A 114,728-nucleotide genomic window follows, 5' to 3' on the forward strand; every position below is an offset into this window, starting at 1 on the left:
CCATCTTTTGCTCCTACCACTTACTTCCCCACCAACCCCCTTATCCTTCTCTAGTTAATTCCATGAACCCTTCCAATCTTTTTAAAAATTAAATTAAATCTATTTCCTCTCCTTCACACTTTCCCCTTTGCAGTAAGTATGCCTAGTCAAACAGCAAATTCCCACATTGGCCACATCCTAAACCTTATGTCTGGGTCTGCACCCTGAGTCCATCTTCTTTCAGTGGGTCCATGCTTCTCTAATCTGCTGATTCTAATCTTCTCTGGACTTAGAGAACCAGAGCACCAGGGTTGTAAGAATTTTGTGTTGAGTAAGAGCCAGTAGGTTCAGAGTAAATCCCTGATGGGTCCTCCTTTGAAGGAGATGCAGAAGCTTGCATGTACATGCACACATTTTGTGATGCCTACACTGCTCAAAGCTAGGGTGTTTCTTTTTTGGGGTCTCGTCAGACTCTTAATTCTGTTCTGGGTCAATGACTTCTAGAGAACAGCATGCCAGATAACTAAGTCTCAGTGACCTCAATTCTGAAGGACTAAGCTCTTGAGAGCTGACTGGGGGTGACCAAGTTCCAGATACCTGCACTCTAGGGCAGTTGAAAACAGTTACCTACAGTGGGCTCTAGATAACTACATCCTACATTGTTGAATTTTATAGAGCTGGTTGTGTTCTGACAACCAACTTCTAGAGAGCCATGTGCCCTATAACTGGGCACTGCCCCCCCAAAAAGCCAAGTTTTGGAGATTAGATCATTGGACAGATGGGCTCTGGATAAGTGAGTTCCCATTGTCCTGTCTAATATTATGACAGCTGGCACCTTGGAATGTGTCCATGCCACTCTAAGCCTGATGGAGGTCATTTCCTTCAAGACCTCAAGGGTGTTAGACCCAGGGCAGGGGTGGTGGGGGTGCAGTCCTTGCTCTGATGACTTTCTCAGAACATCCAAGTACTCCAAAAGTAATGTGGCTGAGAGGCTAAGGGTTACCTACAGTGTTACCTTATGAGGGGCCAGCATTGATACTGACAGGCTGTGGCACCCTCTGGTTGCCCCAAACAACTCAGCAACTCTAAACTGCAGACAAGCTATACTGAGAGAGGGAGTTTCCTCACCAGGAGTTTCCTACCTCCTATGAAATCACAGGTCCAGGAGCTCATCCTTTCCAAAAGGAGGACTCAGAGCTGTGAGGGACCATGGAGATCACCTTGTCAAAGCCACTCTTATTTCACAAGTGAAAAAAAAACACCTGAATTTTGGAGATTTAAATTTTAGAATAACAGATTTAGAGCTGGAAGGGAGGCCCCTGAGCCATCCCCCTCATTTTACAGATGAGGAAACTGAGTCTCAGATATTCAGGGCCTTGCTCAAGACCTTACAGCCAAGACTGGAAATTCCTAATCCAGTATTCTCTGCCATGTGCCAGACATACCTTGGGCAAGGTGACAGATGAAGGGTCCAATACATGGCAAAGCTAAGATTTGAACCTAGGTCTTTTGAATCTAAATTGAATGTTCTTTCCATGACACTACACCTAGGGCAGACACCTGGCTTCATCCATGCCTCCCATTCTTCCCTGAAGCCCATTGCTTTTGCTCAAAAAAACCATTATCCCCTGCCCCCCCCCCACACACACACACCAAAGACCCAACTTCTACCTAGATATGTGCATATAGGTGATAATGGTTAGAGAACTGGGCCTGGAGTCTGCAATACCTGAGTGCAAATCCAGCATGAGAAATTTACCACTGTGTGACCCTGCACAAGTCAATGAATGTCTGTCTGCCTCAGTTTCCTCAACTGGAAAGTGGACATAATAACAACACCTACCTTCCCAGGGTTGTTGTGAGGATCAAATGAGATCTTTGTAAAGGATTTGACACAGTGCCTGGCATGTAACAGATGCTTGATGGATGCTTGTTTCCTTCCCTCCTCAGCCAACCCCTCCAGCTAGGAGTCAGTCTGGACACCTTCCCTCTTAGCTCAACCCAGTGGGCACCCCAGTCACTCACATGGACAAAGTGTATGAAACAGCCTGTGGTGAAGTTAGTGACTCCCACAGTGTCCAAGGCTTCTCTGGCAAAGTCATCTGCAGATTTCACCAAGAATTTTCTGGGGGATATCTGGCTCATGTTGCTGGAAACTATCAGAGGGGTAATAGTCTGGAGGAAGAAATTGATGACTGGATGAAAGGGTCATAACTTTCACTCTATCCACCTCCCAAAGGCTTCCTCCCCCTCAGCTGGTCACCCAGCTTTGCCCCTACCCTCCTGTACCCAGCTTAGCCCTGCCCTCCTGTTAGCTCACCAAACCTGCATCCCACTTGCCTTGGCCCCCTTGCCCTTTTCCCAAGCTCTTCCCCCTCTCAGAGCTCCTCACAGACCTTCCAATCCATCCCTTCATGCCCTAACAATCACATGAGCACATTCACACTCACACTCCCACCCATACCTGGATGATGACTCCAGAAGACTGGTATTCCAAGGCCACAGCCTGAGAGAAGCTATTGATAAAGGCCTATGAGGGAGAGAGGATGAATCACAGAATTTTAGCATCAGAAGGGACCCAGAGGAGAACCCACCCCTGAAGGGCAATCTTCACTGAAGAGGAAGCCCTCACTGAGAAGCAGTCCTCTGGCCTCTGCTCGAAGACCTCCAAGGACAGGGGGCTCACTACCTCCCTAAGCAGCCTACTCTACTCTGGGGCAGCTGTCATTGATAGGACTCTTGTTCAGCCCTGGATGCTTCACTGCTCCTGAGTCTGCCCTCTGGGCTCAAAGAGAACAAGACTAGTTCTTGTCTACATGGTGTCCTTCAGAATCCTGGAGGAGAGTTCCCAAGTCCTGCATGAATTCTTTCCTTCTCTGGGCTAAATATGCCTGGTTCTACCAACCAATCAAACAGTGAGGGAGTATTTAATTGTTTGCTCTATGCAGGGGCTCTTCTAGGCACTGGAGATAAAGTTAGAAAAAAAAAACCAACCAAAGCAATCCCTGCCCTCAGGAGTCTTCCATTCCATCCTGCCAAACATGTCCATATGCATACATATCAAACATATGCAGCTCCTGGGACAATGACAGAGCACTGCATTTGGCTTCAAGAAAATCTAAGTGCACATCCTGCCTTAGACACGTCCTGGCTGTGTGACCCTGGGCAAGTCACTTAACCTCTGTCTCTGTTGGCTCAGATTCCACATCTGTAAATTGGGCATAGTTATAGCACCTACCTCCCAAGGTTGCTGTGAGGATCAAACAAACCTCCAAGTGTTACAGAAATGCTAATGACTATTATTTATTAAATATCAGGTAACTGACAGGTGAAGTACCTGGGGCAGAGTGAAAGATCCGGAAAGACCTCATGTAGACTGTGGCATTTGAGCTGAGCTTTGCAGGAAGCTAGAGATTCTAAGAGACAGAGGCAAGTAGGGAGAGTGGTCCAGAAATAGAGGCACAGTGGGGTGGGGATTACAATGTCCTCTATGGACAGCAGTAAGAAAGCCAGTTCCACTGGGCTTAGCATGCATAGTACAGATAGGAGTCTACATAGTCCAGCGGGAAGAAGGCTGCATCCAGGCTGGCCTCAAATCCTGTTTCTGAGACTAACTATTTGTGTGATCTTGGGTAAGTCACTTAAGCTCTCCAGGCCTCAGTTGGACTAGATGACCTCTGGGCCCCTCCTAGCTTTAGAGCAATGATTAAATCCCACCCATACTACTTGCTACCACCTGATTGTGAGTGAGTTACTTCTTTTCTCTGGGTCTCAATCTTCTCACATGTAAAATGAGGGGATGGCCTCTCATGGCCCTTCTAGCTCTCCATTTGTGATCCTGCTGTGCTCATGTGTAATAGTGCTGGGAAGGGAGGTGTAAGCCTGGCTAGGAAGGTTTGAAACACCAAAGAGGGGAGTTTGTATTGGATCAGACTCAAGGTCCTCCTGGTTCCCATCAGCACCTTCTCTAGCTCATCAATGTTCTGTCTAAACTGTGGCACAGCCTAAGATTGGCCTCTCTCCTGAGCATAGTTCCCAAGTTTTGTTGTTCAGTCATTTCAGTCGTGTCCAAGAGTCAGACAGGACTGAAATGACTGAACAACAAAACTTGGCCGCAAAATGGCAAAGATACCGGAGTGATTTGCTATTTCCTTCTCCAACTCATTTCACAGATGAGGAAACTGAGGCAAATTGGGTTAAGTGACTTGCCCAGGGTCATACAACTAGTAAGTGTCTGAGGCCAGATTTGAACTTATGAAGAGAAGTCTTCCCGACTCCAGGCACTATGGCACCACCTAGCTGCCCCACAGTTCCCCAAACAACAGAGAAATCTTTCCTCTCACCCTGACAATTTGCTGAGTCATTCAAAGTCTGGGTCAGATTGCTGCCTTCCAGGAAGTCCTTCCTGATCACCCTGGCCCCCAGGGCTCTTTGACTTCTTGGACCTCTTCCACAATGTTTCTGGACCCAGATTGGCTAACCCCCTCCCACCCTGACTCTTCTTAGGAAGCCTTCCCTGCCCAGGGTTTCCCCTCAGCCCTGACTCTCTGACTCTCCTTCAGAGAGTGAACAACTCTAGATGAAAATCAATCAACAAGCTTTTATTAAGTGCCTACATACTATGTTTCTCACAGTTATTAAGTGCTGGCTGTGTTCCACATACTCTACTGTGCGATTTCTGCAAAATGAGAGGTCTGGACAAAATGGGCTTCTAAGACACTTTCCTGCTGTGAATTTTGGATTCTCCTCTGTCCCATGCAGAAGGCATAGTTGATAAAGAAGGTGAAGCCAAATAGACCTAGTACCTGTGGAGGCTAGGTGGCGCCATAGTACACACTTGGCCTGGAGTCCAGAAGATCGATCTTTCTGAGTTCAATTCCAGTCTCAGACACTTACTAGTCATGTGCCCCTGGGCAAGTCACTTAACCTTGTCTGCCTCAGTTTCCTCATCTGTAAAATGAACTGGAGAAGGAAATGGCAAACCACTCTAGTATCTCTGCCAAGAAAACTTCAAATGAGGTCAGGAAAAGTTGGGCACAACTGAAACAACTCAACAACGTATTTCTTGCCCACATTCACACAGGTAGTAAGTGTCAGAGGCAGGATTTGAACCTAGGCCCTCTGACTCTGGATCCAGCACTTTACCCACTCTACTATGTAGTCTTCTATCTAGGTCACACATACTAGAAACCAGCGGAATTGGCCTTCTTGCTACTGCTAGCATAGGCTCAAGAAGTTTATATTCTATCTGGAGAGAAATGTTTGTTGTTGTTTGTCACTGAGTCATTTTTTTTAGTACTGTCTGATTCTGTGACCCCATTTGGCATTTCCTTGGCAGAGATACTGGAGTGGTTTGCCATTCCTTCTCCAGCTCATTTTGCAGGTGAGGAAACTTGAGGCAGACAAGTTGAAGTGACTTGCCCAGGGTCACACAGCTAGCAAGTGTCCAAGGCCAAATTTAAACTCAGGAAAATGAGTCTTCCTGACTCCAGGCCTGGCGCTTTGTGCACTATGGCGCCCCCTAGTGCCCATATTCCTAAATAAGCCTCATCAAAATCAACTGAAGGCAAGACTGGGTTTGTTGGTGGTGGGGAGAGAGCAGGAAGAGCCCTAGCATCTGGGAGGCTCAGAAGAAGCTTTCCCAGCTTTGTGAACAGGCTTCATATGGCATGTCCTCGAGGCCCCTCACCATCCTGGTTACATTTCTCTGAATGTTTTCCAGACTGTCAGTTTTCTTCTAAAGGGTAGCGCTCAGAATTGAAATCAAGAGTCTTGATGTGGTCCTGCCAGAGCAGAGTACAGACAGATGCTACTGATCAGCAGCTTGCTCTTGGAACATGTCATGGTCTTCTCAGAGCCCAAGATCTAACTAGCTTTTTGGCTGCTAGGTCACAGTCATACTAGATACTAAGCTTGCAATCCACTGAAACCTTCAGATCTTTTTCAGATAAACTGTTGTCCAACCAACAAACAACCACCTAAGGGTCCATTCATCCCTATATTGTTTCATCTTATTAGACTCCACCCAATGCTCTAGCCTGCCAGGATCCCTTTGGATCCTGGATGTCATCCACAGTTATTGGGGGGGAGGGGGAGGAGAGCCTGGACCTGGAGGCAGAAAGATCTGACTTCAAATCCAGCCTCACACACTTCCTAGCTGTGTGACCCTGGACAGGCCACTTCACCTCTGCCACCCTCAGTCTCCTCTTCTATAAATAGGCATGATAACAGAACCTACTTCCCAGGGTTTTATGAGGACAAATTGAGATAATCTTAGCAGAGTACCTAACACGGTGCCTAACACATAGTAGGCAGTATAAAAATGCACATTCCTTTCTCCTTCCCCTCCCAGCTTTGGGTCAACTACACATTTGAATCAACATTTCATCTGTGCCTTCATTCAAGTCAATGATTAAAAGAAACCCACTTAACAGAATTCCTGTGGCACTCCACCAGAGACTTCTTTCCAAGTCAACATCCAAGCATAAATGACTAACTCTCTGAGTCTGGTCATTCAAGGGTTTTGAGACTCAGTGCACTTAATGGCTAATAATAGTTAGAATTTTTGTTATGTTTTCTATGTTCCAGGCATTTCTCTAAATGCTTTACAATTATCATCTCATTTGATCCTCAAAACAACTCTTAGAGGTAGGTACTATTATTATGGCCATTTTTCAGATGAGGACACTGAGGCCAACAGAGATTAAGTGACTTGCCCTCAGAGCTAGTAAGGCTCTGAGCTCCCCACCGAGCACTCTATGCACTGTGGTGCCCCCTAGTGGCCCCAATCAAGCTGCCACCTAGCCCACATCTCTGTTTTCCACATCATGAGATACACCATCTAAGAACGTCTTGGTGAGACCCAGGTAAATGCTATCTATTGAATACCCTTGATCAGTACCAGTCTTGTGCACCTGCCCTAACAAGAAATAAAGTTATTTTGGCAAGACCTGTCCTTGCTGCAGCCCTGCTAGTGCTCTATGGAATCCTCTTTTTAAGAATCCTCCTCTGAATCCCTAAAGCTTGGAGCCCCAGGACAAGCCTAGCAATGCACTCCTGCTTTCTTCCCCCCAAGGCACATTCCCTTTTCCTGGTGTGACAAGCAAGGCTTCCAGGCAAAGGAATTCTGGAGCCCTTAGTCCTAAGGATGTGCTAGAGTGGGAGGTCTCTGGGGGTCTGGTCTGGGCTCAGAACAGAGAATGTTAGAGCTGGGAGGGACTGAGGACAGGAAATGACAGAGATTGGGAGGGGCTTCAGAACAGGGAATATCAGGGTCAGAGGGAACTTTAGCATAGGGAATGACAGAGCTGAGAGGGACTTTGAACAGAGTATATCAGGGACAGGAGGGGCCTTAGATTACAGAACCAGGAGGGACCGGTCAAGATGTTGGAGTATGTGCCAGGGCCCAGCTGAACTCTCCCAACATTTCCTGCCAAACAACTTTTAAAAAATGCCTCAAATCAAATTTTGAAGCAGCAATGTCAACAACAGGTCACAGGGAGACATTTTTCAGCCTAAGACAACTTCGGGGTGGCCAAAGGCCCACAGAATGACAGGGGCACTGATGGTGAGCCTTGGAGACAGCTGATAACAGCAACAGCAGCAGCAGCAGCAGTTGAGAGTTCTCAGCACAGAGATAGTAAGGGGGTCACACAACCGGTCAGAAACAGATCGCAGGGGACCTTTTGCTGGCACTGGGTGATTGGCAACTCTATGACCCATTCACAGTTCTGGGTAGCAGTTCTAGAGTGGCTACTAGTGTTGGTAGTCAATCACAAGGGAGCAGGGACCTTGGTCACAGTTCCAAGGCAAAGAGAGGGGGTAGTGATTGTGGCTACAGGACAGCAGGAGACATGTCACAGTTTCAGGGTCAAGAGGAGCACTACTGTTGGTGGCTGCAGGGCAGCAGAAGCCCTTCCTGGGCCAAGACCAGAGAGCAGATCTGGAGAGAAGTGACCATACCTCTTCCCACATCACACCACCTTGGAAGCACTAAAAATTTAGCGACTCCTAGAACTAGCTGTGAAAACAAGGCACAAGATAGCCTAAAGCTTGGGACAGTGCCACCCCACCCCCAAGAGAGTAGAGCTCAATTTTAATCTAACGTTCAAATTCAAGAAGTAGCCTGGAAAGTGAACACATAACAACCACCAAAAAACAAAAAACCCCAACAAACCTTGACCACAAAAAGATTCCACGGTGGCAGGGAAGACCAAGACATAAACTTAGAAGAAGACAACAGTGTGAAAACATAAAAAAGGGCTGAAAGAAAATGCTAATTGGACCCAAGCCCAACAATTGGGCAACTAGGTGGCACAGTAGATAGAGTGGTGGGCTTGCAGTTAGGAACACTCATCTTCCTGAGTTTAAATCCAGGCCTCAGACATATACTAGCTATGTGACCCTGGGCACTTCACCTGGTTATTTTCAGAGTTACACCCAAGTTAATGGTCATCTCCAACTCTTCGTGACCCCATTTGGGGTTTTCTTTGCAGAAATATGGGGTGGTTTGCCATTTCCTTCTCCAGCTCATTTAACAGATGAAGAAACTGAGGCAAAAGAGTGAAGTGACTTGCCTGTGGTCACACAGCTGTCTGAGTGTCTGAGGCCAGATATGAATTCATGAAGAGTATTCCTGACTCCAGGCGTGGCACTCTATGCACTGTACCACCTAGTAACCCAATCAGGGAAATTACATTTTGCTAAAAGGTACCATAAAGAATGAAATAATATCAAAAAACTTACAGCAAGTTTCTCTAATAAAGGCCTCATTTCTCAAATATATATTGAGTATAGAACTGAGTCAAATTTATAAAAAGAAGAGCCATTTCCAAATTGATAAATAGTCAAAGGATATGAACGGGCAGTTTTCAGAAGAAATCAAAGCTATCTATAGTCAAAAGAAAAATGCCCTAAATCACTATTGATTAGAGAAATGCAATTTAAAACAACTCTGATATACCACCTCATACCTAACAGAAATGACAAATTTGGGAGGGGATGAGGGAAAGTAGGTCTGTTAATGAATTGTTGGTGGAGTAGTGAACTGGTCCAACCATTCTGAAGAACAATTTGGAACTATGTCCAAAGGTCTATAAAACTGTGCATACCCTTTGACCCAGCAATATCACTATTGGAGCTGTACCCCAAAGATATCAAAGAAAAAAAGACATATATATATATATATATATATATATATGTATATATACATACACACACACACACACAAGTATTTATAGCCACTCCTTTTGTGGTGGCGAAGTATTGGAAATTGAGGGGATGCCTGAACAAGTTGTGATATATGATTGTGATGGAACACTATTGTGGTATAAGAAATGACAAGAGGGATGGTTTCTCAGAAATACCTGGGACAACCTATATGAACTGATGCAAAGTGAAGGGAGCAGAACCAGGAGATTATTGTACACAGTCACAGCAATATTGTCATGATGATTGACTGTGAAAGACTTGGCTACTTTGATCAATACAATGACCCAAGACAATTCCAAAGTACTCATGATGAAAAAGTGCTGATTAATTCTGAATGTAAACTAAAATATCATTTTCTCGCATTCTTTATTTTTTGTTCTTTTTTTGGCAATATGGCTAATATGGAAATACATTTTGCATGATTTCACATGCATAATTGATATACTTTTTGCCTTCTCAGTGGGTGAGGGAGAGATGGGAGAGAGGGATAGAATCTGGAACTCAAAACTTAAAAAGAAAAGAATGTCGCAAATAAATAATAAATTTTTTAAAAGAAAAAAGTCATCAAAATACACAATTATTTCAATATGCAAAGAACAGGAATGGTGATGATAGTTGAACTAAGAATTTCTATTATGTGCAATTTTTAATGCATTTATATTAAATTTAACAAGGTAAAAAAAAAAAACTAAGAGGGACCTTAGAACACGGAATGTCAGGCCTGGGAAGGCCCCATAGGATGGAGAATATCAGAGTAGGGGAGAGCCTCAGAACAGAAAATATCAGGGATGGTCTTAGAGCACAGTAAGTCCGATCTGGAAAGGTCTTTAAAGAGGGGAATGTCAGATTTGACAGTGTCCTTAGAACAGAAAACATCAGAAGCAAGAGAACTTGGAGCAGAGAAAAGAGTATGTGAGAGCGTGAGATGGCCCTTGGAATATGAAGACACAGAGCTCTGTGTGTGTCTGTGTGTATATGTGTGTGTGCGTGCACGTGTGTGTGTGCGCGCGCGCACGCGCATGTGTACATGCCTATGTGTCTGGGCGTGTGTGTGCATGTGTGCCTGCATATTTGTGTGCATGTGTGTCTCTGTGTGTGTGTATGAAGAAAGGGGGTGCTATCTTAGAACAGAGAATGTCAGAACTGGGAGGAGATTTAGAACACACAATGTCAAAGATAGAAAGAACCTTAGATTATAGACTTTCAGGTTCATGAGGGTATTTAGGATACAGAACAAAGAATCTCAGAGTGGAAAAGGCTTCCACAGGACATGTGGATGTTACAGAATCCCAGAATCCTCAAGCGAGAAGGCATCTCAGTATCTGTCGAGTCCATCCCATAGTTGAGGAATCCCTTCTAATGCAACTTACATTTCCTGCTTTAAGACTTTTAATGAGGGGCAACCTCCTATCGTGGGAGGGAGTTAATTCTATTTTTCAATAGCTCTGATAGGAAACTTTTTTTGATGTCATGCCTATATTTATTATTGTTGAGTCACTTCAGTTGTGTCTGACTCTTCCTGACCCCATTTGGGGTTTTCATGGCAGAGATACTGGGGTGATTTGCTATTTCCTTCTCCAACTCATTTTACAGATGAGGAAACTGAGGCAAAGAGGATTAAGTGACTCGCCCAGGGTCACACAGCCAGTGTCTGAGGCCAGATTTGAACTCAAGTGTTCTTGACTGATACTCCACTGTCCTACCTAGCTGCCCCAAGCCTATATTTGCCTCTGCAACTTCCACCATTGTCCCTGGTTCTGCCCTAAATAGAAAAAGTCGAATTCCTTTTCCACATGACAGCCCTTCAAATACTTAGAGATAGCTATCATATCCCCCTCATCCACAGTCATCTCTTCTCCTGGCCAGATACCCTCCATTCTTTCAACAGATCATGATATGTAAAGCACCAAAGGAGAGAATGGAAGGGGAGACGTGAAGAGAGTCAATCTCCCCCATGGCTTTACTGCTACCTCAATGCTGATGACTCGCAGAGCATGACTTTGAGCCCTGGCCTCAACCACGAGCTTCCAGCCAGGTCCTTCCACCTGGAGCACATCCAGAACCAAGACATGGCCTATTCCCTTTACCCCATCTTTCTTTCTGACATTAGTACTTAGTACTCAACCATTCTCCTCTGATAGGAACTTAGGGTTATCTTTGCTCCTTCCCTCTTCCCCCTGCCAGGATCCAGTCAGTTACAAGGTCTCGTGGAGTCCATATTCCTGGACCCTGTTCTATCCGTTCTCTCCTGTTTCTAGGGCCATTACTGTGGTTCAAGCTGTCACGGCCACTTGTTCAGTGCATCAGAACAGCTTCCTCACAGGTATTCCTAGGTCCACTCTTTCTCTCTACCCATCTATTCTTCAAACCTTTAGTGAGGATCATCTTGCTTATGTACAGATCTGTCTACATCAGTCCTCTGCTCAGAAAATTTTTAACGGTTCCTTATTCCTATTAAGTAAAACGTAAAGTGACCTCTGTGTCCAAGCAGAATGAACACCTCTTCCACATGACACATTTTCATATGGTTGAAGACACTTCTAGGCCAAGCACTCCCAATTCCTCCAACTAATTCCCCTACTTTCATAGTATCTCACTCCCCTCCGAGCCCCATTCTAAACCTTCCAGGAGGCTCCTAATAATGAGGCACTCAGGCTTTGGCTGGTTTGGTTTATCACTCTACGAGGCCTCCCATCAGATAATTACTGAACCCATAGGGGTAGTGGGTGAATAGGGGTGAAAGTCTCAGGGATCACTTAGTCCCTACTCTCTGGTTTTACATATAGTAGACCTAAAACTGAGAAAGGTGACTGTGCAAAGACTTTGAGGGAATCAGGGGCCGAGGGGGCACTCCCACCACCCCACGGCTCTCCGCTCCACATCTGACACTCTATTCATTCCATCCTAATGCCTGAACCTCCTTCTTGCTCCTGGTAACTTGAAAGTGTCCAAGTTCTGGGCTCTTTCACATGTGGGACCCATTTACCTTCGTGGCCCCATATAAAGCCAAGAATGGGGCAGGCTGTGTGCCAGCCTCAGAGGATATGTTGATGATCACTCCACGGCCCCTGTAGAGTTGGAGAATGGGTGAATGAAAGGCACAGGAGTGTCTATGGTGGGGGGTGGCATGAGACAGGCCAGGAGGTCTATATGGATGGGAAGGTAGGATCTAGAGATGGGGGGAAGGGGATACTGGGCCCTTACCTGGCTGCCATCTGAGGCAGGATGATCCGGGTCATCTGTGGAGGAAGAGGCAAAGGCTCAGTCTACCCAATTATCCATCCTTGGGCCCAGTCCCAGAAATCATGTGTCCCTTGAACTCTTCCCATATCCTCCCCCCCACACACACTCCCTTCCATCCCCTGCCAAAGATGCTCCCTCTCTTTTCTGCCTCAGTCTCACCTGAACCATTGACAGCATGTTACAATTCATCATGTCTGTTAAGCTCTGAGAAGACAAAGGACACCTCTTATTGTCCATGGTCCCCAGGGTCTCTCATGGCAACCTGGCCGTGAATTCTTGGGTTGGGGTTTAATGAGACGTAAAGTTCTTTCTCACCCTTCAAGGCTTTCCCCCCCAATCCGGTGCCATCTCCTCCAGGAAATTTCCCCTCACCACTCAAATCCCCTCTCCCCAAGCTTCACCTGAGACCCAATTAAAACAATCAACCCACATTTATAAATAAACAGAGGAACAAGAAATAGATGTGAAGTGGAAGAAGTTTATCATAATTTCTAAGGCAACATTTTCTCAACATTGATTATTATTATGGCCACAAAAGCAAGGGGAGTTCACGTTTCTGGGCTGATTTAAATTTACAAAGCACTTTTGGGCCTTGTTAGGGAGATGGGGGGTGAGATAAGAGGGACGGTAGGGTGATGGGGGAAGGGACAGATAAAGAAGGCAGGAATAGGGGAGAAGAAGAGATGGAAAAGGTCAGAGAAATGGAAAGGGTGATGAGTGGGGGAGGGAGGGGCGGGGTTGATGTGGCTTCCTCTACCTTGCCTGCATTCTCCAAATTCAGGAGCTTCCCAGGGATTTTCTGGGGAGCTACACCAATATTGTTGACTGCAAAAAAAAAAACAAACCAGGTCAGTACCACAGAGCAAGGGGATGGAGAGGGATTCTGGGGGCAGGACTGAGAGGGGCAGAGGGAGTAGGTGGGTACCTAGAACGCCGATGTCTAGGCCCTCCAGGGCTGTTTCAATTGCCTCATAGATTTCTAAGCCCCCAGTGAAGTCTGCCTGGATGACTCTTGTCTCCTTCCCATGGAGTTTCGCTGTAGGAAAACTCAGAGAATTCAGAAATGGAAGTTTGGTGCCACTCCTTATTTTATAGATGAGGAAAGACCTGAGAAGTGGCTCAAGTCACACACAGCTTGTAGGTGGCATAGGTGTGTCGAACCCAGGTCTCTTAGTTCCAAATCCCACCAGGGAACCTTGACCAGACTCATTTCTGTCCCATGCCCCTCTCTTCTAGTCCTGCCCTTACCAATGTCCTCTGCCTCCCGACGTAACTTGCTTAGATCTCGGCTGACCAGTACCACGTTGAGGCCTCTTCGAGCCAGCTGTATGGAGACAGGAGAATGGGGAACTTGAGGGGTGGGCACACAGAACCTCCCACACCTAGAGAAGACTCCAGAGGACCCATCTAAATCAGCAGGTGTCCATAGGACAAGGAGGGATGTGGGGAATTAATAGGAACCCAGGGGTAGAAACACCAAGGACAAATATGGGTGTACATATCTATCTATCCATACATCATCTATCTCACTGTATGTATATAATACATATATTATATTAATTACTACATTTGTATATATTTACACAGGAATCCCCTCTGCAAAGACATGGCCTGAAGCTCTAGAAAATGATCAGGGAACATAGAGGGAAGCATGCATGCGAGAAAACCCCAAAAGCATGGGAGCATGTACTGAAATGCAATGGAACAGACATGGGGCCATGCCCAGGTACATTAAAGACACTCAGGCAGACCCAGGCCCCTCTTACCTCATGAGCATAGCTCCTGCCGATTCCACTTGTGGCCCCGGTTACCACTGTGAAGGGACAGAGGCTGGGAATGGGGATCTCTGGGTCTCTGGAGGAAACCCTCTGGAGGACCCACCAAAGGGGAGATCCCAGAAAGGGGCAGGGAGAGAGTCTTTGCTCTCCTCCTCCTCCATCTCAGTTCTACCTCCATGGCCCAGGAAGTGGAAAGGAGTTTAAACTGTTTACACAGTAGGACTCAACCAGGAAATGAGGGCCCATACAAGGGGACCATGCTACCAAGGGACATACAGACCTAGAGATGTCCATGTGCGTGAGGACCTACCTATGCAGTGCACAGATCAGAGGGTCCCAGATTTAAAGCTTCCAAGGACTCTGGAAATCATTTAGTCCAGCTGCCCCAATTTTACAAAACAACAAAAACAAACCCCACCAAAACCACCCTGAGGCCCAGAGAGATTAAATGACCTCCCAGGAGTTACTCATGTCATGGAATCAGATTCAAGATTGGGACAGATCTTGGGGCAACCTAGTCAGACACTCATTTTACACACATGGAGTGTGAAGCCCAGAGGGGAAGCAACATGCTCACGGAGTCCAACCGGTGTCCGAAGCAGCTTGACTGAATTTTGAATCCAGGTCCTGGAGTGCTCCATCCATGGTTGGCAAACTTCTGAGGCAGCCGGACCAAGGATCCCCATCACCAGAGCCCTTGCCCCTTCCCTCCCCCTTGGGTCCCTTTCCCTCCCTCTCTCCCTCTCCCACACACCTGCCCAGGCTCCGTGCTTCCTGAAAGAGGTCCCAAGGCCCAGGCCAACCTGGGGCAGCCCATAGACGAGCAGGGCATGGCCCAGCCACCAGGCTATCCGCAGAAGCCACCAGGCTGCAGCCACGGTGCCCAGCATTTGGAAGGCTGAGCTACCTGATTCCATCCATGGTACCATCCTGGTTAGGACAACCTGGAGGTTGGGGAGGACAGTCTTGGTGAGGAGCAGGCTTAGCTCTGCACAACCCAGAGGACTAAAGACCACGGATCACCCAGGTCCTAAGGTCTTTCTGAGGAGGGAGGGGCCACCTGGCACTGAAGGACTGTGGAAAGCCAATGTGGAATGGAAGCGGGGGCGGGGCCTGGGCCTGTGTTAGCAAGGCTAGCCTAAAACCCAAGGTGGAGGGACCCTAGCGCCCTAGAAGGAGCCACAGCGCTTCCTGGTGACCAGCACTGGTTGTGCAAGATGGACAGGAGAATGCCCTGGGCGTTTTTTTGGGGACTGGGGCCTGTGCCCCCTCCTCCCACTGTATTCCCTTCATCCCGAGGACACTCAATCATCTTTCCAAAGACACTTTATTGAAATCTGGACAGGGTACGGAGGGTGAGGCAGCTCCTTGCTCCCAGCTTCCAGGCCTTTCCTGTCCCCCACCCCAGTGGAGGGCCCTTGAACCCGAGATCAAGAAGTGCTGGGGCGGCCTCTACCAAGCCTCCCCAGGGAAGCGATCACAGGAGCACCAGACCTTGGGAACCACAGGAGGGCCGGGCCTCCACTAAGCCCGGGGACTGGGGCCCGCCTCAGCCGGAGTTTGGATGTCAGGCAGCAGGCGGCAGCTGGCCACAATGTCCAGGCGCTCGGCCAGGGCGCAAAGGTCGCTGCGCGCCAGGCGGATGCTGTGGGCTGCCGCCAAGCCCACGGCCTGCGCGGCGGCCAGGCGGGCTGCCAGGCCCGCTACATCGAGGCCAGCTCGCCGGTACACACCTCGCACCGCGGCGCTCACATCGTGGCCCAGGCGAGCCTGGCTTTCAGCCAGCCGGTGCTGCAGGAGCGAGGCCCGGCCCGAGGCAGGGAGCGCGGGCGCTGCAGGAGCCTCCTCTTCTGCCCACTCTGGTTCCCGAACAACCACGAGCGGGGGCAGATCCGCGTGGGCCACCAGGGTCGCTGGCTCCTCCTCAGAGTCAGTCTCAGGTGCCTCCCCCGCTACGCGCAGCCCAGTGGGGCGGCCCCGGCACAGCGGGGCCGAGCCCAAGTACAGCTCCTCTTCTTCTGACGACGATGCCGCCGAGTCCGTCTCGATCGCCTCCCCAGGCACCACAGTCTCCGGCCGCCGACCTCGCAGTCCTCCGACGGCCCGTGAAGCCATGACTTCTCAGGCCCAAGAGCTGTCGGGGGAGAGGGAAGGAGGGCGCTTTACTCCGGGGACCAAGGCGGGTCAATGGTGGGAGGGGGCGGTGGAAGCCATCCATCGGGAGAAAGAAGGGAAGCAGATAGGGCAGGGACCCCATCGGAGAAGAGAAGGGAGGTAGGCTGAATAGAGCTTGGGATAGAGTCTCTAGCGGAGAGAGGTGGAAGGCACTCTAGGACGCATAAGGGCTTTATGTGAAGGCGGAGGTTGTAAGGCTGGAAAACGCACCCTGAAGGCTTGTGGGGATCCCTCCTGGGAGGGGTGCCACGACAGACAGGAACCAAACGGGAAAAAAGTTCGAGGGAGAGTGACGAGACACCGAGGAGCAGTAGTGCGGTATGAAAAGAGACTTGGGACTTCGAGGAGGCTTAGGAGTTGGGAGGTGTGGGTGGAGGTGGACGAGTTATTCCAAAAATTGACCAGGAGAGAGAGGGCATGGTGGGGAGCAGGGAAGGGATTGCATCATTCTGAGAGGAGGGGGTTCCATAATGGGGCCTCTGACGGGAGGACACTGCTATATACCAGGGACCATAAGGAATGGGAGGGAGGTGGAAGAGGGAAGGAGGAAAAAGTAGGGGGATGAGTAGTGGAAAAGGGGAGTGTCATGGGAGAAGGAGAGAATTAGGAATTGGTGGCTATGGGGAGGGGGCGAACCTAGGGGAGAATGAAGGAGGGGAGAGTCATAGAGGGAAGGGGAAAATAGGGGTGGTTCTGACGAGGGGGTGTCAGAAGGAAGAGGAGAATCAAAGAATGTTGATTTTAAAGAGGAGAATCAGGCAGAAGGGAACGTCACAGGGAAGGGGGGAAATACGGATGAGTGGTGGTGGGGAGGGAAAATCAGGAAGGGGGAGAATCAGGGAGGGGGAGAATGCAGGGCTGGGAATGGGGGGGCGGGAGTCATAGGGGGAAGGGCAGAATTAGGGAGAGAGGTGGTTCGAGGGTGGGGCACCCATTCTCCCTCCCCGCCCCCGAGAAGCGCCAGAGACAGGGAAGGGAGGGTGCGCTATAGGTGGGGTCAAGGACAGGATCCCGTCGATCCCCGCGAGAGGAAAGTACCGGGCGGCTGGAGCTCCGAGGCGACACTTTCCCCACTTGCAGCCTTCCGCCTCTTCCTGGAGGGGAGGGGCAGTCACGAGGAGGCAGGGCGGATTTAGACCTTTCCAACTTCGCCAATGAGCAAGGCCGAGCGGCTCTGGGTCACGTGACATGCCGCTCGCTTCTGTCAATGACAGCGAAGGGTTGGTGGTGGAAAAGGAATTGACCAATGGGGGTGCACGAAGGAGCTACCTAGCCCCGCCCACCCCCGGCCACCTGATAGTGTGTGTTGACTTAAAAAGCAGCTCGGCCTCTGAGCCTTAGGCCGGGAGGGAGGAAGAGGATGCCGGAATTCACATTGAAATCTATCTGGGCCAATAGAAGTGTTGGAAAGGCCATGGATCTAGAACGAAAGGGAGGCGGGGATCACGTGGCTCGGTCTTCAGCCAATGGAACTGCTGGATGCGGGGCAGGTGGGCGGGGCCTGAGGAACCACATGGTGGGGTGGGGCGCTCAGTGACAGCTGAAGGCGGAAGCGCCGGCGATGGCGGACGAGACCCTATTTCAGCTGCTTCATACGGAGGTGGTGGCGGCCGCCTATGGCGGGGGCCGGGGCTCAGGAGACGAGGTGAAGCCAGGAGGGCCTCCCTGTGTCCTCTCTGCCTTCTGTCCTTCCTTTCAGACTGTGCATCTCCCTTTCCCCTCCCCCCTTCCCTCTCCCCCTCCCTCTTCCACTTCCCCATTTCCTCCTCCCTTCCCCCTCCTTCTACTTCCCTTCCCCTCTCCTCGACCTCCCTCTCCTCCCCTTTCCATCCCCTCCCTCCCTTCGTCTTCTCCCTGCCCCCTTCTCCTCCCCCTCCCCTCTCTCCCTTCTCCCTTCTCTTTTCCCCACTTTCCCTTCTCCTCCCCCCACCTGCCCTTAGAGATACATAAACACTCCCTGCCCTCCTGGAGTTTACATTTTGTTGGGAGACAGCAGGCCCCTAGAGGTGGCAGCTGGTGGCGCCACAGAGAGGCTGGCCCAGAGTCAGGAGGAGCCGAGTTCAAATAGCCCTCAGATGTTTCCTGTCTGGGTGACCCTGGGCAAGTCACTTCACCCTGTTTGCCTCAGTTTCCTCATCTGTAAAATGAGCTGGAGAAGGAAATGGCAAATCGCTCCAGTATCTCTGCCAAGAAAACCCCAGATGGGGTCACAGAGAATTGAACAGGACCAAAGGCACATAGGGCACAGTGTGTCTGTGTGTGTGTACACAGTTACCCTTCCACTCTGCTGCTTTCCCCATCCTGGTTTCAGTATATCGAGGGTCAGCATAGGAAATTAAATTGGAATTTTGGGGAGTCTTGTGAAAGCCACAGACAACACAGGCAAAGGGCAGCAGACAATCGAAAAAGTTTAGAAATTCAGAAATGCACAAGATATATGTATAGTATTGTATAATGTCAACATATTTTATCTTTTAAATCAGACTTCTTCTCTGGTGCGAAGGGAGAGCCAAAACATTTTTTCAGATTTTTCCTAGATGGTGGGGCACCATGACTCTAACCCCCATGATGTGGAGGGGATGATGTGTGTGTGTGTGACTGACTGTGTGATTTAATAGCTCAGGTACTTGTTATTGTGGGGAGGCTCCCACCAGGCAGGCCAGCAGCAGTTCTGGTTCTGGCACTTGGCCATAGTCTCAGAGAGTCACTTGGAGCACTGAGGAGCTCAGTCTTGCCCAGGGTCACCCAGCCAGTTTGGGTCCCAGCTGTGAACTTGCTCTGAGGCCCAGCTCTATCTCCCCCAAGCCAGGCTGCCTCTCATATAAAACAGGAATTCAAAGTAATTTGGGGGGGTCAGGGGTAGGTACTCACACACAGCTGGGGTGATCAGGGTTACTCTCTCACAGATAAACATAAACAGGGTATTTACAAAATAAAGGTACATTGATTTGAAAGAGAGGGGCATTAACTGCCGGGCAATAAGAGAAAAAGCCCTACAAGAAGGTGGCATTTGAGCTTAGGGACTTAGGTGTTCCAATAGGCAGAAGTAAGGGAGGAGTGACTTCCGGGCAGGACTGTCTGGTGCATGTCAGCCAGCTGGCATAAGCTGAAATGCAGAGCAAGGAAGGGGGGCAGGGAAGAAGCAGGGAGGCAGCTTGTGAATGGGAGTCTGTTCCATCCTGGGCCTTTGGTGGCAGGGGAGGAGGGGGCGGGGGGGGGGGGGGTTAGGGAGGGAGTCCCACTGACGCTTCTCCAACAGAATCGTGTCCTGGTCAGCCTCGTGCTTGGAGCCTCCATTTGAAGGCTGTGTGGAGGACAAGGGCCACAGAGAAGAGACTGGATACAGAGAGACCACTTAGGAGTCTAGGCAGGGGCGATAAGGAGCTGGACCACTTTGGTTGGAGCTGGGGAGACATACTGAGGTGAAACTCAAGGCTTGGTCATAGATGGGAGTGAGGAGAATTGGGAAGCCAAGATTGACTCCCAGGTGTTCTGCCCTTGGCAGAAAGGAGGAAGTTAGGAGCCCCGAGATTGGCCCAGACCCGGGGAGGAGGGAGGGACCAGGAAAGAGATCACAGTGACCTTGACGTAAGCAGTTCGTTTACGTGAAGGAATTGGCAGCCAGACTGCAAGGAATTGAGAGTATCTAGAACCTTCTCCACCAGTGACCAGGTGTCCGTTCTGTCTATGCTCATATATGTAAGCCTGTGTTATCTCCCCTGGTCAGACCGGGAGCTTCCTGAGGGCAGGTCCCCACCCCCAACCCCAGTGCCTGGTAGTAGGCCCTTACTGAATGCTTGTGGGTGAGGCTTCATATACATAAGATGGTAAGGTTTGGCTGAAGAAGAGAAGACAGACCACTGGACCATGGGGGCTTCAGGGGCCAGTGGGGCCAAGTGAAGGGGTTTAAAGATGGGGGAAATGGAGATGGTTTGTAGGCAGCAGGGAAGGAGACAGGAGAGGTTGAGAATGGGGAGTGGGGAGTGGTTGATAAGCCTGCAGGAGCAGGTAGATGGGGATGGGGGCCAGAGCAGGCATGGAAGGTCCGCCTCACCTTCTGTGCCTGGAGCGAAGGTTGGAGGTTGAACCAGAGGGGACTCGAAGGAGGGATGGAGCTTGGGAGGGGTGCCTGGGTGGCCTCAGGCTTTCCAGGGAGGTGTGAGGAGCCAGGGAGACAGGCCACGATAGGGGCCTGGGGGGGAGTAGGGAAGAAAGCTTTGGAGCAGACACTCTGGGGGGAGTGTTTGATCAGGGCAGAAACTTTGGCCTAGCTGGGGCTAGAGGGCCCCAGGGAGATCAAGGCAGCTGAGAAGGGTCTCTGCCCTCTTCCATCCCTGTGAGGCCTTGTGGAAGGAGGGCAGACCCTGCCCCACTATCCAGGTTCGTATCCTGCAGGGCCACTACTGGACAGCCTTCAGCATGCCCGTACACCTGAAAAAAGAGGAAGGTGAACCAGGTGAGCTGGAAGGCTCCTGGCAGCCAGCTCTGGCTCTTCCTCGCTCCTCTTATGGAGGCTCCTTCAAAGATTGGAGGAGTCCATTCTCTGCGTGTGCCCACGGTTTGACAGTGCACGCACACACACATGCACACACGTGCCCCTAAGACATGCTGCCTGATGGATGCTCAGCCCTCCCTCCACCCCTTCTGCTTCCATTATGACCTTGCCATTCTTCCTTCTCTCCTGGCCCACCCCTCCCCACTTGCCCTGCGCTGTCCTCATTTCCTGTCCCTGAGGCCTTTCTCCCACTGTCCCTCCATTCCTTGCCCCTTCCCCCCATGGGCATTCACTGCTAAGGGGGAGCTGGACATAGGCACAGATGATCCAGGCCCAGGAGGCGACTGGGCTGGGGGTCACTACAGGGCCTCTTGCCCCCTCCCCTCCTCTCACACCCCCCCTTCCCCCACTGCTCGGTGCCCTCCAGGCCTCTTCCACCTCTGTCTTTGTTAAGGCCCTTCTGGCCCCCCTGAACAGCCCTGTCCACCTCTTGTCCAATCTCGGGCCCTCCCACAGTACACCCAGCTCTGGAGTGTCACTGACTTTTCAGGGAGTCTTAGCCCCTCATTTACCTGCCTGACATCCAGACTTGGCCCATCTTCTCTGGTTCCTCCACATCCCTTGTCTCAGGACTGACTGTAGCAGTCTTTGGGGATTGGATTGGGTCCCTGGGCAGGGGTTCATGGTTGGAAGGAAATGCCTTTGAGGGAGCCCAAGCCCAGCTGAGGAAGGGCCAGGAGCCCACCTCTCCCGCTCTGGCTCCCTGGAACAGAGAACGAGGCCGGGGGTCATGGACCAGGCCCTGTCCTGGGAGGGGAGAGTCTTGGTGCCTTCTTGGGTACCTCTCTGGCCTCTCTGGCAGTTTGAGGGGGAAAGTAAAGGTGTCTTAGGGCTTGTCCACCTCCAGAGTTAGGATTCCAGCCCTGGGAGCAAACTTTTCCATTCCTAATCCAAAATTACTCATCTGTAATTTCTCCTTTCGCAGGGAGTGAGGGAGTGGGGGGGAACTGGGGGAGAAGGGGAGGTGCCCAGAATTGATGGCCCCGTCTGAGCCCCCTTCTCCCCACCCCTCCTCTCCTAGGGACAGAGGACAGGCTTGACAGTCCTCGAGGGTATGGGCTTCCGTGTGGGCCAAGGCCTGGCTGAGAGGTGAGAGCCAGGGCACCATCCTCCAGAGGGCTTAGGGGCTAGGAGGGTTCTCTGCCCATGTGCTCAGACCCTTCTGCAGGGGCAAGCCCCCAGTTGGTCACTGCCCCCCTAGGGTAGTAGGAGCCAAAATGGGTGGTGGTACTAGGTCTCCTTTCCCTTCACCCCAATCCAGAGCCTTCCTAGACCTTGGGTTACATCCTGCACCCTCTCTCCCTGGCCCCCTGGGGCTGGGCCTGGAGCCCTGCCTTCACCCTGGAGTCAGAAGCTTGTATTTCTCCCAGACTGCCCCGAGGGGCCCTGGTCTTCAGAGAGGAGCTGGACACCATCAAGTTCCTATGCAGGGACCTGTGGGGGGCTGTGTTCCGGAAGCAGACGGACAACCTCAGGACCAACCACCAGGTAGGTGACGGTGGAGCCCCCAGGAGTCAGAAGTGGGCCCGACTTCACTCACTTCCCCTTGTCCTTGGACTCATTATACTATCCTGGAAAAGACCCTGAGCTTGAAGTCATAAGTCTTGGCTTCAAATGGAGACTGCCATTCTGAGATGGCACCGTGGGGAGAGCGCTGAGTCGGGAGGCAGGAGGACCTGAGTTCAAATGCAGCCTCCAACACTTTGGGCAAGGTGCTTAATCACTGCCTCAGCTTCCTTATCTGTAAAATGGGACTAGTCATAGCTTCTGCCTCCCAGGGTGGTTGTGAGGATAAATGAGATATTTTTAAAGGGCTTAACATAGCGCCTGGCACACGGTAGAGCCTTAATAAATACTTATGTCTTCCTTTTCCTTCCTTCCTTCTTTCTCGGTTTCTCATTTGTGAAATTGGGACACTAATCCCCCCTCTCCCTCAGCCTCATTGGCTGGTTTGCTGCGTGCCAAAGGTGATTATGTATTCAGTCCTCCCCTGACCTTCCCCCAACACATGCCCAGCCACGGCTCCAGGACCAGGGGAGGGCCCCCTGAGCTCCCTAGGGGACAGTCAGGGCCCCAGGATCCAGCTGGGTGAGAACAAGGCATGTGCCAGAGCCGGCTCCCAGGATTTCAGTGGAGCCATTGTTAATTTTCCACACGAGTGTCCACACCCTGGAAATCCGAAAATGCTCCAAATCAGGCCTGGTTTCCTGTTTTGCTGATTGCCTGGATTTAAGAAAGGGACAGAGAAAATGGGAAACGTGCAGTCTAAACCCCAGAGTGAGTGGTGTGGTTGGTTTTCCTCAGACACTTAGCAGCACCCGCCCACTGGGTAAACCATTAGGACCCAAAGGAAGACTGATTCCATCAGCTCCAGGAGTGTTGGCCACACAGTGGCTGATTCCCAGAGCCCTGAGGCTTCTAGCCACCTGGTCAGTCTGGATTGGCAGCCACGCAGCAGGTGGCGACCTGCCACCGGACAAAGAGGCCAACGGGCTGCAGGGAGGGGGCCCGGGGCCATGTCCTGCCAATCTTTGGGCTGAATCCTGGAGACCCTGGGGGAGGAGGGATGGAAGCCAGGACCCCAGAAATAACAGGGTTCCTGTCATTGGTCTAAGGTCACACAAGACCTGAGGAGCAGGAGCAGGACTTTGGTCTGACTTATCTTAGCCCAAGAGCTGATGTTCCCCTGCCCTGACCCCAGGGGAGGTGCTTAAGGTCACCCCCCTTGAAGCCTGGTTGAAAAAAACTGAGACTTTATTGTTTAGTGTGAGTGTGTGTCTGTCTGTGTATGTCTTTGTGTGTGTGTGTGTGTGTGTGTGTGTGTGTATGTATGTGTGTGTGCACACTGGTGAGCACAGCGGGGGCAGTGACAATCTGACTCTCTTCTCCGAGGGCCTGTGGGAGAGGTGGTAGCAGCAGCAGATTTCACAGTCTGGAAGGTCAGGAAACAGGAACTCTCCCGGTGACCCAGGGTGGCCCCCCTCCCAGGAGGAGTTGGGGCACCTGCCTGACCGGTTGGCGCCTTATTCAGGCCATGGGAGAACAGATTTGGAGTCAGGCCTGCACCAGACCAGGCGGCCTCTGAGGTCACTCTCAGTGCCAAGGTTTTGTGAGTCCGGTCACTGTATAAGGGTGGAGACTGAGGCCGGTGAGCCCATGGGCAGTGAGTGGTCCATTCAGTCCCAGGCTTTGTCTTCAGGGCAGCCTCAGGCCTGCCTCAGAGGCCCAGCCTCAATGGCATTTCCCCTCTTCTAGGGCACCTACATCCTGCAAGATAACAACTTTCCCTTCCTGACACAGATGGCCTGGGGCCAGCAGTATCTGGAGGAAGCACCCAAGGTACTGGGTAGGCAGGGGAGGGGGTCCTGGTAATGAAAGGTCTGGCTGCTCTCCCCCTCACCTCCCTTCTGTGCCCCATCAGCTCCCTCCATTCTGGGCCTGATGGGAGGCCCTGGGCTCTGAGAGACATGAGCAGTGTGCAGTGGGTGTCTCCCCACTGGGAGGGTGAACGAGCACACACAAACACACACACACACACACACACACACACCCCCCTCTGTTCTCCCCAGCTCTGGGTCCAAGGACTAGCCCCCTTTCTTGTGGACTTCCAGGAGGCAGTTGATATAGCCGTGTCTTTCCCCTCCAGTTTCTTGCCTTCACGTGTGGTCTTCTCCGGGGCACCCTCAGCGCCCTGGGCATCGAGAGCTCCGTCACAGCCAGCGTAGCCTCCCTGCCTGCCTGTGAGTCTCCAGGGATGGGGGCTAGCTGGGGTAAAAAGGCAGAGTCAGCCTGTGACCAGAGTGGGTTGACTCAGGGCTTCTGAGCCCACCCAAGGCTCAGGCCATGTGGCTTCCCTCCCTCCTTCCGGGTCCCAAGCTCAGGTGTGGGGCAGTACAGGTCTGTCCTTTGGCCCTATCCCCTCCCTGGAAGGGAGGCAGGGCTCCAGGGATGAGCCTGACTTTTCTGATGGAGATCTTTGGCCCATGTTAGCCTCCAAGGTTGTGGCCAAGGCCACCTGGCCTCTGGATCCCCCAGTGGGAGGCCATTTGGTGATAGGGAGGAGAGGCCAGAATCCAGCTCCCTCCTCCTTTGGAGATGAGGGAACCACCACCCAGAGATGTTTGGTCCTTGGCCCAAAGTTGCCCCAGAGCGAATAGACCCCAGGCCTCTGGGCCATGTCCAGCATGCCACACTGGCCCTGCTGCTGGTCACTTGCGCATTCAGCCCCCCACCCCACACACGTGTGCTCCCCCTCCTCACCAGCTGCATTCTTTGTTCTAGGTAAGTTCCAGGTGGTGATTCAGAAGGCTTGAAAGGCCACAGGCCCAAGTACCAGCCTTTCCCCATCTACTGAGGCAGGTTCTCAATCCCAGCCCAGGCCCCAGAGAGCTGGCAGACACTGCTTTCTGAGATCCTCCTTTCATCCTAATGGAAGCTTACAGAGTGCTTTACATAGATTCGAAGCACCCCAGGGATTAGGTGAAGCAATACCCTTACCCCATCATACAGATGAGAAGACTGAGGCTCCGGGAGGGAACAGACTGCCAGGAGATGCTGAAGCTGGAACAATGAGTTTCTCTTCTTGGGGGCCTGAGCCTGGAGGAGGCCCCACCCTGGACCAGGAGGCCAGGTGCTCACTGCCTCCTAGAGTGGCCCAGTCTCTTTATGGACAGCTCTGATTTTGGGGAGGGCTGCAGATCTCCAGAACAGAGCCCCTGCTTCTTGTGCCCCCAGGGAGCAAGGGGGAAAAATCTGGGGCCCCTCCCTCATGACAGCCCTTCCAGAGCCCTGACCTCCCAGCACACTCTTTCCTCCAAGCTTGTTTTCCCCAGGCCTTTCACCCCATTGTGCCTTCCCAAGGTCTGCAGTCCTCTAACCATCCTAGTCTCCACTTTCTGGACAGGCCCCTGAGATGGGGGCCCAGAACTAATCCTGTGTTCCCAGAGTGGTGGGAGCCCAGGAGGTCACCCAGCCAGGTTGGGAATCTGAGGGACTGTTTGGGGCTGTGAATGTTTGGTGGAACCACAGGATTCTAAGGCTAGTGGTCCTAGAGTCCTGGGTCCTTAGAAGTCAGGGAGCCTGGGTGACAGCCAGTGTTGGGAGCTGTAAGGACCATGGGCTCGGGGGGATCGTTCAGTCCCAGAGTCTGAGGGGACCTCCCCAGAGGCTCAGAGCCATGCTGAAGTTCTGGGATCACTGTCTCCTCTCTCTAATAAAGCCTGGTCCTGGCCCCCTGAGCCTCAGTCACTCTTCTTTCTCCTTAGACTCCACAGAGCCAAGAGGGAGGCAGAGCTGGGGAAGACTCCTGTGGGTGTGAGCAGTGTCCTTATCTGCCTCATACATAGGCACAAGGCAAGGCCCACCCCAGAGACAACACAATGCATCCACACCCACAGACACAATAGAGGACACAGGTGTGCACCCAGAGTAATCAGGGCACCCAGAGTAATCAGGGCCACCCAGTTCCACTAAGTGAGCTGCTGGCCTGTTGTTTCTGCCCACCCAGTCTGGCCATCTGTTCAGTCTGAACCCACAAGAAGGGAGAGCCCCCTAGGCCTTCTTTGGGGTAGGCATCTTCCTAGCTAGAAGAGGCTTCCAGAGGTCTTTGATTCTTATGACACCCTTGAGAGGTAAACAGTGGAGGCTGTACCCCCATTTAGAGAGGAAATCGGCTTAGGGGAATTGTTTGCAGAAGGTCGCAGCCAGTGGGTCTGGGGCCTGGGTGGGAACTTGGGTCTCCCGATTCCCCCATCCTGGGTCGGGTTGTAGCATGCCAAGCTGGTTCAGAGAGATTCAGCCCAACCCAAGTTCAGAGCTGTCCAGACTTTGATCTTCTGCCCCCAAGTGCCCAGCATGCTGCCTCTGTGGAGGCCGTCTAGCCTGGCCTGGTCATCTCCTTTGGAGATGAGGAAACCAAAGCCCAGAGAAGTTCAGTCATTTGCCCAGTTATGATTGTGGCTGGAGTTCATGGACTCCATCATTAATGGAATTTAGAGCAGAAAGGGGCCAAGCCCTTTATTTAGAAATGAGGAAACTGGCTGAGGGCTAGAAAAGGAACATGGCCATGGTCACATGATTGGGGTGATCTCAGGGTCACTCTATGGGCAGGGGAGGGCTTGCAGGACAGCAGGCCTCTGACCTTGAGAAGGATGGATGCTCCTCCTGTACAGGGGTTTTGCTCTTTGGACCAGCAGAGGTGAGGCTTGTTTTCTGAGGCAGAGCCTGCTCAGAGGGGCCCCGTGGCAAGGTGGGAGGAGGGGAAGGTGGCCCAGAGGCCTTTGGGGGGCCTGGCTGTGTTCTCAGGACAGCACTGTCACATCTAGGTAGTAGAGGTATACATGACCCCACCATGCATTACAGGTAGTCAGGGAGGTGAGACACCAGACCAGCTCAGTCCCTGAAAGGTGAGGAGGAATTTTTAAAAATTAGTCATGGGAGGTAATGGCATTTAGATGGTGGATCTCAGAGTCAGGAAGGCCTCAGTTCAAGTCCCACCTTTGAGAACATGGGGATTGTGAGACCCTGGACTAGTCACTTACTCTCTCCTCCATGCCTTGGGTAACTTAGGAAAAGTTACTGAACTTCAGTGGCCTCCCTTGGAGGTGTTTTCAACACCGAGACCTCATGTCTGGTCCAGACCTAGGTCCTAATTCCACTGCCCTTCCCAGTCACACAACAAACTTAGGAACCATTTGCTCTATGCCAAGCATGAGGAAATAGGAAACAGTACGGAAATAGGGAAATAGGGAATAGGAATATAAGAGCATAATCTAGTGAAGGGAACAGAAGACACAAGAGGAGGGCCTGGGGAAAGGGCCCTCAGTGCCCCTGATGGGGGCTTCCAGGGGAGGATCGAGGAGGAGCCCTCACATGGGCAGAGGGGACTGAGATGGGAGCTCCACAGCCCCACCAATTGTGCAGGATGAGGTTCTGAGGGCCACGATGGGGGCCTCCAAGGAGAAGCTAAGGGCTGTTCTCCCTGTTTTGCCACAGGTTCAGGTGGAGTCCCCTCTTGGACAGGGATCTGGTGTGTGACCCCCAGATGAGTTACTCCTTATCTAAAGTAAGGACGTTAGATGGTTTCTGAGGTCCCTTCCAGCTTGGAAGCAGGGATCCCCCAATGGACTGTGGTCACATAGCCAGAGTCACAGGTGGGCTCTGCCTGGCCACCCTCAGCTCAGCTCACCTTACTCTTCTGTCACCTGCTATGACTAGGCTTCTTGTGCTAGGAAGTGAGGTGGAGAACCTTGGAGACAGCTCAGTGAGGACTCCCTCTGAGGAATGCTGGCCCTGCTGATAAGATAGCCCAGAATGGTACTGCTTATCAAGGCTTTCTGGGGAGGAACAAAGGATGTGGGAGTGAGGGGAAGAGTGAATCAGGGAAGTCTTCCTGAAGGAGGTAACTCTTAAAGCCAGGTGGATGTAGAGACATTGGGAAATCCTGTGAAGGTGGGTGGTGAGGGCAGACTGAATTCAAGGAACCGTGAGTCAGCTAGTTTGGCTTGTCCCAGGCCTTATTGAGGGGGGCCAAGGAGAGAAGATTGGAAATAGAAGAAAGTTTCATTGTGGGGACTCCTAAATACCAGGGTAGGGATTAGGGCTTTCATCTTGTTAATCATGCTAAGTCACGAATGAATGAACAAGCATTTATTAAATGCTTACTGTGTGCACAGCATTGCCATTGGAGCTCCTGGGCAGGAAGGGTTGGTGGGATCAGGCTGAGGACACTGGCCAAGCCCCACTCAGGGTTCACCTGTCTGGCCTTCGAAGCACTGGGCTAATGCAACATGTTTCACATATTCCTTAGAAATGGTTTCCTTCCATTTTCCCCACTCTAGCTCACCTAGGAAGGTGAGATGGAATCCCTGCTCCCTCCCCTGTGTTTCCTATCTGACCAGCAGCTCTCCAGAACATGTCCATCACCCAGTTCAGCTGAAGTGTGTTTGGGGAGCAGGGAGACTGGTCAGAGGCCCAGTCTGCTGGGAGCTCACAGCAGGTGGGGCAGACTTGGGGCAGGACAGCAGACCAAGCCTGGCCCCTTCCCTCTACATCTGAGGGAGGCAGAAGGGGTGTAGTTCCAGGACAGGGGGAAGAAGAGACAGACTGGAGTGCACATAGGTAAAGGTATAGAAGAGAGGGGTGGATAGCATGCCATCAAGGGTGAGCTGGAGGAGCCACATGGGTGAACATAGTGCAGAAGGGAAACAGGAGCCATACTTTCAAGTGTTGGAAGGGCCAGTGTTAAAAGAGGAACTGAGGAGGAACAACCGGTTTCAGAAAATCTGATTTCTGCTTGATGTAAGTGGGCAGGAGGGTTCCTAGCAATTAGAGCTGCCCAAAGGGGAATGGAGGGCTTAAGAGAAAGAAGCTGGGGGATGGGGGCCAGCTGTAGCTAGAACTGGATAGCTCCAGCCTCCTTGCCTTGGTAGGGGGCAGAGAGCCCTGGCCCTGGAATGGCTCCCACCTAGAAAGCCCTGCAGTCCTGCCATTCTGGCATGCCCAGATACTCAAATGGGCTTGGAGCTGAAATGACCCAAAGTTATCCTTGAACTGACATGTGATGGTGCTGGGCTGGAACCTGGGACCAGCCCCATCCAGTGGTTGGCAATCTGCTGTGGGTCCGTTCTCCCCTGGCCTTCAGTCTCCCCCCTCTGTGCAGTGAGATTAGACTAGATGGTTGCTAAGGATCCCTCTGGATCTCTGCCTCGATCCTTTCTCTTCCTCTCATCTCTTCTCCATCTTTGTGCCTTTTTGGGTCCCCATCACCCAGTCCTGGGTCCTTCATTCCACAGCTCATAGGTCTCCTGAAGGAATGAACCAAGGAGGCTGGTCAGGGGGTGAGTGGGTGGGTGTGCCCAGTACTACTTGGCTTGGGGCAGGGGTGGCAAAGGGAACATCCCTGTAGTTGGTGAGGGTGGAGGTGGAGGTGGGAAGACCGGTTGGGTTGGGTTTTTTAGGGCTTCTCTGGGCCTACCCACTCAGTCTAGTGGGGCCCAGGATGCGGCTAGCACCAGGAGGGAACTGAGGCCTCTACTGAAGCTGCCTCCCCACCAGGTATGAGACGGGGGTATGGGATGGGGGGAGGGGAAGGGGGCAGAAAGGAAGGAGAGGGGACCTTACCCACCTGTTCCCTTAGCAGTCCCCGAACTTCACTTGTTCCTCCCAACTTACCCAGTTCACCCAAGATCTCACCTCTCTCCCAACCTAACTGACCCCCTCAGCTATTATCTACTCTTCAAACCTATTTAGTCCCATTACTTACTTCTAAGAACTTTAGCCAGCCCTAAATATACTTAGGTCCCCAAGCTGCTACCTCAGACCTTATTCATTCTTCCCATCACTTAGCTGGCAAACCTCTCCTCTAACGTCACTCATCCTCAACAGATATAGAACATCTCCCTCAGCTCTGAGAAAGTTGGAAGGGGTTGTGACTGGGGGGGTGGGGTGGACAAGGACTTTGTTTTTCTCCGGTCGGTATTTTCCTTAATCTGCAGACAACAGGCTCAGTGGGGAAATGTCAAAGGGTCAGCTGCAGAGTGAATAGAACTCAGATCCTTGATTCCAAATTGATATCCTTAGGGGCACATCTCCCTATGGCCCTTTTCAAGCCCCTCAGAATCTTTAGAGGGGGAGCACATCCTGCCTTGCTCAATTCCAAGTCTTGGGCCTTCTCTACCCTCTCTTATTCTCAGCAGGAGGTGGTTGACCAGACAAGGCACTCAACTTTCCTATGGCCAAGCCCTATGCTGCTGTGGGCACCGTTGGGACAATGCCCTCCATGGGCCAAACTCGATTCCGGCTGGATCGCTTTGTTGACCCTGAGAGCTATCAGGGGAAAGGTAGAGGGTGTCTTCCTCTGGGCCCGTGATCCTTGATCCTTCCTAGTCTGAGGGGGTAGATGGACTAGTTGGCCTGAACTCTGAGGCAGGGGTGAAGGGGAAATGAGGGAGATTAGCTTGGGGGGTGGGGTGAGCAGCATCATTAGCTTTGGAAACCTTCCTAAAAGGGAGGGATGGAAGCAAGGGGCACCAGAATTATCTTAACTAGGGCATTTGTTTATCAAGCTGCAGTGTGAAATGCTGAGGGGTGAGGGGTGTGGGTAAAGAGTCTTCCAGATGGGGAAGGGAAGCAGCAACCAGTCAATGATGACCATGCTGGTATACCACCTTCTGGGGGAGCAGAGAGGAATGAGGAGGGCAAACAGCAGGAGGAAATGGGAAAAGAAAGGCAGATGTGAAGCAAAAGAAGAGGGAGGGTGAAGGGGCTCTGGGTGGCCCATCGGTTGCACCTCCATCCCCTCTGCTGGAGTGAGGGAGTGAGGTGGCAGCCACCCCTCTTCATCACCCTCACCTTTCTTTCGGACCTTCTTTGTGGGGGCCACATCACACATGCCCTGATGCTACCAGGGCGCCATCCCATGCCACCCTGTTTCCATCAGTCTGTCTTCCCTTCCCTTCCATGATCCCTCCTTCCAGAATGAAGGAGAGGGCCAGGGAATGGGGAAGGATGCCCTGCTAGGTTGGCTTTGAGGGCCAGGCAGCCCTCCAGAAGGAAGGCCTAGGAGAGAGGACCACTCACCTCTTCTCAAGCAGCACCATCCTCTCCCGTTGTTTCTCCACTTGGCCCTTCCCTCAATCTTCTAAACAGAAATCAGCTTGGGAGAGAAAAGGCTCCCAAGGCCACTCTCCCTCCTCCCATGACCTGTTATGGCTGGAAAAGACCTCAGACCATCTATCTCAGCCTCCTCATTTTGCAGAGAGGTGTTTGGGGGCCTGAGCCCTAAAAGTGAGGAAATACAGTCTCAGTGGGTCAGGACTTGATTTCCTTCCCACCGTGAGCATCTTTTTGCCTCATCTGTCTCTAAGGGGCTTGGGTACCCCGTGCCCCATGTCTCTCTGTCCTTGGCTCCCACCCGGTCATCGCGCTCATCTTCCTTCTTTCTAGGATTCCATCACCAGCGACGTCAGGATGTATCAACTTTTCGGCCTCCAATCATGGCCTCTGCCCACCATTCCCACAGGTCATGGCCAGGGAATCCCCGGGCCTGGCCAGCTTCCTTCCAGGCCCCCAGGAATGGAGGCTATTGGCTTAGGCAGTCGGGTGCTGCCCCCCTGCCCCTGCGGCACCGGCACCATCACTGTCTGCGTGAAGACTGTGCCCGGGGCCACCCCGTGGGCAAAGGCCACAGGACAGCACGAGGCTGCCCACCATCTGGAACTACTTCCCCTCCTGCTGTCAACTCGAATCCAGACTTGCCCCCAGCCCCGATGGCTGACACCATCCCCGAAGTCAGGGTGCCCAGCCCTGTCCGGCCCTTTCCAGCTCTTGGAGCCTGTAGTGCCAGCTCCTTCTCTGGTGGTAGATCCTCATCCTTCAGACACTTCTCCTGGGCTCCTGGCTCTATTTGTACCTCTCTCCCTCCACTCCCACATTCTGGGAACCTCTCACTGGTCTTTTTGGGCAGGGGAATGTTCCCTCCCTCTACCCGTCGTCTTTTGGGGCCATTAGCTCTCTCAAGGGCTGTTTATCTTTCTAGGTCTTCTCCAGGGTTCTGTGTGCTAGCTCTGGTCCCTGAAGCCATCGGTTCCTTCTGGGCGCTAGCTCTTTCCTTTTGGAGTCTTTCCCCTCGCCCCTTAGCCTAGGCTAGGTCACTTCCTTCGATGCAGCTGCTGGGTCTGCGCTCAGAACCTGTGAGTTATTTCCTGGCCTTCTTCCCCACCCACCCCCACCTTGCGATGCTTTATATGACCATTCAACCCTGCTTCTCTTCATAGCCTCCAGTCTGGTAGGAGGGGAGGGACACAGAAGGGAGGTCTCTTCTATAAGGTCCCATTCCCTATTTGCTCCATCAGGTGGTGCCAGGAGCCTCTGGGGTCCCGTTGGCTGGAAACCAAGAGTAAAGCCGAGACATTTGACAGGGGTTCTGGTGGCTGAGGTTAGGAGTATGAGTGTTGGGGTGAGGGTCAAGCGCAGTTAGATTCAAGGACTTGAAGGATAAGAACCAAGTTGGAAGCAGGGCTCTGGTTACCATCTTTCCTAGCTGTCCATTCTCTCCTCCCATCCAGGCTCTTAGTGGGATGGCCTCTCTGCTCGTCCCAATGCTACTATGCCCTCACGAAGTATCCTCTCACACTGCCAGAAGGGGTCATGAGTAGATCTGGCTTTTCTTGTTCTTCCTATTGCCCAAGGGGCACAAGTTTGAAGTCCAGCATTCAAGGTCCTCCATGACCTGGCATTACTCCCCATTTCATGCTTCCCTCCCCCCTCTCCTGGCTCCAGTAGAAATGAATAGCGCTCTGTCCATGAAAGTCTTACAGCTACCTCCACATCTCTGCTTATGCTGTCCCTCCTGGAGTGAGTTCCTAGTCATTCTTTAAAACCCAGCTTAAACACTACTTTCTTCAGGAAGCATTCCCACATTTCCTGTTGGCAATGACCTTCCCCAGCAGATTGTAAACATCCCTTTGTTTGCATGTTCCAAACCTACTGATCATATAACGCTGTGTTATAGTTATATGCTGATGCTTGGCCCTCCTTCTAGTCCTTCAGCTCCAGTAGAGGGAGGGTCCCAGACAAGGTCTTGTCAGTCTATACTTGCACTCAAGGTTATGCTCAAGTTCAAGGTGAAGCAAGCTTGGTGTGTCTTCCAACTTGGATCATGTGATAACGGCCCAAGTAAAGAGACAAATTTAGGGGAGGAGTTAGCTTTAGGGTTTGCATTATGGACACAGTTGGAATATAACTTCCAGTACAGGGAGGGAAAGTTTAGCGTTAGGAATGGGATTGGAATTTGGGGTAACAAGGTATCTCAAGCATAGGGAGTTGAATAGTAACTATGTGTTGGTCTTAGCACGAAGGTGACCAGAGTTGGGGGCTCTGTGGGGAGCACAGGCTTCACAGCTCAATGGTTCCTCCTCCTTCACTGCGTCTAGGCAATGGGGGATGGGGGCCCGGGTGTTTGGCACTCTTGGACGTTTTCCTATACATGGTTGCTTCTGGGGGAAGGTGGTGGCTTTCTTGGTCTGGTCAGTGGGAGGCAGGTGTGTGCGAGGGAGGCTGGGGAGGCGGGAGAACCTCAGCCCTTGCCTCACAGCCCGACATCTAACTTGCAGACATAGTGACAGAGGATGATGTCTACTGCAGCTGTCTGTCGAAGACGCTGTGCCACGTGCCCACACCTGTGACAGTGGGCTTCTACGCCCCCTTTGGCTGCCGACTGCACATGATGCTGGACAAAATCACAGGTAGCCCGGTGGCAGCCAGGGACTGTCCCCTACACACCCTGCCATGGTCCAGTTCTCAAACGCAAACCCTCAGTTCCCTTTGCGGCCACACCGTGACCCCAGTTCCTAGTCATCTCTAACTCTCACCCCTGTTCCCCAAACACTGAGCCTGCCCAGTAAATGTTAACCCTTAGGCCTCAACTCATCTTCACTGTGGCCCAGGCCTAATCCAGTAATAACCCCCTGCTTCCTCTGCATGACGTCTTGGCTTTGATCTTCAAGCTTAACTCAGACCTCAAGGCAAGTTAGTCTGAGCCAGCTCTAATCCTGGCACTTCTAGTACCAGTTCTGACCTTCACTCGGGCCCACTGTTAACCCACTACCCAACACTGATTCAGCCCAAAACCCCCCACCCCCACCATTCCTCTCAAATCTAACCTCAGAGACTAGACAGATTCACTTCAATCTGGTCCTCACCCTGACCACCTGGCCCCAACAACAAGCCAAGGTCAAAATCTAAACCTCAACATCCCCAAAACAAACACCAGTCAACGCTGGCTCAATTCTTAACACCCAGGTTGGCCCAGCTCCCAACTCTGATCCTTAGCCCCTATTCCTGATCCACCCTAATCCTGACCCAGCCCTAACCCAATTCTAAACCCTAATCTTGAGCTCCAACCATTCATTCAACAAACACTTATTGAGCACCTGTGATTGAATCCCTGTGCTCAGGCACTTGGGGACAGATGAGAATGTCCTGGCTGGCTCCTAAAAGTCCAGGCAGCTCCTGGGCAATTGGCTTGGCCTGAGGTAGGTTGCCCCAGAACCTAGGCCTTCCCCCCATGCCTCCTGATCTTAGGCAGTGAGGAGGTGGTGGCTGCTTCTTTATGGGTGGGTCCTGAGGTTCCGGGAGGTTTTGGGCACCAGCCTGGCTGATGCTGGCTTCTGCTTTGGCTCTCCCCAGCCCTCATGCAGAAGGAGGCAGTCCAGCGGGAAGCAGAGGAACTCCAGCAAGCACGATGGAAGCCTCGACAGGTGCACGGCTGGGGCTTCCCTCGGCTCCTCTGGTACTTGGTCTTCTACCAGCCAGTCATCACAGAGCTCCACCTGCGTCGGAAGAATGTGCAGTTCCTGTTCATTCGCTTTAGTGCCTGGCAGTACGCAGGCACAGACAAGCTGTGGGCTGGGCTGGTGACCACTCTGTGTGATGGCATCCGCAGCCACTACGGGGCACTGCCCTTCAGCCTCTACACTGTGGTGGGCAACAAGCCGGCCATGGCCCCAGACTTCTGCCAGCGTGAGTGGCATTGCCGCCGCAGGGTGTGCCTCATCCTCTTGGCGCTGGCCGCAGCCCTGGCCCTGGGTGTGGGCCTCCTCTACCTCTCCATCAGTGGCAGGGGACCTGGGCGGGAAGGGGGCAGTCACGGAAGTATGCTCAAAGTGTTTGGGGGTGCAGCCACCACCCTGTCGGGCTCAGGTCTACTCATGGCTCTCTACTCGGTGGGCAAGCATGTGTTCGTGAGCCAGCGGAAGAAGATTGAGAGGCTGGTCACACGGGAAAAGTTTGGAAGCCAGCTGGGCTTCATGTGTGAAGTCAAGAAGGAGGTAGAGCTGCTGACCAACTATATCTGCTTTCTGGAGATCTTCCAGCGGCGGCGGCTCCGGATAGTCCTGGAGGTCACTGGCCTTGACACCTGCTACCCAGAGCGCGTTGTGGGCGTCCTCAATGCCATCAACACCCTGCTGTCGGACAGCCAGGCCCCATTCATCTTCATCCTGGTGGTGGACCCCTACATCCTGGCCTCATGCCTAGAGAATGCCGGCTCCATGAAGGGCGTGGCTGACAACGGCTACCTCTTTCTCAACCGAACCGTCACGCTGCCCTTCTCTGTGCCCATCATGGGGCGGCGGACCAAGCTGCGTTTTCTGGAAGATGCTGTCCAGAGCCGGGATGACCTGCTGTATCGGGCCATCACACGGCAGCTGCAGGGCAGCCACAAAGGGGCCCCCTCCGGGGCCGAGGGCACAGAGCTGCTCCATGTGGAGGTAGCGGGGGCGCAGGACCAGGGCCGCATCGAGTTGGAGGCTGGGCAGCGCATCCAGGAGGCCCTCTTCTGCTTGCACGATGAGCAAGACTGCCTGTACGAATACATTCCAGATAACGTTGTTTCCATGCGGCGTATCGTGAACACAGTGCCCATCACAGTGAGGCTGCTGCATGAGCACCAGGCCCGGGGTGGGACCATGCAGCTGACACCGCGTCAAGCTGTGGCCTGGGTGGTCCTGGCGAACCAGTGGCCCTGCCGGCTCAGTTGGGCCCTGCAGTGCCTAGAAGACCGCCAGCAGGTTGAGGGGGGCCCAGACCCCCAGGCTCCACTCTGGGGCATCTTCCATGACAACAGTTGTGAGCTCCACACCATGACCAAGGCCTTGCAGAACGTGGTGGACCTAGACGGTGACCCTGAGCTCTTTGCCCGCTTCCTGGGCATCGACTTCCCTTTTACTGTAGCGGAGGCTCAAAGCCTGCTCTGCTGTACTGTCAATCTGGACCACTCCATCCGTCGCCGAATGGGTCTCATCCGGAGCATTCGTGCCCTCAACCCACCAGGCAGCAACCCTCATGGTTCTGCCACCCACTCCGAGAAACCGCCCTCACCCCTGCGGGACCGGCTCTTCCATGCTGCCAAGCCCAGCAGTCTCTTGAATTTGGGGGAGAAGGAGTCCCATTCCCCTCATTCCTGAATGTTAATGAGCAAGGCAATGGCAGTAGGTCAGTGGGTCAAGGCCAGCAGTGAGAGGCTGGATGGCCTGTATCCTGCCCCTGCCATGAGGGGCAGGCTCTGGATGCCTCTGGATCTCATTGGAGCTCACTCACAGGACACGTAGCTCCACTTTTCCACCTCTCAGTGAAGCAGTGTTATGAATTTGGGGCTTGGGTGGTCTTCCAGCAGAGAGCGAGAGAGTGGGGCAGGGGGGGGGGAGCATATGTGTGTGTGTGTGTGTGTGTGTGGGTGTGTGTGCGCGCGCGCGTGCATGTGCACGTGGGGAGATCAAACTGCAACCCCCCTCCTTCAGTGCAATAAAGACAAGTCACAGTCAGACTGCTTCAGGGGTTACATCCCTCCTGTGCATGGCAAGCCTGGGTCAAAAAGAGGGGAGGAGAGAAACATGGTGTGGCAGAAGGGCAAGACTGAGGGGCAGACAGCCTGGAGATGTGTCCTGGGCAAAGGGATGACATATGGGTGTGCATGGGCCCCAGGGAATCGGGCCCCACACCCTCGTGCCCCACTCAGGCAGATCATCCCCTCCTCAGGGTAAACTGGCATTTCCGGAGGATGCCCTCGCCCCAGTATCTGCCATGAGCTCACGTTGGTACCTCCCAGGCTGCCCTGTTGTGCCAGCTAATTATGGCTCTGCCTCCCAGCCTGCCTCATTGGGGTGAAGGAAGCTGGGGGGAAATTCGGCACTCCCCGCCCAGCTCTGGGGCCACCTGCCCAACCAGTTATTGATTTAGTTTTAGAAAGGGCAGGGCATTCAGGGATGAGATGTGACAGAGGGAAGCTGGCCCAGCGCCAATGAGAGAAGATGGGCCTTTCCACCCAGCGTGCCCAGCTTGGCACCTCCACGTCACAGTCACGCTCTTGGCCCTGCAGGATGGCAGGAGCCAGGACAGCCCCTACAGCCCACACATTCCACACAGTCTAACTGAGCTCAGGCCTCCACTGTCCATCCCCATTGCCGGAGGCAGCAAACTGGCCACATGGCGGCGCCCTAGGTCCTGTGCCTCCAGCTCTCTGACCCCATCCTCAGCCTCAAAGTCCTGTCTGATCACCCTCCCTTGATGTAGTCCTCCTGTTTCTCTTCTGACATGGCCCAACTTACTGAAGATAGAAAATTTGCCCCTTATAAATGATGAATGTTTCATTAACCTCCTGGGTCAACACAGGAAGGAGTAAAAAGGACTCGGGGCCACTCATGCTGGCGACGGAGGCGTTTAATAGAAAAAGTCTGACCAGAGATGTGTGCCGCAGGGAGAGAAGAGGGTCCCCACCAGGGTCTCCTCCCTGCCCAGCAGCCCACCTCCTCCCTCTGAGGCCTATCTCCAGGCGGAAGGCCAAGAAGCAGGCTCCCTGCCCCTGCAAGGGAGCCCCTCCGACCACCAGGGGGCCACCTGGACACCTCCCAGCTCCCTGATAAATTTATTGCACTTGAGTAGAGAGCTGGGACCTCTGGTCCCTCCTCCATCTGCACACCCTGCCCCTTTCCTGCCGCCCCACCCCCACCCCCTGGGCTCTAAAGCTCATCAGTCACAGCACAGATCAGTACCATTCACCAGCACCGCCCCGCTGGGGCTGACCCAAGTTGTGCTCACCCTCCTCCCCGTGCCTCCCTGAGAAAACCCACCTCCTTCCACCCCCTGGGCCTGCCTGGCCCAGTCTCTGGTCCTTCCTCAGAGAGGGGAGGGGGAAATAAATAGAGGAGCTTAGATGGGGATCTGGGGGCCCAGGGAAGGAAGGGGGCTGATCTGCTTCCCAAGGGTCCCTCGTAGTGTTTCCTCAGGCGCCTGCTTCCCCCAGCCCCATGGGCCTCACTGGCCCAGGACGGGCCCCCATCCTGGAGAGCTGGAATGGAGAGCGGTCTGGATCCGGGGCACAGGCTGGGGCCTCAGATCATTGAAGCCTGACCAGAGAAAGATCTTGGGGGAAGAGGAGAAGGGATGAGCTGATCAGATCTCATTTCTTCTGCCCTCCCCCCCCCCCCCACTCCATTTGACCCCTCCCCCCCACCCCCCTCACCTCAGGTGTCACAGTGTCTCCTGTCCTGACTCCTGACTGGCTTCCAGAAGTAATTCTTCGAGCTCCCTCTCATTCTTGGAGCAGCTGAGTTCTATGGGTTCAGAAAGGAGCAGAGGGAATTTCGTGAGAATGACCCCACCTGAATCCCAGGGTCAGCCCAACGAGCAGCACAATGCTGCCTGGCCCCCCAGCTGATGAGCTGTCCTGAGCTGGAGCCTGGTGCTCCCTTCTAGGCTGGTGGCCCCCTGGCAGCATTCCCAGACAGGGGTCTGCCCTTGCCTAAGCTTCATGCCTGCCCCTGGACCCTTTCTCAACATTCAATGCTGCTGAATGACTTGCCCAAGGAGGCATGGGAGATTTGTATGGCACAAGAGTCTGGACGGGCCGTCTGACCCGGCTCCTGCCCTGGCCTCACAGCCTAAGGTTCTCCTCAGTACTCAGGAGTGTTGTCAAGACTTTAGAATGTATGGCCCCTCTCATCTTGGGGGGCACAAAGTGGATTCCTGACCCTGCAGACATCTGTCCCTTCCCTGCGTAAGCCTGAGTGTCCTCACATGGGACATGAGGGGCCTAGCTCTCGGATCCCAAAGTCAGATTTTAGGGCTCCTAAGAGCAGTGGAGAGCTAGGGAGTTGGGCTCCCTAGAGACCACTCTGGCTTATTTAGTCCAGGTCACTGAGGCAGTGAGTGACAGAGCTGAGATTCTGGTGCTAGCCCTCGGCAGCATGGCCCAGACTGCTCAGAAGATCTGGGTTCAACTCTCAACTCTGCCACTCACTGGACGAGTTGCCTTGGGTTTCAGGGTCTTCATCTGTGAGCTAGGAGGAAGGATCCCCAGGGACAGTCCCCCACCCCTGCCCCTGGCTTCTGCCCGGCTCCTCCCAGCTCCAAAGCTGTGAGCTAAGCAAGGGAAGGAGGCAGGCAAGTGCACTTCTGGGGTCACCCACCAGCTTAGGGCCCATGCTCACCATGTTCTAGGCCACAGCCTGCACCCTTGCCCTCTGGTCCTCCATGACTGGCAGGGGCATCAGGCAGTGCATGAGCAAACTCTGGCTTCAGCCCATTGGGCAGTGGTAGGTCTGGAGGTCCGGGGCCAGGGTTGACCCCTGACCTGTTGGCTGGGGCCTCAGTCTGCAGGGCCGGGGCCTCGCCCACCTTTTCTGGGGGGCTTTCTACCCGAGTCACCACGAACACTTTGTGTCCTCGGCCAGGGCTGGACACTGAGATGCGTTTTTCGGCGCCTGGCGCCTCTGGCCTGGGCCCACTGGGGCTCTCAGGCAGAGCCTCTGGGGTTGAGGGGGCTGGGGTGCCCAGAGGGGTCCTATCCCTGGAGCTCAGGGAGTTCCCAGGAACAGTGACAAGCTGAACTTCAGGGCTACAGGTCTCCCGAATCTCTCGGCCACCATCGTCCTCCTCCTCGTCCTCATCCTCCTCAGTATCAGAATCCGAGTCCTCGGCTGGCCTGGGGGCCTCAGGCCCAGCCCCTGCCAAGTCCCCATTCTCCTGAGCCTCATCTGCTGGCTCTCCCAGCACAGCGGCCTCCTCCTGGGCAGGCTCGGTGACTGTGATCTCGGGCATGGAGGCCGACAGCTGCAGCTGCTGCTCCTTCTCCTCCTCCTCGCGGGCCAGGACAAAGTTGCGCTTACAGCCGTTCTGGATCTCTGCTAGGAGGGCCTTCTGGGTCTCGATGAAGCTCTTGACCTGCCACGGGTGCAGATGGAGCCACTGCAGAGAGGTTTGCACCCCGGCCTGCACACTCCAGCCCTGCATGCCCCCCAGCCCCAGCCCATGCCTGGGCAAACATGCAGGAGATGGGGGCCCCCACTCACTGCTTCCTTCTTGGGCTCCCGGTCTAAGTCGAGGCGCAGCAGCGACTGGTTGACCTTGAGGGCCAAGGACAGGGCCATCAGCCCTCCAGTCTTGATGTCGTTCTCCCGAAGGTCCAGCCGAAGCAAACGAGGGCTCTCAGCAATAAATTCTGCTACTGCCACGGCTCCTGGGGACGAGGCCGAGCCCACCCGGGGCCCCCCAGTGAGAAGAGAGGCCCCCTGAGCCCGGCCAAAGGATCCAAGAGACCACATGTGCCTGAGCCACCTGCAGTGGTGGCTGTGGCCTGGGGGCCAGGGCCTTGTTCCTATCTGTCCTGGCCTTGGGGGCCCAGGTTCAGAAGCCTCCCCCCTCACCTCCGCCCCCCACACCGCCACTGAGGCCAAAGGTCCACTCTGACTCCCCCCAGGCCTAGGCCTCCACCTCCAGGTTCAGGTTCTTTTCTCTCCTCTCTGGCTCTCTCCCTCCTTCCTCCATTTCTCAGCCCTGGCCTCCTGTGCCTTTGCTCCACTTTCTCAGCTTCCCTCTAAGGCATCCCACCCCCAGCCCCACCTGGCCCCTCACCCTCGCATGTCAGTTTGGTTGAGGCCAGTCCCAGGCGCAGGACGCTTCGGTTCCCAATGAGTCCATTTTTGAGGTTTCGGACACCCTCATTTCCAATAGGATTATGGCCCAGATTCAGAGTCTCCAGGCTCTGGGTATGGGGCTAAGGACAGGAGAAATTGGGGATACACACAAGGACAAGGGGAGCCCAGTCAAGAAAGAGGCCAGGGCACCTGCCTGGTGATCACAGAAGGCCGAGCTCAAGGACTGAAGGTGCCTCCAAGCCAGGCTGGGGGTGGCAGGGGGTGATCATGCACCAGCAGTCCAAGGACTGGGCTCCCTTCCTGGGCCTCACCCTCCTTCTCTGAAAATGAGGGGCTTATCAGGCCTTTTTTAAACCTTACTCAACATTCCCCACCAGGAGGCAGGACACAGCTGCACTAGAAATCAATGAACCAGCCATGTGCTTGAAGGCTCTCCCAGGCTGGATTAGAGCATCCAATCAAAAGTTCCTGAACTAGTGGGCAGAGACTCCAGGCCCAGGCCTCTAGACTATCCCTCATTAACTTACTACAAAAATGGGATCTTAGGAAATAAGGGGGCTGGTGTCCTGGCAAAGGGAGACAGGCCAATGAGTCCAAAGCCAAACCCTCCATGGCCTTGCTCAAGTTATTCTTTCATCCCCACCCCCACCCCCCGCCCCCACCTTTCCCAGTCCTAAGTTTGATGGAAAGACCCCCTGGGAGCCAAGAGACTTATGATTTTGACTGATTTTCAGACCTTGGGGCAGCCTCTTTCTTGGCTTCAGATTCCTTCTCTATCTGTAAAATCTGGGGCCACCCCACGTTCTTAGGTCCTTCCCAGTGCTCTTTGGGTCTATGCATGTAACTCACCAGCGTCATTCCCAGGAAAGCCATGCCTGTGTGTGTCAGCTGATTGTTCCAAAGAACCAGGGTGGCCAGCCCCTTTCTCTGCTCCTTCAGGCCCTCACAGATGTAGGCCAGACCTGAGAGAACAAGCCAGAGGCTGCTCTGGAGGGGGGGCTCTTGGGCCCTGCTCAGCTTCTCTCCCTCCCTCTCCCCAAGTTTCCTATTTCTAGTCTGAAAGGAGAGAGGTTAAGGGAAAAGGGATATGGATCATTTGCAAAACAAGCCCAGGTCAGGTACTAGGGGCAGGCCAAGGACAAGCATGGGGACAGAGAGCTGCTGGCCCATCCTGACAGAGCAGAGGGTAAGGAGCTGGGTCAGGCACTAGGCCCCTCTCAGTGCCTTATTTTACAGATGGAGAGTCTGAGGGCTGAACAGAGACATGCCCAAGGTGGCACATCAAGGCAGGAATTGAGGTCTCTGGGCTACTAGTGATCTTTCCACCAAATTGAGGCAGGAAGCTTGACTTTTAGATGGTTTCTGTTAAGGAATAATGAGTTCCCCCTGCCCTTCCCACCACCCCCCAGCAGAGGCAGCTGCCCCTACCCACCTGAGTCTAGAATGTGGTTGTTTCGAAGGTCCAGGATCTGGATGGAGCAGTTGAATTTGAGAAGGTTCCCAAGCTGGGCTGAGTCTTGGAGCCCATTGAGTTTGTTGTCGGCCAGGTACAGTTCCCGAAGGTTCATGTTCATCTTGAGGGCGGTGGCTGCCAGGGGAACACCAAGGGGCCGGCTCAGCCCAGCTCCTCTCCCTCCCTCCTTCCTGTGCTGCTCCTCCCCCACCCCCACCCCGGCCCCCTCTGCTGTGGATCTTGTCTCTTTAGCCACTGGGGGCACCCTGGCCTACGCCACCTCTCGTCTACCCGGCTGCATGGAATTTCAGCAGCATGGGGCTCATCACTCACTCTAAATGGGGAAGCCACTAAGCCATTCGTTATCACTCTGCTAAAAACCCAGAGAAGGGCTACATCTTTAGCCTCTTAGCACTGACACAGGGAGGAGTCAGACTTTAAGAAGCTCAGATCACCAAAGTTCGAAAGGGCCCAAGAAACTACAAATCCAAGCCTGGTTTTACTGAGAGGGCCCTGAAGCCTGGGAAGGGAAGGGGCAGGGGTCTGCCCAAAGCCACCCAGCCTGTCAGGGCAGGAGCAGAAGCTGTTCCCAGGAGACTTGGAGGGAGTCTTGCCTCTCCAGCTAATTTCCTGCTCCATGAGCTCGAGTGAATCCCTTCCTTTGACAGAGATCACACAAGAGGGCACCTGGCCTGGGAAGTCTCTCCAGACCCCTCCCCAGTCCTGGGGACAAGCCTGGCAGCCGGGCCACTCACCAAGAAGCACAAGCGGGCGCCCTGACAGGCTGGCGTTCTCCAGGTGCAGCACCGTGAGGCTACTGCTTATCCGCAGGGCACGAGCCACAAAGGGGGCAGAGTGGTCCAGAAGGGGGGTGTTGTGGGCATCCAGGTACTGCAGGCAATTTGTCTACAGGGGCCAGAAGAGCATCAGGTCAGTACCTGCAGCTCTGTCTGCGTGCACCTGGAGCTGCTGCATTTGCCTCCTGACCTCCGGCCTCACCTCCACATTTCCCCCTCTGTGCCTTCCCAAAATCTCCATTCACACAAACATCATGTTCCAAGCAAACCCCTGTGTTAAGCATTTACATGGCTGGTTTTCAGAGTCCTCTGACTGCTCTGTACCCAAACCCAAGTGCTCTGCCTGAGGCTGAGTGGAGCACTCAGCATCCTTTCTGCTCCCTGCCCCCCTGACAGTCCCCTCCACATGCTGTGGTGTGTGTGCACATGACAGGCAGGTTCTCTGATCTGTGGCTGACTTTGCCAACAATACAATACTCAGGGGGCTGGGGGAAGACCCAGAGGCTTTCCCTGGTTCCATGTGTGACCATGCCGTGATGCTGGAGGCAAGGGGAGACCCACAGGGACTTGAGGCTGCCTCCCATGGGAGCAGGCCCACCTCCATGCTGCAGAGCAGAGGGGGCTTTGCTGTTCAGATCTCTTCTCTCAGAGACTTGCCAGAGAAGGTGCAGTGAGCGAGATCCCAGAGGGGGCTCAGTGCTGCCTGGAGTCCTCCCAAGGCCTGGAGGTGGACACTGACCTTACGCATCATGTGAGCAGCAGCCTGCCAGCCTCGTGTGCCGATGTGCTTGTTAAAGGAGATGTTGAGATGGGTGGCCGACTCATAGTATTCTATCATGTCAAACAGTGCAGAAGCACCCTGAGGGAAGAAGGAAGAGGAAGAACCTTCCTCGAACCTGTGGATTACCAGGTGCAGCCGCAGCAGCTCTGGCCCAGGAGTCCTGAGTCCCTGGTAGTCTTCCCTCTCTGGGCAGCACTATATGAACCACAGAGTCCCCCAGAGATGGAGCTCCCTTTACCAATCCCCTGCCCACAAGCCCACCGGGAAGCATGTGCAGGGCCCTGGCAATATGAGAGGAGGTGGGGGTGTGCACAGGAGCTCCCCCCTGATGGCAGAGGGCCCCCACTCACATCCTCATCCAGGCTTGTCTGCTCCAAGTCCACCACCTTGAACTGCAGTCGCTTGAAGATCTCCTCGAGGGCCTCACAGGCCTTGTAGTCCAGCTTCTCTCCTGGAATCAAAGGCATCAGGGAGCAAGGACCAGACACAAAGGCCTCCCCAACTCTCACCTGAGGGGGTGAGCTGTGGCCCTCTCTGTGGGCCTGAGGCAGGGGCCTGTTTCAAGTTATGATGAGACCTTCAGAAGGTCAGCAGGGACTCCAGCTGGAAATCACTTTCTCTCCTCCAGTGCAACAATGACCCCCTCCCCCCCACAGGCCCCAGGGTTCAGTGGAGAAGCCTGTTTCCTCTTCAATTCTTCTGGGTCTTTGGGTTTTCCCTTGACCTCTTGCTCTGGCCTTCTGTCCTCCCTGGTATGAACCACTGCTTGGTCTAACCTTGGACCTCTCTGGAGCTCTGGGCACCTAACCCCGGCCTGGTCCCTGATTCCTACAAACCCACACCCTGGGCTCCTTGGCTCACGGGTCTCCAGCCTCCCCTTGTCACTTATGACAACAGTATCTGGAGCTGGCAGGAACCTCAGAGATCACCAAGCATGGACCCCTCATTCATAAATGAGGCCGCTGAGGTCCAGTGAGCCTCAGTAACATACCCAGAGTCCCAGATGGCAAGGGGCAGAGCTAGGATTAGGACCCAGGTCTCTCCCTTCCCCACTCCAACCCTTTTTTCTGTCTGTTATGCCTCATTCCAGCCCTCCACACCTGCCCAGCAGCCTGAGGCTAAGGAGAGGGGTCCTACCCCATCTACGCAAGCAGCTCTGGACACCAACCTTTCAGATCAAGGCAGTCAATTCGGTGTGCCAAGTCAGTAAACTCCTACAAAAAGTAAAGGCAGGCAGTGAGAATGGCAGTGCCTCACAAGACGCTATAATAAGGAGATCCACAGTAACAGCTAGATGGACTCTGAGAGGTCACCTACTGTCCTCATCTAGAGATCTGGAATGGGGAAAAGCCATGAAAAGGAAGCATGGGGGAGCAGAAAACTAAAACATGGACCTTGGGACCATAAGACGAGGATTCAAATCCTAGCCCTGTCATTACTACTATTGTGGCCCTGGGCAGGTCCCCAGAAATATCTCAGCATGACTTTCTAGAGCTCTGTCTGGTGTGGGAAGGCTACCCAGGCCACCTGGGCCACCCAGCTCTCATCTCTTAGCACCACGTCATCACTAGTAGATACAAATGATCCTCTGAATCTTGACTTCCACAACTAGCTCTGTAGCAGAGACAAGCTGCCCCCACAGGGTCCATTTGAGGAAACTGAGGAAAGAGCCCTGATCCAAGCTGGACTTAGAGACTAGGGTTGGGGGTGTTAAGGCACATCAGGGAATCTATTCCCATGGGGGCCTTCTGGTCTTCAAAACTAGTTGGTCACCTAGTGTGCATCACAGCTCCATGTCACCAGAGAGGAAAATGGAATGAGTCAGTGTTAGGAATCAAACTACATGACATGGAAACAGCATTTTTCAAATGTCTGACCTTCAAAACTAAAGAAAGTCAGATCTGGGAGTAACTTTAGAGCATGAAAGAGTGAATGTCAGAGCCAAGAAGGCCCTTAGAACAAGGCACGTCAAAGATGAGAGAGGACCCTCAGAACAAGGAATGTCAGGGCTGGGAGGGGCCTCAGAACAGAGAATGTCAGAGGTGGGAGGGCCCTTTAGTGTCAACAGAGGAGGAGAGAACTGAGGCAGACCCCCCCACCTTGGCCACCCCCTCCCTCTCGGCCCAGAGGTACCTGGATCTGCTTGACAAGCTTGGGGATTTGCTTGCAGTTCAGTTTGTGGCAGGCCTGCTGGTAGGCGCCAATGATCTCCTCCACTGTCACATTCTGGGCTGAGGTGAGGAGATGGGTGAGTCAGGAGGAGAGCCAAGGGGACATGGATGAGAGAAAAGGGCCGAGTCAGTCTTTTCCCATTCGATGCTCCACCTCTCAAAGCTCGTTAGAGCCAAGGTAGGTGAGCACCTGGCGCGCTTGCCTTCTCTGGTCCTCCTGACCTCAATGAAGGGCTCTCACCCCTGTCAATGGCACAGGACACCCCTTCAAACATGGAAGGTACATCCCAGGGTCTCATTCCGTCTAAGTCACTCATTTTATAAAGAAGAAACTGATGTCCACAATTGGGACAGAGATGTGCTCAAGGTCACACAGTGTGTAGATTCTTGTGAAAACTACGCCAGGACGACATAACAGCTACAATTCCTACAATACTTTAAGGCTTAAAAATCTCTTTATTCCCAAGATCAGGAGGTAGGCCGTGCAAACACAGACAATAAAACTAAGACGCAGGGACACTGAGCAGCAAAGCGCCATCTCTGCACCCCGAGGCTAGCCCTCCTCAGTCGAGGCTAGCCCCTTCAGGAGCCCTTGCTTCTCCTTCCCACGATCTGTGCCTCCCATCAAGCAAGAGGCAAAGGAAACCCCCTTCTGCCCTCCACCCACAAAGGACATATAGCGCTGAGCATGGGCCAGACATCGAGTGTTGGTCCAGACAGGGAACTGGATCTTTCCATGGCTCCCACAAGGCTGGCCTGGGAGCAGGCAGCCTGGTACGTGCCATGCTGGCACTGCCCCGGGCACAGGGCCAGGGCTGGCAGCTGGCTGGCCGTCTGCTCAGCTCAGGCTGGAGAAGTTGAAGGGAGGGAGGAAACAGGGAAAGAACCGCATAGCCAGCCCTTCCAGGAGGCTTGCTATCTACAACACTGAAGTTCCCCAAACATCTGAGGTGGTCGGAGCAGAGGTCGGGCCAGGAGAGGTCCCAGAAGAGTAGGCCTTTACATAGGGCTGTTATCTTACTGGATCCTCAACAACTCTGTGAGCTCAGTAGGAGAGGAACAAGAGTATCTCCAATATCCCAATGAGAACGCTAAGGCTCTGAGAGGTTACACAGTAACCTGTGGTAAACACTGGAAGCATGATTCAAAGCCAGGGCTCTCCCAATCCCCGGAATGGTTCTTTCCTCCATCCCACAGGTTTAGGAGCAGAGATTTGTCTGTTAGTTCATTGATAGAGTTGCCTAGAGCACAGAGGTCAGGAGCCTTGGGTTTGGGCGGGGCTGGGGCCAGCTGTCCACAGAATCCCCCTGCCCATTACTGTACTGGATGACCCAGTGGGAGATCCTCCACTGCCCTGAGCTGATCTGTGTGCAGGAAGGGGTGGGCGAAGAGTGGGCCAAGGACTCAGCCCTCCTGCCTCAGAACCTCCCACAGGTCTCACTCAGAGGGGGCAGAAAGAATGCCCCTTGGGCTATGGAATATGTGGGTGGTCAGGGTGGGGCAGGACTAACTCCATCTGAGCCCTGATGATCCTCCCTACTCACTCTCTCTCTCCCAACACAGAGCTAAGCACTGCTAAAATGCTGGGTTTTGGGGGGCTACCACACTGGCTCTGTATTGCTGATGCCATCTCACTGGGAAGCAGAAGGAGCAGCCACAGACTTTGGCTGCTCTGCTCAGGAAAGACTCCTGGCAGCCCCCTTGCCTTTACCTTGGAGGAGATGTTAGGTCCCCCCTGGGGGTCACAAAGGATGAACTGTACTCCGGCCCCACACCCCAATACTGGGAAGCTGACTCTGCACTGGGGCCTCCAAAATTCACCTGAAACCACCCTTGCATTACTGATGTCTGGGCTGGGGCATTAAGTCACTGTTGACTTCAAGGGAGCCCAGGCCTGCTGGGGGTCCGCCCCAACTGTCTGCTGAATCATGGCTGTCCCCTTCTCTGGTCATGCCTCTTCAGAGCTCCTGACACCTGGAAGTCTGGGCCCATGGTCTATACAGCTGCTGCTCCTGTCCCTAGCAAACTGCTCTGCAAGGATAGAGAGAATCTATGGCCAGGGCACACAGACAAGGCCAGAATTGCCCACTGCTCAAGTTTGGTACAATCCAAGACACGTCCGGGAAGGATGGAAAGCACGTGGGCTTGGGAGGCAGAAGCCCTGGATTCCTGGCTGTGACACTGACTTGGTGTATGGCCATCGGGCATTCTTTCTCTCATGCCCAGGGAGAGTCTTTGTTCCAGGCCTCCAGGTCAGCATTGGGGAAGGCTCTTGATGGCTGCTCACATGGGAGAGTGGGTCAAGATGGAGCCACTCCTGGGCACCAGCCCACAGCCAGGTGAAGTAGGGCAGCACAAATGCCGCCCAACCCCAAACTGCTGATAATTTGGGTTTGAATTTCAGCTGTCTACTCTGACATCCAATTATGCACCCTTCCAATAGAATGTAAGCTTAATGAATGCTTGTTGATCACCTGGCCAACAGAAACAAAGACAGACTCAACTTCTACCCAGTGGGGAGCTGATGCCCTGCACGCCCCTCCCCCCCCCACCCCTGGCTCCCAGCCTATCATGGAAAAGCTCCCCTCCAGGGACTCGGCCTCCCACCCAGTGACAGGGGTGGTCAATGCCCATCTGTCAGGGGGGCTCCATTTTCCCTCTCCCTCACACAAAGGTGTTAGACTGGACAAACTCCCAAGTACTCACCCAGTTCTGGCAAGGTCTGCAGAGCGCTAACCTGGCAGTGAGCAGAGCTGGGTTTGAATGGTCATCCTGCTGCTTCCCACCTGTGGGAGCTCAGTCAGCTCAATCAGCCTCTCAATTTATGACCTTGTGAACCTCCCTCTCCAGGCTCCCACCCCAAATCTAGAAACAGGAACAGGGCCAGAATCTCAGCCTTTGTCTGCAGGCCACTATTCTCTCTGTTAAGCCAGGGTACCTCTGGTGATCTTGTACTAAGTTCCTTCCTGCTCAGCTCCCAAAGTTCATGGGCAGAGACCCCTCAGTCCTGCCATTTGATGCTCAGGTCCCAGACCTGCACACTGGGAAAGTCTGGTTAGACTAAGGAGGGGGAGAAGGGGAAGTGTCAGGGCAAAGGCTGTTAAGCAGTAAAAAAAATAGGTGTAAAACACCTATTATGAATGACACCCCGTACTCAGGCCTGGGAGAAAGATGTGAGACACAGTCCTTACTCTTAGATTTAGAATCAAGACATGCACACAGATAAGGGTATTGGAAATGTGAATGCCAAGCAGAGCAGGAGCCCAAGATACCAAGATAAACTTCAGGGAAGGCCTTGAAGGGTGAGCAGAATGGAAGCAACCAGAGACCTGAGGAGGGAAAGAAAGCAAGTGCTGGCCCAGGAATGCTTGAATGCTCAGGAAGGGTGAGTAGCTCAGTTTGGAGGGAAGTCAGGCAAAGAGACCTAAAAAGACAGAATGTGGAAGGCCCTGAATGCCAGGCTAAGGTCATATTTTATTCTGTAGGAAAGGGGAAAGCCACTGAAAATCTTCAAGGGGAGGACGGCATAAGATCAAAGAACACCCCCTGCTGCGTTTGAGAAATGTCTCTCTAGCAGAAGGAAGAAGGGGAGGAAGAATGCATGTATTAAGCACCTACTGTGTGCCAGGCAATGTGGTAAGATGTCACTTCATCCTCTCGGGCAATCCTCTGCTCCAGACCACTAGGCTTGGGTGACCTCCTGGTGGGCCCCAGCCCAGGTGATAACGGGCACCCAGGGGCAGGGCTGGCCTCTGGCATGGGGCTACAAACATTGCAGGTGAGGGTGCTCTGTTTGGGTCAACAGGAGTCAAATGAATTCAATCAATATTCACTGCTGACAGTTGAGTCCAGCTATGGGCTAAAATTTTAGGAAGGGGGACAGAAAACTCAGAGAACATGGACAGCCAGCCTGAAAGAACTTCAGAACATAGACCATAAAAGTTCTATGGGACCTGAGAGACTGGAAAGTTCATCTACTCAAAACCTACATGGGAAAATGAAGCCCCGAGATGAGAAGGGGCCTAAGATTCAGAGTGAGTGAGGGGGTCTGAAAATAGGCCCCTGACTCCCAGGTCTACGTTCCTACCTGGGAGGCGTGGCCAGGAGAAAAAGCTCCTCCTAGGCCAGGCTGCTTGGGACTCTCTGGGGAGGGCATTACCCACCCCCACAGTGCTGCTTGTTGTCTCTGTAACCAGAGACACTGAGCCAGTCGAAACTGTCCTTTGTCACTAGGCCTCAGAGGAATGTTCCCAGAAACACTTCCAGCCTGGGGAACAATCAACGTATTCCTAAGCTGGAAATAGCTTCACCTGGAAGCCAGTGTGTCAAACGTGGTGGCAGGGTGCCTAGCGTGTTGGTAGGGAGAGACCAGACTCAGCATGTCAGGACAGGAAGACTCCTAAAGACTGTCTAGACCAGTCCACTGGCTCACTGAAAGGTAGAAGAGCTAACCTCAGGCTGCTGGGACCAGTACCACCCGATAAATGAGCTCCACCCCTTCTAGAAGGGTGGGGGGCGCTCAGCCTCAGGCTCCTGAAGGCAGTTAAGGTCCCTCCCCCCAAGCCAGGCCAGCCCCTGCCTGCTGGCTTGAGCACTCAGCAGCAGAATATGAATTTAACTGTTGGCACCTGATTGATAATCTCTGTCCAGCAACCAAGTTTCTATATTACCAGCTGAACTGAAAGACATTTCTGTGGACATGCTACATGTCCACAGAACATAACCACATGTGGTTATGCTACATGTAACCAGAAGACAAAAATCACCGTTAAATGAAAGGCAAGGCCTCAGAGAGTCAGATAAAGCAGTTAACGAATTTGTTTTATTGTATGTTCAAGAGAACCAGAATCACATCATGGGACGCCACCATGTCCTCTTACAGAGCTCAAGATGGCAATGTTGTCTCTGCTTAACAGCTAGCGGGGAAGGGAGGAAAAACAAGAGACATCCGTTGACCCTCCCCAACCAAGTCAACATTCACCCTGAGGCCAGATGGACTTCAGGGAAGGATGAGCCAGCCCCTAAAGAGGCTGGAAAATTAATGAGGCCAACAGCTCCTATGGACCAGTCAGGAATGATTAAGATAAATATAGCTAGTATCTATAGTGCAAAGCACTTTATAAATATCTCATTTATCTTCAACAACTCTAGAAGGTCATTTTACAGATGAGGAAACTGAGGAAAATAGAGGTTAAATAACTTACCACCTAGGGTAACACAGCTAGTGTCTGAGGCTGGATTTGAACTTACATCTGACTCCAGGCCTAGTACCCTATCCACTGTGTCACCTCTTCAAAAAGCGATTTGGAAAGGTGCTGGATATAGCCAGCACAGAATAAAAATAAAGGTGACCATCTAAACAGGAATGAGCCACCACTTCACCAGAACTGGGAGGACACTAAGACCTCTACAAAGTAAGGAGTAACCAGAGTAACTTCCTCCTGCCTGGGAGAGGCTGCCTCCCCTCCCCCAGACAATCCGGCTTCTGACCACATCATTCCACCCTAAATGCTCTGCTCTCTCACTGCTCTCCCTCAGTGACCAGTGACCTCTCAGCTGCCAAATCCGAGGGCCTGCTCTCAGTCCTCATTCTTCCTGACCTCTCTGCAGCCCTGGACACCATCCATCACTCTCCTCCTTGACACTCTCTTCTCTCTAAGTTTCCGGGACCCCCCCCCCCCCCTCCTGGCTTACCTCCTCCCTCCCTCTCTCTCTGTCTCTTTTACTAGATCCTTCTCCAGATCCCACCCTCTGACCCTTGGTGACCTACAGAGCTCCATCCTGGGCTCTCTCCTCCTCTCCCTCTACACCCCTTCACGTGGTGATCTTCTCACCTCCCATGGATTTAATTACCAGCTTTGTGCTGCTGATTCCTGGAGTCTACCTCTCCTGCCCCAGCCTCTCTGCTGCCATCCAGTCTCACATCTCTGGGTGCCTTTCAGACAGTGCAACCTGGATGTCCAGTAGTCATCTTAAACTCAGCATGTCTAAAATCGAATTAATTCTCTTTCCCCCTAAAATCTCCCCTTCTCCTACCTTCCTTATTACTGTAGGAAGGACCTAACTTCATCCTCCCAGTCTCTTAGACTTCTCTCTCATTTATTTTTTATTTATCCTGTCCATAGCTTGTTTCAATTGAAATCGATGTTTGCAGAGATTTATTTGTTATCTCTCCCATCAGACTGTGAGCACCCTGAGGGCAGGGCCTGTCTTTTGCCTCTTTTTGTATCCCCAGTGCTTAGCACTGTGCCTGGCACACAGTAGAGCCTAACAAATATTTATTGCCCGACTGAGCAAGTAGGAAGTGCCCCCAGGTACAAATCAGGCCACCTGCTTTCTTATTTAGAACTGTACAATTCAGTCAGTCCCCACAGGTTAAAAAAAAAAAAAAAAGCTCATTGCCAATATGTGAGAATGGCAGGGTCCCAAGCTGAGGAGGTCCTGATGGGAGTACCCAGGATCTCAAGAGCTCTTCCTCCCAAACAGCAGCTGCAGCTGGGTCATAGTGAGCCAGAGAGGAGGGGTTTAGGGCTGGCTAGAGCCGGCCCTCAAGGGGCAAGCAGTACCATGGGTACTCTGTGGGGGACACCTTTCCCTGCTCCCCACAGTCCCAGCCCTCAATGGAGACCAAAAGAGAGAAGCTGCCTTTTACAGGAGGAGAGGAAGAGGGCATAAAAGAAGACAGGATGACAATCAGGGCAAGATTAAAGAAAAGCTGATGTCAAGAACAAATTAGAAGATCGCAAGGAGAAAAAAGAACTGTTTTCAATTACAACAGCTCCATGGAGCTATATTTAAACAAATGCCAAAGAATGGGAAATAGATAAAGTAAAAACATTTTTTCACCATGAGAGGCCAAAGAGTCCAGAAACCTCACAACCAGCAAATCCTTATTTCCTTGTCATAAACCTAAGTGGACAGTGATTTAGAGGAGAAACTCATTCACAAAAAAGTTAAGAGGAGACTGGCAGGAGATGAGTGTTATGATCTCATAAAACAACAAAAAGCAGTGGGGAGGAAAATGAGCCCTAGAAACACTTTAGCATACTCAACTAAGCCAGGTCAGTCAACAGAGCACTTACATGTCAAACTGGAAGGACAACAAATAGAACTGAAATGGAACAGACTTGAAAACGCTTCTGTCCTCACGACTGACCACAGGAACATTAGCCATCATTTTTTTAAAGTGGAAATGGCATCTAAGATGAAGAAGTCAGTATGGCAGTTACATGGGCCTAACCAAGGAAATCCACTCTGGAAGCAAGGCAATTTTAAAGGGCCAGAGAGATGAGTTTTCAAAATATCTCCAACAAAAGATACTAAAAGAACAAGAAAGAAAACCAATCATTAATATTATTACCACTAAAAAAGTCAAGCCAGAAGACATTATGTTCTCTCTTCTATAACATCTTTATGAGAACAGTCTATGGACATAAGTCACCTTCACGAAAATGTGGAGGAGGAGGAGGATAGGATTCTGGAAGATGCTGGAGAAGGTCAGAAACCTTTTGGCTCTCCAAATTTCCTCCACAGAAAAAGACAGAACATTGCCTCAGAGGGAATGTAGAGCAGTGGATATAAACAAAAGTCAGGGTAAAGCAGTAGTTCTCCTAAGACAGCCCAAGAAGATCCCCAGGAAAGCCCTGACCTCCCTGGGCCAGAGGCTCAGCCTGAGTGAAATGCAAACACCTCCAGGACAAACCGGAATCAACAACCTGGGGGCAGCTGGGATAAGAAGGCAGCCTCAGCCTCAGGAACTCATTTCCCAGACAGTGTAGGGGTCTGATAACTGAGGAGAAGAATGAAGGACTTTCCACAGTTGAGGGACACAAGAACACCTGGGCTGACATCCTGGGCTGGGCTGCCACTGAGTGGGAAAAGGAGCTGCCATACACCTGGTGAGGAGCGGGGACCCTGCTGACTGAGAGCACTTGCAGGAGAGCAGAATCTCTGGTTTAACAGGGAAGAGAGGACCACGGGGGGCACATTTTTCAGGACAACGAATTTAGGGTTAGGGGCTTAGGAGTGAAGAGGTCCTTCTTAACAGTAAGAAGGCCCTGAGGCTTGGGGCATTAGTCCCCTACCTTGGGACTAGAACTTGATCATGCTAATAGCTGCTAAAAACAAAATAAAACAAAAAAATTAAAAATGCGCAAGCAAAAAATGAGAAAGAACCCAACCATAGATAACTACTACGGGGATAGAGAAGATCAGATAACAGAGCTAAAAAAAAAAAGCCATTCTTTTTCAATGAGAAATGTCAAATGATCCCAAGCACAAAAAGATTTCTTGGAAGAACTAAAAAAGTAGTAGTACTTTTAAGTAGAATTTAAAAATCAAATGAGAGATCAAGGAAAAATTGAGGGGAAAAAAACTATTAAAATAGAAGCTCCCAGAAGGCAGGGATGGTCTCATTTTTTATGTGTATCCTGAGTGCTTAGAACAGAGTCTGGTATACAGGCACTGAGATATTTTGTCTTTCACTCATTCATTCAAAATACACAGAAAAAAAACAAGTGGCTGAGGAAAGCATATTGTGCAGTTGCCTCTGGTACTGCTCATAAACGCAGTCCCGATAACTGAGCAGCACTGTGAGAGAGAACAACATGCTAGGAGGGATGTGGGCTGGATTACATTTGGGAAATTGTGCATCCAATGATCTCGAAGGTGCTCCCTGGATAGAAATGCCCATTTTATTTGGTGTTTTAAGTTCATAATTTTTTAAAAATGCCTAAAAAAAGATTAAAGAAAATGTTAATTATGGAGCAAAGGAAGATGGCCTTCTCCCCCTTTCTCATTTCTCCTTGAAGACCAAACCTGTTTTTATAATTTCACAGCAAATGATCTTTTCCGTTTTCATGGTTATGGGGGTGGGAACTGGTTTACTTCATTTGCATACTTAGATTTGCATCAGTTCTGTTAAGTCTTCTAATGCTTCTCTGAACTCATCAGGCTCATCTCTTACAGCACAGCAATATTCCATTATTCACGAACCACAATTTGCTTAACAATATATTCCCCACTGATGGGCATCTACTTTGTTTCCAATTCTTTGCTTTCACAAAAAAGTGCTACTATAAACATTTCGGTATATCTATCTGTATATATCTTCTGTGCATTAACAAAAATGTTTCAATGACCTTTTTTGTTGGGAGGGGGGCAGGAGGCGGGAGGAGGTGGCTAATCACTGTCTCTATCTCACCCACCTCCACTGGAGAGAGAAAAAAAGCCAAATTTTTGCAACAAATATACAGTCAAGCAAAACAAATTCCTATACACCCATCCAAAACATGCCTTATTCTGCATCTTGAGTCTGTTGTCTCTGACACAAACTTCCTTTCATCTTCAACCTCGTCCTGTACTCACTAAGACACAGATGCCGATGCTGCTTCACTCCATAGCCTTCTCAAACACCTCCCACCCTCTGCTCACAGATGGAAGCCAGAATCCTCTTTGCACTCCACTGCCACCTCCAGACTCTCCCTATAAGACTTTCACTCAGTGATCTTCCCTTGTTTGAGGTTCACAGTCTCTAAATCTACCACCCAATGCTGATCTAAATGGCCATGGTGACTGCCTCCTCCCTGCCCCAGGACATGGACCCAATTCTTCAATCTCCCTCCATTAACAGCCAAACTTCTGGCTTAGATTCAATGTCCTTCCTACCTACCAAAGTGCCCATGTCTCCTCTCACTGCTTCAGGAACCTCTGCTGCTGCTTCTCACTAAATTCTAAACCCACTGTAATTGGACTTCTGACATCGCTGTTCAGCTAAAACTATTCATTGTCTAATCTAATGGCCTCTCCTCAATCCTGACCTGGCTCTCCCTCTCTGCAGCATCAGACAATGTGGATTACTTTCTTCTAGATACCCTCTCCTCTTTCTCTTCCAGTTGGACTGGTCTTTCTCAGTCTCCTTGGCTGTTCTTTGTGCGTGCTGTCCTCACTGACCAGAAGTGTCCTCCCCTGCCAAGGCTACGTAATGGGGCCCCCTTCTCTTTCTGTATTATTTGGTTTGCTGATCTTCTCAGCTCCCCTGGGACAATTATCTATATAGGCAGATGTTTCCCACAATCCAGCCCTGGTTTCTCCTGAGCTCCAGGGCCTCAGTCATCCAATGCCTTTTGGACCTCTTGAACCACACATCCCTTAGGCATCTGTCCAAAACAGAACTCCTTACTTTTCCCCAAACAGTCCCCCTCTTCCAAATGTCCCCATTTCTTTAAAAAATTTTAAGCAACAAAAATTGCCTTCTCTCCCTCCCTGCTATGCTCATCTCTTGAGAAAGAAAACCAAAATCTCTCTTTCAAACACGTATGATCAAGCAAGACAAACTGCCCCACCAGCCGTATCTTTTCTAAAGTGTTAATCTGCACTGACTCTACCACCCACCTGTCTCGGGAGGTGGGCGTAATTTTCATCATGAGTCCTCAGGAATCGTGGTTGATTACTGTGTCAGCAGAGATCCCAAGTCTTTCAAAATTGTCATTTTTAGCAATTCACCAAGTGATGGGCACCACCCTCAGTTTCAAATCTTTGCCAACACAAAAAGCAATTTTGTATGTATGGGTCCCTTTGCCTTTTTCTTTTTTTAAACTCTCTGGCAGTAAGGTGGTGCAATTGAGCCCTGAGCCTGAAGTCAGGAAGGCCTGAGTTCAAATCCAGCCTGAGACACTACCTATATGACCTCAGCTAAGTCACTTCACCGCTGCCTGCCTCAGTCTCCTCATCTGTAAAATGGGGATAACAGCAGCACCTGCCTCCCATGGTTGTTGAGGATCAAATGACATCACATGTATAAAGAGCTCTGCAAAACTTAGAGCACTCTATAAATGCTAGTTAATGCTAGTTATTACTATTGCGGGTAGAGACCAAGCAGCGGTTAGCAGTGGGCCAACACTGGGTCAGTGGGTGTACAACGGCTCCAAACTGCTTTCTGGAGTAGCTGGCCAGCTCACAGCTCCTCCAACGGACCAGCTTCCCACCGCCACTCTCACGTTTGTCCATTTGTCATTTTCCATTTTCGTCAATTTGGCCAATCTGAGGAGCGTGAGATAGAATCTTAACTTGCCCTTCTAAAATGGGCTGTTCATATTCTCTGGCCATTTATCGATCGAGGAACAGCTTTTATTCTTTTAATGTATGAGGAAGCCCCGTCTAGGCCATGTCTCATTAGGAGCGTATCTCAGTATATGGCACGAGATGTTGGTCTACACTAGTTTCCGCTAGACCAAGTTCCAGTTTTCATCATTTTTGAGTGAAGTTCTTACCCCAATAGCTGGGATCTTCGGGTTTACAAACACTAGGCTGCTGAGCCTGTTTGCTCCTGTCCATTATATACCTAACTTGTCACACTGCTCTGCCTCTCTGTTTCCTAAGTCACAATGAGGTCCAAAAAATTAGTCAGATTTGTTTATTTTATTATCACTTTCCCCCTCAAAAAACTAGCTCTGGCCAAATGTCCCCTTCATGCTCACTGGAAGTCTCATCATCGTCCTTGAAATCTCCTGTCCTCTCACTCCACAGAGCTAATCGTTGGTAGATTCTGTCTCTTCCGCTTTCAAACATCTCTGAGATATGCCCCGCTCCCGCCCTGGTGCAGCATTCCCTCTGCACCGAGGCCCTGGTCTCCTGCAATAGCCTGCCAGCTGGCCTCATTGTCTCTCCCTAGTCCAACCTGCTCTCCTCACAGCTGCCAAAGCCAGCTTCCTAGAGCAGCAATCCTCAATAAACTTCAGGGGTGCTGTATCACCTCCAAGAATAAAGCCCTTCAAAATCTTATGCACTAGCCCCCTCCACACATTTTTTGATCCAGCAACACTAGCCTTCCTGTTCTCCACCCACGACTTCCTGCCTTCTCCATGTTTAAAATGTTCCTCCTCCTTGACTCTGCCTTTGAGCTCCCTTCACTTTAAGACTCCAATCCCCTGCTCCCTGTGCCCCCAGCTGCTAATGCTCTCTCCTGAGACTTCTTTCCATCTAGTCTATGCATTTCTTATATGCACCCAGTGACTCACATGATGTCTCCCCTGTTAGAATAGGAGCTCCATGAAGGCATCAGTCAACAGTGAACCCTGATGATCTTATTATCATCAAGAAGAGTCATTGCCTACACATCATTCCCCAATTGATAAATGGTCAAAGGATACAAACAGGCAGTTTTCAGATGAAGAAATCAAAGCTATCTACAGTCACATGGGAAAATGCTCTAAATCACTATTGATTAGAGAAATGCAAATTAAAAGAACTGAGGTACCACTTCCCACCTAACATTGGCTGATATGACAAAAAAGCAAAATGATAAATGTTGGAGAAGATGTGGGAAAATTGGAACATTGGTGCATTGTTGGTAGAGTTGTGAACTGATCCAACTATTCCAGAGACCAATTTAGAACAAGGGCTATAAAATTGTGCATACCCTTTGACCCAGCAATACCACTGCTAGGTCTGTATCCCAAAGAAATCGTAAAAAAGGGAAAAGGACCTACATGCACAAAAATATTTTTAGCAGCTCTTTTTGTGGTAGCCAAGAACTGGAAATTAAGGGGATGCCCATCAGTTGGGGAATGCCTGAACAAGTTGTGGTATATGAATGTAATGGGATACTATTGTGCTATAAGAAACGATGAGCAGGCAGACTTCAGAAAAACCTGGAAAGACTTATATGAACTGATGCTGAGTGAAGTGAGCAGAACTGGAACACTGTACACAGTAAGAGTGACACTGTGCGATGATCAACTATGACAGACTTAGCTCTTCTCAGCAATATAAGGATCTAAAACAATTCCAAAAGACTCACAGTGGAAAATGCTGTCCGCATCCAGAGGAAGAACCATGGAGTCGGAATACAGACAGAAGCAGACTATTTTCTTTGTTTTGTTTTTTTTCTTTCTCATAGTTTTTCTGCTTTGTTCTGATTCTTCTTTCACAACATGACTAATGTGGAACTATGTTTAACATGATTGTACATGTATAGCCTGTATCAGACTGCTATCTTAGGGAGGGGAGGGAGAAAAAAATTTGAAACTAAATTTTATAAAAGTGAATGTTGAAAATAAAATCGAGACATTAAAAAAAAAAGTCATTAACATGTGCTTAACATTTTATAAGGAGCTGTATCCTTTGCAAATAAGTGCTGGATGAATGCCACCCCCATCCCCTATTCATTCATTTAGAGTGCCTGCTTGTTGACTGGCTAAATGACCTCCAGAGACAACCCATTTGACTTGCAGACAACTGTGATTCTCAAGAGTTGTCCCCGCCCCCCCCAACACCCTCCCCCGCCCCCCCTGTCCCCCGCCTGCTCCGACCTCTCAGGTACTTCCTCTCACTGCTCCCAGCTCTGCAGACTTGCAGACTCTTCAGGTGACAGCCCTTCCAACACGTGGCTCAGCCCCCCACTGATGGCCCCAGCCTTCTCAAACCCCAGTGGCCAGACTGAACACAGCACTATGCAGAGCTGGCAGCCCCCAGTGCCATCACCTCTCCCCCATCTTCTTGAGAACAAATAACGACTGGTGCCTCCCCCATCCTATGCTTGCGTACCCAAATGCATGACTTGACAGTCATCCCCACTGTCACCTCACAAGATTCAGCCCAATCCTCGAGAGCCTGTCATCATTTTGGATCCTGGCTGTTGTCAGCCAGCATGTCAGCTATCCCTCCCAGTTTGGTGTCATCTCCAAATCTGACACGTGTCATTCAGGCCTTTAGCCAACCCACAAGACCAGGAACAGATCCCTGGGGCCTTTCACTGGAGACCTCTACAAGAAAGCCGTCCAAACTTTTAGGGATCCCTGTCTTTCTACACTAGATTCCTATGAGGTACTTGATCAAAAGCTTTGCTAAAACTCTATCTATGCTATATCCTAGTTTGGTGAGCCTGTCAGAAAAGGAAGTGGAATTAGCCTCACACGACTGCTTCTGGAAGAAGCCATGTATTTCCCGTTCTAGAAGTGTGCCAACCGGAACCATCTATTCTAGAATTTTCCCAGTAATGGAAGTCAAGCTCACTAACCTAGAGTCTGCAGGCTGTTCTCTTCCCTTTCTTGAAAACTGGGCCATATGCCAGCTCATGGCACCTCCCTCTTCCATTTTCCATGATCTTCCAAATGCCAAGCCCCATAGCTCCTCCACGCCATGAGCCATCAGGGCCAGGTGCTGGGATTCACCAAGGGCGGTCAGGTACCTGCTCTCTCCCTGTCAGTCATTTTTGGTCCGTCATTTTCAGCTGCAAAGGGTACTCTTTTTGTGCAGCAAACAGAACCAGCCCAAGAACAGAGCAGCTCAGCCTTCTTCCCACCACAGGCTGGGTGGGGGCTCCAAGTAGAAGTCAGCATATTTCCAATGACTCCTTGCTTAGAATGACATAAACAGTTTTCTCAAGGGAGCAATGGTCCCAGACCTGAGAGACCCTGATCTCCCAGCTGCTATCTGTCCCCTGCCCCGCCATTTCTTTCATGTTGACTTTGCATAGAGTTTGCATTGACTTACATGCAAGGTATTGGCAGTCAGGGGCTGTTTTTTGTTCATCATTGTCCCCTGAGTGCCTGGCCCAGGGCCTAGGAAATCAATGCTTGTTGATTGATCAGGAAGTGAACTATTCTAGCAGCAAACATGAATGCTCCAGCTACTTCTCTAGGTTGGGCAGATCTGCTATGGAGAGCTGAGGAGACGAGATCAGAGGGACTATAAGCAGTACCAGGAGATGCCCATGACTAGACGCTCGAGGCAGGCGACATTTCCCTGACCAGGCTGGTCAAAGATGGTGTCCACATGTGGTGAGAGACCATCACACCCAGGAGAAACAGATCCTCCAGCCCAACCTCCTTGTTCCACGGAAAAAAGACCCACCTGGCACTTCTACAGCACTCGAAAACTCAAGACAGCCCTTTACATGGATTATTTCATTTGATCCTCACAAATCTATCAGGGGGTTGCGTGTACTCTGGATTTGACAAATGAGGAAAGTGAGGCCCAGAGAGGTGAAAGGGCCTCGACTAAGGTCACTGAAGTAGGAGATGACAGATAGGTCTCGTACTTAAATCCAGGCCCTAGGCCTTCAGGTCTAGTGACAGCACAGGACGGCTTTCTAGCTTTCTGGAGACCTATAGTTGGGGGCGATGATAATGCTAACAAGAGCCATCATTTTCATGGCTCTTAAAGCTTTTATAGGATCATCCATTTAAAGAGCTGGGAGGGGCCCCTTCATTTCACCAATAGGAAACTCGGACCCAAAGAGGAAAGTGACTGGCCTAGGCACCCAGAGGGGTTAAATGGCAGAGCTGAGACTCAAACGCAGGGCTTTGGCCTCCACTGAGCTACCCACAAAGCACTTTATCTACAACAAATCATTTTACAGACCAGGCCAGTGAGGTCCAGAAGCCTAATGACTCAATCAAAGTCACAAGGCAAACACATAGAGCTGGAATTTGGCTGAAGCCCACTGAAAGGAAGGCTTTTCCTGCAAGCCCCCCGCTGCCACACCTGCACACCCACGAGGGAACCTGCTGATCCACCAGGGGGGCAGAGAAAGGAGACCTGGCCAAGAGCCAGGGTTCCCCAAGGAGCCAGGCCTCAAATACTTGGCTGGGGAGGGGGGCACCGAGTATAGGGGAGCAAGACCGAAGAATCAAGTATGGTCTTCTAGAGCCAAAGCAGATCAGGCCAGTCTAATCCTTCTTCCAAAGAGAAGGACCCAACTGCCCAAGATCACCCAGGCGGAAAGCAGCAGAGCAGGAATCTGAACCCAGGCTTGGGACTCCAAAATCCAGCATCTTGTCAACTCCCTGAGAAGCCGAGTCAGGTCTCATTCCGGGCCACCCATCCATTTGCTCCTCAAAAAGTGACAAGCCCTGGGAGACCCCAGTGGTGAAGCATGCGGGCAGACAAGCTGGCCAGGTCACCAGCACTGACTGAGTGGGGTCAGGGGGCCTGGATGTGCTTCCAGCCCTACAGCCCAGCCAAGGCACTGGCACTGAACTACCTGCCTCAAAGGACCACACCTCCCCTAAGCCCTGAAGGGCCAAGAGAATTTGGGGTGTGGCTCTTGTTTTAATCAGGTGAGAAAACCTCATTGGAGAGGGAAAGACTTCCCCAAGGTCTCAGATATTTAAGAATGGACCTGGGATTCAAGCCTAGGCCTCTGACCCCAAAGCTAGAGTTTTGAACACTACCCCAGACCAATTTCCCACACCTGACCTGAGAGTCAGGAGATCTAGATTCTGTATGGGCTGGCTCTGGGCCCTCAGTTGTCCCATCTATAAAAGTAGGAGGTTTCGGGGCAGCTAGGTGGCACAGTGAGTAGAGCACTAGCCCTGGGGTCAGGAGGACCTAAGTTCAAATCCGACCTCAGACACTCGACACATTTACTAGCTGTGTGACCTGGGGCAAGTGACTTAATCCCAATTGCCCTGCCTTCCCCCCTCCAAAAAAAAAGGTTTCTCTCAGTCCTGGTTTCTATGTGCTCTCAAATCCTAAGGCCCAACATCTCTCCCAGCTCATACAGTCATGCCTGACTCTGGCCAACGCACCCAGAAAGCCAAAGAGCCAAGGAAGCCAACTCCAGAGTCAATTTAAGTAGGGAGGTGGTCAAACCAGCAGCCACATGGATTACAGAAGTCCCTGGAAACAGCAGCCTGGAGCCCAAAAGGCCAGCTGTCACCTGGGAGTGGCTGTGCTGAATCAGCAGCCACAAATAGTGGCCTAATTGGAGGAAACTGTTTACCCACAACAATGAGACCACCTGGAATCCTAAAATCTACAATATCTACCACTACCAAGAAAGAACACAGAATGTAAGAGTTGGAAGGACCTTTAGAAGTTAGACTTGAACCAGTAGGCAGACCAACATGCATTAAGAGCCTATTATATGCTGAGTACTAGGGACACAAAAAGAGGCAAGAGATAGTCCTTGCCCTCAAAAAGCTTACAATGTAACAGGTGAGACTATGCAAGCAACAATGTACAAACAAGACGTAAGAAAAATAGTAAATAACTTAGGAAGGGAAGGCACTACAATGAGGATGAGGTGGGGAAGACTTCCAGTAAAAGATGGGATCTTAGACATGTAAAAAGATGTTTGGTCCTGGAGGTGATAAGGAGCCCCTGGAGTTGAGAGAAACCTTTTGGGCAACAAAAAAGAGACAGGAGCCAGAAGGGTCCTCATAGCTCATCTAGTACAATTTCCTGATTTGCCAAGGCCCAGTAAATGGAGAAGCACTCTGAGCCTCAGGATTCCTGGGCCAGGTGCTCCCTCCCTGATGTGGGTGTGAAGGCTACAAAGAGAGACTGTTTCAGCTCCTCTACAGAATGAAGGATCTTCCAGGATGAGGGGATTCCCTCCTTGTTATCCATCACCCCTCCTCCCGGCTCTGCCTCTCCCCCAAATTCTCTCTCAGGCTCTTTTCTCTTCCCTTCCCATTCTCTCTCCACCTCCCTTCTAACCTCCTCTCACACCAAGGTCGACTTCACTCCTGGGGTTTTGCTTTTTCCCAATCCCCTCTATCCCTTTCCCTGTTCTCAACCCCCACCATTCTCCCAGAGTGGAAGAGAGAGGTCCACAGAGTCAGGGCTTTCTCAGTTATTATGCACTCCTCTAGGCTCCTGGGACAGCCTTGGAAGTCCTGTGATAGACCCTGCCCCTCTGGGGGGTGGGGAGTGGAAAGGGGGCAGCATGTAGCACCACAGCTCTGCAGAGGAGGCAGGAACCACCAGAGAAGCACAGAAAGCAGAATTAATCAGGCACACCCAGCCTGGGGCCTCTTCACTACAAGGGGAGGAGACTAGCATCTTCCTGCAGGTCCTCAAGAAGTGTGGCTTGTGTACCAGCAATGGGGCAATGGGGGATAATGAGGGGCTGGGTTTGAAATCTTAGCCATGTGGACCCTTGGACAAGTCATTACTCTTCCGGGGTCTCAGACTCCTTATCTGTAAATGGGGGCGGAGAGGACAGGCAGGGTGAGGCACAGACCAGATGATAGCTAAGGTCCTTTTCAGCTCAGAACACATCAGCATTCAAAGACTAGGATACATCATGTGTGAGGTGGAACAAGCCAGAGGCCAAAGAGGAAGGTCCACCAAGCCCTCATTTATTTCCCTAGTGAGGGAGGTGAGAAGGGGAGGCCCAGGAAGGAATTACCTAATGCCATGATTCGGTTCAAGCCAGAGCCAGACAGACCTCCCTTCTAAACCTTCAGCAGGGGCCCATCAATACCGTATTTACTGCATAATCGTTGCACCCTGGGGTGTTTTTTGTTTTGGCAAAAAACTGGTTTCTAGCCTTTCATCGAGTATTGGTCGCAGGGCAGAATTCTGTTCGTCACACCAAGCAGCAACATATTCACCAGTGGCATATGGATAAGCCACGAGCCTAGAATTCTCAGCCCAGGCGCACTGTCAGTATATTTCTGAAAGCTGATTTGCATGGTTTGTTTAGAGCACTGCAGTATTAACGGGGGTTTTTTTGTCCAGTGGGCGGGGCAGTAAGTAGGTCACTTGAAAACTGCCATCTTCACAATTCTAATGTATATTCTCGCATATTCCCTGCATCCTAATCTTGCACCAAAGACAGTTAAGTAACAAATGATTTTCAAGTAACACCAGCACAATTTTTAAAAGCTTTACATAATGGTCACATACCCCAAATTTTCCCCTAAACTCTGTGGTGATTATGCCGTGAGGCACTGAGGCTGCCAGGTGGCACAGTGGGGAGAGTGCTGGGTCTGGAGTCAGGGAGACCTGAGTTCAAATTCAGCCTCAGCCATTTACTAGCTCTGTGAGCCTGAGTGACTTCACCTCTGTCTCAGTTTCCTGAACTGCAAAACGGAGATAAACAAGCCCTCAGTCCCAAAGGAGGTTCAAATGACAGTGTTTGTAAAGTGCTTAGCATAAGCCCTGGCACTTAATAAACGCTTGCTTTCTTCCTAGCATTCAAGGCTCTCTCCAATCGGCTCTGAACCCCCATTTTCAGCTCTATTTCCGACTCTCCGGCTATTCCTTGACTCCATGCTCCACCTTCCTCCTCCCTCCACTCAAAGGAGCTGCTCCCTAGGCTGGTGCTGTCCCCCCTCATCTCCACCTCCCAGGAACTTTGTCCACTTTCAAAGACTTGCCTTGAGAACTGCGGGGGGATGCTGCTTTCCCCCATCATTCATACAGTGGTCAGCATGCTCTATCTCACTCCTCAAACTTTGCTCATCTGTGTACATATTGTTTTGTCTTTCTAACCCCAGGCAGGGCCTGGCCCCAAATCCCCAACAGCCTCTAACAAAATGCTGCCACAGTCAAGTCATCTGGGAGAGGCTCCAGCACTGGCACAGCCACTGTGGGTCCTGAGGCAAGTCCCTCCCCAGCTCCTGAAAACAAAGGCCACTTGGACTGCAGGATCTCTGCCCTGCCCTTCAGCCCCAGGGGGCTGCGCCAGGCTCCCAAGGAAGCAACCCCTGGGGCCGGGCGGGGGGGGGGGGGGGGGGGGGGGGGGGGGGGCCCTCCCTCCATGGCCTACAGGCCCTGGCTCTTGACAGCCTCTGCTTGGTGTGGGGCAGGTGAGCTGGACCAGGGCCAGGGCCACGTGGCGTCTGCTCCCAGCTCTGCAGCAATTAGGGGCATGGGACACAGGATGCTGGCTTCCTACTCTGCCAAATATGGGTGCTGGGCTCCATCTCAGAAGGCACTTCCAGCTGGGACACTGTCTTCTATATTCTCTAGGCACTCTCCCAACTCTAATGATGGAAAATGTGGTCAAGTCTATGACAAAGACTGGGGTCAGCTGATCCAGGAGCCAGCCCCTCCACCCCCGTGGAGATAAGAGATGCTTCAGGAAAGTATCCTGCAGGGCCTGAGAAGGCACAGGCAGCAGCCAGTGCCAGGAGGGCAGAATCGTTAGGTGGTCAAAAGGACAAAGGGATGGCTATAAAAATCATCATTATCTCGCAGGAGCTTTCTCCTTAGCCTGATATCACTCCCTCAGGGATTAGGAATCTTGGTGGATGGTTTTACCTCTGGAGCACAAGCCAGCCCCCACCCTCAACCAGGGGCAGGAGTTTGCCCAGAGGCTCTGAGCCTGCCCTTGCCTAGGCCTTTCAGGGACTCTGGCCGGCTGTTGAACGAGGCCAGCCTCTTTGCCCTGTCCCTTCTGCCTCAGCTCACTGTTTCAGTCTTCTGTCACATGCCTCCCTCCCTCATGCTCTGTGCCTCCTGGCTTCCTTCAGGTGCCAACTAAAACCACCTGTTCTGTAGGAATCCTCACCCAATCCCCCTTAATTCCAGAGCCTCTCTCCAATTCATCCTGTCTACAGCTTGTCTGGACTTGGCTGTTTGCATGTCGCCTTCCCCATCACACTGGGAGCTCCTCCAGAGCAGGGCCTGGCTTCTGTCTCTTTGTGTTCCCAGGGCTTAGCATAGGGCCTGGCACACAGTAGGTGCTGAACAAATGCTGACTGGCTGGTTTCCAGTCTTCTACTTTGTCTCTTGTCTCTGCTCCTTATCCCCTGTCCTAAAACATTCTCCCTACCATAATCTGATGACATCCTGCCTGTGGTGTCTCCTCCTCCCAGAAGCCATCCTGGAGAAGGCTTCCTGGACTCTTCAGCTCAATCACAGGATTAAAACTGAAAGACTCCCTAAGCCCTCTGATCTAATTTCATTTTATTTCTTTAAATTACTTTTTTTAATTCAATTTTATTTTCAGCTCCAAATTCTCTCCTTAGACCTCCCTTTCCCATCCACTGAAAACGCAAGGAAAAACAAAACCTGTTAAAAACATTTAATCAAGTGAAACAAATTCCTATGTTAGCCATGTCTGAAGAAGAGGAAGAGGAAGGAGAAAGACGAGGAAGAAAGTGAAGGGAGGAGAAGGAGAGGAAGGAAGGAAAAGTAAGGAGAAGGAAGAAGGAAAAAAGGAGGAGGAAGGAGGAGGAGGAAAAAAGAAAGTAAGATAAACATGTTTCAGTCTGCACTGTAGGCACCCGTCCCTGTGCCAGGAGGGGGTGGCATGTTTCAGCCTGGGTCCTCTGGAATTGTGGATCAGCTACTCAGTCTTTGAAAGTTGTTAGTCTTTACAGTACTATTGGGATGCAGTGAATTGTTCCCTTCCCTCTGCGTCGTTTCATACATTTCTCCCAAGGTTTCTATAACACCATTCCCCTCATCTTTTCTTACATCCACCACTTGTTCAGCCCCTGCCCAATTGACGGGCAACCCCCTGCCCTAAGTTTCTAATTCTTTGCCTCCATGAAAAGAGATGCTGTCAATACTCTTGGACATGTGGGTACTTGACCTATTTCTTTCATCTCTCTGGGGTACAGACAGTAGAGATACTGCTCGGCCAAAGGGCATGCACAGATTAGGAGCTCTTGGGGCATAGCTCCAAACTGCTTTCCAGAATGGCTGGCCCAGTTCACAGCTGTACCAACAATGCATTAATTTACCTGTTTTCCCACATCTCCTTCAACATGTCATTTCCCTTTTGTCCACTCTGCCGACCTGAGGGGCGCAAATTGGTTTCTCAGAGTTGTTTAAATTTGTATTTCTCTGATTAGGGGTGATTTAGTCTTTTTTTCCTACATGCCTATTAATAGCTTGGATTTCTATCCAAGAGGTGGTACAGTGGGTAGAGCACTTGGCCTAGAGCCAAGATGACCTGAGTTCAAATCCAGCCTTGGACATTTGCTAGCAAGTCACTTAATCTTATCGCTGTTTGCCTCAGTTTCCTCAACTGCAAAATGAGAACAATAAAAGCACCTACCCCACAGGGTTGTTGTGAGGATCAGGTGAGATAGTATTTATAAAGTACCTGGAACATAATAGGCACCACATAAATTACTATTCCCTTCCATTCCCCTCCCATCTTCCATGTGAAAAATGACTATATCCTTTGACCATTTGTCAACTGGGGAATTTCTCTTACTCTGACAAGTCTGAATCAGTTTCTTATACATCTTAGAAATGACCCTTTTAACAGAAAAACTTGTTGCAAAGATCCCCCCCACCCCCATTTCTTGCTTCTCTTCTAATTTAGCTGCATGGATTTTGTGCAAAAACTTTTTAATTTTATGAGATCCAAATGATCTACTTCACCTATGACCCTCTCTATCTCTTGTCTGGTCATGAACTCCTCCCCTACCCATAGATATAAGAGGCAATCTCTTCCATGCTCCACTAATTTGCTTGGGATGTCACCCTTTACATCTAAATCATGTACAGGTACATCACTGTGAACTGGCCCAGCCATTCTGGAAATCTTGGGCTACCCTGAGGGATGCTGCTCTAGACCCAGTTTCTGCCAGACGACTTTCCATTTTCCCAGCAGTTTTTGTCCAAAGTGAGTTCCTGTCTCCCTGGGTTTCTCAAATGCTCAGTTACTGAGCTCATTCACTTCTGCATCTTGTGTATCTAACCTCTCCATTTTTTATCCTCCACCAAATTATCTTGATGACTACAGCTTTGCAGTAGTTTGGTCAAGTGTGAGATCTGGTACTGCCAGGCCCCTTCCTTCCCATTTTTTTTTTTTTTTACAAAACATCCCCTGATATTCTTGACCTTTTGTTCGTCTGGAAGAATTCTATTATTTTTTTCTAGCTCTAATAAAGTAATCTTTTACTTTATGAAGTAAAATAACCTTATAGTTTGATACATTACTATATGATTTACACATATAACTACAGTTTTTTTATATGTATATATTACATAGTTTGGTATGTCACTGAATAAATACATTAATTTAGGAAGCATTATCATTTCAGGGCAGCTAGGTGGGTGGTACAGTGGAGAGAGTACCAGGCCCAGAGTCAGGAAGACTCACCTTCCTGAGTTCAAATCTAGCCTCAGACACCTACTGTGTGATGCTGGGAAAGTCACTTAACTCAGTTTGCTTCAGCTTCCTCATCTGTAAAATGAGCTGGAGAAGGAAATGACAAATCACCCTAGTATCTCTGCCAAGAAAACCCCAAATGGGGTCACAAAGAGTTGGACACCACTGAAATGAATGAACGACAATTGTCATTTTTATTATATTGGCTTGGCCTGTTCATGAGCAATTAATATTTCTCCAATTGTTTAGATCTGTCTTTATTTAGGTAGTGTTTTGTAATTGTGTTCACACAGTGCCTGTGTATGTCTTGGCAGGTAGATTTCTAAGTATTTTGTACTGTCTGTAGTTATTTTAAATGGGATTTCTCTTTCTAGCTTTTCCTGCTGGGTTTTGTTAGCACTATAAAGAAATGTTGATGATTTGTGTGGATTTATTTTATATCTTGCAATTCTGCTAGTAGTTAATTGCTCTAATTAGCTTTTTTTGTTGACTTTCTAAGTAAACCATCATGTCATCTGCAAAAGGTGATACTCCTGTCTCCTCTTTACCTATGCTTATTCCTGAAATTCCCTTTTTTTCCCCTCGTCTTACGGCTAGACCTAGCATTCCTAGTACAAAACTGAACAGTAACAGTGATAATGGGGATGGGAAGAAAGGGGGAAGGGGATGAGTATTTATATAGTGTCTACTATATTTCAGGCACTTTACAAACATTCTCTTATTTGATCAGCTCAACAACCCTGAGGTAGGTGCTGTTTGTTATCTCCATTTTGCAGCGGAGGAAACTGAAGTAAAAAGATTAAGTCATTTGCTCAAAGTGTCTGTGGCTGGATTTGAACTCAGGTCTTCCTGACTCCTGGCCCAGCTCTATCCACCAGGCCACCTAGCAGCCACTTTGCTTCAATCTTACTGGAAAGCCCTGTTACAGATAAGTGTGGCCACTGGTTTTAGATAAATACTACTTAGGGTTTTAAGGAAAGTTCCATTTAGTCCTCTGCTTACTAGTGTGTTTTAACAGGAATAGGTGTTGTATTTTATCAAAAGCTTTCTCTGCGTCTCTTAGAGATAATCATGGTTGTTGTTGTTACTGACATGGTCAATTACACTGACAGTTTTCCTAATATTGAACCATCTCACCTTCCTGGTATAAATCCAGCCTGGCCACAGTAAATGATCTTTGTGACGAATTGCTGTTGTCTCCTGGTTACTAGTTGAAATTGTGCATCAGTGTTTATGAAGGATATTGGTCTATAGTCTTCTTTCTCTATTTTGATTCCCTAGTTTAGTATCAAGACCATATTTTCATCATAGGAGGAATTCAATAGGACTCTTGCTTTCCTTACTGTTTCAAAGAGTTTATGTTTTATTAGAATTCTTTAAATGTCTGGTAAAATTTGCTTGGAAATCTATCTGGTCCTGGGGTTTTTCCAAAGAATTCATTTATGGTTTGTCCAGTTTCTTTTTTTAAGATAGGCCCAATGCCCTAGAGGAAATGAAGCCCAGGCTCTCAAAGGTAGTGCTACAGAATTCCAACCAAGGTCCTGTGACTCCAAACCTGGCATCCTTCCCACAGCCCCATTCTTCCCAAGCCTCCCCATCCCCCTTTTTGGTTCCATTATAGATTTCTGACATTCAAATTCACATTTCGTTTATTTTAGGAGTCTTCTCCTCACTACTATACAGCAATACCCTTATAGGCAGAATCCAGCCTCGGTCTCCCACAGGGTCCAAGACAGAAGCCAAGGCCTTTCCTAAAAGCTTGGTGAATGAATGTCCTAGGTAGAAAAGAGGCCTCAGGGCTGCAAACCCAGCCCCAGGCCCTCAACGACTGGTAATGTACACCCTATTATACATCTTGTGAGGGAAGGGGCTGGGGCCTTGTAGTAAGGCTGGTCCAGGGAGGCCAAGAGGGGGAATCAGGTTGCCACCAACCCATGTTCCTCCTCCTTTACCTCAAGACAACACCTGTTACCCAGAGACGTTGGTTCTCCTTGGCCTCCCAGCCCTTTCCATCTTGAGAGCCAGCTGCCAATTCTGGCTTTACTGTTAAAACTGCCACCAGACCTTAGTCAAGTCAGTTCCCCTCTCTGAGCCTGCTTCCTATTCTGTAAAATGAAGGTGGACTAAATCACATGCAGCTCTGACAACCTACATTCTAAAGCTCTTTTCAGTCCCAATGTGCTATCATTTACAGACTCCTTTCAGCTCTAACCTTCATGACTCCAGAAGCCCTCTGTCTTGGGGAACCAAAGAGGAAAGTGTGACTGGGCTCCCAACTCCCATACACCTGGCGTGCAGGCATTTCATCTCGAGGTCACACATCTGCTCATTCTACAGAACAGGAAGCTACAGCCCAGAGAGGGGTAGAAACTAGCCCAAGGTCACTCGGGGTCAGGGACCAAAGTGGAATTCGAATCCTGGACTTCTGTGGCCCAGGCTAGAAGCATAAAGGGCTGTTTATTTTTTCCTTCAGGCCTGAGAAAAGCAAGTGTCGATGAGGGGGCTGGAGGTTCCTGAAGGGGAACAGACTGTCAAACATGACTCATGTTGTCTTCAGACCAAAAGGAGAAGGACGTGAGCAGTCACATGAGGGGCTTAAAAACCCAGTCCTCCAGGCACTGAGCCAGATGAGGCCGTCAGTATGCAAGGAAGGGAGTTTGAAAAAGCTGGATGGCTGACACCTGGTGCCAAAGAGGAAGATATCTAAGTTTCCATCCGTCCAGGCCACTGGTTTCCTTGTCCAAGGGTCACATCAATCAATCGGCCAGCATTTGTTAAGGTCCTACTGTGTGCCAGGCACAAGGGTACAAAGACAAAACATGAAACCACCCCCTATATTCTAATGGCTGAGACAAGCACATCTATGAATCAGAATACGCTAACCACAAATATAAGGTGAAAACACACACACACACACAGCAATTAAATCCAAAGTAGTTTGGGAGGGAGGACACCGGCAGTGGGGGGGATCAGGAAAAGCCTCACACAGAAGTCATGGAAATGGGGTATTGGTTCAAGGGGCAGAGCAAGGGCCGGAGATGGGGAGGTGGCTCTGTGGGTTCAGGCCCTTACAGTTCTCGAGCCCCAGAGTGCAGTCCAGCTCCAGGCTCCCTGCCTCTTTTCCTTTAGGAGCTTGCTGGCGGCCTCTAGTGCACTGGGTGGTAAAGCCCTGATCTCGAGTTCCAGAGGAGCTCAGACATTGTCTTTTCCAAGAGCACTGTTTGCTCTCAAAGTGTGCATTCTATGACAAACCATGGAGCTGGTTTTGATCAAACCAACCACTCTGAAATGTCATCCCACCACTTAAAGCTGCCTGGCTGACTTCGGAGGCACACTAGGTCTCACCCCCACCCCCAACATAGTCTATTGACAAGATGACTTCTTCAACAGGCATCATTCAACCCCCACCCAGTTTCATCTTCCACAAACTGAGGGAGAGAAACAATATCATGTCTCAGACTTGTTCTTGCTTGGACGGCCCTTGGAGGCTCCAGCAGGCCCAAAGGAGGGGAGCAGGTGGGGGAATCCTCTCCTGTCATAGCCCTGTGGTATCACATGCTCTGGATGATCACACGCTCCTTGCCTCCTCTCACTCACCTGGACAAACCAACAATGCTGTCCCCCCTGGAGAATGCTGAAGTCTAGCCTCGGCTACCCTGCTTCTAGGTGCCATTAGGATCTACAGGCCAGTCCTGTGAGGCAGTCATCATGCACTTATTAAATGCCCGCTAAGAGCCAAGCACCTGTCCTCAAGGAACTGTCTGGCCTCTGGACACTGGATCAAATTCTTGGAGACCAGACCTCGGCCTGGATAGGACGGCCATGGGTTTTGTGGGGGCTTACTCCCCGTCTGGGCCTCAGGGCCTTGGCCAGAAGGAGAATCCATGTGGCCTCTCTTGAGGGAAATGGAATCCTGCCTAGAAAGCTCTGCTGGTAACCCAGGCAAGCCCAGTAGGGAACATACAGCAGGAAGGGCCATGGTAGAGAGGGTGCTGGGGGGGGGGGGGTGCAGGGCTGGAGGCACTGAGGCCAACAGGGTTACGGAGGAGGAGAAAGCAATGTGCATTCCACCTCCACTCTTCCTTCCACCACCTTCTTTGACTTCAGGGACCCCTTTAGCTCCTGAACATGACCCAAGTTTGCTAGACTTTAGGTGCTTTGACAACTGTGTCATCCCACCCCACCCCTTGATCGCCTGGCCCCCTCCTCCCTTCCTAGTCTTCTCCCACCTTACTCTCCACCCCATCCTCTTCCATCCAGGGAGATGGCCCCCTGGAGGCTTCCCTCATCTCTCTGACTGCCCCTTCCCCAGGCCTGGGATGCTCCCTCTCTCCTTCCTCCCTGGCTTTCTCTATGGTCCATCTTCTGCAGGAAGCCTTCCCCAACCTCTTCATCCCAGTGCCCTCCCTCCGCTAATTATCTCCTATTTATCTCCTATCTAGCTTGTTTGCCCATTAGAGTATAAGCCCCATGAAGGCAGAGACTATCTTTTACCTTTTTTCATATACCCAGCACTTAGCACAGTTCTCGGCACACAGAAAGCACTTAATAAACACTTACTGGCTGACCGAGTTCCCGAGTTCCCTCCCCATCTCCGTGTTTGGGTGTCTTAATCATATATTTGTAGGCCCAGCTCAAGTGACACATCTCCAGCCAAACCACCTTTGGTTGCTAGAGCTGGAAGGGCTCCCTCCATGTCTGCTGCATGGCCCCCCCACCCTGGCGCTGCTCTCAGCCACAGCTATTTTTCCTTCCCACAAGTGGGGAGACCGCCCCCCCCAGCTTTCTCCTGGGGCCCCACTCCAATGACCTGCATTCTCCCCCCTCCCCTTCCCCAGGAGCCCCAAGATCAAACATGCTTCCCATAAGCAGCACAGTTTTGCTTCTCCCTGCCCAACCTCAAGATTACACTTTTCCTTGGTTCCCTCCCTATGGCCATCCCAAGCTCCCCCCCTTCTCCATCTGGGGGCACTGGGAGGCGGGGAGTTGAAGGCCATTTCTACCCGTGGATGTGGCCAGTCATTGAAGCTCACCTGCACTACTGACCCTCATGTCCCCCAACAATCATCTACATGAACACCACCACCACCTCTGGAGGGCCCCAAACCCGGCAGAGGCCTCTCTCCTCCCCTTAGCAGCCCCTCCACCATGCTCCTGAAGAACATGCCCTAAGGGCTTCCCAGCTTCCCCCCAACCTGCCCCAAAGACTCAACACTCCATTTTCCTTCCCAGGTACAGCCTCCCCAAAGCTGTTTCTCTATGATCCCGCCCTCCCAGGAGCAACCAACTTTTGGAGACCCGCCCCTAGTTTGGAGTAACTTTCAGCTCCTCAAGGTTTTTCTAATAGGTAACTGACTCCTGCCCTCCACTGGCCTACCCCCAGGACACAGCCCCATTACCAGGGACCAAAACCCCAAGACCCACTTTCTCCCCTCCCCCAGGCCACAGTTCCACAGTTCCAGGACCAACCCACTTTTTTCCACCAAACTCCCCCCAAAGACCAACCCCCCCAAAAAACTTCCTCCTCTTCCGAGGTGCCCACCAAGCTCCCCCAAACCACTTTCATTCTCTCCTCCAGCACTACCTCCTTTACAATGTCCCTCAGAACGAACCAACTTCTCTCTCAACTATGGGGGCTACTTCCTTCAGCATAGCCCCCCCCAACTCAAAAACTCCTCTTCGTAGCCTTCCCCATCCTCCAGGATGTCGGCGGGGGCCACCCCAAGAGCCACTTTGCCTCGTCTGCCCCGCCAACTCCCTCTCCTGCTATGGCTTCTCAGGACTAACCTCTTGACCAGCCCCCTCCTCCTCCTATGGGTCCCTTCTCCAGGCTGCCCTCAGGAACTGATTACACTGTCTGTTTTCCTCCTCCTCCAGGCTGCCCTCCGGGACTGACCACCATGTGTCCCCTTCTCCTCCAGGCTTCCCTCCGGGACTGACCACAGCGTCTGTCCCCCTCTTCCTCCAGGCTGCCCCCTCCCTTCCCCGGCCGTGGGTACCGTGTCTCCAGGGGTCCTTGGGCTCCACGGCTCCGGACACTATGTCCTCGTCCGAGGGGAAAGTGACGCGTTTGGCGGCGGCCTTGAGCCCGGCGGCTGCGGCGTCTCCAGCGCCGGCCGGGGCCTGCTCCGGGGCCGGGGCCGACGCCTCCTCCAGGGCCGGGCCCAGCGCGGCGCCAGCGGCCTCAGCGCCCGCGGGCACGCCCGCCATGGCCAGCACGGGCTCGGCTCGGGCTCAGCGGGGCCCCGGGCCCAGCCCCCGCCGGCCCATGGCCCCGGCCCCGGCGCCTCCCGCGTGCCGAGCCCCCGACCCGGTGCCCGGCCGCCGCGAACCCAACAGCGACCCCGACACGGTGCCCGAGTGCGAGCGGCCCCCACCGACGTCGCCGTCCACCGCCTCCCGCTGCCGCCGCCTCCTCCGGCGCCGCCGCCGCCTCCTCCGTTTGACGTTGACGTCGACGTTGTCGCCCGGGAGCCCAAGCGCGCGCCCCCGCCCCGGCGCGAGCCGCACGCACGTTGGCGCCAGACTTGCGCAGCGCGTCCGAAGACGCACTTTCGTCACAGGCGCGCCGCTAAACCGAAAACTACGGGCGCCTGGACAGGGCTGCCAAAGCGACGGAGAAGACAGACAAAAACGGGATACAAAGAAAAAGGAATGCAGCATGGAATTTGAAGGGAAAAAGAGGCGGCGCCTGTGGCGAATGTGTCGGGTAGGATCAGAAGGTGGACAGAGAGAATGCCGCCTCCGGCGTTGCGAAGACACGCCCCCTTCACGTCTTAGACCCACCCACGCGACGGCTTTCGTGAGCGCCGCGTCAGCTGGAGCACTTTCGCGATGAACATCCTTTCAGACCGAATGGTTCAGTTTCAAAAAAGAAAAGGCAAAACAAAGGAAAAAGTCGGAGCGCTTAGAACTTAAGGATGTAAAGATAACATATAAGCTTAATAAGGAGAAAAGCAGGCTCTGTGGCGAATATGCAAGTGCGGACAAGCAGACGGCCGAGGAGGCTGTACCGAAACGACGTAGCCAATCCGCCCCACGCTCCTGTTGCTCACACCGCATAGTTATTTGCGGTGAATAGCATGGCTGCTGCGCTAAGAATAAAGAAAAGACCTTCAGAACCAAATTGAACAGACGCAAATGGTAGTGAGTGCCTGACGATTTTTGGTGAACTGAATGAAACCTAAATGTGAGAAAAGGGGAAAAAAAACTACGAATGTGCGGAATCGTACAGGCAGACAGATGGTCGCTGCCAGGCTCCTCCCACACCTCCGCTCTCGTTTCTCCGCTTCCACCGCCTCCGAATTATCACTTTCGTCACCTTCAACTGAAGGGAACCAGTTAACCTTTATTAAGCCTTAATTTTAAAATACCCAGAGGGAGGGAAGAGTCTCAGGAGTATTCAGATGCAAGAGAAGTGTAAAGTGGGGTCTTGGAAGGGAAAAGAGGGAAACCATGTCGAATGTGCGAAGTCGGATAGATAGGTGGGCGGCGGGAGGGAAGGATTCCTTCGGGGCTGAGACCCTAGGCCCCGCCCCCTTCAGCGCCAGAGCTTCACAACAACCCCGGTATTCGAGGCTGGCATTTGGACGCGATCTTGGAGCAGAAGGCCAACTTTGATTGGAAGCGCCCACACATGGCAAAGGCTGGGGAACCTTTATATTGGAAAAAAGAGAGGGCAGTGAAGTGGCGAAAAAGGGAGCGCCGGAACTGGCGAAAGTGTTGGAGCGAACAGGTTCGTACGCGATGAGACACGAGCCCCCACGGGTGCCGAACTTTTCGCGGGGACCGCTTTCGGAGAAGCACTTTCGCCAGAGACGCTCAGTCTAGTTCGGAGACGAAAGACTTAAAAAAAAAAATAACCCTTGGTCCGTGAAGACAGTCGTTTTTACCTCGGCGAAACGAGGCAGCTTCGGACATTTATTAAAAGGAAAAAGGGAGGCCTGGAGGAACGTGCGATTCCCGACCAACAGCCATAGATCTGCATCTGGAAAGCCACAACAGGCTCCCCGCTCCCGCCCCCACCCAAACCACCTGGCGCCTCTGATTGCGCTGAAAAGCCTTGCTCTTCGGAAGACATCCTCCCATGCCCTAAAAGGGCTATCATCCCTGCTCCAGTTGCCCCATCCTCTCTCCTCCAGGAAGCCCGCCCTGATTTCTTTCCTTCCCTTCTACCAGCGTTTAACAGTGCCTGGCACACAGGCGCTTAATAAAGGTTTATTGAATTACTGGATGGATAGGACTGCTACCTTCCCATCCTTGGGGGAAATGGTGACCCGCAAAAATTAGGCAGTGTCCCCGCCCCAAAGGACCCTCTCTGGAGCCCAGGACTCCAAATATTTGTGGCTGGTCTGGGAAGGTGGGAGCCTAGCTCATTCTTCTGAGTCCTCAGTCCAGTCAAGGCCTCCTTCTCGCACCAGCCGGAGAAGAGGGCTCAGGGTCACAGGCAGTTCTCAGTCCCTGCTTCCCCACCAGTATCTGAGCCATGGGACATGGAGATGTTGCAGTCCCTGCACTCAGGATGCGCCATCTCCCTCCCTGGTTGGTCCTCAGGATTCTCCTCCTCAAAGGCTGGACTTGAGTGTGGAGGCTCCCCCGAGGCGGGGAGGGGCAGCTCACAGCTGGAAAGAATAGGAGATGATGTCAGCGCAGCGGAGCAAGGCCTCGCCCTGCACACCGAGGGGCGTCTGAAGCTGGGACACATGGAAGTTGGCCACATCGAGGTCCGTGGCCCCGAAGTGGGCGTCCACCTGGACACGCTCGTGCAGTGTAAAATGCACAGGATGCCCCACCATGGCAAGGATGCTCCGGAGGTAGCGCTCCCGCAGGGCAGCCCGAGCCTCCTGCTCAGCCACCTCCACCGCAGAACCAGTAACGTCCCGGCCCCGGGCAGCTCTGAAACCCCGGCTGGTGCCGTCTGGACCCCGGGGAAGGCGGATCACCGGCACCGGAACTGGGATCTGCCTGGCCTCACCTGGGAGGAGGAAGAGAGAGATGTCAGGGAGGGAAAATCCCAGGTCTTAACTAACGAACCTCCATGGTGAGCCGCTCTCCACTTGTTCGAAGTAAAAGAGCTTGGACTAGTCTAGGGATGGGTGAAAGGGGCCTGGAAGGGCAGACCAGTCCGGTACTGACTCCCTTTGATCATGGGCGAGCCCCTTCTGGCCCTCCTCTGGGCCAGGTCATCGCTAGCTAAGGTCTCAGGTCTGAAATTCTCTGTCAGTTATATTCGTAAAGTCCTTAGTACAATGGCCCCCTTGAAGGAGGCACTTAATAAAAATTTGTTCACTTCCTATCCCTGAAGAAGCTATGGGGGTTTTCATGGACCACAAAGTCCAAGGCTCAATGGTGTGATCTGGCAGTCAGCCAACAAGCCTCCAAGAAATTCCTCCTGAGTTTCAAATGTGGGGAAATAGACAAAAATGAAGAGATTCCTTAGAACTTACATTGTCTAAGGGGAGACCACATCATTCGTATGAAACCTGTCACCTGTAAGTAACTATACCCAGTAATATGTCTGGGCCCACACCCCAAAGAGATGAAGGCAGGAGAAAAGGACCCCCTCTCACAGGCACAAAAATACATATAGCACCTCTTCTCATAGTGGCAAAAGACAGGAAACTACGGATGGGGCAGGTGCCCGCTTATGGGGAAATGGCTAAACAAACTGATAGAAGGAAATTTATGCCAGGATTGGCAACTAGGTGAGGCAGTGAGCCTGGAGTCAGGAAGACAGTTCAAACCCAGCCTCAGACCTTTACTAGCTGTGTGACCGTGGGTAAGTGACTTTACTTCTGTCTGCCTTAGTCTCTTTGGCTAAAAAATGGGGATAATAAACAGTGCCTACCTCTCAGGGTTGTTGTGAAGCTCAAATTAATTAATAGTTATAAAGAGCTTTCGCAATGCCTGGCATACAGCAGGTTTTTAATAAATGCTTGTTTCCCTTCCCCACAGAAAAGGAAGAAACAGGCAATTTCAGAAGAAACTGGGAAGCCCCAGTATGACCCAACAGAAAGCAGGCCCAGAAGAATAACTTCTATTTGACAGCATCATAGGAAGGGAAAAACACCCTGGCTTCCTCCCAGGTGCTTCTGGGTTTGGCCCGGGGGCTTCAAGCCTCGGGGAATTCAGAGGAGGAGGATTCCTAGAAGGCGTCATTAAAGGGCAGCCAGAAGAGGAAGTGGCAGTCACAGGGGCAGTCTTGGCTTCAGAGGGCACAGGTCCTGCCAGATTCACCTCACTGCCCTTTGTGACCAGTGACTGAGCTGTTAGTGACCGCCCTCTGTTACTCCCCTGGAAGGAGGGCTGGGGGTCAGACCTCTGGGACTAGCTGAATGGCTATGGGGATGGAGGCTTTTCTCATGGCTAAAACAAGCCCTCAGATGCCATCTGCAGTCCCTTCCTGCTCTAGGTATGGGACCCCAGGACGTGCAAGGGGCAGCAAGTCACAGTGGACAGAGAGCTGGCCTCCCAGCCAGGAAAACCCAGGATGCATATTTACTGGAGGGGGCCCTTAAACACATCCCTTAACTTGATTCCTCTTAATTGGAGCACCTTCCCTCTGGTCATTATCACCAGGTTAACCTACCTGCTCACTCATACCTATTGGTTTGCATGTATTCTCTTCCATTAGACTGGGACACCCGAGGGCAGAGACTAGCATTTAGCATAGTGCTTGGCACCTAGTAGGTACTTAAGAGTTTAGTGATTTAGGGCCCTAAGCAACTCTCTAAGATGCAGAGAGGGCTGTCAACCTACACTGTTAGGAGTTTCCTCATCCAGGAGTTCATTACACCAAAGAAATGATTGCTCTAGTACCCATCACTATCCACATGATACTGGAAGGACTCTGATGGAATGCCCCATGGATCTCTGCTAGGTTCAAACTTTTATCACTGATTTGGATAAAGGATGAGATAGCTTACACTAAATACAGGTACCAATATGCTAAGACAGGGGGAAGGGACTCAGGTATCACAGGGGAAGCTTGTTTGAATGAGCGGTAGGTCTGGGCCTTCGAGTGAACAATGAAGTTCCTGGGTGAGATAGGAAGGAAGGAGGAGTAAAGGAAGGGAGGGAAGCAAAATGGAAAAAAGGAAACTGGGAGACAGGAAGGTAGTGAAGGGGGAGGGGAGAGAAAAAAGATCTGATGTTTCTAGTGGCCTGCAAGCTCAGAGTGAGCAGTATAATACAACAGTCCCAATATCCTCTGCCCTGGTCAGGCCACAAGGGGAGTACTATGTTCCATTCTGGGCACCGGAATGGAACCAGTATATCAAATTTAAACATTTTCAAGCATGGCAAGAAAAAAAAAAGATGCAGTTAATTTGTAGATCTTAGATCCCTCTATGAATGGAAAAGACTGATAGCAGCTCCTGGCCTGAGGCTTACAGAGGCTCACGGTACCACAAAAGTCTGTGATTGAGTACCAGGGCCTTGAATATAAACTGAGGGAGGCAACTACATGGCGCAGTAGATAGAGCCCCAGCTCTGGCATTGGGAGGATCTGAGTTCAAATTTAGCCTCAGATATGTACTAGCGTGACCCTGGGCAAGTCACTTAACCACAACTACCTCCCAAAAAACAAAACAAAAAAGAATATAAATGGAGGGCTATTTCCCCTTTGTCATGGCTACCACCAAACCTAGAGACGAGCTGGGATATGGCATTTCTGAGAGTTAGGGATAGTGACGTATGCTCTCATTTGAGCCTTATAACAATCCCAGGAGGTAGATGCCTCCAGATGGGGAAATGAGAGTGAGGTTGAATTTCAGACCAAGCCACGCCACGCCCCCCCCATTCAAGGTAGCTGATGGAAACATGAGTTCCAATCCCGACTCAGATGCTTCCTAGCTGGGTGTCCCTGGACAAGTCACTCAACCTGTCTGCCTCAGTTTCCTCAACTGGGGATCATAACAAAACCTCCCTCCCAGAATTGTTATGAGGATCAAATGAAATAATGTTTGTAAAAAGGGCTGTGCACAGTCCCTGGCATATAGTAGGAGCCATAAAAACACTTCTACCCTTCCCTTCCCCATCTTGACTCCAAGACCAGTGCCCTACTGGTGATGCCAGCTACCACAAGTAGTGGGGAAGATGTTGCTGGTTCCCTCTGCTTGAATACTCCCCAGCTGGGCAGGACAGCACAGAAACGGGTCCTTTGAGAAGCCCAGGGCCAGGTCCCCCACGAAGGGAGGCAGCTGGGTGGGCCACTTGGCTGAATGGGCATTAAAGGGAGGACCACAATGGTTAGATGGGCTGGGATGAGAAGGGCCCCCAGGCCCCAGCCCAGGTACTTCAGGGCTGAAAGGAGAGCTCCACACCTGACTAAATTAACTTTTCCTGGCCAAGTGATAAGACTTTTTCTAGATCTAGATACAGGGAAGAAGAAGTTTGGGTAAGAAGTAGGTCAAGTAAAAGCCTTTGTCCCAAAATGAGGAGTTTGGACTTGATCTGAACTCTCCCTTCCAGGTCTGAATCTATTAACCTCTTCCATCTACACCTCCCTCCGTCCCCCAGAACCAAAAGGTCATCTAGTCACCCCCCCACCCCTCCTTTTTTTTCTTTACAAATGAAGAAACTGAGGCCCAGAGGTTATAAGGGTCAGAGTTTGGGACTCAACATCGGAGTCCAACACTGCAAATCCAAATGTCTCATCTCTCCCTCTCTTCACTAGGGAACCCAATTCAACCTGAAGTGTTTGGTCAGGGATGGTCTTTTGACTAAGGAGGAATTCTCAGAATCTGGTTCACTGTCTCTTGTAGGGACCAGAGCTCAAGGTCAAAATGGGGAAGGGGGGCAGGAGTCCATTGGGAATCAGGAGGGGGAGTCCTGAGCCTAGCAAGAAGAGAAAGTCCTGGTGGTCTCAGACTCGATGGCTTCAAGGTTACTTTGGGGCACCCGTGGTCCAGGCCTTGAAGGCCTGTGGGCGTGTGGGCCCATGCTCCATGGCAACCAGAGGAGGTATCCCTTCTGAGGAGCAGGCTATTGGCTTGGAGAGGGAGATGATCCTGGCCGCAAGGAATGATTTGGAGCCATACAATATGCTAGCACCAAAGACAGCTCCAGAGACTAAGAGGAGCCCAACCTCCATCCCTTCCATCCCTGACAAGCAGATAGCGAGCTGTATCTGTGAAGAGGACAGCAGTGCGGTCATCTGGTTCTACCTTCACAAAGGCAAGACACGATGTTGCCCTAACTGTGGAACCCATTACAAGCTGGCACCCCACAAGTTCAGCCACTGAACCCCTGGACTGGTTTCCTTGAGATGTGTTGTAATGTCTTCTTCCCTCCAATAAAAGACCAGCCATTTCCCTGGCTCTCCCATTCTCCACCCCCCCACCCCCCCCACCCCCCCCCCCCCCCCCCCCCCCCGCCAAAAGACAGCACTGGATTTGGAGCCAGAGAGACCTGAGTTCAAATCCCAGCTTAGCCACTAAAATCTTGGAGCCTTTATAAACAAATAGTTTCGCCTCTAGATCCGCCTCAAGTGTCTCGTCCAATTTTAAATTCTATGACCTGTCTATCAGATCCTTGGGGCTGATCCAACGTCTAGGTTCAGCTGCAGGCACAGTATGAGAACCCCAGATGTAGAGCTGGGATATTCTCTGTGATCATGGACTCTTGCTTGACACATAGTAGGTAGCTCAGTGGATAGGAAGTGGAGTCAGGAAGACCCTGTTCAGATCCGGCCTCAGACACTTCCTAGCTGTGTGACCCTGGGCAAGTCACTTCACCTAGTCTGCCTTGGTTTCCTCATCTGTCAAATGAGCTGCAGAAGGAAATGGCAAACCACCGAAGTATCTCTGCCAAGAAACCCCCCAATGGGGTCATGGAGAGGTGGACAGGAGAAACGATGGAACGGCACCAGCAACAAACAGCACCTGACTGACGGACAAGTCCCTTCCTCTCTCGGGGCCTGAAGAATACTTACCTCCCAGGGCTCCAAGGAGAAACCACTTAAAATTAGCTCCCACTCGAGGTGCATCCCTCCAGACAGAACCCAGGGATCATCAAGGAAACACTGTGGGGAACTGATTAACATGTAGCCTACGCAAGCTGGGTTCCTACTGAGAGCAGGCACTGAATAAGGGTTTATCGACTTGAACTGGGCTAAGAAACTTGGGTTTGGAGTCAGAAGAGTAAAAAAAAGACTAATAGGGTAGGATGAGGAGACCACTAGAGCCCTCTTCAGTCCTCTGGTACTGTATCCTAGGATAAATGCATGAAAACACTGACCAGGCATTTACTAGAGATACAAAAAAAGGTAAGGCCTTCCCTGCCCCCAAAGAACTCATATTCTAGGAAGAAAAGACAGTGCTTAGAAGGGAAAAGGGAGGGAGCCAGTGGTGGTCAGTGGAGTCCCAAGGAGGCAGCTGATCAAGAATCATTAGGAAAGGCTGATTGGATTACCAAGCCCTGAGGCAGAGGCCGGTGGGCTGGGGTCGGGGGTCGGGGTCACCACAGACTGGAAGGCTAGTCTGTTGCCTGACCCACAATTGAGTAGATTATCTCCATCTGTAATCTCAAGATCCTCTATGACCTTGGCCAAGTCCTTTCTCCTCCAAAGAACCAAGGTTTAGCCTGGGCCTCTCTCTTCTTCTCCTGGTGACCTCATCTGCTCTATGAAGATGACTCCTAGTCCAAGCTTATTTCTGGAGCTCCAGTCCCAAGTCACCATGGAATAAACATTTAGTTAAGCACTCTCTATGTGCCAGGTGCTATGCTAAGTGCTCCGTATCGTCCCATTTTCCAGACTGAAGTACAATTTTTTTGTTTTTTATTTTTCTCACCTTTTCTTCCATCATGGCTAATACGGAAATATTTTGCAAGGGGTGGGGGAGGAGCAGGAAGAAGAGAATTCAGAACTCAAATTAAATAAAAACAATGTTAAAAACAAGTTTATTTTAACAAATATAAATCTAAAAGAATCTCGTTTGATACCTATGAGATACTTCTAATTCATTAGTAACCCCTTCCCCCCAAACCCACACCTCCTTCAAGCATTCCCATTTTTTGTTGAGGGCACTCCCATCCTTCCAACCTGCCCCCACCCCATCCATATCCACTCTCACAAGGATACCACCCTAGTTCAGGAATTCGTGAAATGAGATCCTAAAGGGGCTTCCAGGTCATCTGGCCCCAAAAGAGGTTGTGAATCCTACACGATTCAAACTAAGCTTCCCTGGCACCAAATGCCCCTTTTGCTCATTGCCACGATCCCCACCATTTAACCTCTGGCCCATTTTAATAACCTAACTGGACCAGTCTCACCTCTTCTCCCATCCACCCTCCACACAATGACCAAACCATTCATTTACTCAAGAAGATGCAAAGGCTCCTTATGGCCTCTGGGATTAAATGGCAAACAGTTTTTATTTTAAGTCCTTCATATACTGACTCGACCCCTATGTTTCCAGCTTTGTTTCAGGTTACACCAAGTTTTCCCCATTAGTGTGAATGATGACTCCTTTGAGGTGATCCCCTGTATTCAAATCCCCATTACTGGAGGTTATAATTATGTAAACTACAGTCATCGGTTCCAGCCCAATAGGGACATGGAGGGTGAATTCAAATAATGCGACCACTGCAGGGGGATTCATGATTTTGGAGCTCAGTGGATGGAGCACCGGGCCTGGGATCAGGAAGATCTGAGTTCAAATCCTTCCTCGTTCTCTTGCTAGTTGTGTGACCCCGGGCAAGCCACCCCACCTGCCTGCCTCAGTTTCTTCATCTGTGAAATGGGGACCATAACAACACCTACCAACACCCCAAGGCTTGCTGTGAGGACCAAACAAGAGAATGGCCATGAAGCACACAACACTGTGTCTGGCTCACAGTAATCCCTATGTAAAAGTTATTGTTTATTATTATTATTATGACAGTGAGATCACATACACAAATCTTCAATCGCTCTATAAATGCCAGCTCTGATCACTCCCTTTCAAATTCTCTACACTTTGGTCCCCCAACCTGGGATTCTATTGCCCCAGCAATAGAATTCAGGTGCAGGAAGTCGGTTACCCAGAGAGGAGCTCACTGAACCCCCTTTGTCCCACCTAAAATCAGCAAGTAACTGCTTATCTCTAAGTAGAAACCAGAATTTATCAATTCCTTTAGGATTTGCAAATTACAAGCATTATCTCAAGTTGCATCTCACTCTCCTCTCCCCCAACCATTTTCATGGGCTGAGAGTTGGGATCCCAGGCAGGGCCAGCCTCACCCCGTCCCTTTTTTTTTTTTTAAACAAATTCAGTCTGTTAAAAAGCATTTATTAAGTCCCTACTATGTGCTATGCCCTGTGCTAAGTGCTGGGGATAAAACAGAAGGTAAAGACAGTCCCTGACCTCAAGAAGCTCAGTCTAATAGAGGAGAGGACACACAAACAGCTATGTACAAATAAGAGAAACCAGATAAATATAAATAATAAATAGATTAAGGTGGCGGGGGAGGAGGGGCACTGAGGAGCTCAGGACTGTGCCTTCTCCAGTAACAGAGAAGATGGGGGGAGCGGGGGGTTAGGGTGAAAGACCAGGGAATCTGTCTGGGACATGTTGAGTTTAAGACATCCACTGGACATCCAGTTCAAGATGTCTGAAAGGCAGTTGGAGATGCTAGACTGTAGGTCAGCAGAGAGGCTGGCTTAGAGAAGGCAGACTGGAGGATCATCAGCATAGAGATGGTAATAAATCAGTGGGAGCTGAGAAGCCCACCCAGCGAAGTGCAATGGAAGGAAAGAAGAGGATTCATCACTGAACCCTGAGGGGACAGCTAGGGAGAGGATCCAGAAAAGGAGACAGCTGTCGGAGAGGCAGTAGGGGAAGGGGCTTGGGAGGGGGAAGAGAGAGGTGTCCGGAAAACCTGGACAGAAGACAGTTGTCACAGAGGAACTGCAGAGAGGGTAAACTGAGGCCAGAGAGGCTAAGTAAAATGTACCCAAAGGTCTTGAAAGGCATAAGAAGCTGAGGGGGCACTTATTTTTTTATTATTTTATTTTATTATTATATTTCTAGAATAAACTCCCCTTCAGTAGGGAGTGCTTCCCTCTTGGTACTTGGGTGCCAAGCACCTGGCCCTGATTTGAGGTCCAGCCTTTGGAATGCAATCCCAGACATCCCTTCCACTCTCTTAATTCGGTTTGCAACAGGACGAAGAGGAAGTTTAGAAAGTAAACAGGAGAAATTGCAATGTCTCTAATTAAAAGGGCCTGGTTGGGGCTCTCTGACTGTGGAGCCACCAGGCCCAGGGCCAGGCCTCCACTCACTCCACTCTACCAGAAGACAGCTGTGGCACTGTGGACTGGGAGGTGGGAAGACCTGAGTTCAAATCCAGCCTCAGACATTTACTAGCTGGGCAAGTCACTCCCCCGTTTGCCTCAGTCTTCTCATCTGTAAAATGGAGGTGAGATAATCCCATCAACCTCTCAGAGGGGTTGTGACAACCTCATTAGAGCTAGCACAGTGCCTACCACATAGTAGGCACTCCATAAACCCTTGTTCCCTTCCCCCACTCAGCTGCCAGCGATTTTCTTCAATCTCAGGCCTAACCACGTCACTACCCCCCACTCAATAAATTCCAGGGCTCCATATCACCTCCAGGATCAAACAGAAAATCCTCTCTTTGGTGTCCAAAGCCCTTTAATAACTCACCTCCCTCCTCCCTCCCGTTCCTAATCCTGAAAGGGGATGCTCATCTCCAGCCTCCGGGCACTTGCCCTGGCATTTTCTCTTTCCTCCTATGGGCCTCCAGGCTGCCCTTAATCTTAGAACCTATTTATCTTGCCTGCATCGTGTTTGCTGGTTGTCTCCCCCGTTAGAGTGGGAGCTCCTTTTGAAGGCAGGGACTGGTTTGGCGGAAGGCGGGAGGGAGAGTGTCTTTTTGGGTCTTCCTTTGGTATCTCTACAGGTAAGAGCTTAATATATGCTTATTATGACACGAGGTGGGCATAATGCATGCAGACTTCGACTGAACATCTCTCGACCCCTTTCTTTGCTTTATATGGAAACTGAGGCTCAGAAAGGGAAGACGAACACGACTAGCCAGTAAATAGATAAGCATGAATTAATCACTAGTTGTTTGCAAGGGGATGTTGGGCCCTGCAGCTACTGTTAAAAGTTTTAGGAAAAAAAACAAAACGAAATCCACCCCAACCTCTAGGAAGTCCCGGGCGAGCGGCGGGGCGTGTCCACTCTCTTAAAGTTCTTCCAGGGGGAGAAAACAATCCCGGGGTCGGAGAGGACCTCCGGCGAGCCCTCCTCCCAACCCTCTTTCTGTCTCGCTCCCAGTGCTCACCAGCGAGCAGCGGCGCTTCCCTCCGGTAGCTGCCGATTCGACTCTTGGCGGCGGACTCGGGGCCAGGCAGCTCCTTCTCGGGCATGGTCCCGTGTCACGGGGCGGGCGGGAGAGCGAGCGCCCCAAGCCCCAGAGCCCGCCGTGTAGAGAACGTTTCCTCTCCCGGGGTTCCAAACCGCGTGCGCCTGCGCCGTCCGGGGAAGCCCGCCGGCCCGCGTGCGCCTGCGCCGTCCGGGGAAGCCAGCCGGGACACGCGCGCGCAGAGGACGTGCGCGCGCTCTGACGCCTCGGGCTCCGCTAGCCCCAGGGCGGAGGACCAGAGCTTGGGAGCCCCAGACGGCAGAGTCTGGGCAGCCTTATGGAGCCCACTCCGCTTGGCCCGCCCGGTGCCCGTCCGGCCCGACTCTCGGCGGCGCCCCCTCCAAGTCCCTGCCACCCCTGGCAGTGTGTCTGCACCGTGCGGGCACCCCGGGGTCTGGACGCGGGCTCCCGGATGTCAGGGGTCGCTTAGCCCAGGGCCTGGCGCCGGCAGGCGCTTCACCAACGCTCCTAGACGTAACCTGACCCTCCCAGCCACCCTGAGCAGGCGGCGTCCGTGGGAGCCCCGCTTTACAGAAAAGGAAACTGAGGCGCAGAGGGGACGCTGGGCTGGCAAAGGGGTCCTACTAGAAGTAGCCGCCCAGATACCGGGGGCGGGCCCGAAGGACCTCCCACCCCCCCACGGCGGGCCCCTCCCCTATGGCCCTGGCCACTCAGCCGCCGCTGCCCGGTCCCCGGGGGGCGGGGCGCCGGCTCCGGCCGTCCCTGACCCCGCCCCCTTGGGCGGGACCCGCGCCCGCCGCCGGCCCCCACGTGCGGCCGTCCCGCCCCGCCAGGTGGCCAGGCCGGGTCACTTCACCTGCAGCTTCTCTCTCGGCCTCGCGGCGGTGGTGGCGGCGGCTCGGGCTCCGTGTCCGGGTCCGGCGTGCGCCATGTCCCGGAGAAAGCTGGGCAGCGTGCCCCGCCGGGGGCCCCGGGCTGACGAGGCCGAGCCGCGGGCCCTCGACGAGCCCGATGGCCCTGGCGGCCCCGCGGCCTCGCCAGCTTCCTCCTCCTCGTCCTCGTCCTCCTTGTCCGCGCCGCCCCCGCCCTTGCCCGAGCCCCGGGTGTACGGCCCCGACGGCGGCCCGGCGCCGGCGTGCGCCACGTCTCGGAGAAAGATGGGCAGCGCGCCCCGCCGGGGACCCGGGGACCAAGCTCAGGACGATGTCCGGCCCAAGGCACCCGATGGCCAGGGAGGCCCCGCGGTCTCACCGGCCTCCTCCTCTTCCTTGTCGTCGTCGTCGTCGCCGTCCTCCTCCTCCGGGCCGGCCCTGACCGTCCCGGATTCCCCCGAGGCGGGCAGCGCTGGCGAGTGGCCCCCCGGCCGGCCGGGCCCCGGGTGCGCGCGGACCCCTCCGCGCCCCCCGGCTGATGGCCCCGGTCGCCTCCTCGCCGCAGCCCTCCGGAGCTGCCCCGACCTGCTGACGTGCGGCCGCTGCCTGCTCACCTTCCCGCTGAGCCAGATCGTGGCCTTCATCGAGCACAAGCGGGGCCGCTGCCAGAGGCCCTCCTGGGGCCGGCGCCCCGAGCCCGACGGGGACGCGGGTGAGTGGGGGGCTGGGCGCGCCCCGGACTTCCCCTTTCGGCCTTGGCCCACACTTGGCCGCAAGGCGGGGGGAGGTGTCGGGGTGGCCCGGACTTGTGGGGAAGAGGGCGGGCGGGCGGTGGCGAGTCCCGCCCTGACTGCCTGGGTTTCACTTCTCCGTGGGCCCCTGGGTCCTCCAGGTGCTGGCCTGCTGGGGAGGGGGGAGGGGCCGGGCCGGCTTCCTGGACGGCCCCCTCCCACCCCACCCTGCCCTTTTCTCTCTGCCTGGTGGGCTGGAAGAGGTGACCAACAACGGCCGCCAGACAGGCAGTCAGGGGAGGGAGGGAGGGAGGTGAGAGATGCACGCAGGGGAAGGGGAGCTCCTCTTGGAAACTCCCTTCTCAGCAGCCTGGGAACCCCCTGGCTAGGCCAGGGCTTGGCACCATCCCCCCACCCCGTCTGGGGATGTCAGTGAGTCAAGGCCCACCCAGCCCTCTGTCATACGCCCTCCTGAGAGCTGGGACCCAAAACCTTGATGCACCCAGTGCTTAGATCAGAGACTATGGGGCAGAACCGGGATTGGAAACCAGTTCCTGCCACCTGTGCAGACACGGCATTTTAGAAGGGCACACAAGCACTTTCATTAACAGTCTGCTCCTGGCTCCCCATCCAGGGTCCCCAGAGCCCTCAGCCTTCTCCTGCAGCAGCTGTGGCAGCTGGTTCATGGGTGCCTGGGCCCTGCTCCGCCATGCCCAGGAAAGCCACGGCCTGGCCATCTACCAGAGTCGGCCTAGCCCGGGTGAAGATGGAGAAGCCCCACCGGCAGCAGCAGCCTCCATCCGGACCCGAAGTCATGCCTGTGATTTCTGTGGCAAAGGCTTCCGCTCCCACAGTAACCTGACTGTGCACCGGCGCACCCACACGGGGGAACGGCCCTACCACTGCCCCCGGTGTCCCTATGCCTGTGCCCAGAGCAGCAAGTTGACCCGCCACCTGCGCACTCACCAACGGGCAGGGCCTGGCTCTGCCCCAGCCCCTCCAGAGCCAGCCGACTACGCTGCTGCCCCCTCAGACCTGGTCCCACCCCCGGGGCCCAGCAGCGGCAGCAGTGAGGAAGGGGGTGGCCGAGAGCCTGGCTCTCCTGGGGCTCCGCCAGCTGGTCCTGGGGAGGATGCAGGTGGGGGGGGCCGAGGGGTCGTGGGCAGGAGAAGGGGAGACACGTGTGAGTTCTGTGGCAAAGTCTTTAGAAACAGCAGCAACCTGACAGTCCATCGACGCTCCCACACGGGGGAGAGACCCTATGCCTGCCCACTCTGCCCCTATGCCTGTGCGCAGAGCAGCAAGCTGACCCGCCACCTGCGTACCCATGGCCCAGCACCTGGCCCACCCCCTTTCCAATGCCCCCACTGTTTCATACCCTTTGGCCTCCGAGCAACCCTGGACAAACACCTCAAGCGACAACATGGGGAGCTGGGGAACGGGCCTGGGCATGAGGCTGATCACCAGCCCCCACCCCAACCATGACTCAACTTATTTTTATTTTTGGTAATAAACATTTCTAGTTTTTGAAATAGCTAGACTCTTTACTTTCTTATAGCAACTAAGTGAAGAAAGGTGGGGTAGGGACAGTTTCCACTCCTCCCCCCACCAAGAGACAGTGGCTAGCCAGACCGGTTTGGGGGGGTGGGGAGGGCCAAAAAGAGCTCCCACCAACACCACCACCACTGCTGCCCGGGGCTGGGCCAGGCTGGCACGGAAAGCGGTGGGCCCGGTTCCGGCGTGGGCGAGGCTTGGGCAAGAGAGGCGGGAAGGGGCCTGGGCCTGCAAGGGCCCCCAGGGCAGAGGTCCCCCTCTCACCCCACTAAATGTTATGGGGCCATGGTTAAGGAGGCCTGGTCTCTGCCTCTCCCCTAGACAAACTGAGAGGCCCAGGTGACCAAGCTTGTCTAAGCCTATTTCAGTAGTGGCAAGGGGACCTTGGGGAACATCTCCTCCCTAGGGCCAGGCTAGCCCCAGTTTTGTCATCCCAACACTGCACTGGCAGAAATGGAGACAACTCAGGGGTCCTCCAATTCCCACCTCAGGCCGTTCTGGGATGGGCGACTCCATGGGAATATGGCCCAGACTCCTGGGCGTGCACAACTGTCCCTGTTTTGGAAGGCCTCTGCCCAGCCCTAGAGCAGCACCTGCCCAAGCCCAGAAAAGGATAAACAGGCAGGCTTTCCCTGGCACAGGCTCAGACTCTGCACAGCACCCCTCTGGGGCCTAAACCCTGCCAAATATGCCAGGCCCCAGCTCCCCAACATGCAGGCGCTGACCAGCACCCACACAGAAAGGCTGCTCTCTAAGAACCTTGAGGACTTGGGCTCCAATTCTGGCTTTGCTCCTCTCTCTGCCTCAGTTTCCAGCAGATCCCAGCAGCTCCCTGTCCTATCCCATTCTGGCCAGGTGTGCCAGGCCTCATCCTCATGTCTCCATGGTGGTCCCAGCCTTGTTCCCCCGCCCTCCAACACACACAGCAGGCCATGAGAGGAATATTAAATACTCTTCTAATTTATTCCACAAACAAGTGGTAAACCCAGCAGCACTGATCCCTGGGCAGGGGCTCCAGCCCCTCCCCAATTCCCACCCCCCAATCCCACTAGTGGCGGTAATGAGGGCTTCGAGAACGGGATCGTGAGCGCCTAGGACAGAGGAAAAGAGACAGCACTTGAGTATCAGAGGGGGAAGAGCCAGGGGACCCACCGGGGACAAGGAGGGGGCTACCGCTGGGGCAGGCAGATCACGGCCTTGGGCCACCTTGGGGAAGCTGGATGTTGGCCTGGCCTTACCTCCGTGATGAGCTGTATTCACGACCTGAAAGGGAAGGTAGACAGGATGGGTTGGGCGGGGACCCACTGAGAAGCTACCCCCCTCACCCACCATAGCCCAGCCAAGGGACTCACTGTATCGGGGGGATGGGGACCGGCTCTGACGGCTGTACTGACGCTCCCACTCCTCCCTCTCCTTCTCTCTCCGTTCCCGTTCCCTAAGGGAGAAAGGAGGAGACAAAAGTGAGGAGAACAGGAACAGCACGAGGCTGGGGAGTGAGGCATGAGAGAGGGGACAAGCTGGGGTGGCCTGGCATGGGGGAGTGAGGCACAGGGGAGGGGGCAGGCTGGGGGGGTAAGGCATGGGGAAGGGGGCAGGCTGCCCAGTAGAAGAAGCAAGGCAGAAGAGAAAGGGGCTTGGAAGAAGGGAAGGTCTTACTTCATGCGGATCTTGCGGGCCATAGCACGGAGTTCATCCTCTCGCTCCTGAAACAGATCCTTTTCAGAGAGTGGTGCCTGCCCGCCTGCCCATCACAAGCCTCCTAGACCCCTGCCAGATTCAGGAGCTCCCTCTCCCCAGCATCCCAGCACTGCTGCTCCGGAGGCAACCTCGATTCTCCCTGTCTCTCAGCCTCCATGACTAACAGTTGTCCACATGCCCTCTTTCTTGAGAAGGCTGCTCCTTGCCCATTCCCCTTCTCTCCACGCTGCCCATTGTGCCTAGATGGCCTCCCCTCATCTCTCCCCAGGCCCAGTCCACCCTTGGCCTGCCAGCCTGTGCCCTGGCGGGCATGGCCTTGTTACTGCCAGCTCCCTTCCAAGTGCCATCCAAAGGCCCCTCTCTCCAGGGGAGGCCTTCTCCAATTGCCTCGGCTGTCAGGGCCTCCCAAAGGGACGCCTTTGGCATAAACTGCAATGAACATGCTGCGCCCCAGCCCTCTCTACTCCATTGCTGTCTGGGTAGTCCTGGCGCTTGGCAAACAGCAGGAGCTCCATAAATTTGTGCTTGCCTTCTCCCACCACAGAGGATCCCTCACCCAAGGGGTCCTCACCTGCCGCTCATGCTCCTGCTGGATCATCTTCTCCTGCGCTGCCTTCTTATCCGCCTTGACTAGAGGAACAAAGGGACATGGGGAGGGCTGGGGTTAGTGGCCAGCCTCCCCCCCTCCCTGCCTCACAGCCAGCCTCTCTTCCTCGCCACTGGAGCCCTCACTCACACTGTCTGTTGAGTGCCTTCTGCATCCTCAGCTTCAGCTTCTCTTGTGGGGTCAGCTTGGGCTGTGGGGAAACGAGAGAGGGGAGGGGTGGTGGGTGCTCAGCCCTCCTCCTCCAACCTCATCACAGAGCTCCTGGCTTTTGAAGGAGGTAGGAAGAGAAGGGGAGGGGGAGGCCCTCAGGAGAGGTGACCACCCCGAGTGGGGCCAGGGCCCAAGTGTCTGCACCACCCTGTGTCTTAGAGGCACCTAAGCTGGGGGGGCTCCATCCCCAACAAGCCCTGGGATCCTGCCCTGGGGGCACCCCCCAACACCCTGCCCCCACCCCATCCCCACTGTAGGCGCTTGGCTCTGGGTGGTGCCGCCGCTGGGAGTTAGACGGGCGAGTTCCAAATTCTTACTGACTTTGGCAGCTCCTGTCTCTTTACCCGAAGCTGTGTCGGCCCTGGATGGGGGGGTAGGAGAAGGGGGGTTGGCCTCATTCAGGAGGCCCCCCAGGTGGGCACCCTATGTCTGCTAGTGGCTGCATGCCCCCCACCCAGGCCAGGTTCCTTTATGGGTACCCCTACCCAGCCTCGTCCCACCCCCACCTGCCCCCGGCTCACTTTTTCAACTTCTCCCCCACTGCCGGGGACGCCGCCGGCCTCGTCAGCTTCTCCCTCAAGGGCGACGGTGAGTGGGTGCGGCTGCGGCTGCGGCTGCGGCTGTGGCTGCGGCTGCGGCTGCGGGACAAGCTGGGTGACCAGCTACTGCGGCTGCTGCTCCGATGCCGTGGGGCCCGACCCCCTCGGCGGTAGCGCTCCCCTGATCGGGAGCGACTCCTGGGGGAGACAAATGACCAGGATGCCACAGGGACCTAGACCCACTTGGGCACCCCAGGCCCACCTGCCCACCTCCCAAAGACATCCAGAAGAAAGCATTTCTGACCACGAGATCTGTCCAGCCAAAGCCCTTGCCCCCAAGGCCCAGCCCCATCCTTGCCTCCAGGTGACTGACTTGTCCTCTTGGGGCCCATCTCATCCATCAGGCGAGGTCTCTGTGACTGTTTTTGATAACTACCTCAATATAATCAATTTCCCTTGTGATTCTACACATCTCACCATGACACTGAGAAGGGTCAAATGCTTCCCCAGACTCACTGCCCAAAGGGCCCACCACACACAAAGTGAAGGCCCCCCTGATCGAGGACAGCACTCTCATTGTACAGCAGGGAACACGGATGTTATTCCTCATCCTGTGACTTGATAATTCATCAAATCACAGGCTTGAGAGCTGGAAGAAATCTGAGAAAATACTCCCTGGTCCAGCCCCACCAAAGCCCAGAGAAGGTGTCCCTCGAGAGCATAGAAACAGGTTGTACAGACAGCAGGTGCTTGGACCCCAAACCCCACCGCCTGGCCGTTCCCTAGGCCACAAAGTCCCCTTCCCACTCAGGCACCCTCCCATTCCCTGATGCCCCAACACCCCTGGCATGCTCAGCTCCCTATGCCGAGCCTAAATGTATGGGCACAAAGCTATCCACAAGCCGTCATGGCCATCTCATCCAGTCCAGACAAAAACAGGAAGTCCCTGACCCGTGACCGCCCACCTCAGCTGGGAGGCCTCCAGAGACAACGAGCCTGCTCCCTCTCAGACAACTCTCATCCTTAGGAATTAAGCAAGTGACAGAGTGAAGAGCAGAGTTCAAATCTTGCCCCAGACATCTCCTAGCTATGTGACTGGCTGGCTGCCTCAGTTTCCTCATCTACAAACCAGAGCTTCTAAGAGCCCCTCCTTCCCATAGCAGAGGCCAAGCCCTCTGCAGACCCCAAGGCACCACCCAAGCGCCAGCTATTTGGAGAAGAGCTAGGAGCCTGCCCTGAGCCTCTCAGCCTGGCTGCCCTCAGGAGGCTCCTCTGATTCACCTACATCCTTCCCAAAGGTCTGATGTGCACAGAGGGCAGTGGAAGCACAAGCCTCCAGGGCTCCATGTCACCCAGCCCCAAGCTATTCAGGGCTGTCTGGCCAGGATGCTCACCTTCCAGTACCTGCCCAGAGCTCTAGGGGCCCTGAGGGGCAGCAGAGCAAGAGCTCATCTCTGGGCTTTGTACAGCTGCAAACCTGTCCCACGAGTGTGTGTGCACACACGCGCGCATGCAGTCTGCACATGCAATCATACATGCACACACACAAATATAATACATACACATTAATGCCCATAACTCATACACATGGAGTCATGCACATACACAGCCATACAGCACACACATTATACATGCACACACACGTGCCACCTGTGTACACACATGCAGCCATACCCGCACATACATATACACATCCACATGCACGTACATACACACACCAGCTATGCTACACCCTCAGCCAGGGTCAGTGATCAAAACGTCATTCAGCAAAGGCCTAGTACGCTGCCCAGAGAGCAAACACCTAAGCAAGACTTTGTGCCCAGGTGAGATCTTATTACATGATCCACCCACAGCTACTAAATGTCATCAGCAGAATTTGAACCCAGATCCTCCTGACTCCACAGCCAGTCCTCCATCTATTTTGCTATGCTAGAGACTGGTCTAGTGACCATGTCAAAAAGAAGATGCAGCTAGTCTGGCATGAGCCTTTCTCCCATGATGACCGCCAATGCACCTATGCATTCATTAACCAACCCTTTAATAATACATTCTAGAATGTTGCCTAGAACCCACGGAAAATACTCAGGCCTGTAGCCCAGACTCCCCTACCTTCTCTGGAAATGGGGCTATTCACAGACTCCTGGCAGCCAGCAGCTCTTGGCTTGGTGGCCTCACTCCCTGCCACCATGTTCCCAGGGTACAGCTCCCTGTAATCTTCCCACACCACCCCTCTGGAAATCCCAGCATGGATCAGACTAACACAGCTCAAGTCTCTCTTCCATCACACTATCTCACAAGAACACAGGCTAAAAGGGTCACCCAGGAGCAAGCCCGGGGTGGTAGCTAAGGTTCATCCTCTTTACTGCCCAAACCCTGCCTTCTTCCACCCTAACTTGGACCCTGGCCATCCATCCCTTGCTCCACTGGTCCCTCAAAGGCAACAATGACATGATTCAGAGCTGGCGGGGCCCTAGAGATCCATTAGTGCGCTGTCCCGTCTTGCAGATGAGGAAAGAGGCCCAGAGCCAGGATCTGAACACAAGGTGTCACTCTCCCCTTCTGATGTTCTAGACAATACCCTCCTAGGCCACCGTCCTCAGGTGCCAGAGCCCTGGGCAGGCCCTCCTCAGGCTCAGGGCCTGCCTAGTAGGTATCCTACCCAGAGTGCCCTCCCAGCCAGGAGTGGCCCTATCCCACGCCAGAAGCAGCCCTGCTTCCCCAAGGGTGGCCCCATCCCTCCCAGGAGCAGCCCCACTTTCCCTTAGGCCTCACAAGGCTCCACCTCCACGTGGGTCATTTCTCTAATTTCCTTTCCTTCTTAGGTCCTGTTCTAACCCCCTCAACAGTTTTTCTGGGACCCAAGTCTCAATAGTGTCCCTGCTCCAGGTCCAGAGGCTCCAAACCCTCCAGAAACCAGTGGTTTCTTTCCTCCTCTCTTCTCTGAGTCACTCAGAAATCAGATCTCTCAGAGCCCCTAAGGGCCCTGGCTGGTGGTCTTCTCCGGTCTCTGCAGCCCCTACTGCTGTCTTCCCTGCTGCCCCAGCAGGCCAGCAGCCACCCCGCTCCATGCTGTCATGCTTACCAAGAGCCAAGGTTTTCACCAACCCCAGAAACCCACTACCACTACAGCCCTTTCTGGCTCAGGCCAATGTCCCCAGAGCAAAACTCCAGCCTCACCTTCTCCAATGGCCCCAGCCCCCTCCCTGTTCTCCCGATGGCTCCCACAGGAGGCATGGTCGGAGCACTGAAATCCCCCAGCCTTAATGTCACATAAGGCTACACTTTTAGGGGTTCAGTCTCTCTCCTCTCTAACCAGAGCAGAGACTAGATCTGCACCCAGGGCCTCTGCTGGGTCTCTGTACACAGGCCCTAGCAAAGGAATCTGGCCACAACATGGCCCAAATGGATGATCAATACTGTGGTTCTCATCAAACTTGGAGCCAGCCTGCCTGACCCCACCCCTCCGGTAAACCCCATACCTGGATCGCCGCCGGGCCCCATAGCCACGGCGGGCAGGGGAGCGGGAGTAGCGGCGTCCATCTCGAGAGCCGCCTCCAGAGTGCCGCCGACCACGACTCCGGGAACGCGAGTAGCGGCGGGAGCGTGAACGGGAGCGTGAGCGCATATGTCGGCCGGGCCGGTAGTGGCCCCCCCGGCGAGAGCGGGAGCTTGACCGTGAGCTGGAGGTGGAAGTGCTGGAGGTGCTGGAGGAAGAGGAGCTGGAGCGGCGGCTGTGGGGGACGGAGCAGAGGGGAGGCACAGGCGGGGTCACTGACAGAGTGGTGGCCAGGGAGGCGGGGGGAGCTGGGGAAGAGCAGCCCTGTCCCCACCCACCGCGGCCGTGGCAGGGGCAGGGGCACAGGCACAGACAGCGGGGCACGTCAAAGGTCAGGCGAGAGTAAACTTTACCGACCGGGAGCTGGCGTTACGACCTGGCGTGGGGCCACTGCCTGGCTGTGGGGCAATCGGGGGCTTCCCCGGCGCAGCCCCTGCCCCGGCAGCGGCAGCCGCTGCCGCCGCCGCCTCCTCGTCACTGCCCCCAAAGCTAGTGATGAAAGTGATCTTCTCCTCACGACCTGGCGTTGGCGACCGAGAGCGGGAGCGAGATTCGGAGCTGGACTCAGAGGGCGACCTGGGGAGCGGGGCGGGCAGCCAGATGAGAAGAGCTCAAGGACCCTCTGAGGGGTCCTCTGAGAACAAGCCCGACCCAAAAGGCTCGGAGCAGGCCTAATACACGTGGGGGAAACCCCTGCCAAGCCCAGCTCTGACGGCCTGCAGCCTCCTGGGACTCACCGCTTGTAAGGGTCATAGGTGGGGCTGTCTCTGCGCGCATAGCTGCAAAGACAAAACAGGGAGGGCCTGGTGAGTGGGACAAGGAGGCCAGCCCTCTGATCAGCCCCACTGCCCAGAGGAAGGTGCCCTGGGACACTGCAGACCCCAGCATTCTCTCCTTCCTCCCATCCCCAGGGGCTCCAAGATCACCAGGCCCTCTCCTGGAGCCCCTGCCCCACCCAGGACACTGGGTGCAGATACTGTCCTTTGAACCAGGGTCCTCAGACTAGTGCTCTCTGGCTACTGCCTTGCCCTTCTCTAGGGTCCAGCTCCAGCTCTATCAGCCCAGGAGAGATCCTGTCCCTCATCAGGTCCTACACACACCCAGCCCAGGAGGCCACTGGAGGGGTGGGAGGCAGTTTGACCCCTAACTACAAGGACAGAGGGCAGGGGCCTACCTTGGGGGGCTGATCTTACGGCCCTTCAGTCTCTTCTCCCGGAATTCCCTCCTTTGCCGCCGGGATCGGCGGCCCTGGGAGGAAGGCAGGTTTGAGGGGGAAGGCGGGCCTGGCCCCTCCCCATCAGCCCCATTCCCACTGCAACCAGCACCCCTCCCTCACCGAATACATGGCCTTCTCCTCCTCCAGGGCCTTGGCATGCTTGATGGCCTCAGCCTCCTCTTTGTCCTTCCGCAGCATCCTAGAAGAGGAGAGGGGCACAGTAGTTATGGGCAGGGGCGCCCACCCACTGATGCAGAGGAGGTCTGGCCACAGCCAGGAGAGAGGTTGTACAGGTCCAGTGATATTCATTCTTCAGATGGGAACTGAGGCCCAGAGAGGAGAGACACTGGCCCAAGGACACGGGAGTTGGGGCAGTGGCCCCATGCCCTCCCAGCTGCCCCAGGCCCACATGGTCTCCCTGCCCTTCCTGCTCTCTCTTTAAGCCTCCTCCAAGGTGTCCTCTGTGCTCAGCACCCCAGGGGGCCTGAGGGAGGCCATAAGCCAGTCTCTTAGCCAAGCTCCACAGAAGGCAAGATGGGAGCTCCCCCCCTCCCAGGGCTGTGGACTCACACCCAGCTTCTCTATACTCTCTACTGTCCCGTACAGCTGAAGAAACTGAGGCCAGAGAGGTGAGGTCACACAGAACAAGGGCCTGAACCTGGGCCCTGGGCTCCTTGTTTCTCTTTTCCCTCTCTGACCCTCACAGCTACAGCTCATCACTCCTGAAGAGCCTCGGGCCGGCTGGACCTTGGTGACTCGCCTCTGGCCACCACCTGGCGCACCCCACACAAGCCAGGCCTGGAAGCAGGGTTGTGGCAGGAAAGGGAACAGAGGGTCCCAAGGCCAACAGGTCAGCATGGGGACACGGGATCATAAGACCACAGATGTGGAACCAGAAGGGACCACAGGACTCTTGGTCACCTTTTGATGAGGGAGGCAGGGCATGGGCCCACTCCGACAGCCAAGGGCAGAGGTCTGGGTCACTGAAAACAAGGTTGGGGAGGGTAATGTGCCAAGGTCATTCGGCTGAGCAGATGCAGTAAGGCTAGCTCATCCAAGACCACCAAAGAGGTCATCTGAACCCAGGTTCTTCCGCTGGCTCCAAAGCCAGGGTCTTTTCCTTAGCCCTTTATGCCCCATGAAGAGCTGCCAGGCCATCACTGCAGGGGCCGTGTGCCTGGAGAATGGGCTACCTAACCAAAGTTATCCCAGGCCCCTATGGAAAGGAGGAGAAGAGAGAGAAGAGGGAAGGGGAAAGGGGAAGGGAGAAGGGGAGGGGAAGAAGGGAGGGGCAGAAGGGAGGGGGAGAAGGGGGAGGCCTTCAGGGCTCCTTCCTGTCCTCCCACCCCAGGCCTCACCTCACAAAGTCCCCGTCTGCCATGCCATAGGTCGTGGCCTGCTTATTCAGGTCGGCTACTTGCTCTTGGTTCAGCTCATCCACGTCCACTTCCACATCTGCGCACAGAGAGTGCTCGTCGGGGGGGGGGTGGGGGGGAGGGGAGAGAGAAAAGCAGGAAAGGACAGGGAAGGCTGGGCCAAGGGGATTGCCAGAATGGCCACAGGTGATAGAGAAGGCAAGGCCAGAGAGGGGATGGCCAGCGAGGCCACCCCAGAGAGGGGGTGGCACTGGGCATCAGGAAGAGATGGAGAGGCAGGAGTCAAGAAGGGGATGGCGGGGTGGGAGGCACCCAGGGGGCCTGGGGCCTAGAGAGTGAGCACAGCACCCCTTCCTCACCCAGGCCTCTGAGAAGCTCTGGCTCCAAGACTCATGTCAAAACCGAGCCTTTGCAGGAGACCCTGCCTGGGCCCCCCAGAACAGCCTGCCCTCAGCAGTAGAGGAATCCTGGGTATACATACTGGATACATACATGTGTGTGCATTCTGCGTGTGTACTGCATGTATGTGTGTCTACATATCTACATTCTAGATGTGGGGACGGCAAGCACGTGTATTAACGTACACATTCTACATGTGCACATTCACATTCCAGTATGTATCTAGCAATGCACAAATGTGTACCTGCCCATACACATTTTAGGTGTGTGTTTGCACATGAACATTCTGTATGTAGACATTGCATGTATGTGCATCTGCACATGTGTGTCCTATGCGTATAGCTGCACACGCACACCCTAGGTATGTATCTGTGCATGTGCATTCTGTGTGGGTACTACACATGTCCATCTGCGCATGCATACTCCAGGTGTGGGCAGTGTGTTACATGCACAGCACATGGAAGTTCTAGGAAGGGAGCACGTGAGAGCCCTGAAGGCGGGCACATTGCTTGTTCACGGCACCCCCAGCCTACAGTCAGGAGCCTGGTGTAGAGGAGGTGTTTACCACCTGCCAGCTGAGGGCCTGAGCCCAGCCGATGACAGGCAGAAGGGCCCCTGGCGGGAAGAATGGGGCAGGGCAGCCTCACCGATATCAGGGATGACCTCATCCTCATCCGAGTTGCTCTCCTCCTCCCCAGGGGACTCCTCATCCTCTGGCTTCTCCAGCGCCTTCTCCACCTCGGCCACAGTGCTGTCCTCATAGGTGTAGCCAATGGACGCCTTCTTCTCTGCCAACCTGGAATGGAGGTGAGGCCCATCAGCGCCACCCCTCCCCACCGCCCTGGCCCCAGCTCTGCCCCCACCTCCACCCTGAGCCCCCTGCCTGTCTGCACTCACTTTTTCTTCTCTTCCTCATTTGGCTTCTGCAGGCCCCCGTACAGTTCGTCAATGTAGATCTGGTACAGACACTGCTCTTCAGAGACTGAGGCCAAGCCGGGCAGAAGTGGACCAGGCATGGTGGCCAAGGCAGAGGGAAAACACTGGGTGTGAGCAAGGCCAGTGGGTAAGGGGGACCCTTGGCCCTGGGCTTGGTCCCTCCTCCAGCCCCTCCCCCAGCCCCTGGATCACTCACTGCCGGCAAAGTCATTCTGCACCAAGCCTCGGTACCGCTCATAGTTGCACTTGCGCTCATCAGACTCCTGCTCTGGAGAGCTGGGGAAGAAACCCCAAGGCCTTGGACACAACCCTGGCACAGGGCTTACCCTCTCTAGGCATCAGTTTCCCAGATCTATCCAATGGGAATAACCCCTGCCTACCTCCCAGAGAACAGCTAGCATCACTGGGGTGCGCCAACCAGGACCAGCCCAGGCCCCCCAAGGATGGAGGCGGAGGGAACCCCACCCTCTGATCCAACCCCTGCTGGGGCAGGCAGGCAGAGACTCACATAGTTGTCAGCAGTGGTGGTGTGTACTCAGGGATGTAATCCAAGTGTGCTCGGACATCAAACCGGTCAATCATGGTATTGGTGTCTCCCTGCCAAGGCATCCTGCGAGACACCAGTGGCTCAGCACCTTTGATGGGCATCTCCCCGGCCCCAGGCCCACCAATCTGTTTCTCAGGCTCCCAGACAGAGAATGGAGCTGTGGATGGTCCCCTCTCCCACCTCCCAGCCCCAAGAACACAGACCTCTAAGGCCCCGGCCAGTCAGTGCCAAACTGCAGGTGACTCCTCCTGGGGACCGGCCCTCCCCGCTAACATGAGGGTCTCTAGGCAAGAGTCTGGTCATATCTCCTGATCTCTAAGTGCCTTTAGCACTGCTCCAAAGTCTGTTCCCTCAAACCCTCCCAGCACTGATCTCTCTCCTTGCCCCAGGGCCCCAGCCTCAAAGCTCTGGCCAAACCCAACCTTGCTTGGGTCTCATCCTGTCCCTCCTCTACTTTCTCAATGCTTCCTCTTGGTGCCCCAAATTCCTCACAATTAAATCCACCAACTGTGACCTCAAGTATTGCCTCGGGGTCCCAGCCCATCCACCACAACCCTGAGCTGTCCACCTCAGCCCCGCCTGGGCCTCACATGTTGACAGGGCTCTCAGCAGCCAGGGCCACCGCTGAGTCAAGATGCACCTTACAGGCCCGGCCATGCACCTGCAGGAACTGGGCGGGGTCCTTCTTCTGCAGAGATAGAGATGACACAGAGCTAGAAAGGAACTCAGGATATCATAGTCCATGCCCCTTATTCAAGGACTAAAGAAACCAAGGTCCAGCACAAGAGACACAGAGTCAAAGCTGGAAGCCAGAGCTCCTGACCCCAAGGATGGCCCCCCTTCTCCTATGCTGGGCTGGCCCTCAGGCAGGGACTCCAGCCTCTCAGGCCTGAAGGGAACTCCAAAATCAGTTTGTGCAACCAGCCCAATGCATGCCTAGCCACAGACCCCTCCAGGGATGAGGAACTCACCAGCTCCCTCTCTGGCTCACTCACTCGCCAGCTCACCAGGCCTCACATGCCGTTGGTGCTTAGGAAGCTGTCAGCTCTAACTGTTCTATCCAGCCAAAACCTGCCCATGACCACCACTCACTCACTCCGTTCTGCCCGCTGTGGCCAATCAGGGTAGGGCCAAGCCCTCTTGGGGGACAGCCCTTCAGACATCTAAGAACGGTTATCTCTTCTTCAGGACAAATGCCCAATTCTTACAAGAAATCCTCACATAAGGAATGTGTTCCAGCCCCTGACCAGCCTTTCTCTGGGTAGGTTTCAGTGCATCAATTCTCTTCACGAATACCATGCCCAGGCAGATGGACATGGACACCCCAGCCCCAGCCCACTCCTGCCTCTGTCTAGACCTCAGGCTTCTGGAAAAGCAGCTTTGGATCACATCAGCTCCTCTGACCGTCAGGCCACACTGGCAACTCATGTTGGTTTATGGTCAATTCAGACATGAACATCTGCATTGGTGACTTCCAGAGCTGAGGAGGCTAGTTAACACATTCGAAGGCAGAGGCAGGATCCAGAAAGTTCCTGGCAGGCTAGAATGTTAGATCAAATCTAACAAAATGAAACTGAGGATTGACAAAAGCCAGGCCTTACACTTGGGTCCAAAAAAATCCATATTCACAAGGCAAAGATGGGAGAGGGACAGCTCAATAAAAGAGCCTGTCTAAAGAAGCCCACAGGGCTGAAATGGGCTCAAGATTCCTAGAGCTGGCAGAGGCAGCAAATGCCTTCTTAAGATGCCCTAAGAGAGATCCAGAGCCCTGCATCCAGGCCTGGGGAAGGAGCAAGTCTGCCCCCCTTCGCCTGGTCCCACGTGTCAGGCTCTGGGACCCCAGTCAAGAAGGACCCTAGCCAGGAAGGACCCTATGACCCTTGGGAGACTGGCAATGCTTAAAACGACCCGCTTTACTCTCCCCACTGTGTGTGGATCCCCAGCACCCAGCAGAGAGCCTGCACATTGTAGGAGCTTTAAAAATGCTTTCTGGATTTACTGATTTATATTTAAGGGCATGTAGGTGGCATGATAGCACTGGGCCAGAGCCAGGGAGATTTATCACCTAACAGCTGTGTGACCCTGGACAAGTCACTTCACCCTGTTTGCCTCAGTTTCCTCAACTGGAAAATGAGCTGGAGAAGGAAATGGCAAACCATTCTAGTGTCTTTGCCAAGAAAACCCCAAATGGGGTCAGGGAGAGTCGGACGTGAGTGAGCAAACGAATGAACAACAAAACTTTAAGGGACAGAAGGGAAAGCTGAGGTGGATCGGGTCAGACAGCTTCAGGTATCCTGAGAGTTCTCATATGAAATAGGGATGTAACGGACTCTCTCTGGTTCCAGAGGCCAGAGTTCGGAGCAGGCTGTAAAGACACAATTTAGGCTTGGGGGGAAGAAAACCAACCAGAGCTGGGCTGCCTCCAGAGAGCCTCTTGGCAGGAAGGCAGAGGAAGGGGGGCATCCTGGAGTGCAGGGGTTAAGAGTGCCTCCTCGAGGTCCTTCTCTTCTCACCAGGAGGATCCCTACAACGTACTAGAGGACAGAATTGTGGCCAAAGAGCTCTGGGCAAGTTAGGATGTGCTGTGCTGAATCTACTGAGAGAAAATGGAAAAGAGGCCTAGGCATGGGTTCAGAAACTCCCCTCCAGCAGTCAGAGGGGAGCCCACGCAGCCAGAGAGCAGACGTGTAAAAGAGTCCAGATGGGGAGAGTGCCCGATGGCCCCAGCCAGGCCTCAGCATGCCTAGCACAGGGTGACCTCGCCCAGACAGGCACAGAAGGCCAGGGGAGGGGCAGACCAGGTGGCCTCTGGAGGCAGGAGGAACGCTCCCCTCCCCAGGGATAACCTCCTTCAGGCCTCTGAACTCCCTCCCCACATTCCACTCCGCTGCCCCCCACCCTAGGTGCCTCTGCAGGGGCTGGAGTCTGCCCCGCCCTGCCCTACCAGAGGCCCTGGACCATTAGGACAACTGTCAACCACTTCCTATCCCTGAGCACAGGCCAATCTCTGTGTCTGTCTTGTAGTAAGTAAGCCATATGTAAACAGGTTGGCTGGGCCTAGTAAAATGGTATCTCCTGGAAGACTAGGACTTCTTTCTGGTTGTTTTTGTTTTATCCCCAGCACTTAGCACAGTTGCTGGCACACAGTAGGTGCTTAATAAATACTGACTGACTGCCCGTTGAAGTGTGAGCTCCTGTCAAGCCTCCTCGACTAATCCTCATGCACATCAAACATCTCTAACCTCAGGCCCTTGCCTTCGATGGCTTCACCTAAAAGGGGCTTATACAAGCCCAACTACAAGCCCTATGCCCTCCATCTCTGGATCCTATGATCCTTCACTTGACAAAAAAGACAAAAACCTTCTCCCTTAATGTGGACCCCACTCCTAACCCTACTCAGTCTGGTCCTTCAGCCATGTCCTTCTCCAGCTCATTTTCCAGATGAGGAAACTGAGGCAAAAAGGGTGAAGTGACTTGCTTCACACAGGGTCCCACAGGTAGGAAGTATCTGTTGCGAGATTTGAACTCAGGTCTTCCTGACTCCAGACCTGGCACTCTGCCACCTACCTGCCCCACCCCTCAATCTAGGGACTGCCAAAAAGAGATCTACCAGCAACCAACCTGCTCTCCCTTGGGCCCAGCTCCAACCATGGCCCTTCTTTCCCTCCCACCTGCCACTCCACCTCATCCCCCACTCCTGGCACACTCGCTCCTCTGCCCATTTCACCAGCTCCCTGTCCAAATCCTCCTCCTCCTCCAAGGCCACGATTGGCTTCCTAGAAGCTCTGACACTTGCCCTTGTTCCCTCCTGCTTCTGAGCCCCCAGTTCTGTGCCTGTCCTCTAGTCCCAGACAAGTCTCTGGGGATCATGGAATCCAAATGCCTCCTACTAGGGATGGAAAAAGCTCAAGGGAACTGCCTTGCCCCAGAGCCAGGATGAATCTGAGTCCACACCAAAGCACAGCTCTTGGGCCACCTCTTCCCCTTCCCACTTAAACGAAGGCAAACGGGGTCCCTCCTCCTGGGGCCTCCCTTCTTTCCCTCTCACAAATGCCTCACATACACACTTGCCCCATATTTGAAGAATGCTTGAAGTGAAATGACCTAGGAGGTCACTTGAGGACACAATCCTCATTTCACACTTGGGGAAACTGAGGCCCAGGGGGCCAAAGGAACTTGCACATGGCCCCCAGGGTATGAAGTGGCAGAGCCAGGACTCCCATCCACTGTCCCCATCTCTAAGTCCCTTGTTTGGGGCACCCATCCCCGGGGCTCCCAGCCCACTACTCACAATCTTCTCGTAATACTCCCGGCGGCGTTCAGCTCGCTTCTTGTAATCCACCATCATGCCCCGAAGCTTCCGTTCATGTTTCCGGGCCTCATGCCACATGGTGGCGGCCAAGCCTGTGGCGGGTGGACAGCAACTGACTGTGAGGGACAGGTCTGGGGAGAATGGCGATACCCCCCTCCCAAGGGCTGATGCCCCCTTACCAGAGCCAGGGCAGCCCTTGAGGACCTCTAGAGTACACCCCCTCCCTCTAAGCCTATAGCTGGAGAATGGGAGGCCCAAAGAAGGGAAGGGAGAGCCTGGAGGTGAGCTGAGAAGGGGGGCCGCCAGGCCCCCAGCCCCCAGAAAGGGCCAGGCCTGGGACTGCAGAGATCAAAGGGGAGCTTCAAGGCCATCTCATTTAACTCTTCCCCCTCATTTTACAGGCGAGGTGACTGAGGTCCAGAGGGGGATTTCCCCAAGGCCAGAAAGTGCAGAGACAAGAAATCAATAAAGAGCTTAGTGACCTGAGCGAGGGCCTGGGTGCCACTCTACCCCAACTGGCTGGTCAGAGCTTGAGCAAGTGACTCCCTTTCGCAACTTGGCACCACCCCAGGGAGGAAGGCAGAGACTTGGGGAAGGGAGTCAAGATGTGGACCTCAGAGCTCCAAAACATATTCGTGATCATCTTGTCTTTCCCTTTAATTTGTAGACAAGAAAACTGAAGTTGAGGGCCCAGAGATCCAGAAAGCATCTCCCAGAAGGCACCACAGGAGGAGAAGGGGTCCTAACTCAGCATTGTTTTGGAGATGGGGGAGGCGGGGGAAGGTCTGAGAGGACACAGGTGGCCATGGACCTGGGGCTAGAGGAGGGAAATCCAGGCCTAGAGATCTGGAAACAGGTGGGAGGAAGGCACAACCGAAGCTGGGGGTCCTTCGGCTCAGACCGTGATAAGGAAGGATGGTTTCCTAGTGGGGGAAGAGGAAAACGAAAGGGATTTGGGGGGATGAAGGAGGGGTACTTCTAGGCTAGAGTGAGACGGGGGAGGGCCACTCCAAAGACAGAGGCAAGCAGAATTCCCTGTACTTAAGAAGACTCCACCTGGGAGGATACAAAGCTTAAGAAGGACCAGAAGTAGAATACACTGGGAAAACCACTGGCTTGGGAACCAGAAGACTCAGATCTGAATCCTGTTTTTGCTATTCATTCCCTATGGGACCCTGACTGGGTTTGATGGTCATGAAGGTACCAGCTAACTCCAAGTATCAGGCTCCTTTGAGGCCCTGCAGGTAGATATCGAATAGTCACCAGAGAAGGAAGTCGTTCCCATGGGGGAAGGGGGGGTGGGCAGGAAAGCCCTCAGTAAGGAGTCAGTATGTGAGCAGCATGCTCACATTAAGTGCCTACTATGTGCCATGCATGGGGCTAAGTGCTTTACCCTCACCCTGGGCAGGTAATAAGAATACTACTCTTATCCCCATTTTACAGCTGAGGAAACTGAGCCAGGTGAGCCAGGTTAAGTGACTGGCCCAGGGTCACACAGCCAGTAAGTGTCTGATGCCAGATTTGAACTCAGGTTTTCCAACTCCAGAGAGAGGTGGCACTCTATCCAATGCACTGTGAGAGGTACAGGTGGTCTCCTGTGCCTGGCAGACATGGGAGACCACCTGTGCAAAGGGTCATGGAAAGACTGTTTACGTGCATGAAGCAGAAAAAGAAAGGGTCTATCCATTCTGGAAAGCTATTTGGAACTAGGCCAAAAAGCCAATCAAACTTTGATCCAGGCAAGACCACCACAGGGTCTATGCCCCAAAGAGATCAAAGAAAGAGGAAAGGTATGCACATTTATTCACAGCAGAAAAACCTGGGAAGAAATGGATGAACTGATGCAGAGTGAACTGTGTGGTTGTGTGATACTGCAAAGACAAGACAACTTTGAAAGATTTGGGAACTCAGCTGAAGGCAGTGACCTGCCACAATCCCTGAGGACTCCTATGGAAACACTGCCTCCTTCCTGGACTTAGGGTGCGGACTGAAGCTTAGTTTTGTTTTTGGTCTTTTTTGGACGTGGCTAATACAGGAAGACTCTGTTGTGCCAGACCATATGTATTTATTAGGGTTTTGTTTTTCTCACCTTCTCAATGAGTCAGGGAGGGGGAGGGGGAGAGAGAGAATTTTGAAACTGAAAATAAAATTGAATTTAAAAAAAAAAGAATGAAAATAAGCTTCTTCCAAGGTGCACAAGAAACCCTTGCTCTACTAGAAATAAAGCCCTTTGTCCTAGAACAGTCCTGCCTGTCACAGAATGAAACTTGACTTTGCCCTCAGGGCAGCCGTGTCTGCTTCCTTCAGCAGCTCCCAGCTCCCTGGCCTCTCATCCCTGAGCCCTGGAGCCTGATTCACCCATGGCGTGACCCTCTTACAATCTGACTTCCTGCTTTCCAGACACCAAATGATTGGCACTGGCCCTGGAGTCAGGAAGTCCTGAGTTCAAATTCTACCTTAGACATTTCCTAGTTATGTGACCCTGGGCAAGTCACCTAACCACTCTCAGCCTTGGTTTTACCCATCTGTAAGATGAGGATAATAATAGGCTACCTCCCAGGGCTGTAGTAAGGGTCAAATGAGAAATTACATAAAATACCTTAAAGCCCTCTATAAATGCTATTTTTCCAGCTCCACCCACTTTCCTAAAGCTTCCCGAATGAAAAGGCTGCTTCCCAGCCCATGAGGTTCCCCCAGGGCTCATAGCAACTTCCAGACCCGTCCACCAGACACACTCCACGACTATCAAGAGACAAAAACAGAATTGCCCTGGTTATCCTAACACAGTACAGACCCCCTAGACAGAAGCAAGAAATGGCCAGGGATGGGGGTGAGCATGGAGGCATAATCAGAGGAGTCAAGGAGGGTTTCAATCAACCATTTGGCCCTGTCCAAAGAATAAGTCTGTTCTTCAAAAGACAGAGGAAGACATGAAGGAAACTTTCTGTTTAGTATCTTATTCTCCTCAACAAGAAGCATGTGACAGTGGAGAGAAAACCAGGGCCTGGTCTGACAGCCTCCATAAAACCATACAAGAACAGACTTCAAAGGATCGCAAGATCTAAAGTTCTACAGGGGAGGTCAGCCCAAGAGAAAGGGGAAGCCCTGAAGAATGAAGTTCTGCAGACACAAAGGGCAGCTATTCCAATGAGGAGGAAAAAAGGGGGTGGGGGGGAACCTAAAGAAACCAATGTGTTTGCACATGGAACTCCTCAACTAGCTTCATTTTTAAAAAGCACCCACAGAACAAAGAGTGAGAAACCAAAAAAGCCTCCAAGCATGGTATTCTGGAGGAAAGCTCACAATAACCAGAAAGGTTATTGTTAGTTAGACTAGGAAAAAGAGGGGGCTCAGGGGAGATGGAGCAGTGATGCTGAGACAGCAGGCCCAACAGCCATGCTGAACCCTTCCCAGTGAAGGGACCCAACCGGACGACAGATGATATCCAAGGCAAACACTTCTGCCTCTTCTGGTCTCTGTCCAAAGAGCCATCTCTGGACCAGAACAGAACAAAGACACTAACAGGGAGTGGAAGCCTAGCTCTCTGCCCTCCATGGATCTTATGGGTCACATCCCAAGCCTCTGAAAGGACTGGCAGGTGGAACTGCAGAGTCCCCACTGGGGATTCCTGAAGGGCAAATGTCAAACATCTCCCAAACAGGAGAATGGACTCTGCTAACTATGGACCAGTCCCAGGAACAGCTTCCTCCAGAACAGGCTGTTAAAGGGCAGAGGAGGCTGGCAAACAAAGGGGATGTAGAAAAAGAAGATGATGATAAAACATCATGCTTTTAAGGTCAGGCTGTGCCAGCATAACTTGATTTCTTTTTTGGGCAGAGTTACTAATGAGGTCAATCGGAAGCCTGCTGCAGGTGGAGCAGGGGCCTGGAGTCAGGAGGACTTGAGTTCGAGTTCAGCCTCAGGCACTTACTAGCTGTGTAACCCTGGGCAAATCACTTCCCATTTGCCTCAGTTTCCTCACCTATGAAATGGGGATAACAGCACCAACTTCCCAGGGTTGCTGAAAGGACCCAAAAAGACAATAAAATGCTTAGCACAGTGCCTGGCATACAGTAAGCACTACATAAATGTTAGTGGGTATTATTATCACTATTAGATGCAAGTTTATTTAGATTTTAGCCAAATACTTGACAAGGTCTCATGCTACTCTTGCAGAAAAGACAGAGAGATAGAAGTTTTTGGTACTGATGAAAGGCTAGACCCCCAAGCTAGTCTGATGATAACTTGGAATGATGCAAGGCTCCACAGCAGTGCGCCAGAGATCAGGGAGAGCACTCTGATCCCATCTGAGATCACACAAAGCTGGGATAGTTACCAAGTCAGCAACAGCCAGGATCCAAAAAGGCCCTGAGAGACTGTAACCAACCATGGACTAAATTAATAGGGGTCATTTTTTTTCTTTGATGAGGCCTGAGACACCATCAATATAGGAAGCTCCCTCTTGAGGAAAGTGCTCTCCACAAAAGGGGGTCAGCTCAGCAGCCTCCAGAGCTGCCTGAAGAGCGAATTTTAAGAAGCAAACATGAACTCCCATAGCCAGGCAACCGATCTCACAAACAAAAGATGGGGAGGCGTGGCCAGAATTCATTTGAAGACGATCTAGGCAGTAGAGGGCCTGCAAGTCAAAAGAACAAAAGCAGCTCCCTCAGTGACCCTTCTCAGAAAGGGTCAGAGTGTGGGGCCTGGGGAGCTGAGAGTCACCTGCAATAGTGCAGTCAGTTCTGGAGTCACAGTGATTTAGAGATCCACAGCCACGGACCTTGAGGACAACCCGAGATCAGGCCATATGGGACTGGGGATATTTGCCCTGAAGAGAAGGCTTACGGGAACATGCTAGCTGTCTTCAAGGATATGAAGGAATGCCATTTAGAAGACGCCTGGATGGGTTGTGCTTTACTTCAGAGGACAGAAATAGAACAAAGGATAAAAGGTGCAGTTAAGGCTTGACATCAGGGATCTAGACAGAGGTGAAAAGGCTACCTTGGGGGTTCCTCAAGAACAGGCCGGCCCCAGGGATGGCCACTTGGCAGCTATGTGGTCAAGTAGACTCCTGCTCAAGCATAGTCCGAAAGAGCCAGCTTCTGGGGTCCCCCTCCCATTCAGGGGCTCCCCCCACCCCCAGCTCTTCTTCCATCTCTGGATACTCTCTCAGGCTCCTCGGCCAGTTTCTGTTCTCTATGGCCTCCCAGATGTGGATACCTCCCAAGGGTGTCTGCATCCAGCTTTTCTCTAACCTCTCTCCTTTGTGATCTCATCTCTTCCCATGACTTCAATTATCACCTCTATGCAAATGCCTCAGAAACCTAAAGATGAACCTTTGAGGACCAATATCCAGCTGGAAATAGCCCTCTCTATGACCCAAGACCCAACTGCATAAGCCAAGGAGACCCCAAAGTAAACCTTCTCCCCTTTCTTGTCTCTGTGCCCCTGCATTCCCAAAGACCTGCTGACACCCCTCACCCATCTCCATCTGCTAACGTCCTCCAAAGCCCAAGCCAGGGGGCACCTCCTCCATGAAGCCTTCCCTGGCCATCCCCTTCACTCTAATTTTTCAGGTACTTCTTTGTCTCCACATATACACTAATTATTTAATCACATTGCAATTGCTAACATGTTTAAGTACATTTCTTTATCTTCCTACTGTTGGCCTGAATGCACCTCTTCAATGCAGGGATTATTTTACTTATCCTGGTGTCCCAAGCACAAAGCTAAGTACTAAATAACTATCTGTCAATTTAAAATGGATTGTTGAGGGTTAAGAGAGAGCTGAAGGGGCCAGGGCAGGGCGTTTGTTTGAGGTCAAAAGCAGGATACAGCCATGAAGGCCTAGTAGGGGTCTGGGTGGGAACAAGTAGAGAAGGACATATGTGGTTTTTAAAAAAAGGGGAATGGAGTACTTGGAGCCCCAAGGGATGAACAGTATCTGGTGAGGTTTTGGGAAGGGGACATTTGATGGCCTAGGAACCAATGACGATACTGGGGAAGGCAAAAGAAGGGAAGGGAAGGATGCTGGAAAAGAAGGGATGTAAGAATGTTTATAGCACCAGGAGAGAGGGGGCTCAATGGGAAGCCTCCCGATTAGGAGGAAGGATCTAGTTAAATGAGAGGGAAGTTGAGAGATCCAGGAGAAGGGGGCTCAACAGAGGGAATAAGAAGAAGAGTACCTCCACACAATGCCCCAGAGGAGGGCAGGGATTGGGGAAAAGAGGATCCAGTTTCAGCTATGGGGGGAAAGGATGCAGAAAAGAGAATGGTCTACAGCTGTCAAACAAGCATGGCACTTGACACATTAAAATGTAGCTGGGAAATACTTAACAAAATCAATATAAATATAACAACACATAGAGAAACATTACATTTTAAAACCAAGTCAGTGTGCTGCCAAAGGGATCCTTATGTCTGGATTAGTGGCCCTGTTTCCATTTGAGTCTGACAACACTAGTCTAGAGCCCACCCCCACCAAAAGCAATGACAAAGAGGCAGAGAAGAGCCTAGGTTATATGGGTAGAGTCTGGAATGGGGAGGGGGGTGTAAGGGATGGGTCACACTGGACAAATTATGAGATAGAGAAGGGGAGGGACCAATTTTATGGAGGCAGGTCCTTGAAAGTGTTTCAAGTAAGGAAAAGCACACTTGAGGGGCAAGATGAGGAACTAAGGAATTCCTGGTGGGAGAAGGGGGTTATTGGGTCTAGGAAGTCTTAATGGGACCAGGATTCCTGGCCAGGGGTTCAAAGCAGGATTTCAGAACTTAGGAGAAGGGACAGGGCTCGGGAAGAATATGGGAGATGAAGACCTAGGCTTTCCTGGAAAAGTGGGGAGGGGCTCTAAGAAGATGCTCCCTGCAAAGTCTGGGGGAGAGTAATTTGGTTGGAAAGTGTTTATAGGTCGAGGAATGGGGAAGGGTCTCCAGAATTTTGGGGAGAATGAAACTAAGTAGGGGGTCTCAGTGGGGCATCGGGAAGAAGGTGCAGGAGGGTCGGGGGAGGTTGGTGGGTGGGAGAACAAGGAGGGGAGCCGGGGAGGGCACAGGGGGCCTGGAGAGGACACAGGGAAGAATGGGGGGAGGGGAGCCTGGCGGTCTAGGGGAACACTGACAAGGAGCGGGAGAGGGTGGGGGAGTGGGGGGCCTGGTGGAGGGCGGCTACGGGAACACGGCGGGTCTCAGTGGAGAAGGGGGAAGCTGGGGTACGAGGCCCAGGGTCGGTGAGGGAAGCGAACATGACCAGGGGGTGGGACCACGGCCCCGAGATCGGGGGTCTGGTGGGCAGGGGGGGCATAGGGGGGAGGGGCGCGGCCCCATCCTCGTTGGGGGGTGGCTGGGGGAGGGGCCCGCGGGGGCGCGGCGACGACGCTTCCTCCTCCCGGCCGCCCCGCGTCCCTCTCGGGCGGGGTCTCGGGCCCATGGCCGCTCGGGGGCGGGGACACCACAACCCTGGCCCGGCTGCCCTCTCTCCTTCACTCACCGCGTCTCCGCTGCAGCCACCGGTGCCGGAACCGGAAGCGGGGTGTACGCCTGCGCGCTGCGCCGGAAGGGGAGGGGCCGAGTCCGCTGGCGAGGCCCAGAACCGCGATTCCGCCCGGGCTGGGCCTCCGGCCAGATGGCGCCGGAGGCCCGGAGAGCACGCAGGCGCACAACCAGGGAGCGTTCCCGGGGGCGGACGCCAAGGCGAGGAATGCGCAGACGCTGGGGCTGTCCACGTGACCAACGCCCCCGCCCTCCTCCTCCTCCTGCGGGGCTCCTGGGAGAGCTGCGGCCTGAGGACCGGAAGTTGGGGGAGGGGAAAGAGGGGGAGGGGCAGCCCGGGGACTGACCTGGTGCCAATGTGCTTGTTCGCCTGCGTGAGACAGCGGGTGGGGCCGTGGATAAAAAGCTCGGTCTCGCGTCAGGAGAGACCTGAATTCAAATCCGACCTCGGGTGCTGCTTAGCTCTGACAAGTCATTTAACCTCAGTTTTCCCCACCATAGAATGGGCACCATATTAGTACCTACACCTTGTAGGGCTGTTGTGGAGATCCCTCCTTTGTCCAAGGGGCAGCTAGGTGCAAAGTTCGGGGCCTGGAGTCAGGAAGACCAGAGTTCAAATCGGACCTTGGACACTTACCACCTGTGAGACCCTGGGCAAGTCACTTCACTCTGTACGCCTCCGTTTCCTCATCCGTCAAATGTGCGAGAGAAGGAAATACCAGGAGAACCCCGAATGGGGTCAGGAAGGGTGGACACGACTCAACAACGACACATAAATGCTTCTTCCCTCCCTCCCCACTGAGGCAAACGGAATCTTACAGGATTTTCTATCAACTTTTGATCTAGGTCAGACTGGGCTCTCCTCTCAGGACCCCAAACTGCAGACCATCTCCGCGACTCCTGGCTCCGCCCCTTCCGGTCAATTAATAAACATTTATTAATGAGCCAAGGACTGTGCTAAATTCTTAGG

At 52.8% G+C, this 114,728-nt stretch overlaps 9 protein-coding genes across 10 annotated transcripts; 4 read left to right on the forward strand and 5 right to left on the reverse strand.

Moving 5' to 3' along the window:
• Nucleotides 1–1,132: 1,132 nt before the first annotated feature.
• On the reverse strand, nt 1,133–15,235 carry LOC118836353 (very-long-chain 3-oxoacyl-CoA reductase-B-like). Its single transcript, XM_036743671.1, has 11 exons — nt 14,965–15,235; nt 14,199–14,245; nt 13,681–13,756; nt 13,358–13,468; nt 13,190–13,257; nt 12,592–12,636; nt 12,394–12,428; nt 12,176–12,257; nt 2,444–2,509; nt 1,881–2,154; nt 1,133–1,176 (listed from the first exon to the last, which is right to left on the reverse strand). The coding sequence occupies exons 1-11, from the start codon at nt 15,137–15,139 to the stop codon at nt 1,133–1,135; spliced, it is 1,023 nt and encodes a 340-aa protein (XP_036599566.1). The 5' UTR covers nt 15,140–15,235.
• Nucleotides 15,236–15,518: 283 nt separating this feature from the next.
• Nucleotides 15,519–17,585, reverse strand: LOC118839370 (biogenesis of lysosome-related organelles complex 1 subunit 3-like). 2 transcript variants are annotated; one of them, XM_036746828.1, is made up of 2 exons: nt 17,424–17,585; nt 15,519–16,344 (listed from the first exon to the last, which is right to left on the reverse strand). In XM_036746828.1, exon 2 carries the CDS (start codon nt 16,323–16,325, stop codon nt 15,735–15,737), a length of 591 nt encoding a protein of 196 aa, XP_036602723.1. In that variant the 5' UTR covers nt 16,326–16,344; nt 17,424–17,585; the 3' UTR covers nt 15,519–15,734. The 2 variants fall into 2 exon arrangements, with proteins under 2 accessions (XP_036602723.1, XP_036602724.1); XM_036746829.1 differs by lacking the exon at nt 17,424–17,585 and adding an exon at nt 16,596–17,208.
• A 318-nt stretch (nt 17,586–17,903) lies between these two features.
• LOC118839371 (trafficking protein particle complex subunit 6A-like) lies at nt 17,904–26,177 on the forward strand. Its single transcript, XM_036746830.1, has 6 exons — nt 17,904–18,030; nt 21,962–22,029; nt 22,311–22,428; nt 24,196–24,279; nt 24,587–24,680; nt 25,222–26,177. Exons 1-6 carry the CDS (start codon nt 17,947–17,949, stop codon nt 25,251–25,253), a joined length of 480 nt encoding a protein of 159 aa, XP_036602725.1. The 5' UTR covers nt 17,904–17,946; the 3' UTR covers nt 25,254–26,177.
• A 4,493-nt stretch (nt 26,178–30,670) lies between these two features.
• Nucleotides 30,671–36,905, forward strand: NKPD1 (NTPase KAP family P-loop domain containing 1). Its single transcript, XM_036743672.1, has 4 exons — nt 30,671–30,779; nt 31,885–32,298; nt 34,053–34,184; nt 35,128–36,905. The coding sequence occupies exons 1-4, from the start codon at nt 30,671–30,673 to the stop codon at nt 36,903–36,905; spliced, it is 2,433 nt and encodes an 810-aa protein (XP_036599567.1).
• Nucleotides 36,906–38,139: 1,234 nt separating this feature from the next.
• PPP1R37 (protein phosphatase 1 regulatory subunit 37) lies at nt 38,140–75,595 on the reverse strand. Its single transcript, XM_036747295.1, has 13 exons — nt 75,384–75,595; nt 46,537–46,634; nt 45,572–45,617; nt 44,754–44,854; nt 44,362–44,481; nt 43,581–43,731; nt 42,805–42,960; nt 42,222–42,334; nt 41,350–41,491; nt 40,788–40,954; nt 39,927–40,659; nt 38,960–39,050; nt 38,140–38,859 (listed from the first exon to the last, which is right to left on the reverse strand). Exons 1-12 carry the CDS (start codon nt 75,592–75,594, stop codon nt 38,968–38,970), a joined length of 2,121 nt encoding a protein of 706 aa, XP_036603190.1. The 5' UTR covers nt 75,595; the 3' UTR covers nt 38,140–38,859; nt 38,960–38,967.
• A 1,708-nt stretch (nt 75,596–77,303) lies between these two features.
• Nucleotides 77,304–88,261, reverse strand: GEMIN7 (gem nuclear organelle associated protein 7). Its single transcript, XM_036747552.1, has 2 exons — nt 87,676–88,261; nt 77,304–78,358 (listed from the first exon to the last, which is right to left on the reverse strand). Exons 1-2 carry the CDS (start codon nt 87,758–87,760, stop codon nt 78,000–78,002), a joined length of 444 nt encoding a protein of 147 aa, XP_036603447.1. The 5' UTR covers nt 87,761–88,261; the 3' UTR covers nt 77,304–77,999.
• On the forward strand, nt 82,080–82,663 carry LOC118840048 (cytochrome c oxidase subunit 5B, mitochondrial-like). The gene has a single exon (XM_036747551.1). It carries the CDS (start codon nt 82,170–82,172, stop codon nt 82,626–82,628), a length of 459 nt encoding a protein of 152 aa, XP_036603446.1. The 5' UTR covers nt 82,080–82,169; the 3' UTR covers nt 82,629–82,663.
• A 312-nt stretch (nt 88,262–88,573) lies between the features above and the next one.
• ZNF296 (zinc finger protein 296) lies at nt 88,574–90,852 on the forward strand. Its single transcript, XM_036746920.1, has 2 exons — nt 88,574–89,301; nt 89,955–90,852. Exons 1-2 carry the CDS (start codon nt 88,647–88,649, stop codon nt 90,803–90,805), a joined length of 1,506 nt encoding a protein of 501 aa, XP_036602815.1. The 5' UTR covers nt 88,574–88,646; the 3' UTR covers nt 90,806–90,852.
• A 966-nt stretch (nt 90,853–91,818) lies between these two features.
• LOC118839675 (CLK4 associating serine/arginine rich protein) lies at nt 91,819–113,839 on the reverse strand. The gene is made up of 21 exons (XM_036747183.1): nt 113,757–113,839; nt 106,250–106,362; nt 102,549–102,646; nt 101,920–102,021; nt 101,608–101,687; nt 101,373–101,457; nt 101,123–101,271; nt 100,059–100,155; nt 98,821–98,899; nt 98,659–98,732; nt 98,222–98,263; nt 97,842–98,060; nt 97,408–97,659; nt 93,911–94,126; nt 93,711–93,750; nt 93,309–93,369; nt 93,144–93,202; nt 92,531–92,577; nt 92,227–92,309; nt 92,113–92,137; nt 91,819–91,965 (listed from the first exon to the last, which is right to left on the reverse strand). Exons 2-21 carry the CDS (start codon nt 106,346–106,348, stop codon nt 91,923–91,925), a joined length of 1,950 nt encoding a protein of 649 aa, XP_036603078.1. The 5' UTR covers nt 106,349–106,362; nt 113,757–113,839; the 3' UTR covers nt 91,819–91,922.
• Between the last annotated feature and the right edge of the window lie 889 nt (nt 113,840–114,728).

This window comes from Trichosurus vulpecula, chromosome 2 (assembly GCF_011100635.1).
Source record: "Trichosurus vulpecula isolate mTriVul1 chromosome 2, mTriVul1.pri, whole genome shotgun sequence".
NCBI lineage: Eukaryota > Metazoa > Chordata > Mammalia > Diprotodontia > Phalangeridae > Trichosurus > Trichosurus vulpecula.

Bases quoted from the DNA above. Each gene is read 5' to 3' on its own strand.
- LOC118836353 (XM_036743671.1), bottom strand. From the start codon at position 15,139: ATGGTACCATGGATGGAATCAGGTAGCTCAGCCTTCCAAATGCTGGGC. The intron at 14,246-14,964 runs GTGTGTGGGAGA...GTCCCTTCACAG, and splicing joins GAAGCACGGAGCCTGGGCAG to TGGTAACCGGGGCCACAAGT. The intron at 13,757-14,198 runs GTAAGAGGGGCC...GTCTCCATACAG, and splicing joins GCAGGAGCTATGCTCATGAG to CTGGCTCGAAGAGGCCTCAA.
- LOC118839370 (XM_036746828.1), bottom strand. From the start codon at position 16,325: ATGGCTTCACGGGCCGTCGGAGGACTGCGAGGTCGGCGGCCGGAGACT.
- LOC118839371 (XM_036746830.1), top strand. From the start codon at position 17,947: ATGGCGGACGAGACCCTATTTCAGCTGCTTCATACGGAGGTGGTGGCG. The intron at 22,429-24,195 runs GTAGGTGACGGT...CCCCTCTTCTAG, and splicing joins ACCTCAGGACCAACCACCAG to GGCACCTACATCCTGCAAGA. The intron at 24,681-25,221 runs GTGAGTCTCCAG...TCTTTGTTCTAG, and splicing joins CGTAGCCTCCCTGCCTGCCT to GTAAGTTCCAGGTGGTGATT.
- NKPD1 (XM_036743672.1), top strand. From the start codon at position 30,671: ATGGCCAAGCCCTATGCTGCTGTGGGCACCGTTGGGACAATGCCCTCC. The intron at 30,780-31,884 runs GTAGAGGGTGTC...CCTTCTTTCTAG, and splicing joins TGAGAGCTATCAGGGGAAAG to GATTCCATCACCAGCGACGT. The intron at 32,299-34,052 runs GTAGATCCTCAT...TCTAACTTGCAG, and splicing joins TGCCAGCTCCTTCTCTGGTG to ACATAGTGACAGAGGATGAT.
- PPP1R37 (XM_036747295.1), bottom strand. From the start codon at position 75,594: ATGGCGGGCGTGCCCGCGGGCGCTGAGGCCGCTGGCGCCGCGCTGGGC. The intron at 42,961-43,580 runs GTGAGTGGCCCG...TTCCCCTGGCAG, and splicing joins GCGCCCGCTTGTGCTTCTTG to CCACCGCCCTCAAGATGAAC. The intron at 40,955-41,349 runs GTGAGGGGCCAG...CCTCGTCCCCAG, and splicing joins AACCAAACTGACATGCGAGG to GAGCCGTGGCAGTAGCAGAA.
- LOC118840048 (XM_036747551.1), top strand. From the start codon at position 82,170: ATGGGGAAGGGGGGCAGGAGTCCATTGGGAATCAGGAGGGGGAGTCCT.
- GEMIN7 (XM_036747552.1), bottom strand. From the start codon at position 87,760: ATGCCCGAGAAGGAGCTGCCTGGCCCCGAGTCCGCCGCCAAGAGTCGA. The intron at 78,359-87,675 runs GTGAGCACTGGG...TCCTCCTCCCAG, and splicing joins GGAAGCGCCGCTGCTCGCTG to GTGAGGCCAGGCAGATCCCA.
- ZNF296 (XM_036746920.1), top strand. From the start codon at position 88,647: ATGTCCCGGAGAAAGCTGGGCAGCGTGCCCCGCCGGGGGCCCCGGGCT. The intron at 89,302-89,954 runs GTGAGTGGGGGG...CTCCCCATCCAG, and splicing joins CGAGCCCGACGGGGACGCGG to GGTCCCCAGAGCCCTCAGCC.
- LOC118839675 (XM_036747183.1), bottom strand. From the start codon at position 106,348: ATGTGGCATGAGGCCCGGAAACATGAACGGAAGCTTCGGGGCATGATG. The intron at 101,688-101,919 runs GTGAGTCTCTGC...TTTCTTCCCCAG, and splicing joins CCACCACTGCTGACAACTAT to CTCTCCAGAGCAGGAGTCTG. The intron at 97,660-97,841 runs GTCGGTAAAGTT...CGTCCCCCACAG, and splicing joins GGTCGTAACGCCAGCTCCCG to CCGCCGCTCCAGCTCCTCTT.